At 45.4% G+C, this 125,399-nt stretch overlaps 1 protein-coding gene across 2 annotated transcripts; it reads right to left on the bottom strand.

Moving 5' to 3' along the window:
- Positions 1-12,365: 12,365 nt before the first annotated feature.
- On the bottom strand, positions 12,366-90,259 carry LOC121282333 (leukocyte surface antigen CD53-like). 2 transcript variants are annotated; one of them, XM_041196026.1, is made up of 9 exons: positions 90,093-90,259; positions 78,425-78,518; positions 50,359-50,437; positions 48,427-48,615; positions 45,675-45,749; positions 32,324-32,416; positions 22,084-22,182; positions 20,449-20,532; positions 12,366-15,708 (listed from the first exon to the last, which is right to left on the bottom strand). In XM_041196026.1, exons 2-9 carry the CDS (start codon positions 78,469-78,471, stop codon positions 15,637-15,639), a joined length of 738 nt encoding a protein of 245 aa, XP_041051960.1. In that variant the 5' UTR covers positions 78,472-78,518; positions 90,093-90,259; the 3' UTR covers positions 12,366-15,636. The 2 variants fall into 2 exon arrangements, with proteins under 2 accessions (XP_041051960.1, XP_041051961.1); XM_041196027.1 differs by lacking the exon at positions 78,425-78,518.
- Between the last annotated feature and the right edge of the window lie 35,140 nt (positions 90,260-125,399).

Genomic DNA, 125,399 nt, shown 5'->3' with positions numbered 1-125,399 from the left:
TACAGGTGAAGAAGGAAAGTGTGAGACTGGGAATGTAGGGAGTGAGACCGGATATGTAAAGCATAAGACTGGTGATGTAAAGAGTGAGACTCGTAATGTAGAGAATGAGAATAGGAATGTAATGAGTGAGAGTGGGAATGTCGAGAGTGTCTTTGAGAAAGGAGAGAGTGATAATGCAAATTTAGTGTTTGAGACTCTGCATGGAGAGAGACAGACTGAGAATGTAAAGAGTAAGAGTGAGAACGTAGAGATTGAGGCTAGCAATGTAGAGCCTGAGACTCAGAATGTAGGGTGTTGAAATTAAGAAAGGAGAGAGTATACTGTAAATGTCGACAGTAAAACTGGAAGTGTAGATGATGAGACTGAAAATGTAAAGAGTGATACTGAAAATTGAGAGAATTATATTGGAAGTGTAGCAAGTGAGACTGGAAATGTAGAGAGTGAGGCTGGAAATGCAGAGAATGAGACTGGGAATGTAGGGCGTGAGATTGAGAAAGGAGAGACTGATGCTGTGAATATAGAGTGTGAGACAGTGCATATGGAGAGACAGGCAGAGAATGTAGAGAGTGAGACTGGAAATGTAGAGAGTGAGAGTGGGAATGTATAGAGTGAGACTGGGTATGTAGAGATTGAGATTGGAAATGTAGAGAGTGAGACTGGTGATGTGGAGACTAATACTGGGAATGTAGTGTGTGAGCTTGAGAAAGGAGAGAGTGATGCTGTGAATGTAGAGTGTGAGACTGTGCATGTGGAGAGACAGGCAGAGAATGTAGTGAGTGAGACTGGGAATGTAGAGAGTGAGAGTGGGAATGTAGAGAGTGAGACTGGGTATGTAGAGATTGAGATTGGAAATGTAGAGAGTGAGACTGGTGATGTAGAGACTAATACTGGGAATGTAGTGTGTGAGATTGAGAAAGGAGAGAGTGATACTGTGAATGTAGAGAGTGAGACTGGGCATGTAGAGAATGAGATTGGAAATATAGAGAGCGAGACTGGGAATGTCGTGAGTGACACTAGAAATGTGATGCTTAACACTGGTGATGTGGAGAGTGAAATTGGTGATGTAGAGAGAAAAACAGGAAGTGTAGTTGGTGAGGCTGAAAATTTGGAGAGTGATACTGAAAATTGAGAGAATGATACTGAAAGTATAGCAAGTGAGACTGGGAATGTCGTGAGTGACACTGGAAATGTAGGCCGTTAGATTGGTGATGTAGAAAGTGAGACTGGTGATGTAGAGAGTGAGACTGGAAGCGTAGAGAGTGAGACTGGAAGCGTAGAGAGTGAGACTGGAAAAGTAGATAGTGTGACTGGTGATATAGAGTGTGGCACTGGCAAAATATAGAATGAGACGAGGAATGTAGTGAGTGAGATTGAGAATGTAAAGATTGAGGCTGGAAATGTAGAGAGTGGGACTGGGCATGTAGATAGTGAGAGTGGAAATGTAGAGAGCGAGACTGGGAATGTCATGAGTGACTTTAAAATGTAGGGTGTCAGATTGGTGATGTACAGAGTGAGACTGGTAATGTAGAGAGTGATACTGGAAGCGTAGAGAGTGAAACTGGAAATGTCGAGAGTAAAACTGTATGTGTAGATGGTGAAACTGAAAATGTAGGGAGTGATAGTGAAAATTGAGAGAGTGACATTGGAAGTGTAGGAAGTGAGACTGGAAAAGTAAAGAGTGAGACTGGAAATATAGAGAGTGAGATTGCGAATGTAGATGGTGAGACTGGAAATGTCGAGGTTGAGACTGGTAATGTAGAGAGTGAGACTGGGAAGGTAGAGGGTGCAGATGAAAAAGGAAATTGTGAGACTAGTAATGTAGGGAGTGAGACCGGAAATGTAAAGCATAAGACTGGTGATGTAAATAGTGAGACTGGTAAGGTAGAGAATGAGAATAGGAATGTAATGAGTGAGAGTGGGAATGTAGAGAGTGACGTTGAGAAAAGAGAGAGTGATAATGCAAATTTAGTATTTGAGACTCTGCATGGAGAGAGACAGAGAATGTAAAGAGTAAGAGTGAGAATGTAGAGAGTGAGGCTGGAAATGTAGAGACTGAGACTGGGAATGTAGGGCATGAAATTAAGAAAGGAGAGAGTAATACTGGAAATGTCGAGAGTAAAACTGGAAGTGTTGATGGTGAGGCTGAAAATATAGAGATTGATACTGAAAATTGAGAGAATGATACTGGAATTTTATGAAGTGAGACTGGTTATGTAGAGAGTGAGAATGTAAGCATAGAGATTGAGACTGGGAGTGTAGAGAGTGAGACTGGAAATGTCGGGAGTAAAACTGGAAGTGTAGATTGTGAGACTCAAAATGTAGAAATTGATACTGAATCTTGAGAGAATTATATTGGAAGTGTAGCAAGTGAGACTGGAAATGTAGAGAGTGAGCCTGGAAACATAGAGAGTGAAACTGCATATGTAGATGGTGAGACTGGTCATGTAGAGTGAGACTGGGAATGAAGAGAGTGAGTTTGGGAATGTAGAGAGTGCAGATGAGAAAGGAAAAAATGAGACTGGGAATGTAGGGAGTGAAACTGGAAATGTAAAGCATAGGCTGATGATGTAGAGAGTGAGACTGGTAACATAGAGAATGAGAGTGGGAATGGAGTGTGTGAGAATGGGAATGTAGAGAGTGATGTTGAGAAAGGAGAGAGTGATAATGTGAATTTAGAGTGTGAGACTTTGCATGGAGAGAGACAGACTGAGAATGTAGAGCGTGAGAGTGAGAATGTAGAGTGAGGCTGGAAATGCAGAGAGTGAAGCTGGAAATGGAGAGAGTGAGGCTGCAAATGGAGAGAGTGAGACTGCAAATGGAGAGATTGAGACTGGAAATGTAGTGTGGGGCTGAAAATGTAGAAAGTGAGACTGAGAATGTAGAGATGGGGACTGGAAATGTAGAAAGTAAGACTGGAAATGTAGAGTGAGACTGGTGATGTCGAGTGCGAGACTGGAAATGTAGAGAATGAGACTAGGAATGTAGTGAGTGAGAGTAGTAATTTAGAGAGTGACGTTGAGAAAGGAAAGAATGATAATGTGAACGTAGAGTGTGAAACTGTTCATGTGAAGAGACAGACAGACTGTAAAGAGTGAGACTGGGAATGTAGAGATTGAGACTGGGAATGTAGAGAGTGAGACTGGGAATGTAGAATGTGTGACTGGGAATGTAGCGAGTGCCGATGAGAATGGAAAGAATGAGACTGGGAATGTAGGGAGTGAGACTGGAAATGTACGGAACAAGACTGGTGATGTAGAGAGTGAGACAGGTAATGTAGGGAATGAGCGTGGGATTGTAGTGAGTGAGAGTGGAAATGTAGAGAGTGACTTTGAGAAAGGAGAGAGTGATAATGCTACTTTAGTGTGTGAGACTGTGCATGGAAAGAGACAGACTGAGGATGTAGAGAGTAAGAGTGAGAATGTAGAGAGTGAGGCTGGAAATGTAGAGTCTGAGACTGCAAATGGAGAGATTGAGACTGGGAATGTAGAGATTGAGACTGGAAATGTAGAGATTGAGACTGCAAAATGTAGAAATTGAGACAGGATATGTAGAGAGTGAGACTGGATATGTAGAGAGTGAGACTGGATATGTAGATAGTGAGAGTGCAAATGCAGAGAGCGAGACTGGGAATGTCATGAGTGACATTAAAATGTAGGGCGTAAGACTGGTGATGTACAGCGTGAGACTGGTAATGTAGAGAGTGATACTGGAAGCGTAGAGAGTGATACTGGAAATATCGAGAATAAAACTGGAAGTGTAGAGGGTGAGACTGGTAATGTAGAGAGGGAGACTGGGAAGGTAGAGAATGAGATTGGGAATGTACGGAGCGAGACGGGAAATGTAAAGCGTAAGACTGGTGATGTAGAGAGTGAGACTGGTAATGTAGAGAATGAGAGTGGTAATGTAGCAAGTGAGACTGGAAATGTAGGGAGCGAGGCTGGAAATATAGATAGTGAGACTGGGAATGTAGAGAATGAGACTGGGAATGTACGGAGTGAGACTGGAAATGTAAAGTGTAAGACTGGTGATGTAGAGAGTGAGACTGGTAATGTAGAGAATGAGAGTGGTAAGGTAGTGAGAGAGTGGGAATGTAGAGAGTGACGTTGAGAAAGGATAGAGTGATAATGCGAATTTAGTGTGTGAGACTCTGCATGGAGAGAGACAGACTGAAAATGTAGAGAGTGAGAGTGAGAACGTAGAGAGTGAGGCTGGAAATGTAGAGAGTGTGACTGGGAATGCAGAGAGTGAGACTGCAAATGGAGAGATTGAGACTGGGAATGTAAAGATTGAGCCTGGAAATGTAGAGAATGAGATTGGAAATATAGAGACCGAGACTGGGAATATCGTGAGTGACACTGGAAATGTATTGCATAAGACTGGTGATGTAGAGAGTAAAATTGGAAGTGTTGATGGTGAGGCTGAAAATGTAGAGAGTGATACTGAAAATTGAGAGAATGATACTGGAAGTGTGGCAAATGAGACTGGGAATGTCGTGAGTGAGCCTGGAAATATAAAGCGTAAGACTGGTGATGTAGAAAGTGAGACTGGTTATGTAGAGAGTGAGACTGCAAAAGTAGAGATTGAGACTGGAAGCATAGAGAGTAAGACTGGAAATGTAAAGCGTGAGGCTGGTAATGTAGAGAATGAGAATAGGAATGTAGTGGGTGTGAGTGAGAGTGGGAATGTAGAGAGTAACGTTAGGAAAGGAGAGAGTGATAATGCAAATTTAGTGTGTGAGACTCTGCATGGAGAGAGACAGACTGAGAATGTAAAGAGTGAGAATGTATATAGTGAGGCTGGAAATGTAGAGGCTGAGACTGGGAATGTAGGGCGTGAGATTAAGAAAGGAGAGAGTGATACTGGAAATGTCGAGAGTAAAACTGAAAGTGTAGATGTTGTGACTGAAAATGTAGAGATTGATACTGAAAATTGAGAGAATTATATTGGAAGTGGAGCAAGTGAGATTGGAAATGAAGAGAGTGAGGCTGGAAATTTAGAGAGTGAGACTGGGAATGTTGAGAATGAGACTGGGGATGTAGGGAGTGAGACTGGAAATGTAAAGCATAAGAGTGGTGATGTAGAGTGTGAGACTGGTAATGTAGAGAATGAGAGCGGAAATGTCGTGAGTGAGAGTGGGAATGTAGAGAGTGACATTGAGAAAGGAGAGAGTGATAATGTGAATTTAGTGTGTGAGACTCTCATGGAGAGAGACGGACTGAGAATGTAGAGGGAGAGTGAGAATGTAGAGAGTGAGACTGCAAATGGAGAGATTGAGACTGGGAATGTAGAGATTGAGACTGGAAATGTAAAGATTGAGACTGGAAATGTAGAGATTGAGATTGGAAATGTAGCGAGTGATACTGTGCATGTAGAGAATGAGACTGGGCGTGTAGAGAATGAGATTGGAAATATATAGAGCGAGACTGGGAATGTCGTTAGTGACACTGGAAATGTAATGCATAAGACTGGTGATGTTGAGAGTGAGACTGGTGATGTAGAGAGTAAAACTGGAAGCGTTGATGGTGACGCTGAAAATGTAGAGAGTGATTCTGAAAATTGAGGGAATGGTACTGGAAATGTAGCAAGTGAGACTGGGAATGTCGTGACTGAGGCTGGAAATATAGAGCGTAAGACAGGTGATGAAGAAGGTGAGACTGGTGATGCAGAAAGTGAGACTGGTGATGTAGAGAGTGAGACTGCAAATGTAGAGATTGAGACTGGAAGCGTAGAGAGTGGGACTGGAAATATCGAGAGTAAAATTGGAAGTGTAGATGGTGAGACTGAAAATGTAGGGAGTGATACTGAAAATTGAGAGAATGACATTGGAAGTGTAGGAAGTGAGACTGGAAATGTAAAGAGTGAGGCTGGAAATATAGAAAGTGAGATTGCGAATGTAGATGGTGCGACTGGAAATGTAGAGGGTGAGACTGGTAATGTAGAGAGTGACACTGGGAAGGTAGAGAGTGCAGATGAAAAAGGAAAGTGTGAGACTGGGAATGTAGGGAGTGAGACCGGAAATGTAAAGCATAAGACTGGTGATGTAAAGAGTGAGACTGGTAATGTAAAGAATGAGAATAGGAATGTAGTGAGTGAGAGTGAGAGTGGGAATGTTGAAAGTGACGTTGAGAAAGGAGACAGTGATAATGCAAATTTAGTGTGTGAGACTCTGCATGGAGAGAGACAGACTGAGAATGTAAAGAGTGGGAGTGAGAGTGTAGAGAGTGAGGCTGGAAATGTAGAGATTGAGATTGGAAATATAGAGAGCGAGACTGGGAATGTCGTGAATGACACTGGAAATGTATTGCGTAAGACTGGTGATGTAGAGAGTAAAATTGGAAGTGTTGATGGTGAGGCTGAAAATGTAGAGAGTGATACTGAAAATTGAGAGAATGATACTGGAGGTGTAGCAAATGAGACTGGGACTGTCGTGAGTGAGAGTGGTAATTTAGAGACTGACGTTGAGAAAGGAAAGAATGATAATGTGAACGTAGAGTGTGAGACTGTTCACGTGAAGAGACAGACAGACTGTAGAGATTGAGACTGGGAATGTAGAGAGTGAGACTGGGAATGTCGCGAGTGAGACTGGGAATGTAGAGAGTGCAGATGAGAAAGGAAAGAATGAGACTGAGAATGTAGGGAATGAGACTGGAAAGGTAAGGCATAAGACTGGTGATGTAGAGAGTGAGACTGGTAATGTAGAGAATGAGAGTGGGAATGTAATGAGTGAGAATGGGAATGTAGAGAGTGAAGTTGAGAAAGGAGAGAGTGATAATGCGAATTTAGTGTGTGAGACTCTGCATGGAGAGAGACAGACTGAGAATGTAGAGAGTGAGGCTGGACATGTAGAGAATGAGACTGTAATTGAGAGATTGAGACTTGGAATGTAGAGATTGAGACTGTAAATGTATAGAGTGACTGTGGAAATTTAGAAAGTGAGACTGGGAATGTAGAGAGTGAGCCTGGGAATGTAGAGAGTGAGCCTGGAAATGTAGAGAGTGAGGCGAGGAATGTAGTGTGTATGACTGGTAATGTAGAGTGTGAGACTGGAAAAGTAGAGAATGAGACTAAGGATGTAGTGAGTGATACTGGGAATGTAGAGAGTGACGTTGAGAAAGGAGACTGATAATGCGAATGTGGAGTGTGAGACTGCTCATGTCAAGTGACAGACTCAGAATGTAGAGAATGAGACTGGGATTGTAGAGAATGAGACTAGGAATTTAGAGTGTGAGACTAGGAATTTAGAGAGTGAAACTAGGAATTTAGAGATTGAGACTGGTAATATAGAGAATGAGAATGGGAATGTAGTGAGTGAGAGTGGGAATGTAGAGAGTGACTTTGAGAAAGGAGAGAGTGATAAAGCGAATTTAGAGTGTGAGACTCTGCATGGAGAGAGACAGACTGAGAATGTAGAGAGTGAGAGTGAGAATGTAGAGTGAGGCTGGATATGTAGAGAATGAGACTGCAAATGGAGAGATTGAGACTTGGAATGTAGAGATTGAGACTGTAACTGTATAGAGTGAGTGTGGAAATGTAGAAAGTGAGACTGGGAATGTAGAGAGTGAGCCTGAGAATGTAGAGAGTGAGACAAGGAATGTAGTGTGTATGACTGGTAATGTCGAGTGTTAGACTGGAAATGTAGAGAGTGAGACGAGGAATGTAGTGTGTATGACTGGTAATGTAGAGTGTGAGACTGGAAAAGTAGTGAATGAGACTAAGGATGTAGTGAGTGAGACTGGAAATGTGGAGAGTGACGTTGAGAAAGGAGAGTGATAATGCGAATCTGGAGTGTGAGACTGTTCATGTAGAGTGACAGACTCAGAATGTAGAGAATGAGACTGGGAATGTAGAGACTGAGACTAGGAATTTAGAGAGTGAGACTGGAAATGTAGAGTGTGAGGCAGGAAAAGCACAGATTATTCCTCCGAATGTCGAGTGTGAGACGTGGATAGTAGAGAGTGAGACTGGAAATGTAGCGCATGAGACTGGTGATGTAGAGAGTGATACAGGCAAAGTGGCGAGTGGGGCTGGAAATGCAGAGATTGAGACGAGGCATGCAGAGAGTGAGATTAGAAATGTAGAGAGCAAGACTGGGAATGTTGTGAGTGACACTGGAAATGTAGAGCATAAGACTGGTGATATGGAGAGTGAGACAGGTGATGTAGAGAGTGATACTGGAAGCGTAGGGTTTGAGACTGGAAATGTCGAGAGTAAAACTGGAAGTGTGGATGGTGGGATTTAAAATGTAGAGAGTGATACTGAAAATTGAGAGAATGATACTGGAAGTGTAGCAAGTGAGACTGGAAATGTAGATGGTGAGGCTGGAAATGTAGATGGTGAGGCTGGAAATGTAGAGAGTGAGACTGCAAATGTAGAAATTGAGACTGAGAATGTAGAGATTGAGGCTGAAAATGTGGAGAGTGAGGCTGGAAATGTAGAGAGTGAGGCTGGAAATGTAGAGAGTGAGACGAGAATGTAGAGAGTGAGACTGGGAATGTAGAGGGTGATACTGGGAATGTAGAGAGTGAGATTGTGAATGTAGAAAGTGAGACTGGAAATGTAGAGTGCAAGATTGTGAAAGTAAGTAAAACAAGGAATTGTAATTTCATCATGAAAGCAATGTTTTTGGCATCCGTTTTATGCCCTGAAACATTGGCCTAAGCTTTCTGGTGCTCTCTGCCACAGGAATCTTCACTATTGGGATGGAAATGTTGACCTACCAACAAACGGTCCGTTGAATTCAGGTGGGATTTCTGGTCCCGCGGAGAGCGAGACCAGAATACCCTACCCATTAACTCTGTTTCTCTCTTTACAGATGTTGCCAGACTTGCTGAACATTTCTAGCATTTTCTGTTTGTATCTCATATTTCCAACATCTTCCGTATGTTGCTCTTGTGGCCTCAGTCATACCCTGTTTAATTATAGCCACATTGTTTTACTCTTATACTCCAATCTCTTTGTAACAAAAACTAACACCATTTGCCTTCCTAATTGCAGAACATGTACCTTGATGTTAATGTTCCATGATTCAGCACAGACATGATGGGTTGAATGGCCTTCCTTTGTGTTGTAATCATTCTATGATTGGATGTACAAGAACAGTCAGGTTCCTCTGAATGGAAACATTTTCCAGCCTCTCACCATTCAAAACATAATCTGTTTTTAAAATTTTTCTGACCAAAATGATAACTTTGCCACTTTGTATTTAATCTGCCATGCTCTTGCCCATTCTCCCAGCCTGTCTATAAATCTCCGTGGCCACTTTTTGTGCACCTCCTCTATTTTCCTACCTAACTTTGCATCCTCAACAAGCTTGGTTACATTTCACTCAGTCCTGCCATCTGAGTCATTAATATAGATTTAAATAGCTGAGACCCAACTTCTCATCCTTGCTGTGCCCCACTAGTTACAGCCTGCCAATCTGAAAATGTCCTGTTTATTCCTATACCCTGTTTTCTGTCCTTTAGCCAATCCTCAATCCATGCTAATGTATTACCCTCAATTCCATGAGTTCAGATTTTGTGTAATAACCTCATGTGATACCTTATCAAATGTTTTTTTTTAATTTGAAATATATTACATTGCCTGGTTTACCCTTATTCATCCTATTAGTTATGTCCTCAAAAAGCTAACAGATTTATCAAATACAATTTATCTTTGGCAAATTCATATTGATCCTGCTTAATCATATTATGATTTTCTGAGTGCCCTGTTACCATGTCCCTAATATAAATCCTAGCATTTTGCCTCCTACTGATGTATAACTGCTCCATAGTCCCTGTTCCTCTCTTCCTCCCTTTTTTCAATAACCAGCTTATATTTGCCTCCTAGAACAGTTCTAGGCTCTAAGGAATTCTGGAAGATCAAAACCAATGCATCCACTATCTCTGTGAAAAAGTCTTTTGAAACCTCAGGATGCAGGTTGTCAGGTTTGGGAGATTTTTTGTCACTTGATTCCATTAATTTCTCCTGCCCTTGGCCCAACCATCTTCAGCTGTTTCATCAATGACCTTCCTTCCATCATAAGGTCAGAAGTAGGAGTGTTTGCTGATGATTGCACAATGTTCAGCACCATTCGTGACTCCTCAGATATTGAAACAGTCCATATCCAAATGCAGCAAGACCTGGACAATATCCAGGCTTGGGCTGACAAATGGCAAGTAACATTCGCAAGCACCAGGCAATGACCACCTCCAAAAAAAGACAATCTAACCATCTTCCCTTTACATTCAATGACATTACCACCACTGAATCCCCAAGTATCGATATCCTGGGGTTACCATTGACCACAAACTGAACTGGACTAGCCATATAAATACTGTGGCTATAAGAGCAGTTCAGAAGTTAGGAATCCTGTGGTGAGTAACTCACCTCCTGACTCCCCAAAGCCTGTCCACCATTTACAAGGCACAAGGCTTTTGATAAGATCCTGCATAGGAGACTGATAATGAAGGTAAGAGCCTTTGGGATCCAAGGCAATTTGGCAAATTGGATCCAGAATTGGCTGAATGGCAGGAAACAGAGGGTGATTGTCGAAGGGTGTTTTTGTGACTGGATGCCTGTGTCCAGTGGAGTTCCACAGGGATTAGTGTTGGGTCCCTTGCTGTTTGTGGTATATATAAACAATTTAGACTTGAACCTAGGAGGGTTGATCAGTTAGTTCGCGGATGACATGAAAATTGGTGGGTTGGTAAATAGTGAGGAGGATAACCTTAGATTAGAGGAAGATATAGATGGCTGGTCAGATGGGCTGATCAGTGGTAAATGGAATTTAATTCGGATAAGTGTGAGGTGATGCACTTGGACAGGACAAACAAGGCACGGATTTACATGATGAATGGTAGGACCCTGGGAAGTACCGAGGATCAGCGGGACCTTGGTGTGCATGTCCACCGGTCCCTTGAGGTAGCGAGACAGGTAGATAATATGGTTCAGAAGGCATATGGGATATTTGCATTTATTAGCCGAGGCATAGAATATGAGAGCAGGGAGGTTATAAAACATTGGTTAGGCCGCAGCTAGAGCATTGCGTGCAGTTCTGGAATCCACATTATAGGAAGGATGTGATTGCACAAGAGAGAGTGCAGAGGAGATTTACCAGGATGTTGCCTGGACCGAGAGTTTTAGTTATGAGGAGAGATTGGATAGACTGGGATTATTTTCCCTGGAGCAGATGAGATTGAGGGGGGACATGATTGAGGTGTATAAAGTTATGAGGGGCATAGATAGGGTAGATAGGAAGGAACTTTTCCCCTTGGTGGAGGGATCAATAACCAGGGGGCATAGATTTAAGGTAAGGGACAGGAGGTTTAGGGGGGATGTGAGAAAGAATTTTTTCACCCAGAGGCTGGTGGGAATCTGGAACTCACTGCCTGAAAGGGTGGTAGAGGCAGAAACCCTCATAACATTTAAGAAGTATTTGGATGTGCACTTGCAATGCCATGGCCTAGTGCTGGAAAATGGGAGTAGAATAGTTAGGTGCTTGTTTGACTGATGCAGGCTCGATGGGCTGAAGGGCATTTTTCTGTGCTGTAGACTTCTATAACTCTATGATCCTAAGTCAGGTGTATGATGATATACTCTCTACTTGCCCAGGTGAGTGCAGCTCCAACAACACCCAAGAAGTTTGGCACTATCCAGGACAAAGCAGCCCGCTTGATTGGCACCCCATCCACAAACATTCACTCCCTGCACCATCAACGAACAGTGGCAGCAGTGTGTACCATCTACAAGATGCACTCCAGGAACTGAGCAAGACTTCTTAAGCAGTACCTTCCAAATACATGACCATCTAGAAGGACAAGTGCAGTGGATAGATGGGAACACCACCACCTGGAAATTCCCCTCCAAGACACTCACCATCCTGACTTGGAAATATATCACCATTTCTTCACTGTTGCTGGGTCAAAATCCTGGAACTCCCTCCCTAACAACACTGAGGATGTACCTAGGCCACATAATCTGCAGCGGTTCTAGAAGGCAGCTCACCACTTCCTTCTCAAGGGCAATTAGGGATGGGCAATAAATGCTGGCCTAGCCAGTAATGCCCACCTCCTGTAAATGAATTTTAAAAAATTCTCCACCAAGGCCAATATCTTTAAATTCCTCAATCTTGCTAGACTCATCATTCCCCATTATTTCCGGAATGATTGTTATGTCTTCTACCATGGTATTTTTGGAGTAGATGCAACCATCCAATGGTTGGAGGTAATCCCTGCTATTTCTTCTAGCTACAATCATTCCCTGGTGATCTCTCCCCTGCAATCTCCCTCGCCCCCAGCCTCCCATTTCTGTATTGACACCACTGTGTCCACCAATGAATTGGAGGTGGGTTTGGACTTACAGCAGGATTCACATCAGACAGTCTATTTTTACAGCAAATAAAGTTTATTTCCTCAGAATTGAATGCCTGTTGTTTAAAGAGTGCACTACAGCAAACAGACTACAGAGTTTAACTGAAAAATACGTCTATGAAATAGAAAGACACTTGTGACTGAAATTGCAGCAAATTCTCTTGATAAAAGCAGGATGCTATCTCCAACAAATTGCAGTGAATAGAGGATAGTTACAGAATATAATCACAGTCATTTACAGCAGTGTCTGTATGATTGACTAGTGAGTTGCTTAATCATCTCCATTCTGACTGGGAATAGAGGTGACATTACATGCAGCCGTGAAGAACTGCCTTAAGGTGGAATCGTAGAATAGTGAGCAAAAAGCGTAGGAGCAGACATTTCAAGACATGATTGGCTGTTCTCCAAAGGATTGGATAATATCTTTTGCACTTTCTGCCTTGTTGCTATGTGTAACTAATTGGATTCAGGTCATTAAAATGAGTGATTGCCACTGTATTCTCAAACTGATCTACACTTGGGATTAAGTGGTTGAAACACATTATTTTGAAACCATATTTAAATACTAAAGCCCTGTTGGATCAATTAAATGTGTACAACCAGCCCATGGAACTACAGCAGAAGCATTTTTTAAAATCTAATTGAATATTGGGATGTAACTGGCTTTGGTTGTATTAGATTAACAGTCTATTAAACATAGAGAATTTGGAAAACACAGTTCAGCTCTTACCTCTAACCTGCTATGCTGTAGTATTTTAATTCTTAAAACCTAGACTCCTTTATAATACTTTACAGCTGCAAAGCAAGAACAGCCAAAACTGAGAAAAGGCCATCCAGCCCATTAAAGCTAATCCTTCTGGTACTCTCCCATCTTATCCTCAATTCTATTTTGAAAATTGGTTGGGGAAATGACCCATTATTGCTGCTTCATGGGCCTTTCTACTGATTGACCTCTCAATTATTTGTAATGCAGCCAAAATGCACTGCTTTGGGACAAACTAGCATCGAACATTCATGCTCCAGGTAGTACCTCCAGGTGGCGACAGGCTGGTGACCCTTCACCCCTAGTTACATTATCGGGAGAGCACCCCTCATTGCCTTTGAATGTGCAATGTTCAGCTATTTTCAAAATGTTATTATCAACAGCCGAGTTGAAGTGAGCTTGAAGGATCGACAAATGTGAACCTATTGTTGAGCTTTGTGAAAGTTCATGTGCAAGACACTCCATAGGAAAGTGTCGGATTCTCAAGTTTTCAAGATGGCTAGTTTTCAAGAGTAGGGTTGCCAACTCTGGTTTGCCATATTCCTGGAGATTTCATCACATGACCGCCCATCTTCAACTGCCCCACCCAGCCCCTTCCTCCATCTTCATTATTTTATTAATCAAACAAATGGAAATTCACTTTTCTTCAAAGTCCCTGTAATCTTTCTCCTGGGTTGCTACAAATAGTTTGCAGAGGTAATCTTTACTTCCCAGAGATTCAAAGTCTAAGACAATCCTTCATGGTTGGTAACACAGTCTAGAGCTGAGAAATGTCCTGCTTATTAGATAGGTTACAGTCCCCCAACCAACGTTCTCTTCAATTTGTGTGGAAGATCCGGCACAGGCCATGTACAAGTTACTGCAAGTATGTGGCCATACAAAAATATTTAAAGGGCCTTCACAGTTAAACAAATGGACCACACACTTCAAAAACAATTAGAGGGTATGTTGGTACTAACCCAATCAATGACAAGCTGCTGACGCACAAGGCCAGACAGATCTCCAGGTTGAAGAAAACAAGGAATTTATCTTGTGCCTTTCACCTCATCAGGACATCTCAAAGCACTCACAACCAATGAGCTCCTTCAGACGCTGTTGGAATTGTTGGCAAATTCAATCAGCCAACTCAAGACAACAATATAACATCTCAGCATTCTGCCAGAGCTGTGTCTGTCCTGCCCTAAAAGATCATTTCCATTTTGGAGCCACTCATGTGGATAATTTATATGGAAACTTCCTGCAAATATAACCCTCCTCTCTGGCTGTATCTGGCCCACAGCCAAGAGCGGCTGTCAGCAAAGTCCGAATGGCAGTGACTGACTCCTTCCATTTTCAGGGAGATGAAACTCCAGAACGGACAGGTGAATGGCAATTTAAATTCAATATCTGAGAGTGTGAGATGACCCGTTTTGATAAGATGAATTAACTTATTCCCTAAGGAAAACAAAAGTCTAAATGGTGCATAGAACAAAAGGAAGGGCTACACAAATCATTAAAACTAGCAACATAGGCTAATAAGGCCAAGAATATTGGGGCCCATTGATACTGCGATAGGATTGGAAAGCAGATAAGTTATGTTAAGCGTCTATAAAACCGTGGTTAGATCACTTTGGAGCACTCTGTACAGTTCTGGTCTCCATATTGTCGAAAGGATGTAGTGGCATTGGAGGAAGTGAAAAAAGATTTACAAGGATGATATCAGAACTGAGAGTTATAACTATCAGGAGGGAATGAATGGGCTGGGGCTCTTTTCTCTAGAAAAGAGAGGCCGAAAAGAGAGATGACCTGATTGAGGACTTTAGGTTGATGGATGGATCTGATAGGATAGGCATAGGCAAGGTGTTTCCATTTCTGGTCAAGACCAGACTAGGAGCCATAAATCAAAGACAATCATTAATAAATCCAAAAGGGCAATTTGTTTACTGGTTGGAGTAGCTAGAATTTGGAACTTGCTATCAGAAGGAGCAGTTAGTACAGGTGCTTTTAAAAGGAATCTAGATGAGTATGTGAAGGAGAGGAATAGAAGGAATCTGGTTGACAGAATGAGATAAAGAGGGCTGGGAGGGGGTTTGTGTGGAGCATAAATACTGGCTTGTTTCTGTGCTCTGTATCCTGTCTATTCTATATAGCATTGAGAGCTCTGGTTGTTGAATTTCCCATTGATGCCTGCCACGACAGAGAGGGCCTGCCCATTACTCTGGAAGACAGTGAAATGCAGGGCTATTAAACTCCAAACTTCCTCAACAAAACAGACAGGAGAAGGCAAAGTAGTCAGTTTGATTTGATTCCTTGAAGAGCTGTTATTGAAGTCCAAAGCGAGAGATTGACAGGTGCTGTAGATGTACCAGAGATGTGGCACCGCAGGAGGACCCAGTTCATACAGTTGAAACTTGTACCATCTGTTAACAGGTGGCAGCAGGAAATGAGCAAAGTGTCAGTCTTCATAAGAGCAGAACCTACAATCATGGATACATTTACAATCCCACATGATGGGGTTTCCTCTCTGGGAGAAACAGCACCAGCTCAATTGTCATAGGACTTGTAGTTATTACAGATGTGGCAGTACATGGTCATAGCAAATGACATGCCGAGTACCTGAAGGCAATAAAAGCTAAATGTTAACATTTTCCATTCTATGCTCACATTATAAATGACCCATTTCTGCCCACTCTGCTTCCAATTAGCTATCCAATCCTCTATCCATGCTAATATGTTATGTCCTACACCACGAGCTCTTATCTTTGTTAGTAACCTTTGATATGGCATCTTGTCAAATGCCTTCTGGAAACCAACGTACACATCTACAATTTCCCCTTTATCCACGTTGCTTGTTACTTCCTCAAAGAATGCTTATAAATTAATCAAACACGATTTGCCTTTCACAAAACCGTGTTGACTCTGTCTGATTGCATTGAGATTTTCTAAATGCCTTGTTATAACCTCCTTAATAATATATTCCAGCATTTTCCCTATGACAGATGTTAGGATAACTGGCCTGTAGTTTCCTGCTTTCTGTCTCCCCCCTTCAGCTGCATTTGATTTTTTCCAATCTGATGGGAACTTTCCAGAATCTAGAGATTTTTTGTATCTATGTATCTACTATCTGAGTGACCTTCAGACCCTAGGATGAAGTCCATCAGGATCTGGGGACTTGTCAGCCTTTAGGTCTAAAAGTTTTCTCAGTACCCTTTCCCTGGTGATTGCAACTGTTTTAAGTTCCTCCCTCCCTTTCATCTCCTGATTCACAATTATTTCTGGGATGTTATTTGTATCCTCTACAGTGAAGACAGATGAAAATAACTGTTCAATTCATCCACCATTTCCTTGTTTTCCATTATTAATTCCCCAGGCTCTCCTCTAGAGGACCGACACTCGCATTAGTTACTCTTTTCCTTTTCAAATTCCTGTACTGACAATTTGTATATTTCTAACTCGCTTTCTCTTGTACCCTTATTTCACCCTCCTTATTAGTTGTTTTTAGTCATTCTTTGCTAATTTTAATATTCTGTTCAATCTTCTGACCTGCCACAAATCGTCATGGAATTATACACTTTTAAAAAATTTGATAGTATCTTTAACTTCCTTGGTTAGCCCCGGATGATGCATCCTTCTAGAGTCTCTCTTTCACACTGGAATGTATCTTTGCTGAGTGTTATGAAATATCTCCTTAAATGTCTGCCACTGCATCTCTACTGTCCTACCCTTTACCCTAATTTCCCAGTTCACTTTAGCCAACTCTGTCTTCGTACCCTCATACTGCCTTCACTTAAATACAAAATATTAGTCTTCGACCCATACTTCTCTCCCTCAATCTGAATGTGAAATTCAATCCTGTTCTGAATATTTTTTATTATTTTGACCTTTGGATCCATTGCCCCTAGCTGCTCTCTATGCAGTACCTCTTTCCTAGTCCTATCTATATCGTTGGTAATTACATGGACCATAACAATTGGATCCTCCCTCTCCCACTGCAAGTCACTCTCCAGCCCAGAGCAGATGTCCCCAACCTTGGTACCAGGCAGGCATCAGCCTTCTGGATTCTCGCTTTTGGCTACAGGCAACTCTGTCTATCCCCACGACTATACTGTTTCCTATTACCACTACATTCCTATTAACTCTCCTCCCCACCATTTGAATGTACCATGTACCATAGTGCCATAGCCAGTTTGCTCACTCACCCTGCAGCCCCTCCTTTCATCCCTAGAAAATGCAAGAATCTCAAACCTGTTGGGAAATTGCAAAGGCTGAGGCTCCTCTGTGTCTACATTTTCAATCCCCATTCCTGTCTCAGTTGCAGTCATACCCTCCTGTGCTTGACTATGAACCAACTCAAAAGACCCTAGTCTAAGGGTGCATCTACCTCCTGGAACAACATCTCCAGGTAACCTTCCCCCTCTCTGATGCATTGCAGTGTCTGTAGCTCAGCCTCCAGCTCATTAACTCTAAGCTGAAGCTCCTTGAGCTGCAGACACTTACTGAAAACATGTTTTCCTTGGATTGCACTGGCATCCATAAACTCCCACATACTGTAGCTGCAACACATTACTTGTCCAACCATCTTTATAGTATTTTAATGAATTATTTATTTTATAATTAAATTTTAATTATTGCCTCTAGTCCTGCCTGTGCTTATATTCTTAGTTTTAATCCATTCCTAAATGACCTATCTTTAATTTTAAGATTTCATCCCTTTGTTTTAGATTCCTCCTCCAAAGGATATCATTCCCTGTATCTCTCAAATCTCTTTATCAGTTAAACACCTCAATTAGGTCACCCTTCACCTTCTCACCTCAAGGGACTACAAACCAAGTTTCTTCAATCTGTCCTTGTAGTTTAACTTTCTAAGCCCCAGTACCATTCTGACCTTGTTCAACACAGAGTGGATTTTTGATAAGGGAATGGGGTAACTAGAGACCGTAACTATTAAGGGTTAGGAGGAATTATTACTTTTTTAAACAGTGGGGTGCTCAGACCTCAAATGTGTGGCTGTGAAGAGCTTTGGGAGGATTTATGTGCCTCAAGGATGCTAGTTAGCATTTGGCATTCCTTCAGACTAGTGCCAGGGGGATGATGCTTTCACACCTGGGCTGCCAATGTGAAAGTGGAGTGATTATTTCCAGCAATGCGAGATAGACTTTGTTATGGACTTGATTTTCCAGACAGGTTTCTCATTAGAAACATCAAAGTTTATTAATGAGCTGCAGCAGCAGTTACATGCTTCCATCAAGCTCCACAACTAGAAGGACTCTCACTCTAAGGTTTCCCATGCTTATATCTGATTCATTCACACTGTCATGTGATACTATACAACATAATAAGTCTTAAAGCTACAAGTCACTACATTCCTTAAAGCTACAATTACTACATTCCTCCCCCTTCAAATTTTTTGTACAGTTTGTATTTACAAGAACATTACCTTCATGACATTACAAATATATAGAGGGGTGATGGAATTATGGGTTCAGTCTCTTAGGTGGTTTCCTGATCCAGGTGGAACGTTGTAGCTCTACAACTTTTGAATCTCTTATAGGACCCACATTATCTGGAACCACAGCAACATCAGGTACCTCTTTAGGCACAGGCAGCTCAGTGTTATCTACTCTGATAGAGACACCTAGTATGTCTATTCTTGGTTGAACAGTTTCAACAGGGACCACAGGTTCTACAATGGTTACAGGTGGAACATCATTTTGTTGGAGTTTCTCTCTTCTTCTCAAATGATCCATGTGTTTGTGGGTGATCCGGCTTTCCACCTCTATGTGGTACGAAAAGGGGCTGGTCACTATCACACCAGGTAACCACTGGCATCTTGGAAAGTTAAGACGACTTTTCCTTTTAATACTTCTTTAGCTTCATTCAGCTGATTCTTCAGCCCTTTGCTAGACAGCTAGCTTCACTGAGCTGGTGCTGCCTTAGAGTTTCTCTGAACTCCTGTTTCCTGGCTGTATCTAGCTATATATGACTCCCAGGGCTTCCCCTGAGCCCTCTCCCAGGGTTTCCCCTGAGCCCTCTCCCAGGGTTTCCCCTGAGCCCTCTCCCAGGGTTTCCCCTGAGCCCTCTCCCAGGGTTTCCCCTGCGCCCTCTTCATTGCCAAGGTTTCCTCTGATCCCCCTTTGATCACCAGGGCTTCCCCTGAGCCTTCTTTCAGTTTCTTCTGCTCTGCTTTCATTTTACTGTTTAAGACAGTCTTCATTTCTTCATGTTGCTGAACGGTTAAGCATTCCTTTTGCATTTGATCTTGAAGGACAATCAACTGTTCTTTCAACTGTTAATTTTCTGGTTGCCCTCTCTCTGGGGTGTCTTCTAATTTTCTATCCTTAGCCATTTTTCTTGTATTCACCACTTCAAATATATTGCCGCTTTATGAGCAGTCACTGGGTTTTTTTTTAAACGACTCGGGCTGTCTCTGCAGCTGTTGGCTTTTCTGTGATGTTTTTGAGTTTCCTGTGCTTTTCCTGTTTTGGTGGGCTCACTGGCAAACATGGCTTTTTTTTTTAATTTGGAAAACTTTGCTCCTGTTTGAAAAAACACAACTGCGATTTCTTCTCCCTTTTCTGGGAGGGTTTTTTACTAACTCCGCAGATTCTTTTGATGTTGGGAATCTCACACTTCGGGAGACCCAGTGGCCTTGTGGTCCAATCAGGGTCATTTTTTAAAAAATTTAAAACTGCAGGATTGCTTTCTGCTCTGATTACCCTTTTTAACTTGTGAACTGTCAACTCTTTTTTTTACTTCAGCTCTGCAGTCTTTCTTTTACTGTACCCTGCAGGTTGTTTTTAAACCTTTCTTTACTTGTAGCTGTGTGCCAGCTTCTCTAACCTACTGAACCTGCGGGGCTTCCACCTGTTTTATAATTTAAGCACAGATTCTCTTTTTGTCTCTGCAGGTCCTTTTCTTTTAAATGGCAGGAGTGCTCTGGGAGATTTCTCAGCCATTTGGATCAGGGTCTGTTTTTTTGCTTTAACTTAAAATGACAGTGCTTCTGTTTCTTCTGTTTGAACTCTGCAGCATACCTGGTGAGCAAATCTTTTTCTTCTGTTTAAACAAAATGCTCACAGTCGCTAGGCAAGGGACAATGGCAGACCTGATCCCATCCTCATTGCCAGTTTGTTATGCACTTGATTTTCCAGACAGGTTTCTCATTAGAAACATAGAGCTTTATTTACTGGCTGCAGCAGCAGTTACATGCTTCCTTCAAGCTCCACAACTAGAAGAAGCACTCCCAGTCTAAGGTGCCTCTCACTTAGAGCTGATTCTTTCACATTGTCACGTGATACTATATAATGCAATAAGTCTTAAAGCTACAACTACTACAGATTAACTTGAAGTACTTACCTGGACAATTGACACACAGATGACAGCAATTCCGAGAATTAAAAAGTTGGCCTCAAACCATTGTTGGACCTGGATGAAGCAACCCTGGAATATGCACAGACAGAAATTTCAGAATTTTCTTTGCAATACAGCAAGCGGGAGCCACCCAGAGCACATAGATAGCTGACTCTGCAGTCTACTGGGACTAACTGCAGAGCCACACACACAGAAACACTTGCACAGGCATGCACGTACACACGTGCGCACACACACACACAAACACAGATACATGCAGACAGATATCTGCATACAGAAACACTTGGAGCAACATGCACACATACAGACAAATACATGCACATGATTACATGCACACAGATATACGCACACGATTACATGCACACAGGCACTCGTGCACAGAAATACACACAGCATATGCACAGATACACAAAGACACAGGCATATACACACAGATACATGCTCAGACACATGTACACAGACATACCTGCACAAAAACGTGCATGGACACAGAAACGTAGATACACAAACACAGAGACACACCCACACAGATACACACAAACAGACAAAAATATGCACACAGGCACAAAAACATGTGTACCGGCGCATGTACTCAGGCACACAGATACATAGGCCACACAAGCACATGTACATAGACACATGCATTGACACACAGACACACACATACAAACAAGTACATGCTCACAAACACACACATGCTCACAGACACACATACACACACATAGACATATGCACGACACAAAAAATGTTCACCATCATGCGCATGCAGAAGGATGCACAAGCAGATCCATACATGCATACAGACACATACACAGCACCAGACCCACAGAGACATGTACACAGAGGCACACAGACAGATGGATAGACACACAAACACATGAGGCAGCAATTTCTGGTCAGCGAGTGGGGGCGGGGCTCGCTCGCCGACACATAAAATGACGCGGGATGACGTTGGGCATGTGTCCTGATGTCACCCTGTGTCAGCTAGATTCTCAGTTCGGCGAGTACGCAGTCAATTCGGCTGCGCGCCCACAAAACCGTCAGTGGCCACTTAAGGTATTTATAAAAGTAATTTACCTAATTAATGGGTCTGCCCGTCCAACCTTATAGTTGGCGGGCAGGTGAAATGCCCAGGTGGCCTTCTGAAAAAGCATGAAGCCTCATCCATGGGCGGGATGAGGTTTCATGAGGGATTTAAAATGTTTGGAAAATTTTTAAGTAAAGGTAATGGACGTGTCCCAGCTCATGTGACACTGTCACACTTGAGCCGATCTCCCTGAGGCAGCACTTTGCCTCAGGGAGAACTGTGCGTTCTTTCGTGCACACGCAGGAAAGAGCACTCCCGGCTCAGGGGATACCCACCCCTGCCCGCACAGGGATCGCACAGCAATTCCAGGTGGGCGTAACTGGCCCACCCACGTAAAATGGCAGCGCACCCCTGGTTGGGAACCCACTCACCTGCACCTGCACCTGTTCCTGCACAACCACCCCCCCCCCCCCCCCACCCCAGACAGGGGGATAATCCTGCCCATGGGCACAGAAGAGCACACAACACACACACAAAAACAAAGAAAAGCACACACAAGCACACACATAATTTAGGACATTTGTGCTCTTCACCTTTTGGAAATAGGTGCAGTTTCTATTTTCTTTTACACAGCAGGACTTTGGCACAGTGTCTCCCCAGTCAGTGTGGTTAGTAACACCACAGCACTGCAGCTAAGAGGAGGCAAGGGAAGAATAAAGTTATCCTCATACAATAAGCAGTAAGGTAATCAAAATAACAAAGAAATAGTTAACATTTTAGGTCAATAACTGTTTTTCTCTCTCCACAGATGCTGCCTGACCTGCTGAGTATCTTCAACATTTTTGATTTTTATTTCAGGTTTCCAGCATCTGCAGTATTTTGCTATTGTATCAAAATAAGACATGAACCCATGGGTATAGATGATTACCATATCATACACTCTAATTTTTAAATATTAATTGTTGAGATGAGGCCTTTTTCACAAAGTTGATATTAATTGACCATCGCTATTTACTAGGTTCTTAACTCTGGATGTAATCTGGAAGTTTCATCACATGTCACTCCCACGCCAAATGCCCTGCCTCCATGCTCGTTTCATTGGTTGCCTAATGTAATCATCGTCATGGTGCACTACTTCCCCATGGCTAATTAGAAGAAAAGCAGGGTCTTAATTACCCAAATAGATAATGCATGACTGTCTGTCAAATAGCCAGTTTAATCCTGTCTCCGGTGTTTTTATTGCAAACATACACTGAAAGAAATTGAATACATCACATGATTTGTTTTAGTGTCCCTTGAATTTTGTTCTGGGTTACTGGGGACAGTATTTAAGACATAAGAGCAGAAATTAGGCCATTCGGCCCATCGAGTCTGCTCCGCCATTCAATAATGGCGGATAAGTTTCTCAACTCCATTCTCCCGCTTTCTCCCTGTAACCTTTGATGCCCTTACCAATCAATCTTGGTCTTAAATACACTCAATGACCTGGCCTCCACAACCTTCTGTGGCAATGAATTCCTTGGAGTCATCAGTCTCTGGCTAAAGAAGTTTCTCCTCATCGCTGTTCTAAAAGGTCTTCCCTTTATTCTGAGGCTGTGCTCTCGGGTCCTAGTCTCTCCTACTAATGGAAACACCTTCCCCACATCCACTCTATTCAGGCCTTTCAGTATTCTGTAAGTTTCAATCAGATCCCCCCTCATCCTTCTAAACTCCATCGAGTATAGACCCAGAGTCCTCAAATATTCCTCATATGTTAAGCCTTTCATTCCTGGGATCATTCTCGTGAACCTCCTCTGGATCCTCTCCAGGGCCAGCACATCCTTCCTGTGACACGGGTCCCAAAAATGCTCACAATTTTCTAAATGTGGTCTGACCAGCGCCTTATAAAGCCTCAGCAGCACATCCCTGCTTTTATATTCTAGTCCTCTCGAAATAAATGCCAACATTGCATTTGCCTTCCTAACTACCGACTCAATCTGCAAGTTAACCTTAAGAGAATCCTGGACTAGGACTCCCAAGTCCCTTTGCACTCCCGACTTCTGAATTCTCTCCCCATTTAGAAAACAGTCTATGCCTCTATTCTTCCTACCAAAGTGCATGACCTCACACTTCCCCACGTTGTATTCCATCTGCCACTTCTTTGCCCATTCTCCTAACCTGTCCAAATCCTTCTGCAGCCTCCCTGCCTCCTCAATACTACCTGTCCCTCCACCCATCTTTGTATCATGTATCTTTGTATTTTTGTACTTAGTAGATCCCATATCATTCCTGAAGATCCCAGCATCAGCCAGGAGGGTTGGCAACTCCTGGGAAGGCCCTGTTCTTCTGTAGATGTTTCATTGAACTGAGTGACTTGGTTATGTCACTTCAGAGTGGCAGTTAAGTACCAATGAAGTTTGTGTGGGACTGGAATTACGGGATCGGGAAAGGATGGCAGGTTTTCGTCCCGACATTTGTGAACCAGTTGGGTTTTTGTGACAGTCTGACAACTTTGAGGTCAATGTACTTTGTGATGATTTCATGACATCCTTGTGCTTTGAGTCATCACCTTTTCCCAAAATAGGAAATTCACACGGATGTTGGCCTGGTTAAATATTGGAGGTGAACTTCCTCATGGCTTTCCCTGCCGTTCTGCTGTGACTTGAGGGAAATAACCTGATTGGTATAATCTTCCCTCTCTAATGCCTTGTTTGGAGACAGGGAAGGAGTTCAATTGGGTGGAATGGTGGCGGGAGGGGATCCCAATTAAGTCCTTGGTGGGAAGGCCCATGGTTGTCCTTAAGGACCTCATCCTGCTACTACTTGTACTAACCCAGCTAAGGGTGGGCCTGTCACCACATGGGAGCATGATAACTAAACCTGAATGGGCTGCTTGTTGTCTCCTGGTCACAGGGCAGAGAGGGGTGGGGTTCATCCTTCAAAAGCATTCAGTGCCCGATCAAGGGACCCAGCATCAGGAATGGGGGTGGTGAGAGCCACAGCCTTCCCTTGCTGTCGACCCCCCCCGCTACGCCTTAACCCCCCCCCGCCAACCTCCGAAACCCTTCCTGCCAATTCCATACCGCTAGCTTTGGTCACTCCAGGATCCCAGGCCCCTGATTCCTGTCATTCTGGCAGCAGCCACTGCCTCCCTGGTGACACTGCTGAGGAAAAGAGCTGCCAGCCTCTGATTAGCCAATAGCTCTCGTAGGCCGGACCTCTGCCCATGGGGTACTGACCCCAGGGAAAGGCCCACTGCTGACCTCTTAACTGTCTGATTGGCTCGTGGTTCTGTAGGCCTGCCCTAAAGGAAGTAATGCAGACCTCTTGCCACCTCTGCAGTCAGCAGGCAAGCCCCCATCATCTCCTGAAGATTCTGCCCTCTGGGGAACATACCCTCACACTGTGTTTACGTAAAGGTGTTTTCTGTGATATTTGCAGTCAGGGTAAAAATGGATTGTTGAAAATGCAGAGGCAGAATATGATTATTCATGCTAGAGGATCACAATATAGCCTGGTTAGAATTGCAAAGTCTGGTTGGATGCATTCCAGGAAGTTTCATTGCAATTCCTATATAATGAACCAGACATTTTCTCCCATTCCCAATCTTTCTCTAATAACCAAATATGTTCAAAGAAAATGCAAAGCCAAGGTTTTGGATGGCCTGATGCATTTGCATAGCAGCATGTAGATTAATTAACCTTGTTACAAATGTGAGATTTTGCAAGGCGGCTATGTTTTAAAATGTCTACTTTAATTTAAGGTGAAAATGGAATGTCTTGGATAGAGGGATATGGTGATCATATTTATGTTACCTGGAGACAGGCCTATGCAATCTGAAACCAAAACCTATTGAAAATCAAGGGACAGGTTTCACACCTTGACATAAAAGAGCTGTTTTTATAAAGACACAGTGACACAGAGGGGCAAAGGATGTGCTGCTGTGGGTAGAAGCAGCCTCTACATCTGTGAACAGCAGGATGACTATTTATGTATTAAATGATGAGCAGAATGCTTGTAAAAGTTGGTTAGAACATAAGAACATAAGAACTAGGAGCAGGAGTAGGCAATTCAGCCCCTCGAGCCTGCTCCGCCATTTATTACGATCATGGCTGATCTCATTTTGGCCTCAACTCCAATTTCCCGCCTTCTCCCCATAACCTTTCAAATCTGTCTAACTCCTCCTTGAAATTATTCAGCGTCCCGGCATCCACTGCACTCTGAGGTCATGAATTCCACAGATTCATGACCCTTTGAGAAAAGTAATTCCTCATCTCTGATTTAAATCTACCGTCCCTTAGCCTAAAACTATGGCCTCTTGTTCTAGAATGCCCCACAAGGTGAAACATCCGCTCCACGTCTAATTTATCTAACCCCTTTAGCATCTTATATACCTCAATTAGATCTCCTCTCATTCTTCTAAATTCTAGCGAGGACAGGCCTAAACTGCTCAATCTCTCCTCATAAGACAAGCCCCGCATCTCTGAAATCAATCTAATGAACCTCCTCTGAACCACCTCCAATGCAACTACATCCTTCTTCAAGTAAGGGGACCAAAACTGCGCACAGTACTCCGGGTGCGGCCTCACCAATGCCTTGTACAGTTGCAAAAATACTTCCCTATTTTTATACTCTATTCCTTCAGCAATAAATGCCAAAATTCCATTTGCCTTCCTTATTACCTGCTGTACCTGCATACTAGCTTTCAGTGATACATGCACGAGGACTCCCAGATCCCTCTGCACTGAAGCATTCTGAAGTTTCTCTCCACTTAAATAATAAGCCGCCTTTTTATTCTTCCGACCAAAATGGTTAACCTCACACTTATCCACGTTAAACTCCATCTGCCAAATTTTGGCCCATTCACCTAACCTGTCCATATCCATTTGTAAATTTCTTATTTCTTCATTACTTACTTTCCCACCTATTTTGGTGTCATCTGCAAATTTAGCTATAATACCCTCTATCCCTGAATCCAAGTCATTAATATAGATTGTAAATAGTTGGGGCCCAAGGACTGAACCATGTGGCACCCCACTAGTTACAGCTTGCCATCCAGAAAAAGACCCATTTATCCCACTGTCTGCTTTCTGTTGGTTAGCCAATCCTCTGTCCAAGCTAATATATTCCCCCTAACTCCGTGTGATCTTATCTTGTGTATTAATCTTTTGTGCGGCACCCCATCAAAGGCCTTCTGGAAGTCCAGATATACTACATCTACAGGATCCCCATTATCCACCTTACTTGTCACATCTTCAAAGAACTCTAGCAAATTAGTCAAACAAGATTTACTCTTCATAAAACTATACTGACTCTGATGGATTGCATTTTGACTTTCCAAACGCCCCATTACTACTTCCTTAATAATGGATTCCAACAATTTCACAATGACAGACGTTAAACTAACTGGTTTATAGTATCCTACTTTCTGCTTCCCCCCACCCTTTTTGAATAAAGGCATTATATTACCATTTTTACAATCCATTGGAACCTTTCCAGAATCCAGGGAATTTTGGAATATTATAGCCAATGCATCCACTATCTTCGCTGCCACTTCCTTTAAGACCCTGGGATGTAGGCCATCAGGTCCTGGGGACTTGTCACCCTTTAATCCCAATAGTTTGCTCATTACTTTTTCTCTGGTGATTGTTCTAAGTTCCTCCTTCTCTATATCCTCTGCACTATCTGTTACTATTGGTACAATGGTACTAGAGTCCTCCACTGTGAAAACTGAGGCAAAGTATTGATTAAGCGTCTCTGCCATTTCTGTGTTCCCCACTATTAACTCCCCAGTCTCATCCTCCAAGGGACCAACATTCACTTTAGCTACTCTTTCCTTTTATCTACTTGTAGAAGCTTTTGCTATCAGTTTTTATATTTTAAGTTAGTTTTCTTTCATAATTTACTTTTGCTCTTTTTATTATTTTTTTAGTAACCCTTTGTTGATCTTTAAAAGATTCCCAATCTTCCAGCCTGCCACTGACCTTTGCAATTTGGTATGCCTTAGTTTTTGCCTTTAAGTTATCTTTAAATTCCTTGCTTAGTCATGGATGCTTTTTCCCCCTCTTACCATCTTTCGTCCTCACTGGGATATATTTTACTTGGGAGGAATTGAATATCTCCTTAAATATCTGCCACTGTTCATCAACTGTCCTACCTTGTAGTCTTCCTGCCCAGTCCACGAGGGCCAAATATGCCCTCATAGCTATGTAGTTACCCTTGTTTAACTCCAGAACACTAGTGTGGGATGCAAGTTTCTCGCTCTCATACTGAACTTGAAATTCTATCATGCTATGATCACTCTTCCCTAGAGGATCCTTTACTATGAGATCATTAATTAATCCCATCTCATTACACAAAACCAAATCCAGAATAGCCTGCTCTCTGGTTGGTTCCACAATATATTGCTCCAGGAAACAATCTCTAATACACTCTATGAACTCTCCCTCGAGGCTACCCTTGCCAATTTGATTAGTTCAGTCTATATGCATATTAAAATCACCCAAGTTTATTGCCATGCCTTTCTTACATGCTCCCAGTATTTCCTGGTTTATACTGTGCCCTACTCCTAAATTACTGTTTGGGGACCTATAGATTACTCCCACCAGGGACTTTTTTGCCTTGCTATTTCTTATTTCTACCCAGACTGACTCTACGTCTTGCTCTCCGGTGCCTATATCATTCCTCATTTTCTGTTCTTAATGACGGAAACAGGACTGATGGGAATTTTCAAGATTTAAGAAACAAGGAGTTGCTGAGGTGGGCCTTCCTGATAGAAGCCTCTTCTGGATTATCCTGTCTGAGTGGAACAAAGGCATTGGAAGATTTGGCGTGGGAGGAAGAAGTGAGCTTGCCAGAACCTGGGAGTGCCTTGAGAGTTAATTTTGTATTGCTATCTATCTGCCAGAGGTGTGGCATAATGTAAAAATCTGTCATACAGTGTAGTTCCATTTATCTCATCAGTTACTGCATAAGTATTCTTTCTTTAAGTCGGTGTCTTAGTTGCCTGTTAAGTAGTTTATCACCTAAATTAATTTTAGTTTGTTACTGTCTTTAAATATGAAGTCTTGTCCTGCAATTTCTTCTCCGTCAGTCGCTGGGAAATTAATTTTTTCAAAAAGCTCTTGGTCCCTTCACAGATCGTAATAATCTTCAATTCCTGGGGACTCCAGGACAACCCTAGAGTGTTGGCAGCATGAGGTCTGGTCAATATGGAGCCTTTTACAGATCAATGCTGGAATCACTGTTCTTTATTAATGATCTGGATAAAAGTATTAAAAGGACAACTCCACATTCACTGATGTGCACAGGAGTTTGAATTTTGGAAAAATAAACTTCAGGCTGATTTCATTATAATAGAGGAATGGGCCTGGATGTGGGTGGATATTGTTTGATGCGGATAACTGCACTGCAGTTCCATGCTTGTGTTAGCTGTGCAGGATTGCCTCTTTGAAAGATACAGAGCTTGGGGTCATAGTGCAAGGAATGCTGAGAGCCCATGACCCTAACCTAGTGAGGTCACAGGAAAAGCAAACACATTTGGGTGTATAGCCAGGGCAGTTAACTGGAAAACTAGCAATATGATCACTCTCCTTTATAGGCCTTGATATGTCCAGTTTCTGGTTTCCTCACGTGCAAATTATCAAGGCCTTTGGTGAAGATCCAGAGGGGAGACAACTAGATTGACACCAAAGTCTTAGTGCAGTTCATTACAGGACAGGCTCAGGGAACTGGGGCTTTTTCATTGGAGAAAGGCAAAGGATATTATTGAGATCCTCAAGATGAAGAGAACCAAATTCTATTCAGGTGAATAGTTGTTAGAGCTGGGAAGGGAGGATATAGGACTTCATAATAAGGGAGTGATAGTTTAGGCCAGAAAATTTATTTTGCAGAGAGTTGCTGACCTATGGAACAGATTGCCCAAATGTACAGCAAGTAAGGACTATAAGACGTCAAAAAAAAGTTGGACAAGATCCTGCAAGTGGCAGTCATCTTGAGTTAACGAGGATGAGTGAGTTATCTGTTATTGCTGAACCCTGGAGTTTGCTTGATCATCTTTTGAGGTCAGAGAGGAATTTTCCAGAAGTTTTTCCCTAAATTATTTTACTTTTTGCCTGTTTTTGTTTGCCAATCCTGGGACATTGTGTGACTGGAGGACAGGGGAGTTGATGGGAAACACAAGCTGTTCTATGCCTGGATGGGATAGACTGGATGGACAAGTTTGTCTGTTCTCCTCTTTCTTTTTTGTAAGTTCATATTTATCACACAACAGCTGTCTCTGTGACATCACATTTACAGGCACACTCTTTATTCCTAATCTTGCAACAAGTTGATAGTTTATTTTTTAAACTTATGCAAGACAAATGAAAGTTGCATCATGCCATTTCAAATTTACTCACCATTTCAGATGCTATCTCATTTTCATTCAAATTTTATTTGAGTGATATTCATTAGAACAGAAGAACATGAGAATACAAGTGAAGAAGGCATGCAGTAGAGTGCATACCTCCGCCACATTGTGTTAACTCAACATTATTATAATTGTGCAGTTCTTCCTTGAGCCTTTTTCCTGCCTGCTTTAGATGCTCTGCTCAATCTGTAACATCAATGCTAAAATATGAAATCTTTTTATTAAGAGCGTCCATCTCACTGAGGAGGCTTCAGGTCAATCTGCATCCAATAACCTGCTCTAAAAATTCGGCTCACATCTTGACAGCTGTGACAAATTTCACCACAGGAGCTGAGACAATTCACAACATTCTAACATAATCTCCCAATGGTAATGGTCCTGTAAAAAAACTCCAGGACTTAAGCCTTTGATGCACCTCAGGGCTCCTGCGGAAAGTTCTGCCAAGCACAGAGCTGCTGTAATTGCCCAGGAAGTTTAAACTGCTGATTGACTGATTTGTTCTGTCCATGACCCTCTGCAAATGTCTCCTGCACTGATTGGAGATTTGGGCCAGACACATGCTACCTACCCGGATACTTACCCTGGAATTGTTACACCGTTTAATCTCTGGTGTAACTCAGTAATTAACAGTCTAATGAATGGAACACCACAGCCATCCCCCCACATCCCCCAGCCAAAGCCTATTCTCTCCCACCACCATCTTTCATACCAACCACCCACTTCCAACCTGACTACTCCCCGAAACAACTACCTCCTTCCGTCTCACCACTCACCCACCCATTCAAAGACTTGAGACCTTTAAAAACTTACCTGAATATGGCAGCTGATGTCATATCACCCTACCAGCCTCCACATTCAAAGGATCATCCTCCGCCATTTCCGCCAACTCCAGCATGATGCCACTACCAAACCCATTTTCCCTTCAACACCCCCATCAGCATTCCATAGGGACCATTCCCTCTGGGACATCCTGGTCTATTCCTCCATCATCCCCTACACCTCAACCCCCTCCCACGGCACCTTCCCATGCAACCACAGAAGATGCAACACCTGCCCCTTTACTTCCCCCGTCCTCACCGTCCAAGGGCCCAAACACTCCTTTCAAGTGAAGCAGCACTACCCCTGCACTTCCCTCACTTTAGTCTACTGCATTCGCTGCTCCCAATGTGGTCTCCTCTACGCAGACTGGGTGACCACTTTGCAGAACACCTTCAGTCTGTCTGCAAGCATGACCCAGACCTCCCTGTCGCTTGCCATTTCAACACACCACTCTGCTCTCATGCCCACACGTCCGTCTTTGGCCTGCTGCAATGTTCCAGTGAAGCTCAACGCAAACTGGAGGAACAGCACTTCATCTTCCGACTAGGCACTTTACAGCCTTTCGGACTGAATATTGAATTCAACAATTTTAGATCATGAACTCTCTCCTCCATCCCCAACCCCTTTCTGATCCCCCTTTTTTTCTAATAATTTATATATTTTTTAAATATATTTTTCTTTTTCCACCTATTTCTAATATTTTTAAATGTATTTGCATCCATTGTTTTATCTGCACCTTTTAGCTTATTTTGACCCCTTCCCCCCATCCCCACTAGGGCTATCTGTACCTTGCTGGTCCAGCTTTCTACCCTTAATGTCACCATTAGCACATCCTTTAGTTAATATCACCACCATCAACACCCCTTTGTCCTTTTGTCTATAAAACCTTTGGCAATCTCTTCTTTGCCTCTACCTATCACTGGCCCTCTATCCAGCTCTACCTGTCCCACCCCACCTCCTTAAACCAGCTTATATTTCACCACATTTCTTATTCCTCGTTAGTCCTGATGAAGAGTCATACGGTCTGTAAACATTAACTCTGTCTTTCTCTCCACAGATGCTGTCAGACCTGCTGAGTTTTTCCAGCTATTTTTGTTTTTGTTTCAAAAAAGGAGTGCGTGCCCTCTCCTCATTTATCTCCTCCCGTGTTCATCAGTTTTCCACAGGGATGTTTGCGATCGCCCATTGATTCTGCGGCTGGGATCGGGAGTCTCAGCTGAAAGAGTGCAAACAAGGTCGGGCAGCAAAGATCTTCGCAGGCGGTGGCAATGTGCGCAGCATCAACACTGGCCGACAGCTCAGGGCCAGTGTTTGTTATTATTGGAGGAAAAGTGTTTGATGATCAGTGTTGGGAGCAGGGAGGACACCTCAACCAGCTAAAGGCAGCAGCCAATGATTCTGGAGGAGAGACACCAGGTCTCATAATCCCAGCCTCCAAGCATCAAGTCACCTGAGTTTGAATTAATTTAACTCATCATAATTAGAAAAAAAAATACAATTTGATGGAAATCTGAAATTAAAATAAGTTGTGCCCATACATGAAAATGTACAGAACTGTTGCCAAGTATGCAGCAGGGCTAAAAGCATTGTTATTGAAGAATATTGGCTAAACCCGTGGAATTTACCTGTTTCTGGATTCCATCCCAAGCTTCCAAAATTCCGGTGTTGTTTTTATTCTTCAAAGCATCTTTCATGTCATTTTCGATGTAACTGGTTATCTGTAGAACAGAAACAGGATCACTGTCAGGTGACTGGAATTTCCTTCTCTAACTTCATATCCAGTGTACCAGAGGCTTAGTGACCCTGATACCAGGAATAATCATCTAGATATAACTTGTCAGGCAGTTCATCTGGGAAATAAATGTTTATTATCCTCTGATACTCTATCCTTCTAATAACTACTGGACATCACTCACCTGCCACAGCTGACTCCAAACTTGCAAAACAGGTTGTCAAAGTTCCACGCTGACTCCACCTACCTAGCTCAACTTTAAGCCGCTACAGTGCTCTGGACTCCTCCTATTGCCTCCTCTCTGTGCCTGTTCACGACCAAGATACATAATAATTAATTCTACATTATCAACCTATGTAACCTAAGTTTATCCTCACGCACACCTTGGCTGCTGGTCCCGACCTAAGCCCATCACTTTCATTTTTGCCTCTTTTTCTTCTTTTCTTTCTATCGCTCCTAACTCTCCCCCTCCTGTTGTTATGCCTCCTTTCATTTCTCCCATCTCAGGTATTCTCCCCTACCAAATCTCTATCCCAACACTTCGGTACCCTTCAATTTTGCTGCTCCCCTGCCAGTGTCCCAGGTTTGATCCCTTCTTAGGTGATCCTGCAGCTTCCTTCTGCCTCTCTTAACATCTTCCGACTGGCTCAACGAGGCACTCAGTGCTGTCCGAGCACCAACCCCAACTGCCCCATCCTCCAATCTCTCACCTCTAGTTCCACCCATCCAAATCACCCCGCCCACTGCTGACCCTGTGGACTCTGCCAATGGATCAGCTTTCACTGCAGCCCCCACCCCTGACCCCTCTGTACCTCCCACCAGAATGCCCAGTCACTCGTGAACACGGGCTTTGCAGTCCCTAAACTTACTGTGAATGTGACACCCTGGTCCACTCCTCCATCACCCCCTACTCCTCAACCCCCTCCTATGGCACCACCCCATGCCCACGCAAAAGATGCAACACCTGTCCCTTCACTTCCTCTCTCCTCACCATCCAAGGGCCCAAACACTCCTTTCAAGTGAAGCAGCATTTCACTTGCATTTCCCCCAACTTAGTCTACTGCATTCGTTGCTCCCAATGTGGTCTCCTCTACATTGGAGAGACCAAACGTAAACTGGGCGACCGCTTTGCAGAACACCTGCAGTCTGTCTGCAAGAATGACCCAAACCTCCCTGTCGCTTGCCATTTCAACACTCCACCCTGCTCTCTTGCCCACATGTCTGTCCTTGGCTTGCTGCATTGTTCCAGTGAAGCCCAACGCAAACTGGAGGAACAACACCTCATCTTCCGACTAGGCACTTTAAAGCCTTCCGGACTAAATATTGAATTCAACAACTTTAGATCTTGAGCTCCCTCCCCCATCCCCACCCCCTTTCTGTTTCCCCCTTCCTTTTTTTTCCAATAAATTATATAGATTTTTCTTTTCCCACCTATTTCCATTATTTTTAAATATCTTAAAATCTTTTATGCTCTCCCCACCCCCACTAGAGCTATACCTTGAGTGCCCTACCATCCATTCTTAATTAGCACATTCGTTTAGATATTATCACCAACTTTAACACCTATGTGTTCTTTTGTTTTATTGTTGGTGACATCTTTTGATGATCTGCTTTTATCACTGCTTGTTTGGCCCTACAACCACAACAACCCCCTCCACTTCTCTCTCTCTCTCTCTCTCTCCGCCCCCCCCCCCACCCCCCCCCCCCCCCCACACACACACACACACACACACACACCTTAAACCAGCTTATATTTCAACCCTTTCTTGGACTCGAACTCAAGTTCTGTCGAAGGGTCATGAGGACTCGAAACGTCAACTCTTTTCTTCTCCGCCGATGCTGCCAGACCTGCTGAGTTTTTCCAGGTAATTCTGTTTTTGTTTTTTTACTGTGAATGTTATGGCCTTAATGGGTTCCTGGCTGAGGGGTGATAACAGCTCTCACCTAAAAGAAGCCTCCGTGCCTGGCTATACTTTTCACCACTTGCCCTGTCAAGACCATAATGGCAGTGGTGTGACACTTTTAACCAAATCTCAAATTGGGCTGTCCCCTATACCCTTGGCACTTACTCCTCCTTTAAATATCTCATCTTGCCCCACCCCTCAACTCTCAATTAAAATCTTGGTTCTTTATCACCTGCCTGAATACCAGACCACTTTTCTCAATGAGCTATCTTCACAACTTTCCCTCTACCCTCAGCCTCTGGGCCGAGTGGCTTCTCATCCTCTAATTTTAATCTCCATCTCAATTGAGCAGGCTTTCTCTCCTCTGAATTCACTACCCTCCATTCTCCCTAAATCTTGCCCTCCATGTAAACCCCCCAAGTCATATTCACGACCACTCCCTGATCTTGCTATCTCATGTGGCCTCATTTCCACCATTGAATTAATCACAGATAAGGCCACCTCTGATCACTTCTTTGCATTGCTGCCCACCCACATCCCTTTCTTCCTCCAAAACCTACTTTCTCTGTATTCATCCCCAGGAAAACCTCTTCCCCAATTTGCTACAAGATTTGAGATTTGGATCTCTGCTCACTGGGGTTAATGATCAGCAATCTCCATTGACATTCCAACGACAAAGAAAAAATCCAAAGGATGGACGCACCATCCGTGGTTAACGAAAAATGTTAAAGATATTTTCAAACTTAAAGAAAAAGCATATAATTGTCCAATGATGAGTGGCAGAAGATTAGACAGGATATAAAAAACAGCAAAGAATGACAAAGGAATTAATAAGGAGGGAAAAATTTGAGTATGAGAGAAAGCTAGCTAGAAATATAAAAACAGATTGTAAAAGTTTCTATAAATATTTAAGTAAGAAAAGAGCTAACAAAGTGAGCGTTGGTCCTATAGGAAGTGAAGCAGGGGAATTAATAATGGAAAGTAAGGAGATGGCAGGTGAATTGAACGGATATTTTACATCGGCCTTCACTACAGAGGATACAAGTAACATCCCAGAAATAGCTGTAAATCAGGAATTGAAAGGGAGGGAGGAACTCAGGAAAATTACAATCTCCAGAGAAGTGATATTAAGAAAATTGTTGGAGCTGTGGGCTGACAAATGCCCTGATCCAGATGGACTTCACTCTAAGGTCTTGACGAAGTGGCTAGTGAGATAGTTGATGCATTGCTTTTAATTTTCCAAAATTCCCTAGATTCAGGAAAGGTTCCATTGGATTGGAAAATAGTAAATGTAACTCATTTGTTCAAAAAGGGAGGGAGACAGAAAGCAGGAAACTACAGGCTAGTTAGTTTAACATCTGTCATAGGGAAAATGTTTGGAGCTGTTATTAAAGATGTTATAACAGGGCACTTAGATAAATTCAAGGTAATTAGGCAGAGTCAACATGGTTTTGAGAGAGTGAAATCGTGTTTAACTAATTTATTGGCATTCTTTGAGGAAGTAACATGTGTTGTGGATAAAGAGGAGCCGGTGGATGTACTGTGCTTAGATTTCCAGAAGGCATTTGATAAGAAGCCACATCAAAGGTTAATGCGAGAAATAAAAGCTCATGGTGTAGGGGGTAACATATTGGCATGGATGGAAGATTGGCTGGCTAACAGGAGTCAGAGGATAGGCATAAATGGGTCTTTTTCTGCTTAGCAAGATGTAACAAGTGGTGTGCCACAGGGATCAGTGATGGGACCTGAACTGTTTACAATTTATATAAATGTTTTAGATGAAGGGACTGAAGGAATGGTTGCTAACTTTGCTGATGATACAAAGATAGGTAGGAAAGTAAGTTGTGAAGAGGATATAAGGAGGCTACGGGGAGATACATAAGTGAGAAGGCAAAGATCTAACAAATAGAATATAATGTGGGAAATGTGTGAAATTATACATTTTGGCAGGAAGAATAAAAAAGAAACTTATTTTATAAATGGTGAGAAATTTCAGAGCTCTGAAATTCAGAGGGATCTGGGTGTTCTAGTGCATGAATCACAAAAGGTCAGTATGCAGGTAGAGCAGGTAATCAAGAAAGCTAGTAGAATGTTATTGTTTATTGCGAGGGGAATTGAATACAAAAGTAAGGAGGTTATATTTCAGTTGTACAGGGCATTGGTGAGACCACATCTTCCTTATTTAAGGAAGAATGTAAATGCGCTGGAAGCAGTTCAGAGAAGGTTTACTAGACTAATACCTAGGGCAGAATTTTCTCGTCGGTGAACAGGGATGGGCCCTGCATGCCAATGTGTAAAATGATGTGTGATGACGTTGGGCGTGTGTCCCGACGTCACTGCGCGTCATTCCAATTTTCCATTTGGCGGGCACGTACCAGAGTCAGCTGCATGCCCACAGAACTATCAAAGGCCTATTAAGGCCACTAATAAACTAATTAACCAAACTGACAGGGCTGCCCGTCCAACCTTAAGGTTGGCGGGGGGCAGGCGAAGAGCCCAAGCAGCCTTCGCATTTTGCATGAAACCTCATCCATGGGTAGGATGAGGTTTCATGAAAGTTTTATTAATGAATAAATTTTTTTTGACATTTCATAAACATGTCCCAGCTCATGTGACGTTGCTCCATGCCTCAGGGAGATTTCTGCACTTTTTCATGCACATGCGCGAAAGAGCACAGGCCCTGACTCTCCCTCCTCCCCTCGCGTCATGCTGGGCAGGCCTTAATTGGCCCGCCTGCATAAAATAGCAATGCACAGCCAACCAAGAGCAGGCACGGAGACCCGCCCGCCCGACAGGCAGAAGATTCTGCCCCTGGAATAGGCTCGTTGCCTTATGAGGAAAGGCTGGACAGGTTAGGAGTTTAGAAGAGTAAGAAGTGACTTGATTGAAACATATAAGATCCTGAGGGGTTTGACAGGGTGGATGTGGAGATGATGTTTCCTTTTGTGGGATTTAAGACAGAAATGGGGAGAAATGTTTTTCCTTCAGAGGGTTGTGAGTCTTTGGAACTCTCTTCCTCAAAAGGTGGTGGAAACAGAGTCTTTGAATATTTTTAAGGCAGAGCTAGATAGATTCTTGATTAACAAGGGGTTGAAAAGTTACTAGGAGTAGACAGGAATGTAAAGTTGAGGTCACAATCAGATCAGCCATGATCTTATCGAATGGTGGAGCAAGCTCGAGGGGCCGAGCGGCCTACTCCTGTTCCTAATTCATATGTTTGTATGTTCTTAATCAAGCACAATCTAAGATAAGGCCACAATGATAATAACAGATTCATCAGGATATTTCAGTAAAGAAAAGTAAACTTGAATGGTTCTAGTTGGACAACTGGGTTTATCCATTCACTGCTACATCCTGCTGGACCACACAAAGAACTATTGGGTCATTATTCTGCTCCTTCTTCTGGGATCATCCTGGAATACAAAAGGTAATCCCTGGCTTCTATTCTCTACTGCAAATCATCTTCTTAAATGCTTATCCCCTGTCCCTTCCACTTCCCCTGTCCCCTCCACTTCCCCCGTCCCCTCCACTTCCCCCGTCCCCTCCACTTCCCCCATCCCCTCCACTTCCCCCGTCCCCTCCACTTCCCCCGTCCCCTCCACTTCCCCCGTCCCCTCCACTTCCCCCGTCCCCTCCACTTCCCCCTGTCCCTTCCACTTCCCCTGTTCCCTTCACTTCCCCCGTCCCCTCCACTTCCCCGTCCCCTCCACTTCCCCGTCCCTTCCACTTCCCCCGTCCCCTCCACTTCCCCCGTCCCCTCCACTTCCCCCTGTCCCTTCCACTTCCCCTGTTCCCTCCACTTCCCCCGTCCCCTCCACTTCCCCGTCCCCTCCACTTCCCCGTCCCTTCCACTTCCCCCGTCCCCTCCACTTCCCCCGTCCCCTCCACTTCCCCCTGTCCCTTCCACTTCCGCTGTCCCCTCCACTTCCCCCGTCCCCTCCACTTCCCCCTGTCCCTTCCACTTCCGCTGTCCCCTCCACTTCCCCCGTCCCCTCCACTTCCCCATCCCTTCCACTTCCCCCGTCCCCTCCACTTCCCCCGTCCCCTCCACTTCCCCCGTCCCCTCCACTTCCCCCTGTCCCTCCCACTTCCCCCGTCCCCTCCACTTCCCCCTGTCCCTTCCACTTCCCCTGTCCCCTCCACTTCCCCCGTCCCCTCCACTTCCCCCTGTCCCCCCCCACCCCCGACTTCCCCCTGTCTCCTCTACTTCCACTTGTCTTCTCCACTTCCCCCTGTGCCCTCCACTTCCCCTGTCCCCTCCACTTCCCCCTGTCCCCTCCTCTTCTCCCGTCCCCTCCACTTCCCCCTGTCCCTTCCACTTCTGCTGTCCCCTCCACTTCCCCCGTCCCCTCCACTTCCCCATCCCTTCCACTTCCCCCGTCCCCTCCACTTCCCCCGTCCCCTCCACTTCCCCCGTCCCCTCCACTTCCCCCTGTCCCCTCCTCTTCTCCCTGTCCCCCCGACTTCCCCCGTCTCCTCCATTTCCCCTTGTCTCCTCCCCTGCCCCCTGTGCCCTCCCACTATCCCCTGTCTCCTCCACTTCCCCCTGTCCCTCCCACTATCCCTGTCTCCTCCACTTCCCCCTATCCCTTCCGCTTCCCCCTGTCCACTGCACTCCCCCCTGACCTCTCCACTTTCCCCTGACCCTCCAATTTCCCTGTTCCCTCCACTATCCCCATCCTCTCCACTTCCCCCTATGTCCTCCACTTTCCTCTGGCCCTCCGCTTTCCCCTCACCCTCTACTATCCCCGTCCCCTCCACTATCCCCTGTCTCCTCCACTTGCCCCCATGCCCCCCACTTCCCCCTGTCTCGTCCATTATCCCCTGTGCCCTCCACTTCCCCCGACCCTCCACTTCCCCCTCCACTTTCCCCTGACCCTCCACTTCACCCTGTGCCCTCCCCCCTTACCTCCAATGGCGAGTATGAGGTGTGTTTGAACTTCTTAGTCAGCAAGACAGAGATCATCTGATCAGGTGCCTGTGCCGTGTGCCTCCCTTCCCCTGACCCACCTGGCCAAACTTAATCCTTACCCCTGCCCTAGCCCTGAACTTCCATCTTTCTCCAGTTTCTCTGCTATTTCCTCTGATGCACTTTCCTAGTTCATCTTGTCTATAAGACCGATCTCCTGCTCTCTCAGCCCTATCCCCACCTAATTACTGAGCACCCAACTTCCCCTCCAGGCTCCCCTGTCAGCTGACATTGTTAATACTTCTGCCCCTCTGTCCTTCAAATCTGACATCATCAGCATTCTCCTTAAAAGGAACAGCTCCTGATTGGTCTGTCTTTGCAAACTACTATCCCATCTCCAACCTCTCCTCTCCAAAGTTCCAGAGTGTGCTGTCACCTCCCAAATATGTACCTGTCTTTTCTGGAACTCCCTGTGTGAATCCCTCCAATCAGGTCTCTACTCCTGTCACGGGACTGAAATGGCCCTTATCAAAGGCACAAATAACATCTTGTGTGACCATGACGAAGGTAAGCTATCTCTCCTTGACCTTCTCAAACTGTCTGTGGCCTTTGACACCAGTGACCACACCATCTTCCCCCAACACCTCTCCACTGTCATCTAGCTGGTTAGGATTCCTCTCATCTGTTTTCATTCTTAACTAATTGTGGCTGGAAAATCACCATCAATGGTTTTACTTCCTGTTTCCTGCACCATTACCTCTGGTGTCTCCGCCTCCCATTCCTCATGTGCCTATTGCTCATCAGTGACATTGTCCAGAAGCACAGTGTCAGTTTTCACATGTCCCTGACAACACCCAGCTCTACCTCACCCCAAACTCACTTGACCCCTGCACTGTCTATAAATTGTCAGGCTGCTTATTCAGCATCCAAGGCAGGATGGGCAGAAAATTCCTCCAGTTAAATATTGGGAAGACTGAAACCGTTGACCGGTATCTTCCATTCTGGAGTCTAAGTTTGATGGTGGGTGCGGAAGTGGGAGTAATTCCCGATCGGGTCAGGACAGTTAACCAGGAGCAATCTTGTGCTCTTCAGCTCATTACATATGTATTCACGAGGAGCTCTCCAATTCCCATGGTGGGGGTGGAGGTGGACAGGGAGTCACCTTCCCCAATGGTACTTCACAGGGTCGAAGGCCCGAGCACCATATCTAAAGAGCACCCAAACAGCCTGCACTATCCTTTCCGCCTTTGCCCAGCCACTGCTCCAACCTTCTCTGCCAACCCCTCCTCCCTTCATGGGTCATCCTCAACTTGCGAGGCCATCATCCACGCTCAAGGGTAGGCTGGCATTTACAGATGCTCCTCCAAGAGGACAATGCAGAGGCAAGTCTCCATTAACTCTACCTCACCAGGTGTACGTCGCTTTGTAAAACTGAACATTCTAATTTCTCACTTGGGAGGGAGCTCAATTTGGAGGGGGGCTTAATTCCGGCAAGGTGCCCTTTTAATGATCATGTATGACTGGCTAATGTATGTAAAAGGGCTTCCCAAGATTGTTCATCAGGAAGCTCCACTCACCTTTGACCCACCTCTGAAGTCGTGAGAACAGAATCCCTAAACTTCATCCTCCTGTTGGGAAACGGATTATTGGCCTGATGCCAAATTAAGTTCCCCACCCCTCAAGATTCCCACTGCTGGCGGGACTGGAACATTCCGCCTATTGTCTTTCATTCCTGCTTCAAACTCCGTTTCCTAGTTACTGATGCCATCTGTCTCCTTGTCAACAGCCTAATGCTGAACCAAACTGTTCCTAAACCCTGTATCATACTTGACCCTGTGGTGAGCTTTCAGCCATATACCTACACCATCACTAAGAGGTGGGATTGAGCGATTGAGGCAGAAAGGGGGAGAATAGGACTGAAGCAGGTGTAGTGGTATTATCACTGAACTAGTGACCTAGAGACCCAGGGTAATGCTCTGGGGACCCACCATGGCAAATGGTGAAATTTGAATTCAGTAGAAATCTGGAATTAAAAGTCTATTGATGGCCATGAAACCATTGTCAATTGTCGTAAAAATGCCTTTTAAGGAAGGAAACCTGCCATCCTTACATGGTCTGGCCTACATGTAACTCCAGACCCAGAGCCACACGCTCTGACACGGCCTAGCGATTCACTCAGTTATATCAAAACCACTAAAAAGTCTAAAAGGAATGAAATGGACAGACCACCCGGCATCGACATCGGCACTGGAAACGACAATGGCAATCTCAGCTCTGTCGACCCTGCAAAGTCCTCCTAACTAACATCTGGGGGCTAGTGCCAAAATTGGGAGAGCTGTTACACAGACTAGACAAGCAACAGCCTGACATAGTCACTCTCACGGAATCATACCTTACAGATAATGCTCCAGATATCACCAGCACCATCCCTGGGAATGTCCTGTCCCACCTGCAGGGCAGACCCAGCAGAGGTGGCGGCACAGTGATATACAATCAGGAGGGAGTTGCTCTGGGAGTCCTTTCCATTGACTCTGGACCCCATGGTCCTAATCAGGTCAAACATGGGCAAAGAAACCTCCTGCTGATTACCACATACCGTCCTCCCTAAGCTGATGAATCAGTGCTCCTCCATGTTGAATAATCACTTGGAGGAAACGCTTAGGGTGACAAGGGTGCAGAATGTACTCTGGGTGGGGGACTTCAATGTCCTTCACCAAGAGTGGCTCAGTAGCACCACTCAGTAGCCGAGCTCAACCACAACTTGTAACCTCATGGACTGGCATACCCCCCACTATACTGTTACCACCAAGCCAAGGAATCAACCCTGCTTCAATGAACAATGCAGGAGGGCATACCAGGAGCAGCACCAGGCATACCTAAAAATGAGATGTCAACCTGGTGAAGCTATAAAACAGGACTATTTGTGTGCCAAACAGCATAAGCAGCAAATGATAGACAAAGCTAAGCGATTCCACAACCAACGGATCAGGTCTAAGCTCTGCAGTCCAGCCACATCCAGTCATGAATGGTGATGGACAATTAAACAACTCACTGGAGGAGGAAGCTCCACAAGTATCCCTATCCTCAATGATGGAGGAGCCCAGCACATCAGTGCAAAAGATAAGGCTGAAGCATTTGCAACAATCTTCAGCCAGAAGTGCCGAGTGGATGATCCATCTTGGCCTCCTCTGGAGATCCCCAGCATCACAGATGCCAGTCTTCAGCTAATTCAATTCACCCCACATGATTTCAAGAAATGGCTGAAGACACTGGATAGTGCAAAGGCTATGGGCCCTGACTATATTCTGGCAATAGTACTGAAGACTTATGCTCCAGAACTTGCCATGCCCCTAGCCAAGCTGTTCCAGTACAGCTACAACTTTGGCATCTACCCGGCAATGAGGAAAATTGCCCAGATATGTCCTGTACACAGAAAGCAGGGCAAATTCAACTTGGCCAATTACCACCCATCAGTCTACTCTCCATGATCAGTAAAGTGATGGGAGGGGTCATCAACAGAGCTATTAAGTGCCACTTGCTTAGCAACAACCTGCTCACTGATGCACAGCTTGGGTTTCACCAGGGCCACTTAGCTCCTACCTCATTACAGCCTTGGTTAAATCATAGGCAAAAGAGCTGAACTCCAGGTGAGAGTGAGAGTGACTGTCTTTGATATCAAGGCAGCATTTGACTGAGTGTGACGTCAAGGAGCCCTAGCAAAACTGGAGTCATTGGGAATCAGGGGGAAACTCTCTGCTGGTTGGAGTCATACCTAGCACAAAGGAAAATGGTTATGGTTGTTGGAGGTCAATCATCTCAGCTCCAGGACATCACTGCAGGAGTTCTTCAGGGTAGTGTGCTCAGCCCAACCATCTTCAGCTGCTTCATTAATGACCTTCCTTCTATCATAAGATCAGAAGTGGGAATGTTCACTGATGTTTGCACAATGTTTAGCACCATTTGCAACTCCTGAAGCAGTCCATGTCCAAATGCAGCCAGACCTGGACAATATACAGGCTTGGGCTGACAAGTGGAAAGTAACATATGCACCACACAAGTTCCAGGTAATGACCACCTCCGACAAGAGAGAATCTAGCCATCACCCCTTGACATTCAATGGCATTTCCATCACTGAACCCCCACTATCAACATCCTGGAGGTTACCATTGATCAGAAACTGAACTGGACTAGCCATATAAATACTGTGCCTACAAGGGCAGGTCAGAGGCTAGGAATCCTGTGACAAGTAACTCACCTCCTGACTCCCCAAAGCCTGTCCACCATATACAAGGCACAATTCAGGAGTGTGATGGGATATTCTCCACTTGCCTGGATGAGTGCAGCTCCAACAACATTCAAGAAGCTTGACACCATCCAGGACAAAGCAACCTGCCTGTTTGACACATCCGCAAACATTTACACCTCCACCACTGACGAACAGTAGCAGCAGTGTGTACCATCTATAAGATGCACTGTAGGAATTCTCCAAGGCTCCCTAGACAGCACCTTCCATTTAGAATAGCCAGGATTTCATCCAGCCATACATTTATCTTGGACATACTTTTAAGGACACATTAAACTCAGTTATCCCTGAGGTTTTGCAGCATGCATACATGCACAGGTGAAAGGGCTGATTCAGTGTGGACTGACTTAGAGTACGCTGCCTGAGATTGTACATCCTTCAGGATTTAACATGAACTCAAATCTATGCGGCAAGCAGCTTCTGGGATGTTTTCTGGGAAAAGCTCCCTCTGTGGCACTGTAGGTAACTGACCCCATGATTCAGTGCAGGGGCGGGTGCACCAGGAGAAGCCTGGAGCCTGTCCATAGAGGACAGAGGTTAATGCAATGTCCTTGGAAGAGGAAAGGAAGGGTCATTGACTGTTGCTGAGACTGGGCTTCTGTATAAATGTTGAGTGAGGGACTGGTTCAGGCCTCCATGGGGATATATACCACATAGCCTCATAGTCCTGTCTGAAGAATTGACCCCCCCCACCACTCCAGATAAAATTAGGTCCATGAAAGAGCTGCCAGCACTTTCATACTTCCCATTGCTATTTCTCCCCTTGTTATTTCCAGCCTTGATTAGTGGGGATTCCAGTTGCTCTATCCCAGGTAAGAATCTAACTGTACAGAGTCAAATTGCTGATATTCGCAGGAGTTTAGAAGAATGAAAGGTGATCTCATTGACATGCTAAAGTATCCAGGCAGTTTGAAAGTTGTTTCCTCTGGCTGGAGAGTCTGGAACATGGGGGCACAGTCTCGGGGTAAAGGGTCAATCATTTAGGACTGAAGTGAGGAGAAATTTCTTAACTCGGATGTTGTGAATTTTTGGAATTCTCTTTCTCCGAGAGCTGTAGATATTCAGCCATTGAGTATATTCAAGACTGACATAGGCAGATTGTTGGGTGCTAAGGGAATTGAGGGATGTGGTTATGAAGCCAGAAGGTTACGTTGGAGATCAGCTATGGTCATATTGAATGGCAGAGCAGACTCGAGGGGCCAATGGCCAACTTCTGCTTATATTGCTTATGTTCTAATGTATAAACCAAAATTAAGTGAAAGGCTTCTTTATTCTGTTTCCCAACACAGGCAGCATTCAGCTGTAAAGTCCCTGACATTTTCAACAACAAGTGGAAGCCCCAGATCTTACCTTAATCTTCCACAAGAATAGATAGTTAGAGTCTAACCCACTGCACAGCACCTTCCAAACCCACAACCACTACCATCTAGAAGGACAAGGGCAGCAGATAGATGGGAACACCACCATCTGGAGGTTCCCCTCCAAGTCACTCTCCATCCTGACTTGGAAATATATCGCTGTTCCTTCACTGTCACTGGGTCAAAATCCTGGAACTCCCTCCCTAACAGCACTGTGGATGTACTTACACCTAATAGACTGCAGCGGTTCAAGAAGGCAGCTCACCACCACCTTCTCAAGGGCAACTAGAGATCAGCAATAAATGCTGGTCCATCCAGCGACACCCACATCCCGTGAATAAATTAAAACAAACTCTGTTCCCATGGGAGGAACCCAGCATTAAGGCTTGACTGTGAAGTGACAAGTGTCTGAATCCTATGGATCATCATTGACCAGGAACATAACTGGGTAAGACTCGGACTACCCACGCACCCTGTCCCAGAGCAAGATGAAAATCGAACTTTGTTAGTTCAACTCAAATGCAGTAGTGACTAGAAAGGCATTGAAGTGAATAGATTGTTGGTAAACTGTACCATCAATGCCCACATGTAATTTCCCAGAGCCCAATCCCTGACCATTCTGAACCTGATCAGACTCTCTTCCTGGGATTTCGACAATGGATGGATAATTGATTATCCAGGTCATTGCACAGTGCTAAAATTAAAAATCCCTCCATGTTGATTTAAAACTCCAATCAGGGTGATAAATGTTCAGATGTTACTAAACATACCTGGCTTTCATAGAAGAAGAGAATGATGGCAGCCGTGACTTCAATCAGAAGGATCAGGAGGAGCAGGATGAAGAACTAGAGATACAGGAAAGAGAAACAGAGCCATGAGTGACAGACAATACCCCTCCCACACCAGCCCTGGCACCTCACATATTCGCACTCACTCACACAAACACACACACACACTCGAGCTTACACACACACACACACACACACACACACACACACACACTCACGTTCACACATACACACACGCACACTCATGTGAGTATGCACACACTTCTGCTCACATGAACACACACTCACACACGCACCAGCACACACACACACTCACATTCACACACACACACACACACACACACACACACAATCTTACGCACACACACACTCGCATTCACACACACACTCGAGCTTACACACGCACATGTTCACACACACACTCACACACTTGAGCTTGCACACACAGGCATGCTCACACATAAATTCACACACACAGACTCATGTTCACACTCACACATGTTCATGCACACACTCGTGCTGTCTCACACACACACACATACACATACACCTTCGAGCTTACATGCACACACGCACACTTGAGCTTACACACACACACTGACATTCACACACATACCTGAGCTTACACACACACACGTGCGTACACACACAAACTCATGCTCACGCTCACATACTCTCTCACTCCAACACATACACACACTTGTGCTCATATACACACACTCGAGCTTACATACACTCACGCTCACACTCACACGTTCGAGCTAACAGACACACCCACATTCACATACACTCATGCTCACACACACACTTGAGTTTATACATTCACTCACGTTCACACACACACTCGCGCTCACACACAGACACACACATACACACACTTGCACTCACATGTTTACTAACACACACAGAGTTGTGCTCACACACACGGTTGGAAAAACTGACAAAGATAAATTGTTCCCATTGGCAATGCATCAAACCTCAAAGGGCATTAAACTAAAATAAGCAAGCCAGGAGGAAGACATGCAGACTGAATGTGTGGTTGGTATCCATGATATGATAGAGTGGACATGGTATATGGTTGGAGTGGGTGTGAGAATCTGGATTTTCTTTTTTAACACCCTAACGCCTATTTACCCTCTGACCATGGCATCCAGGCATCAACATCCTATAATAAAAACAGGAAATGCCAAAAAGCTCAGCCAGTCTGGCAGCACCCGTGGAGAGAGAAACGTTTCGAGTCCAATATGACTCTTCTTCAGTAATCTAAGGAGAGTTGTACCAATTCGAAACATGTTATAAGGGTATCTGAGTTGTGCTATTGGTCACGGAATTGATCTGCAGACAATTCTCGGTTGGAAATGTTAAGTTTATTTGCAATATACTCAACATGTGCTTTCAACTCCAAATCTCTCTATACTGACTGCTGAGGAAGCCCGCACTACTCTCCTATTGGTTACTACAGATCGTGTGATCTTTCCTAGCAAACATTATTCATAAAGGTACATTACACACTAAATAAAACCATAATCACTACAAAACATTAACCCTGTTTCTCTTTCCACAGATGCTGCCAGGCTTGCTGAGTTTTTCTAGCATTTTCTGTTTTTATTTCAGGTTTCCAGCATCTGCAGTACTTTGCTTTTATCAACACCCCATAAAGTGACAGCAGTTGTGTACTGAGACTATCAAAGCACTCCAACTGTGAACAGCTTCCTGGCTCTGATTATTTGGGTTCTGATTAAGAGAACAGTCACTTGGGTGAGTGGTCTGCTGCTGCTGCTAGTGGCCTGTGGGTGTCAACAGAATTATTGCCCTACAACAGTTAGAATTTCAAGAGGGCAATGCTAGAGAGAGAAACAAAGAGCCCCTTTAAATCATACAGCAGCTTTCAAGATCCCAGGATGGGCCAAAGCACTAATCAGTCAATGCAGTACTTCTTAAAGTGTAGCCACTGCTAAAGGAAACATGGCAGCCAATTTGCACACAGCAAGATCCCACAAACAGCGATGGGATAAATGCTCAGATATTCTGTTTTATTGATGCTGGTTGAGGGATAAACCTTGGCTAGGGTACAAGGAAGAACTCCCCTGCACTTCCTGTGGATGATGCTGTGGGATCTTTTATTGCCACCTGAGGGGGTGGTGGGGGGGTGGGGTGGTGTGAGGAACAGCTTTAAGAAACTCTGACACTGCATTGTTCCCTTAGTTCTCCATCAGCCCAATCATGGGCTGAGCAACAGTTATCCTTCAACCAAAATCACTAGAAAACAGACTATAAGGTCATTTAAATGTCACATTGCTGTTTGTTGGAGCTTTCTGTGCACAAATTGGCATCTGTATTTCCTATATTACACAGTGACTACACTTCAAAAAGTATTTAATTGACCTTACAGCACTTGGGATGTCAGGAGATTGGGAAAGGTGTGATATGAATGTGAGTATTGCTTTTTTAGATTTCTGTTTTAAATATTTAGGCCAGTATTGATCTGACCAAATGGATATTTTTACTGTCATTGTTGTTTACTTGGATGCTTGTTTTAGCTCACCATTTTAACAAAAAACAGGACTTAAAAGTCAAAAGAAATGAAGAGTCAGATTTTAAAATCAATCTTTTTCTATGGATGTGTGAGACTACCATCTGTTTCCCTCCCCCCTCCCCCCATCCCCTATCCCCAGCTTGGTTAAAGCTTATTATTCAACAGTTTAGAGAGACTGGAGATTCACACAGGACTTACTGACAATAACAGGCACTTGTTTTCCTTGATCGCTCCCATGCAGCCCAGAAAAGCCACCACCATGGTGACCGTTCCCACAACAATCAGGATGTTGGCTATGGAGAGAGATGGTAGGCTGGAGAGCAATGCTCCAAAGTTATTCAACCTCAGCAGGTAGATTCCCAATCCCATGATAATACATCCACAGATCTGAAAGAGATGGACATATTGACATAGCTTCTCCTACTGTGGGCAATAGCAAGACTCACACATCTCCTCTTCAAACAGTTACATAATTATGCACAGCCAGTGACCTTAAATAGACTTTCTGTTCCACGGGGTTGAAATGTAGTCCTCTCCCATCCCCTCCCTGACCCCAGGCACTGTTGCTGTGTCCTTGCATTTGGAGTAATCTGTACATCTATGCATGAAGGTCATTGGGATGTTATGTCACTTACATAGTCTATGGCTGCTGTCGGGGCTGCAGTATTCTGGGAAAGTCAGGGCTAATCTAACAGGGACGAACCACCAGTAAAGGCAAAAAATCATTATTACATCGAGTCCATGTGGAGGGTGTCTGTAAGAGTAAGAGTCCATGTAGAATGTCTGTAGAATCTCATTCTCCCACTCGATCCTCGTAGCTCTGCAAGTTTATTTCCCTCAAGAGCCCTTCCAATTTCCTTCTGAAATCAGAGATCACCTCCATTTCCACCACCTTGTAGGCACCACCACCACCCGTGTTCACCACCATTCATGACTGGATGTGGCAGGATGACAGAGCTTAGAACTGATCCTCTGGTTGTGGGGTCACTTAGCTCTGCCTATCACTTGCTGCTTATGCTGTTTGGCACACAAGTAGTCCTGTGTTATCGCTTCACCAGGTTGAAACCTCATTTTTATTTATGCTTGGTGCTGCTCCTGGTATGCCCTCCTGCACTCTTCATTGAACCAGAGTTAATCCCCTGGCTTGGTGGTAATGGTAGAGTGGGGGATATGAGTGGTTACAGATTGTGGTTCAGGACAGTTCTGCTGCTGCTGATGGCCTGCAATGCCTCATGGATGCCCAGTTTTGAGCTGCAAAAGCAGAGAAACCTGAATTGTTTGAAAAAGAAATTTGACCAAATGTGTGCAGCATGTGCTGTTACTCAGCACTCTGTCTAACTTCATAAAAAACAGCCAGGGTTTCATCAGCATCAGCCATGACTTATATAAAAGTTCACAGCATCCTGTGTGGCACAGGAGTACACTGAGTGCTGTTAAAGTAGCATTTGTCAGTACATAGCAGACAAGGGAACTTTACAGTGTTACCAGTTCATGGTCAGAACTAGGACTTACCTTATTAGGCAAGAATTATCATCTCAAATTATGGGTCCTGCACCATACATCTGGGTACATTAGTAACAGCCAGTGCTCTGGCTGACACGACAGTGTAGGATATCAGTATTATATAGTATGGATTCACACTGTGACACCGTGCAGAGCACAAACAACATACAGTAAGGGAACAAGCTTCAAAACATGCAAGCTTCTAAGAGGCTTGACAGATACTGAGAGACTGTTTCCCCTGGTCGGGGGAATCTAAAACACAAAGGCACAGTCTCAGGATAAGGGGCAGATTATTTTGGACTGAGATGAGGAGGAATTTCTTCACTGAAAGTGTGTGACTCTTTGGAATTCTCTACCCGAAGGTTGTGGATTCTCCATCATTGAATATATTTAAGGCTGAGATAGAGAGATTTTTGGTCTCTTAGGGAATTGAGGGATATGGGGAGCAGGCAGGAAAGTGGAGTTGAGGTACAAGATCAGCTATGGTCGTATTGAATGGCAGAGCAGATTTGATGGGGCACATGGGCTATTCCTGTTCCTATACATTGTGTTCTTAAACACTGACAAGTGCTCACTGTGCATTCATAATTTGTCCTGCAGACTTTTCTCCCAAGAATCTGCACTTACCCAAAATATTAAATTGAACGCAAACAGCATATATTTCAGTGTCTTCAAACATCCTTGAGCCATTCTGAGAATTCCACACCTACAGTAGAAAGAACAGGTATTATTCCATATCTGCACAGTCCATTTATTTAAACACAGAGCAGTCCTATAAACACAAACACAGCCTGGTCCTATAAACACAACCCATTCCTATAAACAGAGCCTGGTCCTGGAAACACAGCATGATCCTGGAAACAAACACAGACTAGTCCTATAAATACAAACATAGCATGGTCCTGGGAACACAGAGTGGTCCTATAAAATAGCCTGGTTCTATAAACATAACCTAGTCCTGTAAACACAATCTAGCCCTGTAAACACAACACGGCCATATGAACACAAGCCTGGTCCTATAAACGCAAATGCAGCCCAGTCCATCAAATGCAGCCCAGTCCTATAAACACAGCCCAGTCCTGTAAACACAGCATGGTCCTATAAACAGAAACACACCCTGTCCTGTATAAACAAACAGAGCCTAGTCTTGTAAACACAGACCAGTCCTATACACACAAACGCAGCCTAGTCCTGTACACACAAAGACACCCAGTCTTGTAAACACAGCCTGGTCCTATAAACACAGCCCAGTCTAGTAAACACAGCCCGGTCCTGTACAGACAAACATAGCCCAGTCTTGTAAACACAGCCCAGTCCTGTAAACACAGCCCAATCATATACACACACTCAGAGCACTTGTCCTATAAACACAGCTCAGTCCTGTACATGCAAACACAGCTCAGTCCTTTACACATGAACGCAGCCCAGCCCTGTGCACACAAACACAGCCCAGTATTGTAAATACAGCGCGGTCCTGTACACAAAAACATAGCCTAGTCCTGTAGCCACAGCTTGGTCCTGTACACAAAAATACATCCCGGTCCTGTGCACACAAACACAGCCTTGTCTTGTAAACACAGCTCGGTCCTATACACACAATGACAGCCCAGTCTTGTAAACACAGCCGGGTACTATATACAAAAAAAAGCATCCCAGGCCTGTAAACACAGCCTGATCCTATACATATAAGCGCAGCCTGGTCCTGTAAACACATCCTGGTCCTATGCACACAAACACAGCCTGGTTCTGTACACACAACCACAGCTCAGTTCTCTAAACATGGCCTAGTCTTGTAAACATAGCCTGGTCCTATAAATATAGCCCAGTCCTGAACACATAAACACAGCCTGGTTCTGTACACACAAACACAGCCAGTCCTGCACATATAAACACAGCCCAGGCCTATACACATTAACACAGCCCAGTCCCCAATCTTGTAAACACAGCCTGATCCTATACATAAAAACACAGCCAGTCCTGTAAACACAGCCCTGTCCAAGAACACAGCTTGGTCCTGTACACACAAACACAGCCCAGTCTTGTAAACAAAGCCCAGTTCTGTAGACACAAACACAGCCCGGTCCTGTACACATAAACAGAGTCTTGTCCTGTAAAAGCAGCCCGGTCCTATACACACAATCACAGCCCGGTGCTGTAAACACAGTCCAGCCTTGTAAACACAGCCTGGTCCTGTATACAGAAACATAGCTTTGTCCTGTAACCATAGCTTGGTCCTGTACATGCAAACACAGCCTTTCCTTGTAAACTGAGCCCAGTGTTTTAAACATAGCCCAGTTCTGTTAAGATAGCCTGGTCCTATAAACAGAAACACAGCCCGGTCTTGGAAACACAACCCAGTCCTATACGTATGCGTGCAGCTTGGTCCTGTAAACACAGCCTGGTCCTGTACATGCAAATACAGCCCAGTCTTTTAAACACAGCACGGTCCTATACACACAAGCACAGCTCAGTCTTATAAACACAGCCAGGACCTGTAAACACAGCTTGATCAGTACACACAAATACAGCTTGATCTGTATGCACAAACACAGCCCAGTCCTGTAAACACAGCCCAGGGCTGTAAATGCAGCCCAGCTCTGTGAACACAGCCTGGTCCTGGATGCACAAATACATCCTGTCCCTATAAACACAGGTGGTCCTCTACACATAAGCACAGTCCAGCATTGTAAACACAGTCTTGACCTATAAACAGAAACACAGCCCAGTCCTAGAAACACAGCTGAGATGGCCAAACACAGCCCAGTGCACTAAACATAGCTGAGACCGCCAAACACTGCCCGGTCCACCAAACACAGCCCAGTCCACCAAACACAGCCCAGTCTACCAAACACAGACAAGTCCACTAAACACAACCCAGTCCACTAAACATAGCCCGGTCTACCAAACACAGTCAAGCCCACAAAACACAGCCCAGTATACCATACAGAGCTGACACTGCCAATCACAGCCAAGTCCACCAAACACAGCTGAGACCGCCAAACATAGCCCAGTCCACAAAACACAGTCCAGTCCACCAAGCACAATCCAGCCCATGAAACCCAGCTCAGCCTACAAAACACAGCTGAGATCGCCAAACACAGACCAGTCCACAAAACATAGCCCAACCCACTAAACAGAGCAGAATCCGCTAAACATAACCTTGTTCACCAAACACGGCCAAGTCTACTAAACACAGCTGAGAATGTCAAATACAGTCCATCTACCAAACACATCCCAGTCCACTAAACACAGCCCAGCCTCCAATACACAGCCAAGTCCACCAAAAAAAGCCCACTGCGCCAAACACAGTCCAGTCTAACAAACACAGCACAGTCTATCAAATGCAGCTGAATCCACCAAACACTGCCCAGTCTACAAAACACAGCTGAGATCGCCAAACACAGCTCAGTCCACCAAACACAGCCCAGTCTACAAAACACTGCTGAGACCGCCAAATACAGCATATTCCACTAAACACAGGCCAGTCCACCAAACACAGTGCAGTCCATCAAACACAACCGAGACCACCAAACACAGTCCAGTCCATCAAACAAAGCCCAGTCCACCAAACACAGCTCAGACTACCAAACACAGCCCAGTCCACTAAGCACAACTGACACTGTCAAACACAGCTCAGTCCATCAAACAAAGCCCAGTCCACCAAACACAGCCCAGTCCACCATACGGAGCTGAGACTGCCAAACACAGCTCAGTCCAATAAACACAACGCAGTCCACCAACTACAGCCAAGTCCACTAAACACGGCCCAGCCCGTCAACACAGCTTAGACGCCAAACACAGCCCAGTCCTCTAAACACAGCTGAGACCACCAAACACAGCCCAGTCCACAAAATACAGACCAGTCCATCAAACACAGCTTAGACCACCAAACACAGCTCAGACCACAAAACACAGCCCAGTCCACTAAACAGAGCCCAGTACACCAAACACATTCCACTCCACCAAACACAGCCCAGTCCAAAAAACACTGTCCCTGGTTGCACAAAGCTGGCACATATTGGTATTGATGACCATAACGCTGTCAGATTGCCATTAAAAACTCATCCACTTCTTTAATGTCCTTTAGGGAAGGAAACCTGCTGTCCTTACCTGGCCTGGCCTACATGGGTCTCCAGACCCACTGTAATGGGGTTGAATCCTGATTGCCCCCTGAAACAGCCTAGAAAGTTACCCAGCTATATCAAACTATAACAAGACCTAGCAGCATCCTCTCCTGGTAAATTGACACACACAATAAATGCCAGCCTTTCCTTCAATGCCCATATCCTGAGAATAATTTAAATAAAGCTACTGATTGTTCTCTCACCACCACACTTTATTACATGACTCTTCCCATGTGGCTTGATGGCCTGTCCAATATCAAATTGTAGTGAAGCTAGAATTTTCTACAGCTTGACAATGACAGGCTGTTTTCTTCAGATCATGTCAAAATCTTCAATTTTATCCCCCGATGGTTTATAGTTTCAGGCCTCTGCTTGACACTGATCTGAGTTTCCAATCCCACAGCTAACCCATCACCAAGACTGGCTAACCTCTGTAACATTGCCCATCCCCAGCCCCCTTCACCTGCACCACCACTGAAACCATTGTTTACGGCTTCCTCATCTCCAGGTCATTGCCTCCAGGGCTGTCCCCTCAATAAAGCTCATGCTGCCCCTCACAAGATCCCGCTGACCCTCCACCCTGCCTTTAGCCCTCTTCCAGTCCCTGTCTGCCAATTGACCCCCACCCCCCAACATTCTATCATTAGTGACTGGCCCCTTACATACCCTGTCCTTGGGTCATTGATGCAGAATGACATTACATATGTAAGTACATCTCAAAACAAGAATTTCCTTGGCTCTAAAGCACATTGTGACATTGGGAAAAGCACAATTGAAATGCATGCATTGCCTTAATGGATAAAGGCTTCTTAATAAGGGTGTCTGGTATAGCAAGGGTTAATGTGGGACTGGGAAACAGTACAGCCCACAATGCAATACAAAGAGACACATGACCTGAGACTAGAGTCAATTGTGGACTGTATAGAGACCTGTGTAGAAGCAAACATGGAGTTAGCTCATAGCTTGGGCTGTGCCCTGTGTATATGTACATAGTTATGTGTTATCAATAAACACTTAGGCCTGAATCTTGCGTTCTGAGGTTGGGTGCATGCCCAACTCTAAAATTGCATGCATGTGTGCAATATTGAGGTTGGCGGGTGTGCATTGGAGTCGGAGCTGTGTCCAGCGACAATTAAAAGGCCAATTAAGGTCATTAAAAAGCCTATTGACCGCAATTTTACATTGCCCATGTGATTTTTAACTTGTCGCATGGACAGAACTGGTGGCCAGAAATCGCATTTTAATCATTTCCTCATCGACGGGCAGGATAAAAGGCCCCGGAGCAGCAGCATTTTCTCTGTCATTGCCAGTCCTTTGCTGCGTGAGTACAGAGTTGTCCCAGAGTTTCTTGGCATCTTGTTTGATTGTTAAACCCACGATTCAGCATCTCAGGTCTTCATCTTCCCTGGAAGGTCCCTCTAATTATTGCAGCACCACACTCCTTCATTTTCAAGGCACTGCTCCTCCATATCCCATCTAATGAGGGTAGTGTATTTCACTGGTGGAACCTCCTCTGAAGAGGAAGAGAGGGGCCGGAGGGGGAGGAGGCCAAGTGAGTGCAGACAGCATCCCAGGGACAGACCTTTAAGAGGAGAGGCACAGGCTCAGTTGGTGCAAGGCTAGCAGGGAGGCCAAGGTGGAAGGGCACACCGAAGATGCCACTACCCAGCGGCTAGAGTGTTCAGGCAGTGCTCCAACTACTTTCAGATGTCCGAGGTCCAGTGCCGCAGGAGGCTCTGCCTCTCCAGGGACACAGTAACAGCAAAATATCACATGATAGGTCTGGAAATTGCCTCCAACTACATGGGCGGACTCCCAATGCTGGTAGCTTTGAAAGTCACAGTGCCCCTGACCTTCTGTGCCTCTGGTTCTTTTCAGGGCTCAGTGGGGGATCTGTGCGGCATTTCTCAATCAGCTGCACACGGTTGTGTCAAGCCTGTGACTGCTGCTATCTTTAGACATGCTCGCACGTTGATCCACTTCTGGACAGACGAGGCGAGCCAGGCGGAGAGAGCACGAGGCTTCGCTGTGATGGGTGGGTTCCCCCACACCCAGGGTGTAATAGATTGCACTCACATGGCCATCACAGTGCCAGCAGATGAGCTGGGAGCTTTCATAAACAGAAAGAGGTTCCACTCAATGAATTTTCAGATTGTTTGTGACCACAGGACACAGATTCTCCAAGTTTGTGCCCATTACCCTGGGAGATCACACGATTCTCACATCTTGTGGCACTCACAGGTACCAAGGCTGTTTGTGGCTCCTGCACAGTGGATGGATGGATCCTGGGTGACAAGGGCTTTCCCATGAAGAGGTGGCTGATGACCCCACTTCAACACCCAAAAACTGAGGCCGAGGAGAGACACAACAGGAGTCATACCTCCACAAGGGTGGTGGTGGGGAGGACCATTGGGCTGCTGAAGATGCACTGCAGATGCCTGGACTGATAAGAAGGGAGCATTGCAGCATCCTCCAGAGTTGTCTCTCTCATAGTTGCTGCATGCTGCACCCTGCACAACCTGGCTCTGGCAAGGGGGGACCCACTGGGGGCTGAGGAAAGCACGGCTGCTCCACAGGTCATAGAGGATGACTCAAGTGATGGCTCAGAGGAAGAGCCTGGGGATGTGCAGGGTGAGGACCTCGAGGCAGAGGACAGGAACCCTCGTGAGGCAGGGACACCAGGGATGCTTTGATCCAGCAAACCTTCAGCTAGACATCCAAGACATCGATGCCTCTTCAAGACAATGGCACCGTCTCCTATGCTAACAATCACTAAATGAGAACCCAATCCAGTACACCAGTGCCACACAATGCCAAACTGTTACAAGCCTGTGCTGCATCAGGCACCTATTCAAACCATCCAACCAATTCAGCCCATTTAAATCAAATAAATGTTTATCTTGCTTCACATGAACAAACAAAGAACAAACAAAGTGTCCATCCCTAACACAAGGGTCAAAATAATTCATGCAAAAATTGTCACCCGTGACCCACCCCTGTTGTGCTCAAGGTGCCTTCAGCTTATGTCTGTGGGTGCTGTGTCTGGATGCCCCCCTCACTGACAGTGGCGTTGGAGGCAGCTGCTGACTCTGCTATCCTGGCGGCCCTTATGACCTTAGCGGTAGTCGGCTGGCCGCTGGAGACTGAGAGGGTGTGTCCAGCTCCATAGCTGGGCAATCCTCAGTCATCACAGCATCATCAGATGCAGCGCCCACTGGCAGAGGGGCGGAGGGGCTGTCCTTGTCCAGACTGCCCTGAGAGAGGCCCATAGAGACAACAGGCAGTTTATCCACCAGCGTGAGGTGCGCTTGAACATTCCGGTTCACCATTGAGGTCATGGCCTGTGTGAGGGCTTGCAGGTCCAAGTGCAACCCCAGGAACCCCTGAGTCTGCTCCTGAAGCTGCCTCTCCATGAGAGTCGCCACCCTCACAATGGAGGAGGCTGTGGGCTCGGCGTTAAGGTTCAACACAGAATTCACGCTCTGCATGGATTCCCCCATGGCAGAGACCATGGCAAGCAGACCCTCAAGGATCTCCACCAGTGCTCCCTACACATCCCGCTAGACATCCAGCATCTGCCGCCTGATGAACCAATTCAGAGTCTCGTCATCTGTCTCGGACGCAGCACAGTCCCAGTCTCCAGCTGTGCTCCCACTGTCGGCTCCCTGGGACCCCTCTGCCTCTGCCAGCTCCTCATGTGAGGGTGATGTGCCCTCACTGCTGTGCATTACCCATGGAGCTGATTAACTAATGGCCACCAAGGTGTGAATATCTGCACTGGAGCCTGGTTCAGGGAGATGGTGTGACATTGGTGCAGGTGTGGTGGCTTCCTCAGAGTTCAGTGAGGGGTCCTCAGGGTCACCGGCAGCTCCTGTGGGTGGTGCATCTGCGGGAGGAAAGCAGAGATCAGTACATTCAATCATCATCGTCACTATGCACGATTGGTGGGCTGAGGAGATGGTGGAGACCTGCTACAAGGTGCCATCTGCATTGGAGCTTCAATGGGCTCTCTGGCTTCAACAGCTCAATTTCTGATGAGAGGAGCCTGTTATGTTTCTATTACCCACCGCACACGTGCCTGTCACCTGCACTCTTAACATCACCTGAGACCCCCCGCCTTACCGCGACTGGAGGAGCGAGCTGGCCAGTGACATTCCAGCTCCAGTGCATCACTCTTTTATTCCTTGTGAGGATGCAGAGATTTGGCTCCTCCACCCATTCTGTGGCATTCTGCAGCATTATGACTGCTCTTCTCCTGATAGGGAAATATAGCCTCATTATTGCTCTGTCTCTCAGAAAGTCCATTCCTGGTTCCACCACCAACACGGGCATTAGGAGGGCCATGTCACTGTGGCACATCTCACCCTGCAGGTGGGGTGGCCTTCCCTTGCCGTCCCTGAACATTAGGATATGCTGCCGGACACTGTTCTCCTCAACCAGCACTCCCAGGCGCTCATCTGAGAAATGGGGGGCAGAGTGCCCACGCAACTTGCCCTCCCGCCTTCCATGACCACCAGGTGGTAAGGCCATGTCCATACACCAGGACACTTGTTGGATTGCTTCCAAACAGTTCCCTCAGCCTCCCCCACAACTCCTGGCAGCCTTCAGGGGCCCATTGGTCTTGCTGCCTGACTCATTCCCACCCCCACACACTGAAAACACACCCAGCAGTCACATTTCACAATGAGTGGGGCTTAATTGGCCAGCCAGAGTAAGTTCGCGTTCACCGTGTGAAATTGGCCAGGGGCGGGTTTTACATCTGCTTCTGGGCACACCAACTTCGGGTGCACCCCGAGGGTAGAATTCAGGCCTTAATGTTCAACCAAACAAGACTCAGAACCTCAGAGCAAGCAACATACAACATGGTGGCAGCGAATGGAAAAATCCAGAACCTCAGAGAAGTTGGAGCAGAAATTCAAAAGCTGAAAAATTAAAGGAGCAGCATTCAGACCCAACTGAAAACACCTGGTGTAAAGACACAGAAGGAGCTGAAAGAAGCTCCTTTTCAGAACAGGAAGCAGAATGGCACCTATCGCTGACCTTCTATCCAGCTCCACCCCCTTTTTATACTGTTTAAGAGTCCATTGCATTTCCATCGCTCTTTTAGCTCTGAAGAAGGGTCATACAGACTCGAAACGCTAACTCTGTTTCTCTCTCCACAGATGCTGTCAGACCTGCTGAGTTTTTCGAGCATTTTCTGTTTTTGTTTCAGATTTCCAACATCTACAGTATTTTGCCTTCATTTTAATGTTTAATTTCACTGCCACTTCTCGTTCAGGAATGCCTAACTTGAAGAAGCGCTGCTCTTCTCTCCGACAGGATTTCCGCTTGTCTCTTTTGCCCTGTTCACCTTCTTTGCTTTCCATTTCTCTCCTGGTGTTTGACAAGGTGTTTACTAAAACTCACTTTCACAGCCATATTTCCTTCCTCAGTGACTGTCTCTGTCTTCGACTTAGCCCATGTGGATTCCAACTGAAGTTCCATCCCTCATATTTCGAACCCACCCAGGATTACAGGTATCTCTGGGACATACAACACTCCTCGGATTGCTGTTCTCGCTGCATCCTGAGATCCACACTCAGTGCCATACACCACCATATGAACACACTCGACCTCTCCCTCCAGCAGCACCGATTCACCCTATCTCTAACTGTCCTTGCCTCCAGTTTCATTTTATTCTTCATCTTATCTGATGCCTTAACAAGAAACTTTGTCTCTTCCTTTCAGGTGCTAAGGAACACAAACTCATTGATACCAATGACTCATCGACACCAACGCCCATCCAGGACCCTCCACCCCTGCCCATCCCTCTGACCCCATCCCGCCTTCTATTCCCAGCCCCGGCCGTGTATTCACCATACCCCCTGACCTTCCCCTCTCTGATGCTGAATGTTCAGTGCTCAGCAAAGGACTTAGTTTCATACTCTTACACCCTTATCTCAATGAATTTCGGGCTCGGCACGATGCTGAACTCTTCTTCCGCTACCTTCGTCTCCGTGCTCACTTCTTTGGCAGGAGTCCTCTCCCCGTTCAACGGATCCTTTCACCCGCCTCCAGTATCCTCCCTCCACCTGGACCTCTCCCTCTGGATTCTTACCTGCTCTTGATCTTTTCATTGAGAACTGTTGACGTGACATCTGTCGTTTCAATTTCTCTGCTCCTCTCACCCACTCTAACCTGTCTCTTTCTGAACTTGCTGCACGCTGTTCTCTCAGGTCCAACCCTGACTTTGTCATCAAACCTGCTGACAAGGGTGGTGCTGTTGTTGTCTGGTGCACTGACCTCTACCTCACAGAGGCTGAGCGTCAACTCTCAGACACTTCCTCCTACCTCCCCCTGGACCATGACCCCAAAACTGAACATCAAGCCATTGTTTCCAGGACTGTCACTGACCTCATCTCCTCTGGAGATCTTCCCTCCACAGCTTCCAACCTCATAGTTTCCCAACCTTGGACAGCCCGCTTCTACCTCCTCCCCAAAATCCACAAAAAGGACATTCCCGATGGACCGATTGTGTCAGCCTGTTACTGCCCCATGGAATTAATTTCTTCCTATCGTGACTCCCTTCTCTCTCCCCTTATCCAGCCTCGTACCACCTACATTCACAATTCCTCTGATGCCCTAGGTCATAACAATTTCCAGTTCCCTGACCCCAACTGCTTCCTCTTCACAGAGATAAAAACAAAAAAACTGCGGATGCTGGAAATCCAAAACAGAAACAGAATTACCTGGAAAAACTCAGCAGGTCTGGCAGCATCGGCAGAGAAGAAAAGAGTTGACATTTCGAGTCCTCATGACCCTTCGACAGAACTTGAGTTCGAGTCCAAGAAAGAGTTGAAATATAAGCTGGTTTAAGGTGTGTCGGGGGGGCGCGGAGAGACAGAGAGAAGTGGAGGGGGTTGGTGTGGTCGTAGGGACAAACAAGCAGTGACAGAAGCAGATCATCAAAAGATGTCACCAACAATAGAACAAAAGAACACATAGGTGTTAAAGTTGGTGATATTATCTAAACGAATGTGCTAATTAAGAATGGATGGTAGGGCACTCAAGGTATAGCTCTAGTGGGGGTGGGGAGAGCATAAAAGATTTAAAAATATTTAAAAATAATGGAAATAGGTGGGAAAAGAAAAATCTATATAATTTATTGGAAAAAAAAAACAAAAGGAAGGGGGAAACAGAAAGGGGGTGGGGATGGAGGAGGGAGCTCAAGACCTAAAGTTGTTGAATTCAATATTCAGTCCGGAAGGCTGTAAAGTGCCTAGTCGGAAGATGAGGTGTTGTTCCTCCAGTTTGCGTTGGGCTTCACTGGAACAATGCAGCAAGCCAAGGACAGACATGTGGGCAAGAGAGCAGGGTGGAGTGTTGAAATGGCAAGCGACAGGGAGGTTTGGGTCATTCTTGCGGACAGACTGCAGGTGTTCTGCAAAGCGGTCGCCCAGTTTATGTTTGGTCTCTCCAATTTAGAGGAGACCACATTGGGAGCAACGAATGCAGTAGACTAAGTTGGGGGAAATGCAAGTGAAATGCTGCTTCACTTGAAAGGAGTGTTTGGGTCCTTGGACGGTGAGGAGAGAGGAAGTGAAGGGGCAGGTGTTGCATCTTTTGCGTGGGCATGGGGTGGTGCCATAGGAGGGGGTTGAGGAGTAGGGGGTGATGGAGGAGTGGACCAGGGTGTCCTGGAGGGAGCGATCCCTACGGAATGCCGATGGGGGGGTGAAGGGAAGATGTGTTTGGTGGTGGCATCATGCTGGAGTTGGCGGAAATGGGGGAGGATAATCCTTTGAATGCGGAGGCTGGTGGGGTGATAAGTGAGGACAAGGGGGACCCTATCATGTTTCTGGGAGGGAGGAAAAGGCGTGAGGGCGGATGCGCGGGAGATGGGCCGGACACGGTTGAGGGCCCTGTCAACGACCGTGGGTGGAAAACCTCGGTTAAGGAAGAAGGAGGACATGTCAAAGGAACTGTTTTTGAAGGTAGCATCATCGGAACAGATGCGACGGAGGCGAAGGAACTGAGAGAATGGGATGGAGTCCTTACAGGAAGCGGGGTGTGAGGAGCTGTAGTCGAGGTAGCTGTGGGAGTCGGTGGGTTTGTAATGGATATTGGTGGACAGTCTATCACCAGAGATTGAGACAGAGAGTTCAAGGAAGGGAAGGGAAGTGTCAGAGATGGACCACGTGAAAATGATGGAGGGGTGGAGATTGGAAGCAAAATTAATAAGTTTTTCCAAGTCCCGACGAGAGCATGAAGCAGCACCAAAGTAATCATCGATGTACCGGAGAAAGAGTTGTGGAAGGGGGCTGGAGTAAGACTGGAACAAGGAATGTTCCATATACCCCATAAAGAGATAGGCATAGCTGGGGCCCATGCGGGTACCCATAGCCACACCTCTTATATGGAGGAAGTGAGAGGAGTTGAAGGAGAAATTGTTCAGCGTGAGAACAAGTTCAGCCAGACGGAGGAGAGTAGTGGTGGATGGGGATTGTTCGGGCCTCTGTTCGAGGAAGAAGCTAAGGGCCCTCAGACCATCCTGGTGGGGGATGGAGGTGTAGAGGGATTGGACGTCTATGGTGAAGAGGAAGCGGTTAGGGCCAGGGAACTGGAAATCTCTCCTCACCGTCCAAGGGCCCAAACACTCCTTTCAAGTGAAGCAGCATTTCACTTGCATTTCCCCCAACTTTGTCTACTGCATTCGTTGCTCCCAATGTGGTCTCCTCTACATTGGAGAGACCAAACGTAAACTGGGCGACCGCTTTGCAGAACACCTGCGGTCTGTCCGCAAGAATGACCCAAACCTCCCTGTCGCTTGCCATTTCAACACTCCACCCTGCTCTTTTGCCCACATGTCTGTCCTTGGCTTGCTGCATTGGTCCAGTGAAGCCCAACGCAAACTGGAGGAACAACACCTCATCTTCCGACTAGGCACTTTACAGCCTTCCGGACTAAATATTGAATTCAACAACTTTAGGTCTTGAGCTCCCTCCTCCATCCCCACCCCCTTTGTGTTTCCCCCTTCCTTTTGTTTTTTTTTTCCAATAAATTATATAGATTTTTCTTTTCCCACCTATTTCCATTATTTTTAAATATTTTTAAATCTCTTATGCTCTCCCCACCCCCACTAGAGCTATACCTTGAGTGCCCTACCATCCATTCTTAATTAGCACATTCGTTTAGATAATATCACCAACTTTAACACCTATGTGTTCTTTTGTTCTATTGTTGGTGACATCTTTTGATGATCTGCTTCTATCACTGCTTGTTTGTCCCTACGACCACACCAACCTCCTCCACTTCTCTCTCTCTCTCCGCGCCCCCCCGACACACCTTAAACCAGCTTATATTTCAACTCTTTCTTGGACTCGAACTCAAGTTCTGTCGAAGGGTCATGAGGACTCGAAATGTCAACTCTTTTCTTCTCTGCCGATGCTGCCAGACCTGCTGAGTTTTTCCAGGTAATTCTGTTTTTGCTTCCTCTTCACCATGGACGTCCAATCCCTCTACACGTCCATCCCCCACCAGGATGGTCTGACGGCTCCCAATATAGTCTCCTTTATATTGGGGAGACTAAACACAGATTGGGTGACTGCTTTGCAGAATACCTGCACTCAGTCTGCAAGCAGCCCTTCCTGTCACTTGCTATTTCAACACACCACCCTGCTCTCATGCCCACATGTCTGTCCTTGGCCTGCTGCAATGTTCCAGTGCAGCTCAACGCAAACTGGAGGAACAGCACCTCATCTTCCGACTAGGCACTTTACAGCCTTCCGGACTCAACACTGAGTCCAACAACTTCAGACCATGAACTCTCCTCCATCTTCACCCACTTTTTAATCCAATCTTTATTTATCTATTTATTTATTTAAAATTATACTTTATTTTGATCTTTTATTTATTTGTTCATTTTTTTACTTTCCCCCACCACACAGGGCCACCTGTCACTTGTTTCTATGTTTTGCTTTCACAGAGCACTGACCCTTGCTCTGCTATTAACACATTCTGCTATCTTACCTTTATGCAACTTCTTTACTCTTCACCACTGCCATTAACACTCACTTTGTCTTGTGTCCATGACATCTTTGTCAATCTCTCCTTAGCTCCCATTTATCGCTGACCTTTTATTATGCTCCACCTCCGTTAAACAGTATTAAATCCATCACATTTCCACTTCTCTTTAGCTCTGAAGAAGAGACATTTGGACTCAAAACGTTAACTCTGTTCCTCTCTCCACAGATGCTGCCAGACCTGCTGTGTTTTTCCAGCATTTTCTGTTTTTATTCTGGCTGAGGACTCCACAAGATCTCATGGGGGTCCATTGTGATTGTCCACAGAGTGCAGAGTCATAGGACTGAGCAGGGTGAGCAAAAAAATTCCGTCCTAAGCCCGGACTAGTTTAACCAGCTCCAGTGCTGTAAGAAGGTCAGTGTAGCCCGTTTCCGAAAGCACCACGGCCAGTCCGGGATCAGAATCGGCGCTATACCACGTGGCAATCGAGCTCGTCGTCAGGTCAAAGAAAAGAAGGTGAAATCAGGAATAAATTGTAAAACACCCAAAAACCCTCTGAGATCACAGGGAAGGCCCAGCTTAGTTGATTGAGCAAATGGCTGCACAAAACTAAAGACAAAATGGTTGGGACCACCATCGCCCAGGGAGCCGGGCAAAACGCAAACAGCATGGGGAGAAAAACGGTTACTGCACCCCAAAGCTGCACAGCATTTAAAGCTGTAATCACCTGAACTTTAAAGCAACCACAGAAAACAAATCAACATTACCAGGCCAGGCTGGACTGATTCAAGGGCCAGGCTAAACATAAAATTGGGGACTTAGGTACAAAAGATTCTTAAAGTCCCTGATAGCTTCAGGATTAAATAGAATGACAGAAGCTGAACAAGTGAATACATTATTTTATTCAGGTCTAATAGCCGATAATATTATTTCAAGGCAAGGAATAAACAAATCCTCAGGTAATTTGATGAAGTTCTAAAATCATTTGATACACATTTTAATCTAAGAAGCAACAAAATTTTCGAGAGAGTGAAATTCAACAAATATGTCCAACATCCTGGAGAACCTGTTGACTCTTTTATAAACAAATTTTACAGATTGGCTGAAAGCTGTTACTATGGTGGCCTAAAGTCAGAACTCATAAGGGACAAAATTGTTGTCAGAGTGGCTGATAATGCCCTTTCAGATATTGCAGAATGAGGAAGATCTGACTCTATAAAAAGCCATCCAAATAGTCAGGCAGTCTGAAATCTGCTAACAGCACCAATTCATTTTGTTTTGCAAAAACAAGCCATGGTACAGAGCAACCCCAACTGAACAGCTGATGAAACAACCAAAGGGCAAAGAGACTCTAGGCCAAGGAAGGCAATACTCAAACTGACCACAAGAGGGTAGGGGAGCATGTCAGTGCTGTGGAGCCAAATGACCTGCCAGGTGAGAGCAATCTCAGTGCACTGTTTCAACTGCAACCACTGGGACACTTTGGCTTGGCCTAAATAGCCAAGTGGTTATGGTACTGGGTTTGTAACCCCAAGATCAAGAGTTCAAATCTCACAATGGCAAACTATGAAACAATGTAACTTCATCTGAAACAGATGGAAACAGGTTTACTCAAAAAGAGTATCAAGAGTTCAAATCTCACAATGGCAAACTATGTAACTTCATCTGAAACAGATGAAAACGGGTTTGTACTCGAAAGAGTCACTGGGACACTTTGGAAAGCTATGGAAAGCTAAGACACCCAGACGGCCAGAGGATCCCAAAACAATCCATGAGATTGAGGAACCACACTAGGAAGAGACCCAACTGTGCTTCTTGGGTGAGGTCAAAGATCATGGATTCTCTTTCTGGAATGTGGACATCTCAGTGAACGGTCAGCTCACCAACTTCACATTGGACACAGGAAGCAGTGTTACAGTCCTCTCAGGTAAAGGAACAATGGTTGAAAGACCACTGGCTACGAATGACAGACACACCACTCTAGCGGCTTGGAAGAATCTGAATTTTGGTCATTAGACATGATCCTCAAACCACTAAGGTGTGGCAACAAGCAAATATTCAAAGTCCTGTATGTCATTCAAAACTATCTCTTTTTCTCTCTTAAGCAGAGATGCCTGTGTTGCCCTTAACCTTCTTAAAATGGCAGAAGATATCAAGACAACCTCCGTCATCAACTACCCAAGAGGCTCACAAATGAAGAGATTCTTGAGCTTTGCAGAGCCAGTTTGTCTAATTTCTTTGCAGGCGGCAGAAGCTGCTCTTTGGTCAGAGCAGCCAAAGCTTCAGATAATCACCACTGGACCTCGAGTGGAAGACACACAAGAAAATGGCCAGCAACAGAAGAATGATCCCCAACCCAGGCTCCAACTGTTATTTTCACACTACCTGTTAACACCACGGCTTAGCCACTGCAACCTCCAGCCAATGCGCAAAGCTGCAAGACGATGTTAGAGCAAGGAACTAGCAACCATCAACTCGCCAGAGCACAGCTCAGTGAGGCACGGAGACACACGGAAGAACACAGATAAAAGCCAGACTGCAAGGTGAGCCCACTGATGAGGAGCAGGGAGAGATACCTTCAAACCACACAAAGAACACAGCGGACTTTATAAATTTGGACGCTCTGCAGGCTTGACAATTATTCCAGGTCTCGTTCTGGTCACATTTGCTGGAGTGATAGGCTCTGTTGATTTGGTCACATTTTGTTGATTCAGAGTTTGAGTTGCAGTCTGTTTCTGGTACTTGGTTGTCTTCTTCCAATAGGCTATTTCCACCCCTCATGGCAGCCTACATGGAAAAGTAAAACCGGATTCATACCCTGACTTAACACTCTCTCGGGAAAGAACAGGACAAGCTGGTAGTCCCCGAGCAGAGCAGATGGGAAGTTGACAAAGAGAGGATCAATTCCAAAGAGCGGAAAAAGGCCATCAGAAAAAGACAACCAAGTGCCAGAAACACAGACTACAAATCAAACTCTGAATCAACAAAACTTGCCCAAATCAACAGAGCCTATCACTCCAGTGAATGTGACCTGAACGAGATCTAGAGGATTGTCAAGCCTCCAAACCATCTGAATATATAAAGTCAGAGACTTGAAAGGGGGAGAAGGGGAAGCATGATTGTAATATAAATATGTTGGGTAAAGTTTTGGCGGGGAGATGTAGTATAAGAGTATCAGGCATAGCAAGGGTTAATGTAGGACTGGGAAACAATATTGCCCACAGTGTGATGTAAAGAGACACATGACCTGAGACTAGGGTCTATTGTGGACTGGACAGAGATCTGTGTAAAAGCAAGCATGGAGTTAGTTCATGGCTTGGAGTGTATCCTGTATATATGTACATAGCTAAGTGTTATAAATAAACAGTTAATATTCAATCAAACAACACTCAGAACTTGTTTGTGAGACCCACTGACCACACAATATTAACCAAGAAAGGTTCTGGCCCTGGAGAAGGTCCAGAGGAGGTTCACGAGAACGATCCCAGGAATGAAAGGCTTAACATATGAGGAACGTTTGAGGACTCTGGGTCTATACTCGATGGAGTTTAGAAGGATGAGGGGGGATCTGATTGAAACTTATGGAATACTGAAAGGCCTGGATAGAGTGGACATGGGGAAGATGTTTCCATTAGTAGGAGAGACTATGACCTGAGGGCACAGCCTCAGAATAAAGGGAAGACCTTTTAGAACAGAGATGAGGAGAAACTTCTTTAGCCAGAGAGTAGTGAATCTATGGAATTCATTGCCACTGAAGGCTGTGGAGGCCAGGTCATTGAGTGTATTTAAGACCGAGATAGATAGGTTCTTGATTGGTAAGGGGATCAAAGGTTACGGGGAGAAGGCGGGAGAATGCGTTGAGAAACCTAACAGCCATGATTGAATGGTGGAGCAGAGCCGATGGGCTGAATGGCCTAATTTCTGCTCCTATGTCTTATGGTCTTATGAAAGGAGTAGAGGAAGCTTGGTGTATTAATACTGATGGGATGCGCAAATGATGACCGCAGCCTCCATAGTGATCTAAGCTTCATAGTTCTCACTGTCACAACCAAACAGCAGCAGAACAGTGCACTGGTGCAAGCAGCCACCTTTGTTCTAAGTGTGAGCCCACATCCTGTTTCTACTTCCTGCCTGAAAATACCCTACCCTGAGGCACTAACTTTAACACATATGAAAGTTAAGGACCCAGTGAGAGCACTGTGTACAAGGGAGGGCTGCTCTTCCTCTCTGACCCCATGTTCAGACTCCACCATGTCCATAATCCCCTCATCAGAGCATAGGAGTGGAATCCTTGGTTCCTAAATGCGCATTTGGGGCGAGAGTGCAGGTTCCCATAACGCTTGTTAGATTTGAAGTTCATTTTTGAGCTCAGAACTCAGACAGTGGGACCGGGACATGTGGCCGATGGGTTAGTGAGTCAATCCAATGAGAGTGAGGAGATCTCAGGCCAATTACCTGGAGTAGGGAATGAGGGAAGAGGGCCTCGCCTGTATCATTTGCTGTGATCTTACAAATTTATTTGTACAAATCGTATTTGTTGAATTTAACTTTTAATTACAGCCACATTACAGTCGGCTGCAGTGTCACAAACAGGCCATCAATATTGCTTACCATTAATGGCTGGTGTGCAGTCAGAGGTTGAAGGCAGCCTTTCACAGAAAGGTTCACAGCCAGAGCAATGAGTTCATGAGGGTGATGTTGCCTGGGCTGGCCCTTATGATGGGCGTGGAATTTACCGTTGAGTAATGGGTATGAAATGTCTGTAACATTTGACACGTTTGGATGATGCAGGAGGGACTTTTTTGATAAACAGTTGGAATGAGTTAGTGCTTAATCATAATTTCTTAGAAGAAAAGGAAACGGTTGAGGGTGGAGGGGAGGAGCTTCTGAGGGAAAGTTGTACCAACTTGGAACATGAGTACAGAAATGCTTACGGGTGGATCCCCAGTAAACCATGATCTCACTGTAACCATTAACATGAAGTGGAGAGGGTGCAGTATCCTGTAAGCAACCTTTGCCTTACCTGGAAGTGCTCGGCACTATGCCCCCTCACTTTATTCAAAACTGACCAAGTTGTTTTAGGGAAATAAAACACCAAACATGTGGCAGTCTACAAGTAAAAGTTTAGAAATATTCTTGTGTGAGAATAATCTTGCTTCGTAAAATTACAATTGAAGTTGGCCAGTTGTGTGATCTGAGCTCAGCTAACAAGGTGAGTATTCCAATATCTTAGGGTATCTGCCAATTAAAATCTCACAAATCTAATGTAATTTTACAATAACCAAAGTTTATTGATTCCTGAAAATGCCTGTGACTTGAGTTTGAGCAATAAATGGTGTGAATTTGAGAGACACAGAGAACGGAAGCAAGGTGAGATAGGGGCAGAATTTTCTGCCTGAGGACAAGCGGGCCCGACTCGATCTCCGGCGGGCGGGGAGCCAATCCCTGCTGGGGAAGCGGACCCCGCCGCCATTTTACATGGGCGAACCAATTAAGGCCCACCCAGCGTGACGTCCGGGCTGGGGTTGGTGGGGGGGGGGGGGATTCCCCAAAAGCGAGAGTGTGCTCTTTCACACATGCGCATGAAAGAGCGCACATCTCCCTGAGGCTAAGTGCTGCTTCAGGGAGATTGCTTCCACTTTGAAAAAGATTAAAAATAGAAAAAAATTAATTCCCTAACATATCCCCCTCATGTGACAACTTTTTAAAACCCTGCATGAAACCTCATCCCGCCAGCGGATGAAATTTCATGTTTTTCAGAAGCCCGCCAGGGCTCCTGGCCTGCCTGCCAGCCTTAAGGTTGAACGGGCAGGTCCTTTAATTGTTTAAATGATGCTGTCAATGATCTCAATTGGTTATTGACAGGTCGGCGGGCCCATAGCTGATTTTGCTGCACCCCCACCTTCCTGAAAATTTAAATGGGGCGCAGTGATATCGGGGGTTCCGCCCGACATCATCCCGCATCATTTTACATGTCAGTGAGCGGGACACACCCCCCGCTCGCTGATGGCAAAATCCTGCCCAGGGAGTTCAAAATTGGTTTGAGGAAAAGATAATTGCAGACTGACAGTTGGGAGAGCATTTAGCAGACAGTGACCATTGTATCATTAGGTTTAAGTTGGCCATGGAAAAGGACAAGGAACAATCCAGAGCAAGGATAATTAATTGGGGGAAAGCCAACTTCAATGGGATGAGAATACATCTGAGTCTAGTGAGTTAGAATTAAACGTTGGAAGAAAGGACGGTGGCTGATCAATGGGCTACCTTCAAAGAAAAAGTATTGCAGGTAATGTCAAGCTGTATTCCCTTGAAGAGAAAGGTAGGACATATAAATCCAGAATGCCCTGGATGACGAGAGAGATAGAGGTGAAGATGAAAAGGAAGAAGTGTGGGTACGACAAATAGAAAATACAATGGAGAATCAGGCTCAATGTCGAAGGACCAGAGAGGGAGTGAAGAAACTAATAAGAAAAGCAAGGAGAGGACTTGAAAAGAGGCTGGCAGCGAACATAAAATGGAATCCCATGTCTTCTATAAGCCTATAAATAATAAAAGTGTGGTAAAAGAAAGAGAAGGGTTGATTAGGGATAGAAAAGGGAACTTGCATGTGGAGGCAGGAGAAATAGTGGGGGTATTAAATGAATTCTTTGTATCTGCCTTTACAAACGAAGAAGGTGCTATCCAGGCTGATGTGAGAGAGGAGATAACTGGTACATTCGAAGAATTTACAATTGAGAAGGAGGTGGCATTGGAAAGCCTATCTTTACCTAAAATAGATAAGGCACCAGAACTGGATGTGCTGCATCCGAGGGTACTGAGGGAAGTAAGAGTGGAAATTGCACAGGCACTAATAATTTTCTTCCAGTCTTCCTTAGGCACAGGGGAGGTACCAGAGGACCATAAGACCATAAGACATAGGAGCAGAAATTAAGCCATCCGGCCCATCGAGTCTGTTCTGCCATTCAGTCATGGCTGATAAGTTTCTCAACTCCATTCTGCCACCTTCTCCCTTTGATCCCATTACCAATCAAGAACCTATCTATCTCGGTCTTAAATACACTCAATGACCTGGCCTCCACAGCCTTCTGTGGCAATGAATTCCATAGATTCACCATTCTCTGACTAAAAAAGTTTCTCCTCATCTCTGTTTTAAAAGGTCTTCCCTTTACTCTGAGGCTGTGCCCTCAGGCCCTAGTCTCTCCTACTAATGGAAACATTTTCCCCATGTCCACTCTATCCAGGACTTACAGTATTCTGTAAGTTTCAATCAGATCCCCCCTCATCCTTCTAAACTCCATCGAGTATAGACACAGAGTCCTCAAACGTTCCTCATATGTTAATCCTTTCATTCCTGGGATCGTTCTCGTGAACCTCCTCTGGACCCTCTCCAGGGCCAGAACACCCGTCCTGTGATACGGGGCCCAAAATTGCTTACAATATTCTAAATGTGGTCTGACCAGAACCTTATAAAGCCTCAGCAGCACATCCCTGCTTTTATATTCTAGTCTTCTTGAAATAAATGCCAACATTGCATTTGCCTTCCTAACTACTGACTCAACCTGCAAGTTAACCTTAAGAGAGTCCTGGACTAGGACTCCCAAGTCCCTTTTCAATCCAGGCTTCTGAATTCTCTCCTCATTTAGAAAATAGTCTATGCCTCTATTCTTCCTACCAAAATGCGTGACCTCACACTTCCCCACGTTGTATTCCATCTGCCACTTCTTTGCCCATTCTCCTAACCTGTCCAAATCCTTCTGCAGCCTCCCTGCCTCCTCAATACTACCTGTCCCTCCACCCATCTTTGTACCATTTGCAAACTTAGCCAGGATGCCCTCAGTTCCTTCATCTAGTTCATTAATTTATAAAGTGAAAAGTTGTGGTCCCAACACTGACCCCTGCGGAACTCCACTAGTCTCCGGCTGCCATCCTGAGAAGGACCCCCTTAGCCCCACTCTCTGCCTCCTGCCAGACAGCCAATCTTCTATCCATGCTAGTACCTTGCCTCTAACACCATGGGCTCTTATCTTACTGAGCAGCCTCCTGCGGGGAACCTTGTCAAAGCCCTTCTGGAAGTCCAAGTAGATAACATCCTTTGGCTCTCCTTTGTCTAACCTACTTATTACCTCCTCAAAGAATTCTAACAGATTTGTCAGGCATTACCTCCCCTTGATGAAACCATGCTGACTTTGCCCTATTTTACCATGCACTTCCAAGAATTCTGAAATCTCATCCTTAATAATGGACTCTAAAATCTTACCAACAACTGAGATCAGGCTAATTGGCCTGTAATTTCCTGTCTTTTGCCTCACTCCCTTCTTAAACAGCGGGGGGTTACATTAGCGAACTTCCAGTCCTCTGGGACCCTCCCTGATTCGAGTAATTCCTGAAAGATCACCACTAACGCCTCCACTATCTCTTCAGCTATCTCCTTCAGAATTTTGGATGTAATCCATCTAGTCCAGGTGGTTTATCCACCTTCAGACCTTTCAGTTTTCCTAGCATCTTCTCCTTGGTACTGGCCACCATACTGTCCCCCGACTCTCTTGAACTTTGGGGATGTTACTCATGTCTTCCACCGTGAAGACTGATGCAAAGTACCTATTCAATTCCTCCAGGAGAATTGTGAATGTCACACCCTTGTTCAAAAAGGGGTGCAAGGATAAAGCCAACAACTACAGACCAGTCAGTTTGACTTCAACGGTAGGGAAACTTCTGGAAACTATGGTTCGGGACAAAATCAATAATCATTTAGACAAGTGCAGGATAATTAATAAAAGCCAGCATGGATTCATTAAGGGAAAATTATGTTTCACTAACTTGCTGTTGTTTTTTGAGGAGGTAACAGAGAAGGTTGATAAGGGTAACGCTGTTGATGTGGTGTATGTGGATTTTCAAAACGCATTTGTCACAGAACAGACTTGTGAGCAAAATTCTAGCTCATGGAATAAAAGGGAAAGTAGGCACTTGGATAAGAAATTGGCTGAGTGACAGGAAACAGAGTAGTGATAAAGGGCTGTTTTTCAGATGGGAGGAAGGTTTGTTGTAAAGTTCCTCGGGGGCCAGTGTTGGAACCCTTGCTCTTCCTGATATATAATAATGATCTGTATTGTGGTGTGCAGGGCATAATTTCAAAATGACGATGTGCAGATTGGAAACGTTGTCAACTGTGATGAGGATGGTCTTGAACTGCAAAAGGACATAGACTTATTGGTGGATTGGACAGACAAGTGGCAGATGAAGTTCAATGCATAGAAGTGTGAGGTGGTTCATTTTGGCAGGTAGAATATGCAGAGACTGTAGAAAATAAAGGGAGAAACTCTGAAGGAGGTGCAGGAACAGAGGGCCATTGGTGAATATGTGCATTGTCATTGAAGATGGCAGGGCATTTTGAGAGCAGTTAATAAAGCATATAATATCTTAGGCTTTATTAATAGGAGCATTAAGTACAAGAGTAAGGAAGTCATGTTGAACTTGTGTAAGACACTAGTTAAGCCTCAGCTGGAGAATTGTGTCCAGTTCTGGGTACCATACTTGAGGAAGGATGTGAGGCATTGGAGAGAGTACAGAGGAGGTTCACAAGAATGATTCCTGGGATGAAGAACAGCAGCTATGAGAATAGATTGAAGAGGGTGGGACTCTTTTCCTTGGAGAAAAGAAGGCGGAGAGGAGATTTGATAGGAGTATCACAGTATCTTTACAGTACAGATCTTTACAGTACAGAAGGAGGCCATTCGGTCCTTTGAGTCTGCACTGGCTCCCTGAAAGGGCATTCCACCTAGTCCCACTCCCCTGCACATTCTCTCTTTTCAGGTAGCAATCCAATTCCCTTTTGAATACCTTGGTCAAACCTGCCTGCACCACTCTTTCAAGAAGTTTGTTCAGACTCTAACTACCCTCTAGATGAATTTTTTTTCCCCCACATCTCGTTTACTCCTTTTGTCAATTACTTTGAGTCTGTGCCCTCTAGTTCTTAATGCTCTCTTGAGTGAGAACAAAGACTCATAGGTGTTTACAGCACAGAAGGAGGCCATTTGGTCCATCGTGTCTGCGCCAGTCAACAAAGATCTGACTACACTAATCCCATTTTCCAGCGCTTGGCCCATAGCCCTGGAGGCTATGCAACACAAGTGAATATCTAAATACTTCTTAAATATTACCAGAGTTCCTGACTCAAACACCCTTTTAGGCAGTGAATTCCAGCCTCCTATCCTCTGGATGAAAACTTTTTTTCTCAACTCCCCTCTTAGCATTCTTCCTCTTGCCTTAAATCTATGCTCCCTGGTTATTGACCCCTCTGCTATTGGAAAAAGTGCCTTCCTATCCACCCTATCTATGCCCCACATTATCTTATACACCTCTATCAGGTCTCCTCTCAACCTCTCTGCTCCAAGGAAAACAACTCCAGCCTATCCAATCTTTCCTCATAAATCAGACCCTTCAGCCCAGGCAGCATCCTGATGAATCTCCTCTGCACCCTCTCCAGTGCAATCACATCCTTCCTATAATGTGGTGACCAGAACTGCACGCAGTACTCCAGTCGTGGCCTAACCAGAGTTTTATACAGTTCCAGCATAACCTCCCTGGTCTCTATTCTATGCCTCGCCTAATAAAGGCAAGTATCCCATATGCCTTCTTAACCACCTTATCTAACTGCCCTGCTACCTTCAGGGATCTATGGATATACACACCAATGTCCCTCTGGTCTTCAGTACTTTCCAGGGCCCCACCAGTCATAGTGTAATCTCTTGCCTTGTTAGCCCTCCCCAAGTGCATTACCTCACACTTTTCCAGGTTGAATTTCATTTGCCACTGCTCTGCCCACCTGATCAGTCCATTGATAACCTCCTGCAGTTTACGGCCACCCTCCTCACTATTTACCACCCTACCAATTTTCGTGTCACCCACAAGCGTCTTGATCATACCCCCTATATTTAAGTCCAAATCATTTATGTACACCACAAACAGCAAGGGCCCCAGCACTGAGCCCTGTGGAACCCCACTGGAAATAGACTTTCAGTCACAGAAACATCCCTGTGCCATCACCCTCTGCTTCCTGCCTCTCAGCCAATTTTGGATCCAACATGCCACTTTGCCTTGGATCCCATGGGCTCTTACTTTCTTGACCAGTCTGCCATAAGGGACCTTATCTAAAGCCTTGCTAAAGTCCATGTAGACCACAGTTCCTCAATATTTACCCTGTCCATACCCCTCAGAATCTTAAATACCTCTATCAAGTCTCCTCTCAGCCATCTTTTCTCCAAGGAAAACAGTCCCAACCTCTCCAATCCATCCTCATAGAAACAGTTCTTCATCCCAGGAATCATTTTTGTGAATCTGCCCTGTATGCTCTCCAATCCCTTCACGTCCTTCCTCAAGTATGGTGCCCAGAACTGGACGCAGTACTCCAGATGAGGTCTAACTAGAGTCTCATACAAGTTCAACATGACCTCCTTACTCCTGTACTCAATGCCCCTATTAATAAAGCCTAAGATACTATATACTTTATTAACAGCTCTCTCAACATGCCCTGCCATTTTCAATGACCTATGTACGTATACACTGAGATCCCTCTGTTCCTGCTCTCCCTTTATTTTATACCGTCTCACCATATCTTCATGAGGGGCATGGACAGGGTAAATAGTGAGAAATTGTTCCCACTCAAGACAGCATCAAGAACTAAAGGGCACAGATTCAAAATAATTGGCAAAAGGAGTAAGAGTGATGTAGGGGAAAAAATGTTTCACCTGGAGGGTGTTTGGAGTGTGGAACCAAATTCCTGATAGGGTGGCGCAGGCAGGTTTGATCGAGGTATTCAAAAGGGAATTGAATTGCTATCTGAAAAGAGAGAATGTGCAAGGTTATGGGGATAAGGCAGGGGAGTGGGACAAGGTAGAATGCTTTTTCAGAGAGCCAGTGCAGACTCGATGTGCCGAATGGCCTCCTTCTGCACCATAAAGATTCTGTGACAGTTTGCCTAATCCTAACAGAAACCTTATCCCTAACCTTACCATAATCGAGTCCTATCCCAAACCTAAAACTCTAAATATTAATGAATTCTATTTCTAACCTGAACCTTAGACATAACCAAACACTGTTCCTAACTCTAACCATCATCAAAATATTATCCTAACCCTAACTATAAGCTTAATGATGGCCATAACCGTGACCCTAAAGCTGATCCTGAGCTCAATCCTAACTCTGAATTTAACCCCAGGGGTCCTAATTTGATTCTAACTGTAACTGTAACCACAATCCTAACCTTAATCCTGATCCTAATCCTTGAGTTGAACCTAACTCTGCAGTTTGCAAATATTAAGTCAACTCAGTTCAACTCTCTGGAGGATAATATCCCCATCCTCAATGATTGGGAAACCCAGCACATCTGTACTAAGCACAAGGCTGAAGTATTTGCAACCATCTTAAGCCAGAAGTGCCAAGTGGATGATCCATCTTGGCCTCCTCTGGAGGTCCCCAGCATCACAGCTGCCAGTCTTCAGCCAATTTGATTCATTCCACCTGATATCAAGAAATGGCTGAAGGCACTGGATACTGCGAAGGCTATGGTCCCTGACAATATTTCAACAATAATACTGAAGACTTGTGCTCCAGAACTTGTCGCACCCTTAGCCAAGCTGTTCCAGTACAGCTACAACACTGGCATCTACTCAGCTATGTGGAAATTTGCCCAGGTTTGAGCTGTACACAAAAAGTAGGACCAATCCAAATTGGCCAGTTACTGCGCCATCAGTCTACTCTCCATCATCAGCAAAGTGATGGAAGGGGGAAACTCTCTGCCGGTTGGGGATATACCTAGCACAAAGGAACATGGCTGTGGTTGCTCCAGGACATCACTGCAGGAGTTCCTCAGGGTAGTGTCCTTGGCCCAAGCATCTTCAGCTGCTTCATCAGTGATCTTCCTCCCATCATAAGGTCAGAAGTGGGGGTGTTTGCTGATGATTGCACAATGTTCAGCACTATTCACAACACCTCAGAAACTGAAGCAGTCCATGTCTAAATACAGCAAGGCCTGGACAATGTCCAGGCTTGGACTGACAAGTGGCAAGTAACATTCACGCCTCACAACATTCATGCCTCATAATATTCACACATCATGACATTCACACCTCACAAGTGCCACACATTGACCTACTCCAACAAGAGACAATTTAACCTCTTGCCATTCAATGGCTTTACCATCACTGAATCCCCCACTATCAAAATCCTGGGGCTTACCTTTGACCAGAAACTGAACTGGACTAGCCACATAAATACTGTGGTTACAAGAGCAGGTCAGAGACTGGGAATCCTGCCACGAGTAACTCTTCTCCTGCTAACTCTGGCTGGAAATACTCCGGAGATGTCAGAGAAAGTGATGTCATGGAAAGTTGGAAATGTGGCGAGAGTGAGTTTTAAGGGAGTGGGAGAGAGGAAAGCAAACCAACTTTAATCAGGGAACTGGTACCAGTTCGCAGCAAGTGTGAGTAATGATTAAAATTTGGAGGAAAAATATATTTTAATCACTCTTAAGGAACTCAATGCAAGATCCGACACCACGGTCTGAAACAGGGATATTAAAAGCTGCTAAAAATGAGGACAATTATTTTTCACTCTCTCCATTTGTGTTTTTAACAAAATGACGTTATCTGAACTCCTGTTCACACCCATCGCAATTGGACTAACGCTTGCTGCTCATGCCTGATCCCTCAATGAAATTCAAATCCCACCAATCGCTTTGCAGCCCACCAAAATCCCAGCCAATCAGAATTCTCTTGGCCTTTTTTTTTGGGTTTAAGGTTTGAATTTGATTGGGCAGTGCTGCGCTGGATATGATGTCACTGTGTGGCATTGACTCATAATGATGGGAGCTGCAGTTTCTTCCCCCTTCTTGGTAGTTACTGATGATGATTTATTGGACTAATTTGTTAAAAAATATTGTTTTAAAACCTCCTGGATTGCTACCTTTGGCCGCCGGGGGATTGGCGCTGATTCTGGTAGATTCTCAGCCATTCTAATGGGGGAGGTGACAACCCTACCAGCACCTTCTCAAAGGCAAAAAAAAGATCAACAAATGCTGGCATAGCCAGCGATGCCCACATCCTGTGGAAGAATAAAATGAACATTTTAAAAAATTGGAATCACAAGCTAGCAACGGTAAATGGATGGTGTTAGGTTATACAAACTAATTCACTAATGCCCTTTGAGGAGTGTCCTGACCCAGCCTGGACTTATCTGTGGTTCCAATGTTGTTTCTACTTAAATTCCATTTGATGGGACTGAACAAGCCATGCAGTTGGGTAATTTGGGATGGGCAACAAATGCTGCCTTGTCATGGGTACATACATCTCAAGAAGAATATAAGAAGAAATCTAGCCTCCTGCTGAGCGTTCTTCTCTATCCCTTCCTCCTCCTCCTTCTGTATAGCCTGTCTGTATTCTCCCAGTAATGCTCAAGAAAGCCCCACCCAGGCACCCATCACCTGGGTACCCATCACCCTGTGCACCCATCACCCAGGCACTCATCATCCAGGCACTTATTACTTGGGTATCCATCACTCGAGCACTCATCACCTGCCCTGGGCCCCCTTGCCTGGAAACAGCATGCTTTTATCATTCATTTCATGGGATGTAGGTGTCCTTCATTCAGTTTAAATGTCATGTTCAGCTGTATGAAAGAAAGAGAGAACGGAGGAGTGAATGAAAAAGAGGCTTGCATTTCTAAAGCACCTTTCATTACCTCAGGATGTCCCAAAATGCTTTACAGCTGCTGTTTGAGGTGACGTCACTGTTATAATGTAGGTAATGGAATGCAATGCAAGGTTAGGGCTGGCACTTGGCTGGAAAGGATAGTTTGAAAATGGTAATGAAGGCTTTAAATTAACATTGCATGTGGATTGGCATCATTATCTAACTGCTTTGCATGCTGCCACTAATCACTAAGTGGAGACGATGGTGTAGTGGCCATGTCATTAGGCTGGTAATATATTAGCCCAGGCTAATCCTCTGGGGGAATGGGTTTGAATCCTACCATAGCAGCTGGTGGAATTTAAATTCAATTAACAAATCTGGACTAAAAAGCTAATATCACCATGACAGCTATCAGTGATTTTTGTAAAAGCCCGTCTGGTTCATTCCTGTCTCTAAGCGAAGGTAATCTGCCTCCTTTCCCTGTCTGGCTTACATGTGACTCCTGACCCACAGCAATGTAGTTGGCTCTTAACTTCCCTCAAAACAGCCTAGTAAGCCACTCAATGCAAGGGAAATTAGGGATGAGTGACAAGTGCTGGCTTTCTTTGCCTGTGACAGCCATGTGCACATAAACCCCTTTGCCAAGATGCCATGCTGCACACGACCCTCTAAGAAGGGTGCACACATTTCAGAGCCACTTTTCAGTCTCACATGCCAGTGAAGGGTTTAAAGATTTAATGCCCCCATTACCTCAGGGTTATCAGTCAGGACGGTAGCCCGTAAATTAACATCGGGTGAGTGACACACATCATCAATTCCAAATTGTCACTAAATGAGGGGGAAGGTTATCAGAAATTTCTTCTTGCAGGGAGTTGTTGGATCACGAATGCTTTGCTAAAATGGTTGAGATGGTTGCACTTTTAAGGGTAAATAGTTTCTGAACATCTGAATCAGTGGAGGATACAGAATTACAGAAGAAGTCAGGCCGATAGGGATTAGTTTGGAACTGATATTGGGCCATGGGGAAACAGTGGGATCATGGAATGAGCTGTGTCTTTGGGCTGGTGATTCTCATTCAGAATGATAATGAACAGCTGTATCTCAGAGACTGGGGACATATAGGTGGAAACTTTATATTTAACTGCATGATCAGTCACATGATTCTATATCTCTGAAATGAGTTAAACAGTAAGAAGCTTAAAAAAGATGCAGACAGCTAACTGAAAGCAGAGAAAATGGAAGCTGCAGCCCACTGTTTTCCATTACGTGTAAGTCTTGTGTAAAACATATTGGGTTGTCAATCCTCCAGGCTTGGCCTGGAGTCTCCAGGAATTGAAGATCAGTGTCCAGGACACTGCTGTGTGCAGCCCTGGAGAAAAATCATCGGGACATGAAGAAAGATTGTTTTTTTGTCATTTTCTTTGAACATTTCTCTTTACCAGATATAAAAATATTGAAAATGGAATAACAAGGTTATTTGGCTGAGAGTCAAGCATCATCCAATTGGGTAATGAGTCTTTTTGCTTTCCAGATGACACAGGAAGGTAGTGCATCACAAGGATGGATGTGTTGGCCGACTAATGGCTGGAGCATAGGGGCAAGTCACGTGATGATACCTCCAGGAATACATTTAATCACAGTTGGCAAGCCTAAAGGCATAAAACAGGGCATACTGCTCATGTTTGATGCTATTTTAATGGGACTATTGAAAAACCATGAAAATCCCGATCCTTTCCGCACTCCTGGGAAACAGAATGGTCTGTTCCCATTGGTTTGAGCTGTGTGCTAGTGAATATCCCAGTATCCTGAAGATGTTGCCAGATTGTTTTTGGTTCTTTCTTTATCCTCAAGTCTCTCAAAGTACCTGTAGTCTACAGAAAACTTGATTTGTCTCTCTGCCCTCCTTGCTCCCCCTACCTCATACTGGGCACAACACATTCAGGACCCATCACCCCAACATTTAAAAAAGGAAAAACTTGCAGTTTTAAAGTTCCTTGTGCAACTCAGGATGTCTCAAAGCTCTCAGAGACAATGAAGTAGTTCTTGAAGTGTAGCTATTGTTGTAACACAGCAGAGAATTTGCGCACTGCAAGTTCCCACAAACAGCAATGAGATTATGGCTAGATAATCTAATTTTGTGATGTTGATTGAGAATAAACATCGGTCGGAAGCCCAGGGAAAACTCAGTGCTCCTCTTCAAATATTATCATAAAGGCTTTAACACCAACCTGAGGGAGCAAATGGGGCCTTGCTCAACATCTGAACTGAAATAGGCCACCTCCAACAGTGTAGCACTGCATTGGAGTGTAGCACAGTATAGCACTGCACTGTAGTGTAGCACATTGCAGCACTGCATTGGAGTGTAGCACAGCACTGCATTGGATTGTAGCACAGCGTAGTACTGCACTTGTAGTGTAGAACAGTGTAGTACTGCACATGTAGTGTAGGACAGCGTAGCACTACACTGGAGTGTGGCACACTGCAGTCTGCATTGGAGTCTGGCACAGGGCAGTACTGCATTGGAGTGTGGCAGAGTGCAGTCTGCATTGGAGTGTGGCAGTACTGACTTGGAGTGTAACACAGTGCAGTCTGCATTGGAGTGTGGCATAGTGCAGTCTGCATTGGAGTGTGGCATAGTGCAGTCTGCATTGGAATGTGGTACAGGGCAGTACTGCATTGGAGTATGGCACAGGGTAGCACTGCATTGGATTGTGGCACAGGTTAGCACTGCATTGGAGTGTAGCACAGTGCAGTCTGCATTGGAGTGTGGCAGTACTGCATTGGAGTGTGGCACAGGATGGCACTGCATTGGAGTGTAGCACAGTGCAGTCTGCATTGGAGTGTGGCATAGTGCAGTCTGCATTGGAATGTGGTACAGGGCAGTACTGCATTGGAGTGTGGCACAGGTTAGCACTGCATTGGATTGTGGCACAGGTTAGCACTGCATTGGAGTGTAGCACAGTGCAGTCTGCATTGGAGTGTGGCAGTACTGCATTGGAGTGTGGCACAGGATGGCACTGCATTGGAGTGTAGCACAGTGCAGTCTGCATTGGAGTGTAACACAATGCAGTACTGCATTGGAGTGCTAGCTTGGATTACATGTTCAAGCTGCTGGTGTGGGACTTGAACCCACAGCTTTTAGACTTCATGGTGAGAGTGGAACATTGAGCCACAACTGACACCATGACTGCACTGAAATATTGCACACATTGTTTAACATGGGCAGGGGCTTGGGTTGTAGCAGATTGACTGACCCCTCCCAAAAGTTCTTCTTCTCTGTTACAGCCAATGTAAAGGAAACTGGACAGGTGGTCACTGCCTGTTTTTGTTTTTACATCCTTGTTAAGTGTTCCTCAGCTTAATATGTGTTGCAATGTTCTTAACATATTTGTAAAGATTTCCACTCTGACATTGAAAGATAAACAGTAAACATGTCCAAGAAGATTCTGTTTAGTCATTTGTCTAGAAATACCACTACAGAAGATATCTTCATAACACATTGACGTTATTGCTACATAACAGAAACTTTCACTTGACGTCCTCAGAATTGAATCTCCAGTCTGAGAAAGAATGGCTTTCCATTCACAAGCTCAGGGTGACCCTGGTTTACAATTAATGAAAAGCTGTAGTCACTGTTGGAATTAAGGGAACCTGGCAGCCCATTGCAACCAGCAAGACCTCACAATCAGCAATGTGATAATGATAGGGTAAACCATTTTTAATGATGTCGGGGAGGCATTAAAATGATGATGGGCAAACATCACCTGAGATAGCAGCATTTTAAAAATTGTAGCTCAACAAATCAGAAATCTGAAGAGAATGATTGTTCCAGTTTGGAATTAGGGAGACAGTGATGAAGTTTGATGTAGTTGGTAGTTGGTTTGCCACAGCAGTCACAATGGGTCAAATGGCTTCTTCAGCACCATAACAATTCAACGATTCCATGCTCTGTATTGGGGAGATAGTGATAAGTTTTGCTGGAGTTTGTTCTTGGGGAGATAGTGATGAGGTTTGCTGGAGTTTGTTCTTGTGGAGATAGTGATGAGGTTTGCTGGAGTTTGTTTTTGGGGAGGTAGTGATGAGGTTTGTTGGAATTTTTCATTAGGGAGATAGTAATGATGTTTGCCGGAGTTTGTCATTAGTTAGTTCATGGTGATGTTTATTGTAGTTTCTTTTTAGGGAGATAGTGATGAGATTTGCTGCAGTTTTGTATTGCAGAGATATTGATGAGGTGTGATGGAGTTTGTTTTTCAGGAGATATTGATGAGGATCACTGGAGTTTGGTATTCTGGAGGTATTGAGATGTTTACTGAAGTTTTTTATAAGGGGATAGACATAAGGTTTGGCGGAGTTTGTTATTGGGGAGGCAGGGATGAGGTTTGCTGGAGTTTGTTATGAGGGAGATAGTGATGAGGTTTGCTGGAATTTGTTATTAGGGAGTTAGCGATGAGTATCGCTGGAGTTTGGTATTCCAGAGATAGTGAGGAGGTTGACTGGAGTCTTTATTAGGGAGATGGTCATGAGGTTTGGTGGCATTTGTTATTGGGGTGTTACTGATGATGTTTGCTGGATTTTATTATTGGGGAGATGGTGATGATTGCTGGATTTTATTATTGGCGTGATAGTGATGAGTTTTGCTGGAGTTTGTTGTTAGTTAGTGATGAGTTTTGCTGATGTTTCTTATTGGGGAGATCATGATGGGGTTTGCTGGAGTTTGTTATAGGGGAGATAGTGATGAGTTTTGCTGGAGTTTGTTGATGGGGAAATAGCGATGAGCTCGCTGGAGTTTGTTACTCGGGAATGATTCATGTGGTATCAATGTAACAACAGTTTCTGTTTGCTGCCATGTAATGGTAACTCTAGCCAACAAACCACATCAACAACTTAGCTTCAATTTGAATGCAAGGACGATATCTTCCTGTTGTTTTTTGAGTGCTCCCTTCATTATGTCAAAGTAACACTCAGAACAGTGAAATATAACTGAAAACTCCCTGGCTAGATTACTGACCGCCCTGTCTAGAAATAACTGGCCATTCCTATGTAATGCACAATTCTAACCAGATTTAGCCTTCCAGTCAGCAATGTGGAACTATCATATTTATCAAATATTACATCACAGACAGAGGGCATTCAGCCAATGGTGTTCATACTAGCTCTCAGATAGGGCTACACATTTAGTTGAAATACTGCTCTTTCCATGCAGCCCCAGCCACCTTCCTCTTACCGGAATATAATGTTCAGAGGGTATTTGTTAGGTACCTCACTTCTGCCTTGTGTTCAAGTAAGCTTAGTGAATCCAGTAAGTTCCCCCTCCATTTCCAATAGTTTTAAAGACTGGGAATACCCTGATCACAAACCTTTCTTCACTGGCTTGTCCCAAATACATTAAATTCAAACCTACAGGTGCAGCAGCTTCCCAAACCCAGCTTTCCAGTCCTGTCAGGGGATCCCCTTTTAGAAATATCCATAGAACCATAGAAAAGTTACAGTGCAGGAAGAGGCCATTCAGCCCATCATGTCTGCACCAGCCAAAAAGAGAATAAAGAAGCTAGCCACTCATTTTAATCCCACTTTCCAGCATCTGGTCCATGGCCTTGCAGGTTACAGCATTTCAGATACAGATCCAAGTACCTTTTAAATGAGTTGAGTGTTTCAGCCTCAACCACCAACTTAGGCAGTGAATCCCACACACCTACCACCATCTGGGTGAAAAAGTTTTTCCTCACGTCCTCTCTAATCCTTCTACCAATCACCTTAGATCTCTGTCCCCTGGTAATTGACCATCAGTGAGGGGAAACAAGTCTTTCCTGTCTATTCTGTCTTGGCCCTTCATAATTTTATACACATCAATTAGCTCACCCCTTAGCCTCCTCTGTTCTAAGGAAAATAACCCTAACCTATCCAATCTCTCCTCATAGCTGCAATTTTCAAGCCCTGTCAACATTCTTGTAAATCTCCTCTGCACTCTCTCCAGAGCAATTATGTCCTTGTAATCACAGAATCACAGAATCACACAGTGCAGAAGAGGCCCTTCGGCCCATTGAGTCTGCACCAACATGTGAGAAACACCTGACCTACCTACCTAATCCCATTTACCAGCACTTGGCCCATAGCCTTGAATGTTATGACATGCCAAGTGCTCATCCAGGTACTTTTTAAAGGATGTGAGGCAACCCGCCTCCACCACCCTCCCAGGCAGTGCATTCCAGACCGTCACCACCCTCTGGGAAAAAAGTTTTTCTTCACATCCCCCCTAAACCTCCTGCCCCTCACCTTGGACTTATAAGAACATAAGAACATAACATAAGAACTAAGAGCAGGAGTAGGCAATTCAGCCCCTGGAGCCTGCCCCGCCATTCAATACGATCATGGCTGATCTTATTTCAGCCTCAACTCCAATTTCCCGCTCTCTTCCCCTAACCTTTCAACCCATTACTAATCAAAAATCTGTCCATCTCCTCCTTAAGTTTATTCAGTGTTCCGGCATCCACTACACTCTGAGGTCGTGAATTCCACAGATTCAGGACCCTTTGAGAAAAGTAAATCCTCCTCACCTCTGATTTAAATCTACCACCCCTTAGCCTAAAACTATGGCCTCTCGTTCTAGAATGCCCCAGAAGGGGAAACATCCGCTCCATGTCTACTTTGTCTATCCCCTTTAGCATCTTATATACCTCAATTAGATCTCCTCTCATTCTTCTAAATTCTAGCGAGTATAGGTCTAAACTACTCAATCTCTCCTGATAAGACAAGCCCCACATCTCTGGAATCAATCTAGTGAACCTCCTCTGAACCGCCTCCAGTGCAACTACATCCTTCCTCAAGTAAGGGGACCAAAACTGCGCACAGTACTCCAGGTGCGGTCTCACCAATGCCTTGTACAGTTGCAACAACACTTCCTTATTTTTATACTCTATCCCTTTAGCAATAAATGCCAAAATTCGATTTGCCTTCCTTATTACCTGCTGTACCTGCATACTAGCTTTCAGCGATTCATGCACGAGGACACCCAGATCCCTCTGCACTGAAGCATTCAGAAGTTTCTCTCCACTTAAATAATAAGCTGCCTTTTTTTTCTTCTGAACAAAATGGATAACCTCACACTTATCCACGTTAAACTCCATCTGCCAAATTTTGGCCCATTCACCTAACCTGTCCATATCCATTTGTAAATTTCTTATTTCTTCATTGCAACTTACTTTCCCACCTATTTTGGTGTCATCTGCAAATTTAGCTACCGTATCTTCTACCCCTGAATCCAAGTCATTAATCTAGATTGTAAATAGTTGGGGCCCAAGGACTGAACCCTGTGGCACCCCACTAGTTACAGCTTGCCATCCAGAAAAAGACCCATTTATCCCAACTCTCTGCTTTCTGTTGGTTAGCCAATCCTCTGTCCAAGCTAATATATTACCCCTAACTCCATGTGAATCTTATCTTGTGTATTAATCTTTTGTGCGGCCCCTTATCAAAGGCCTTCTGGAAGTCCAGATATACTACATCTACAGGATCCCCATTATCCACTTTGCCTGTCACATCTTCAAAGAACTCTAGCAAATTAGTTAAACAAGATTTACTCTTCATAAAACCATGCTGACTCTGATGGATTGCATTTTGACTTTCCAAATGTCCTATTACCACTTCCTTAATAAGGGATTCCAACAATTTCCCAATGACAGACATTAAACTAACTGGTCTATAGTTTCCTACCTTCTGCCTCCCCACCTTTTTGAATAAGGATGTTATATTAGCATTTTTCCAATGCACTGGAACCTTTCCAGAATCCAGGGAATTTTGGAATATTATAGCCAGTGCATCCACTACCTCTGCTGCCACTTCCTTTAAGACCCTGGGATTTAGGCCACCAGGTCCTGGGGACTTGTAACCCTTTAATCCCAATAGTTTGCTTAGTACTTTTCCTCTAGTGATGGTGATTGTTCTAAGTTCCTCCTTCACTATATCTTCTGCACCTGTTACTCTTGGGGTGGTACTAGTTTCCTCCACTTTTGCTATCAGTTTTTTACATTTTGCGCTAGTTTTCTTTCATAATTTACTTTTGCTCTTTTTATTATTAATTTTAGTAACCCTTTGTTGATCTTTAAAAGTTTCCCAATCTTCCAGCCTGCCACTGACCTTTGCAATTTGGTATGCGTTAGTTTTTGCCTTTAAGTTAGCTTTAACTTCCTTGCTTAGTCATGGGTGCTTTTACCCCCTCTTAACATCTTTCTTCCTCATTGGGATATATTTTACTTGGGAGGAAATGAATATCTCCTTAAATATCTGCCACTGTTCATCAACTGTCCTACCTTGTAGTCTTCCTGCCCAGTCTACTGGGACCAAATCTGTCCCCTCGTCACTGACCCTTCAACTAAGGGGAACAGCTGTTCCCTATCCACCCTGTCCATGCCCCTCATAATCTTGTACATCTTGATCAGGTCGCCCGTCGGTCTTCTCTGCTCCAACGAAAACAATCCAACTCTATCCAGCCTCTCTTCATAACTTAAATGTTTCATCCCAGGCAACATCCTGGTGAATCTCCTCTGCACCTCCTCCACTGCAATCACATCCTTCCTATAATGCGATGACCAGAACTGCCCACAGTAATCCAGCTGTGGCCTCACCAAAGTTCTATACAGCTCCAACATGATCTCCCTACTTTTGTAATCTATGCCTCGATTGAACAAAGCAAGTCTCCCATATGCCTTTTTCACCACCCCACTAACATGCCCCTCTGCCTTCAGAGATCTATGGACACACATGCCAAGGTCCCTTTGTTCCTCAGAACTTCCTAGTGTGATGCCATTCATTGAATACTTCCTTGTCAAATTACTCCTTCCAAAGTGTATCACCTCACACTTTTCAGGGTTAAATTCCATCTGCCACTTATCTGCCCATTTGACCATCCCATTTATATCTTCCTGTAGCCCAAGACACTCAACCTCACTGTTAACCACCCGGCCAATCTTTGTGTCATCTGCAAACTTACTAATCCTACTCCCCACATAGTCATCTACGTCGTTTATATAAATAACGAATAATAGGGGACCTAGCAGAGATCCCTGTGGTATGCCACTGGACACTGGCTTCCAGTCACTAATGTGGTGACCAGAACTGTAAACAAAATTCCAGCTGTGGCCTAACCAGCGTTTTATACAGTTCCATCATTACATCCCTGCTTTTTTATTCAATACCTCACCCAGTAAAGGAAAGCATTCCATATGCTTTCTTCACCACCTTGTCCTCCTGCCCTGCTACCTATTGGCCACATGTCTGCTTTGGCTGACAACTGGAAGAGAATCAATAGAAGGTGCTGGAAATACCGGGTGGGTCAATCAGTGGCTGAATGACAGAAGAACAGGTTGAGTTTTACCTGAGGCCCCTCCATCTGGACCAAGTGTAGTGAGTTCACTCAGGGGCAGGACCGCTGCTCAAATCATAGCGGCTCATTTGAGCCTAACCTAACCTTACAGAGGGTTAAGAGGAGATATACTAGAGGGAAGAGGGACATTAGTTTTTTGGAGAGACTGGGGAAGCTGGGGATGTTCCCTTCAGGGCAGAGGAGATGAAAAGAAATTTGAGATGTGCAAAATCATGAAGACTTTTGCGAGAAACAGTAAAGAGGAGTGGATGGTTGTTAAACGGACAATGCAGATTTAAGATATTTGACAAACGGGAGCAGAAAGTAGATGAGGAGACATCCTTTACGCAGCGCATTGTTATGATGTGGAATTCACTCCCCAGAAGGAAAAGAAATAGTGTGGACCAGTACTCTTACTTTCCAGTTCTTACAGTTGTTCCATTTAAAGTATACAAGACGAGTTCGGACCAGGGCGGTGGAACAGACTCATAACTTTCAGAAGGGATTGGATAGGCACCTAAAGGGTAAAATATGCAGGGCTATGGGGTGAAAGCAGGGGAGTAGGACTACTTTCAAGGAGCTGTCACAAGCATGATAGGCCGATTGCTCTGCTATATGATTCTAAGCCTGCTCAGTTGGATCCCGATGTGATCACATTAGCTGCCTCTGTAACACTCTGTCTGTTTTAACTACTGTTGAAGTTAATGGGAAGCAGCTAGGCAGACGATCTAATTGCTTCAATTTTCTACCCAGAGTGGATAGGGGCAGGACGTTTAAGGGAGTTTTAGGTTAAATGGCCCCCTTTACTTCTTGGGTACTTCCACTATCTTCTGTTTTTATTCCACGTTTCCAATATTCCTTCTACTTAACAGAAAGACTTGCATTTATATATCTCCTTTCACAAACTTAGGATGCCCCAAGAAACCTTGCTGTTTACAGGGGGACGGAGATGGTGGTGTCACTGGACTAGTAATCCAGGGACCCAGCCTAATGCCCCAGGGACATTGGCTCAAGTCCCACCATGACAGCTGGTGGAATTTAAATTCAATCCATTAAAATAAAAATTGAAATTGAAAGTAATGGTGTAATGAAATTATCATCAAAAGTTGTAAAAACCCATCTAGTTCACTAATGTCCTTTCATCTGGTTTGGCCTACATGTGACTCCAGACCCACAGCAATGTGGTTGACTCTTAACTGCCCTCTGAAATGGCCTAACAAGCCACTCAGTTCAAGGGCAATTAGGGATGAGCAATAAATGCTGGCCTTGCCAGTGATGCCCACAGCCCATGAAAGAATTAAAAAAGAAGCATTTTTTGAAGTGTAGTCACTGTTGTAATAAAGGGCAGTCAATTTATACAAGCAACCTGACAGTGACCGGATGATCTGTTCTACTGATGTTGACTGACAAATAAATATTGGCCAGATCAGGACGGAGAACTCGCCTGTTCTTCTTCGATATAATGCCAAGGCATTTTTTTTACAAGCAGATGGTAGATAGGAGCCCTGGTTTAAATATCTCATTCAAAAGACGACACTCCCTCAGTGCTGCACTGGAGAGAGACTCAGCCTAAACTTTGTTCTCAAGTATCTCTGGAGTGAGGGTTTGAACCCAGGACCTGTGACACACAGAGCTACATGTGAGCCATGGCTGTGTTTGTCCCTGAGTACTGAGCAACTGAACACTAAGCAATCTATAGCAAGAACAGAAACAGTAATACCTGGAAAAACTCAGCAGGTCTGGCAGCATTGGTGGAGAAGAGCACAGCTGACGTTTCAAGTCCTCATGACCCTTCAACAGAATGGTTCTGTTGAAGGGTCATGAGGACTCGAAACGTCAACTGTGCTCTTCTCTGCCGATGCTGCCAGACCTGCTGAGTTTTTCCAGGTATTTCTGTTTCTGTTTTTGTTTTGGATTTCCAGCATCTGCAGTTCTTTGCTTTTATCACTAAGCAATCTATCGCTGATTTGACAAAACAATTGAACTTTTTAGCCTAGAAGAAAATCCAGTAAAACTTGGGAAATGACTGGTACTGGTCCGAACTGGTCTTGTATACCTTAAAATGGGTCTCCAGCTCGGACCAGTAACAGTCATTTCCAAGTTTTACTAGTTTTTCCTTCTGCTTTCTCATCTCTACTGAACTCTGCCTGGGCTGTTGGAGGGAGCTGCAATTTAGCACAATCTGATCCGTACCTTGCCAGTGACTGGTGTGCTCGGAAATCTCCCTCTGAGTTCACCAATCTGCCCGGTTTTTCGGAGCCTCAGGTAGCTGGACGTTTGTTGTTCCGCTCTGAAGGAAGCTTTTTTTTTTAACAACTGCTTCTTGCTTTCAGTCTTTTGTCGTTAGTTCCCTTTCCTGTCAGCCTGAGCAGGGTGGGGGAAGGGGGGAAGGGGGGAAGTTACTATGCATTTATGTCACGCTAATGATATTGCAACACAGTGACAGCAGATTCCTGTTTAGCGAATAGTTTCGTTGCTCACTACGCCTTTGCCAGTTAGAACAAAATGGAAGGGCAGCATGAGTAAGACTTCCTATGTTGCTGCTGCCAACATAATTCATTGCACTGTCTAATTTGGTCAGGTTTTGTGTATGAACACAGCTTCATTTAAACAGGTCAAACAACTCGTATGTAATGGATAGAGTCATAAGATGGTTGGGATTTTCCATTGAGAGATTTCTAATGCATGTGTTACGAAATACCATGGGGCTATCAGTGAGGGACCCATGTGACCTTTCTAATGTTAGGTTTACGATTTATGAATATCATTGGTGCTTCAACTTAGGGTAATGGCAACTTAGGTCCAATTGATTTACTGTGAAATGATATTCACAGATAGGAAAACTAAAATTGGGAAGGTCACACGGGTCCCTTGCTGATAGCTGCATGGTATATAACAACACATGCATTAGAAACCTCTCAATGGAAAACCCCAAACATTTTCTGTTAAAGTGATTTCCTAAGAATAACATTGACCTCTCAACTGTTATCATGAAATCACAAAGCAGTTTCAAATTGTGTTTTGCATTTAAATTCATGTTTAGAATATGTTACAGAAGAAAACACACCGAGGTGCTTCACAGGAATGAAACCAAACAGAATTTGACACTGAATCACAGGAGGAGATATTAGGGCAGATGGCCAAAAGCATGGTCAAAGTGGGTTTTTGGGACATTTTAAAGAAAGAAAACAAGATAGAAAGGAGGAATGGTTCCAGAGATTAGGACCCAGGGAGGTGAAGGCAATACAACCAGTGATGAAGCAATTAAAATCGGGATATTCAAGGGGCCAGAATCAGAGGAGTGGAAATAGCTCAGAGGGTTGTGGGGTTGGAGGAGGTTAGAAACAGGGAAGGGCCAGGCCATGGAGGGATCTGAAAACATGGAGGGATTTTTAAAACAAGAATGAGGACTTAAAATCAAGGTGATACCACGGTTGGAAGATTTAATATTTAATTGATAGGTGTGCAAGAAAATTGAAGGATAAATACTATAAATGTTACACACATTGGGCAGACTTTTGCCCTTGATGGGCGGGCAGGCCCCACCGGCTTGGCAGCGGGCGGGCAGCTGATCGCCGCTGCCGAAACGGGCCCCACTGCCATTTTAAGTGGGCAGGCCAATTAAGGCCCGCCAGCGTAATGCCCGATGGGAAGCGTTATGCGCTTCCTGTGCAGGGGGGGTATTGCACTGTCAGAGTGTGCTCTTTCACACATGTGCATGAAAGGGCACACATCTCCCTGAGGCTAAGTGCAGTCTCAGGGAGATCGCTGAAAACCAGTGAAACTCTTAAAAACTGCAAAATGAAAAAATCATTAACATGTCCCCCTGATGTGAAAATGTCACATGAGATGGGACATGTTAATGAAATACACGAAAACTTTATAACAATTTTTAAATTCCGATATCAAACCTCATCCCGCCACTGGATGAGGTTTGTAAAAAAAATCATCTGAAGTTCGCACGGGCCCCTCAAAATCCTGGTCTATTGGAGAGTTAATGGCCTTAACAAGGCCGTTAATTAATGGCAGGTGCTGCATAGCCGGCCTGCTCTCCGAAATATCACAGTGCTGCGTGCGGACGTCGGGACGCTCACGCGACATCAGCGCGCGACATTTTAAGTGCTGGCACGCGGGCTCCGCCACCCCCATGCCAGCCAGAAGTTTCTGCCCTTTGTTTTCTATGTTATGGGCATAGCATTTCCGTTAATCTGTATCTTTATCTATGTTATTAAGGCAGGAGAACTTGCAGGTGGTGGTGTTTCCATATGTCTGCTGCCCTTGCCCTTCTAGGTGGTGAAAGTCACAGGTTTGGAAGGTGCTGTCTCAGACGCCTTGGCCAGTTGATCAATGCAAATTGTAGATGGTACACACTGCTGTCACTGTGCACTGCTGGTGGAGGAAGTGAATGTTTAAGGTGGTGGATGGGGTGCCAATCAAGTGGGCTGCTTTGTATTGGATGGTGTTGAGCTTCTTGAGTTTTTGGGAGCTGCATTCATCCAGGCAAGTGGAGAGTATTCCATCACACTCCTGACTTGTGCCTTGTAGATGGTGGACAGGCTTTGGGGAGTCAGGAGGTGAGTTAATTGCTGCAGGATTCCTAGACTCTGACCTGCTCTTGTAGCCACAGTATTTATATGGCTAGTCCAGTTCAGTTTCTGGTCAATGCTAACACCCAGGATGTTGATAGTGGGGTATTCAGTGATGGTAATGCCATTGAATGTCAAAGGCAGATGGTTAGATTCTGTCTTGTTGGAGATGGTCATTGCCTGACACTTGGGTGGCACAAATGTTACTTGCCTCTTGTCAGCTCAAACCTGAATATTGTCCAGGTCTTGCTGCATTTGGACATGGACTGCTTCAGTATCTGAGGAGTTGAGAATGGTGCTGAACATTGTGCAATTATCAGTGAACTTCTGACCTTATGATGGAAGGAAAGTCATTGATGAAGCAGCTGAAGAAGGTTGGGCCGAGGACACTACCATGAGGAACTCCTGCACTGATGTCCTGGGACTGAGAAGATTGACCTTCAACAACCACAACCATCTTCCTTTGTGCAAAGTATGACTCCAACAAATGTAGAGATTTCCCTTTTGCTTCCATTTTGTGAGGGTTCCTTGATGCCACACTCAGTCAAATGCTGCAATGATGTTAAGGGCAGTCACTGTCACATCTGGAATTCAGCTCTTTAGTCCATGTTAGGACTGAGGCTGAATGGAGGTTTAGAACTGAGTAGTCCTAGCAAAACCCAAACTGAGCATAGAAACATAGAAAATAGGAGCAGGAGTAGGCCATTCGGCCCTTCAAGTCTGCTCCACCATTCAATATGATCATAGCTGATCCTGTATCTCAACTCCATAGTCCCCCACTCTCCCCATGCCCCTTGAAACCTTTAGCATCCAGAAATCTATTTCCTTCTTAAATATATTCAGTGACCTGATCTCCACAACCTTCTGTGGTAGAGAATTCCACAGGTTCATCACCCTCTGAGTGAATAAGTTTCTCCTCATCTTAGTCCTAAATGGCCTACCCAGTATCCTTGTTCTCGACCCTCCAGCCAGAGGAAACATCACCGCTGAAACCATTCTGTCCAGCCCTGTCAGAATTTTATGGGCAGAATTTTCTGGGTGGCGTGCGGGGGTGGGCCCTGCATGTCTGCGGGTGAAATAATGCGCGGTGACGTTGGGCAAGTGTCCCGACATCACCGTGCGCCATCACAATATTTTGTTGGGCGGGCATGCGATGAAGCTCGACGCACGCCCGCCATTAATTAACAGGCTAGTTAAGGCCCTTAACGCGGCAATCGACAGCGATTTTCAGATGCCCGTGCAATCTTCGGCTCAGCACATGGGCGCAACGGGCAGGCAGGTAAGAGACTTTTTAATAAAACTTATCCATGGGTGGGATAAGAGGGCTCAGTGGGGTCGTCAGTCTGGTCTGTGAGTCTGTATTGCAGAAAGTTTTTTAAACTTGCCTGTGTGATCTGTAACAGTTCAGAACGAATCCCAGCAGCTTTCTCTGTACTTTGAACCTTCAGCTCAGCAGTCTGTAGTCAGTAATCTTTATCGGGCCTGCAGCTTTCCAGAGGCCTCCCTTTAGCCTGGGTATGGGTTCTGACATGTCTACTGGAGGCAGCTCCTTTGAGGAGGAAGGGAGGGGTAGAATAAGGAGGAGGCCAGGACTGGACAATCAGCCTCCGGGGAGCCACCTTTGGGAGTACAGGCACAGGCACAAGGGGCGCAGGGCCAAGAGGTTGTCCAAGGTGGAAAGGTCCACAGAAGACACCACTATCCTGCTGCCAGGGTATACAGGCGGAGAAGCAGCTACCTCAATATGACTGAGGTGCAGCGCCGAAGGAGGCTCCGACTGTCAAGGGAGAAAGTCAACTATATCTGTCAGATGATAGGGCCTGAGATTTCTCCTAACTGTGTGGGTGGAGACCCCCCATGCCAGCGGCTCTGAATCTCACAGCTGCCCTCCACTTCTATGCCTCTGGCTCCTTCCAGGGCTCGGTGGGCGATCTTTGCGGTGAATGCCAATCAGCTGTCCACACCTGTGTCAAGCAGGTTACAGACGCTCTGTTCAGACGTACATTGACCTTCATCCACTTCCACTGGGACCAGGCAAGTTAGACACAGCGAGCCAGAGGCTTCATGGCCATTGCTGGCTTCCCCCATGTCCAGGGTGCTTTAGACTGTACACATGTGGCCATCAAGGCGCCAGCCGGTGAGCCCGGTGCCTTCGTCAACAAGAAGGGCTTCCACTCCATGAACGTGCAGATAATGTGTGATCACAAGATGCAGATTCTACAAGTCTGTGCAAGGTACCCAGGCAGCTCTCACCACGCCTACATCCTCAGACACTCCCAGGTGCTGAGGCTCTTCAGTGCTCCAGCCCGGCAGGATGGATGGCTGCTGGGTGACAAGAACTATCCCCTCAGAAGGTGGCTCATGACTCCTCTTTGCCATCCAAGAACAGAAGCTGAGCAGCGCTACAGTTGGAACCACGGCTCCACAAGGGCTGTGGTGGAGAGAGCCATCAGTCTTCTCAAGATGTGCTTCCGATGTCTGGACCACTCAGGGGGCACACTCCAATACCCCCAGATCGTGTGTCGGTGACAGTGGTTGCATGCTGCGTTCTCCACAATCTTGCGCTGGAAAGGTGGGACGCAGTGGACAATGAAGATGTTGGCAGGGTGGATGCGGCTGCACATGATGAGTCCAGCACTGATTCAAAGGATGAGGAAGCACAGGGGAATGCTAAGGGGCTAAATACTGACCGGGGACTACACCAAGGAGACAGGGACACCCAGGAGACTTTAATCCAATGAACCTTCAGCTAGCTCCACACAAATGAATCAGGAGGACCGGCATTGCCTGGCACTTCCATACACGGCACTTAAATGCTACATCTTCCATTTCATCAGTTGCAGCTAAGGGCGTTGGACATAAACCTCAATGTCCACTCAAACACTCGACATGTATGTGAAACATACAAATGCAGCACAAAGGAGCCACCCTCTACCATGGTAACATATCTGGATTTAATTTTCTCTATTATATGGTCCAACAAAATGAAAGCAAAATGTTTTTACAACAGCAAGAAATAATAACTCATTTATCTAGGGCCAACACAAAACCACCAGTGACAAACCCGTGGTGTGCCTAAGGTGCCTTATGCTTACGTTTATGGGTGCTACGTCTTGGTGCTGCCCCATTGCTGGAACTGGCATCTGAGACAGCCTGCTGACTCTGCTGTCCTGTTGGCCTCGATGACCTTGGCAGCTGTCCTCTTGCCCATGGAGCCTGTGCTGTCCCTGCCTGGGAGGGAGTGGCCAGTGCCATGACTGGCATCTCCCCAGTTGTTGCAGCCACAATGGACCCAACGGTCACTGGCAGAGGAGCGGAGGAGCTGCTGCCCTCATCTTCAGCGCCCTGAGAGGTGCCCGCAGGGACAACAGGCAACCGCTGCGCCAAAGTGAGGTTGCTTCAGACCTCCCTGCTCACCGTGGATGGATGGGCACTGAGCTGGGAAACTTGGTGCCCAGACCATCACCCACATTGCCAATGACCAGCTGTGGCCACTGGCGCTGTGAGGGCTTGCAGGTCAGAGTGCATCCCCAGGAGAAGCTGCTTGTTCTCCTGGAAGCCCCTCTCCAGGAGAATCACCACTCATTCCATGGAGGAAGCATGGTGCTCTGACATGAGGCTCATGGCATCACTGATGCTCTGCGTGAACTCCTCCACCATGGACACCAAGCGAAGTATGGTCTCATGCAACACTCCCAGATGATCCCGCACACCCGGCCGTGTTTCCTGGGGCTGCTGCTTCACAGAAGACTCCAGAGGCACATCATCACGGCCCAACTCAGCATGTGCCTGGTCCCCTACTGTCCTCCGACTGCTGGCGCCATTGGCACTCTCTGTCTTTGCCCACTCCTCCAGCGACTGTGAAGTGCCTTCTCCACTATGCCCCAGGACACTAGCCGATGTTGCAATTCCCACCAATGAGCTAGTATCTGCGCTGGTGCCTGCCTGGCAGAAATGGTGTGATGCAGGTGACAGTGCAGGGCCCTCAGGTGTGAGAGGGGGCATCTGGAAATCCTCCTGGTGGACAGGCTCTGATGATGCTGAAGATAACAACAAGGACAGTGGATCAGTTAGTGTGCACACAGTGACACACTTCGTCCCTTTCCCCCAGGCTCATTATGCGCTCCAAACATTGGTGGAGTGGCAAATAGTCAGGGGGAGGCCCAAACATTACAGGCAGACACAGACGGGCTGGTCAGGTGGCCTAAGGAATGCCAAATGGAATGTTATGTGGATAAGTGTGAGGTGATGTACTTGGGCAGGACAAACATGGTACAGGAATACACGGGGAATGGTAGGACAGTGGAAAGTAATGAGGATCAGAGGGACCTTGCTGGGCATGTTGACAGGCCCTTTAAGGTAGTGGGACAGGTACGTAAGGCATTTAAGAAGGTAAATGCCATACTTGCCTTTATTAGCCAAGGAATAGCTTATAGGAACAGGGAGGTCACATTGCAAGTGCAGAAAACACTGCCGAGGCCACAGTTATAGTCCTGCGTGCAGTTGTGATCAGTGCTTCACAGGAGGGATGTGATTGGAGCGGAGAGAGTGCAGAGGTTGCTGACCAGGATGCATGCTGGGCTGGAGAGTTGGAGTTATGAGGACACATAGCATAGACTGGGGATATTTCCCCTAGAGCAGAGGAGATTGAGGGGTGACATTATTGCACTTCATAACATTATGAGGGGCATAGATTGGGCAGACAGAAAAGAACTTTTGCCCTTGGCAGAGGGATGAGTAATCTGGTGGCACTTATTTAAGGTAAGGGGCATGAGGTTGACAGGTGAGGTGATGAGGAACTTTTGCACACAGTAATGTGGGACGCACTGGCTGAAAGGGTGGTGGATGCAGAAACTCTCCTAACATGTAATAAGTATTTGGATGTGCAGTTGTGATGCCATGGCATACAAGGCCGTGGGGATAGTGGTGGGAAATGGGATAAGATGAATTTGGAAGGTGTTTGACACGCACATCTTCGCAGGGCCGAGGGATTTTTGTCTATGACCCACAAGTCTGACTCTATCAGTCTGTGAATGAGCAATGATTAACGATTCCAACAATCATCAGTGCTTTGGATGGTGGGAAGACAGAGCAGATCTCACTGTGGACCTCAAATACCTGGGCATTCCACCCCAGCCTCACCAACACCTGTGGACCTGGGCGCCTGGTGCTTTTCAAGCTCTAGGGCCTCCTGCTCGAATTGGCTCAAAATCACCAACTCGGCCTGGTCAATGTGCAAACGCTCAGAGACATTGTGTGCATTCTTTTCCTGCAAAACAGAGAAGACCACTCATTGTGGCTAATTGCACATGTACTCTGCACGCGCACACCGCACCCCAACCACAGTGGCCCATCTCAGGCCTTCAGTGTCCCCTCTCCACGCTACCACTGATCAATCACACAACGATACCACCCAACCCCCACCCCCAACCTTGGACACATTCTGCGTCCATCACTTTAGGACAGTCTTAGCTCCCATAACAAGGAGGCACAACTACATGCTGCGTCAAGGGCAGCAGATGGCTCTTGGCCACGAGACCTTGAGGCTCCCCTTCCACAATCTCATCACTGTGAATAGGACATGTGTTGGAGTTCTGAATATGCGCCTAGCTGCATCTCCTGCAGGTTGCCCCAAGACTACTCATGTGCGACTAAGAGCAACACATGGTGTGGGGGAGAACCCATCTCCTCATGAACCACTCAGGCTGATGTAAACATGGGCACTCTCTGCTTGCCCACCCAGCGTACAAGAAATGCCCAACATGATTCAATGAAGTCATGACTGTAAGACTGTGGGGGGGTGTGTTGGGGGGGGGGCGGTGGTGGTGGGGTGTGGGTGGGGGGGGCGGCCTTAAAGGCTAAGGCTACCTTCTGGGTTAAATGCCCAACACCAACATGGTACTCAACCTTCCAGAGCGCAACAAATTGTTGAAGTGCTTACGGCACTGGATCCAGGTGTGCCGCACCACATTGCAGGATCTCACCACCTCCACCACCTCCTCCCAGGCACGTCTGGCCATGTGGGGGGTCCTCCTCCTCCCATCCTGGTGAACTAGCACCTCCTGCTGCACTGCCACCTCCTCGAGAAGGGCAGCAAGGCAGTCATCAGAAAAGCGAGGGGCACATTGGCCCCCTGCTGGCCGACCCTGCAGCCTGCCCTGCTCCTGGGGCAGACCCTGCAGCCTGCCCTCATCCTTTGCCCTTCCTTCCACAGTGCTCTGCTGAGTAGACGCCCTGCGGTAAGACCTGCAGCTGGCCATTGTGAACAGACTACAGGAGGCTGCCAGGCCTTTTTTTAAACAGACTGCCAGGTCGCCATTGGACCCGGCGGTCTGTACATGTCCGCCGCAAACTTCTGGCTCCCAGTCTCCATGGGAGTTGGAAATGCGCTGGGCGGGCCTTAATTGGGCACCCGCGCAAAATAGTGGCACGGCCCCGATCATGGGCGGCGATCGGGTCCGCGCCTGCCTGCATCAGCACCTGCCAAATGGAAATTTTTGTCTATATGTTTCAATGAGATTCCCTCTCATTCTTCTAAACTCCAGTGAATACAGGCCTAGTCAATCAAATCTCTCCTCATACAACAATCCTGTCATCCCAGGAATCAGTCTGGTGAACCTTCGCTGCACTCCCTCAATGGCAAGTATATCCTTTCTCAGGTAAGAAGGCCAAAACTGCACACAATACTCCAGGTGTGGTCTCACCAAGGCCCCGTCCAGCTGCAGTAAGACATCCTTGCTCCTGTACTCAAGTCCTCTCACAATGAAAGCCAACATTCCATTTGCCTTATTAACTGTTTGCTGCACCCGCATGCTTGCTTTCAGTGACTGGTGTACAAGGACATCGACGTCCCTTTGTACATCAATATTTCCCAATCTATCACCATTTAAATAATACTCTGCCATTCTGTTTTTCCTATCGAAGTAGATAACTTCACACTTATCCATGTTATACTGCACCTGCCAGGTCTGTGCCCACTCACTCAACCTGTCTAAATCGCCTTGAAGCCTCTTAACATCCACCTCAACACTCACATTCCCACCAAATTTTGTGTCATCAGCAAACATGGAAATATTACATTTGGTTCCCTCATCCAAACCATTGATACATATTGTGAAGAGTTGGGGCCCAAGTGCTGATATTGTGAATAGCTGGGGTCCTGCGCTACGCCACTAGTCACCACCTACCACTCCACAAAAGACCCGTTTATTCCTACTCTCTGTTTCCTGTCTATTAATCAATTCTCAATCCATGCCAATATATTATAACCAATCTCATGTGTTTTAATTTTGGACACTAACCTCTTATGTGGGCTTTTATCAAAAGCTTTCTGAAAATACAATACGCCAGATCCACTGCTTCTCGCTCATCTATTCTGCTCACTACATCCTCAAAAAACTCCAGTAGATTTGTCAAACATGATTTGCTTTTCATAAATCCATGTTGACTTTGTCTAATCCCATTGATATCGTCTAGGTGTCCTGTTAACACATCCTTTATAATAAACTCTAGCATTTTCCCTACTACTGATGTTTGGCTAACTGGTCTGTAATTCCCTGTTATCTCCCTGCCTCCTTTTTCAAATAGTCGGGTTACATTTACCACCCTCCAATCTGCTGGGAGTGTTCCAGAATCTACAGAATCTTGGAACATTACAACCGACGCATCCATTATTTCCATGGCCACCTCCTTTAGTACCCTGGGATGTAGATTATCAGGCCCAAGGTATTTACTGGCTTTCAGTCCCATTAATTTCTCCAGCAGTATTATTTTAGTAATACTAATTTCCTTCAATTCCTGCTTCTTACTGGACCCTTGGTTCCCTAGCATTTCTGGAAAGTTATTTGTGTCTTGCTCTGTGAAGATCAACCTAAGGTAGTTGTTTAATTGCTCTGCCATTTCCTTGTTTTTCATTTTAAATCCTCCTGTTTCAAACTGTAAGGGACCTACATTTGTCTTCACTAATCTTTATCTTTTTACGTAATCATAGAAGCTTTTACAGTCTGCTTTTAAGTTCTTTGCAAATTCACTCTCAAACTCTATTTTTCCCCTCTTAATCAATCTCTTGGTCCTCCTTTGCTGAATTCTAAATTGCTCCCAATCCCAAGTGGTTGGGCCACATTTCCTGTTATGTTTTTGCACCTGAAAGGAATGTATAGCTGTTGCAATGCATACATTCATTCCTTAAATATTGGCCATTGCCTATCCACTGTCATGCTTTTTAATGAAGTTCCTCAATCCATCTTAGACAACTCATGCTTATCTGTTCCCCTTATGATAGAATCCCCTATCACTATTGCTCTCCCATTCTTTGTAGATGTGTAGATGAGCCACCCCTGGTGACATGGCCTTGGCTTTTTCTGCATTCCCCTGAGAAACCATCTCCCCCAGCAGTAGCCAACACAGAAAATCTGCTAGAGAGAGAGAGATGGACCCAGGGGGCTAGTGAGCAACCTGCCTAATACTTTTACTCAGTCTGGCAGTCACCCATTCTCTTTCTGCTTTTGCACTCTTCACCTATGGTGTGATGACCACATTGTACGTGCTATCCATGAAAATTTCATCCTTGCGGATGCTCCACAGTGACTCCAGCCACAGCTCTAGCTCCGAAATGCAGATTTCAACTAGCTGCAGCTGGAGACACTTGCTTCACATGTGATCACCCTGAACATTAGAAGTGTGTTATGACTTGGCAGATGATGTGTGCCAGATGGACCAAATCCATGAGGAAAACTTGGTTGTGATATTTCAGAAGCAATGAGTCCACCAATAAATTTAGAGTTCTTAAAAATTAAATTAAAATATTTAATAACAAAATAAAATATCTCAAACACATACACAAAAATACAATTACTTACCACAAACAAATCCTAAAATTACTAATTAACTTGATTCTCAGTTACATGCCTCCTTTCAGACAACGGTTCAAAATAAATTATAGATTTAAAACGAATCAGCAAGGTAACACAGTACCCACTTGACAGTGGAATTCCAAATAGGCTTCTCCAACTTCAGTTACTTTATGTAGCAGATTTATGCACAAATGGCTGGAGGTTTCTTGAAGGCTGTTTCACAGACTCCTGTTGGATCTAACATGACCCTCTCCTCATATAGCCTTTCATTCCCCTTTGTATATGTTTCTCTCTCTTTAATATGTAAATCCTATTGTTCCGTATGTCCTTGAAACTGTATCTTTCTCATAATATAAAAACTTTCATGTTGTCAACACTGTCAATAACCTTTGGGAAAAATAAACACACTCCTTAATCTTGCTATTCTGGCTAGCTGTAAACAGACTAAGATCCTTTTGAAATTCAAAAAAATCCCTTCACTTATCTAAAAATGCAAATTCTCTTCACACCTTATGTGCTAAGACAGCATCTATGTTTACTCATTAGCAGTTAAAGCACGTATCTGCACCTAGCCTCTTTTGATGATTTCTAGCTTGCAGCCTACTTGACTCCAAATGTAATTAAATCACACAGGCAGAACCACCTATACTTACAGCCATAAACCTACTTCACAATAAACAAGAAAAATATTATAAAATTTATTATACTTTCGTCACAAGTGTCCCTGACTTCCCACATCACACTGGAGGAGCATACCACTTGGCTGAGCTACCCTGCCATGACTGACCCTAAAATTACTCCCTTTACTTTTATGTCCTCTGGTGTAGAGAATATTAAGGTCAGAAGAAATACCAGGTTCCACTTACCAAAGCTACCACTCTTCTTACTGAGGAAAGGTAGTAAATGAAAGGATCATTCCTTCCCTCTCTCACCAAACTCCAACTGAAGCACTCTAATGCAGCTCAAACCAGCACTCCAGTGAACAGGTTACTTTTTAAAACTTATTTTCCATGGGATGTGAACATTGCTGGAAAGGTCAGCATTTGTTGCACATCCCTAATCGTCCCGCTCTGAAGAAAGTTCATATGGACTAGAAGCATTAACTCTGTTTCTCTTTCCACAGATGCTGCCAGACCTGTTGAGTTTGTAGCATTTTCTGTTTTTTATTTCAGATTTCCAGCATCTGCAGTATTTTGCTTTTATTTACCTACTTGCCCTTGAATTGATTGGTTTGCGAGGCCACGTCAGAGGGTAGTTAAAAGTGAACCACATTGATGTGGGCCTGGAATCACATTTAAGCCAGACCAGGAGAGAATAGCAGATTTCATCTTGGAATACTCTATCCCAGAGGGCTGTGGATACTTAGTCATTGTGTATGTTTAAAGCAGAGACTGGCAGATTTCTAAATACCAACGACATAAAGGGATAAGAGAATAGTGTGGGGATAAAGGCATTGAAGTGGATGATCAGCCATAATTGTATTGAATGACGGAGCAGGCTCGATGGGCTGAATGGCCTACTCCTGCTCCTATGTCCCTTTGTTCCTATATTCCTACATTCCTATGTTCCTATGTTCCTTCCATAAAGGGCATTATTGCTGTTTAAGTGCCACCTGTTAACACATTGTTGGCATCTTCCATCTCTTTACTGATGATCAAGAGTAGGATGATGTGGTGGTAATTAGCTGGATTGGATTTATCCAGCTTTTTGTGTACAGGACATACCTGGGTAGTTTTCCACATTGATGGGTAGATGCCGGTGTTGTAGCTGTACTGGAACAGCTTGGCTAGGGGCGCGGCTAGCTCCCGAGCACAAGTCTTCAGTACTATTGCCAGGATGTGGTCAGGCCCCTTCACTTCCCTGTAGCTACTGTATATAGTTGTTTCTTGATATCACGTGAAGTGAATTGAATTGGGTTAAAGCCTGGCATCTGTGATGTTGGGACCTCAGGAGGAGATTGAGAAGGGATCAACCGTTTGGTACACCTGGCTGAAGATGGTTGCAAGTGCTTTCCTTGTCTTTTGCACTTACGTGTTGGGTGCCCTCATCATTGTGTGTGAGGATACCTGTGGAGCCCCATCGTCCTGTTAGTTGTTTAATTGTCCGTCACCATTCATGACTGGATGTGACAGGACTGCAGAGCTTAGATCCAATCTGTTGGTTGTAGGATTTCTTAGCTCTGTCTATCGCTTGCTGCTTCCACTGTTTAGCACGTAGTCCTGTGTTGTAGCCTCACCAGGTCTGCATTTCATTTTGAGGAGTCCTGGCATGCCTTTCCACATTCTTCAGTGAACTAGAGTTGACTTTGTGTCATATTTGATACCAAGCTGGATGTTAGCTGGTGTGTCTGGTTTTATTCAACTTTTCAGTAACGGTTTGGTACAACTGACTGGCACAGAGGACAGTTAAGAGTCAAATACACTGAAGTGGTTCTGGAATAACCTGTATGTCAGACAAGGCAAGAGCAGCAGATTACCTTTCAATATAGAGACAGGACACAGGGAAGAGAAGCGGTTCAGAGCAAGTGGTAGTGGGATGAATGGGTCATTGCTAAATCACTGCCAGAGCTCTGGACCTGCACTAGGAGTTAGATGCCTTTTATAAAAATTTGTTCATGGGATGTGGGGGTCACTGGCTAGGCCAGCATTTATTGCACATCCCTAATTGCCCTTGTTCAGGGGGCATTTAAGAGTCAACCACATTGTTGGTGGGTCTGGAGTTACATGTAGTCCAGAACAGGTACGGACAGCAGATTTCCTTCCCTTAAAAGCATTAGTGTCATTTATGACAATTGTCAATGGTTTCATGGTCATCATTAGACTTTTAATTCCAGATTTGTTTGAAATCAAATTTCACCATCTATAGGATTTGAACCCAGTCCCAAAAGCATTACCCTGGGTCCCTGGAACATTGGTCCAGTGATAATACCACCACCTGTTATAGAAAACACCAGATTCCCCTTCCTACTGGTTTCAATCTGTGACATAACACAACAAAAACAGAAAAGTGACCATTAGAATCTTATTGCCATTCACCCTTTTTATTAACTGGATAATACGTTGCATTTATAAAACACATTTAACTTAGTATAGCTTCGCAAACTACTTCACAGGAGAGGTAGATGACCAAAAATTGGCACCAAACCAAAGAAGCAGCCATTCAAACAGGCAGTCACATTTTGGTTAGATTTTAGGTTTTATGGAGTATTTTAAAGAACAAAAGTCATAGGTTTTGGGCGCCATCCAGAACCATACCCTCCAGAACCAGACCCTCCAGAACCTCACCATCCAGAACCTAACCCTCCAGAAACTCACCCTCCAGAACCTCACCCTCCAGAACCTAACCCTCCAGAACCACACACACCAGAACCTCACCCTCCAGAACTTCATCCTCCAGAACCACAACCTCCAGAACCTCACCTTCTAGAACCTCACCCTCCAGAACCACACCTTCCAGAATTTCACCCTCCAGAACTTCACCCTCCAGAACCACACCCTCCAGTACCTCATAATCCAGAACCTCATCCTTCAGAACCACATCCTCTATAACCACACCTTCCAGAACCTCACCCTTTAGAACCAGATTCCCCAGAACCACACTGCCCAGTACCTCATACCCCAGAACCTCAACCCCAGAACCGCATCTCCCAGAACCACACCCTCCAGAACATCACCCTCCTGAACTACACCCTCCAGAACTTCACCCTCCAGAAACTCACCCTCCTGAGTCACCCCTTCCAGAAACTCACCCTCCAGAGCCACACCCTCCAGAACCTCACCCTCCAGAACCTCACCCTCCAGAACTTCACCCTCCATAACCACACCCTCCAGTACCTCATACTCCAGAACCTCACCATTCAGAACCACATCCTCTATAACCACACCTTCCAGAACCTCACCCTCCAGAACCAGATCCCCCAGAACCACATCGCCCAGTACCTCATACCCCAGAACCTCACCCCCAGAACCTCATCTCCCAGAACCACACCATACAGAAACACACCCTCCAGAACCAGACCCCCAGAACCACACCCTCCAGAACCATACCCCCCGAACCACATCCTCCAGTACCTCATACCCCAGAACCTCATACCCAGAACCTCACCCACCAGAACCACACCCTCCACAACCTCACCCTCCAGAACCACACCCTCCAGTACCTCGAACTCCAGAACCTCACCATTCAGAACCACACCCTCCAGAACCTCACCCTCCAGAACCACAACCTCCAGAACCACACCTTCCAGAACCTCACCCTCCAGAACCATTCCAGTACCTCATACTCCAGAACCTTAACCTTCAGAGGCACACCCGCCAGCACCACACCTTCCAGAACCTCACCCTCCAGAACCTCACCCACCAGTGCCTCACCCTCCAGAACCTCACCCTCCAGTACCTCACACTCCAAAACTTCACCCTACAGAACCCACAATCCAGAACCATTCCAGTACCTCATACTCCAGAACCTTACCCTTCAGAGGCACACCCACCAGCACCACACCTTCCAGAACCTCACCCACTAGAACCTCACCCTCCAGAATTTCACCCTCCGGAACCTCACCCTCCAGAACCACAACCTCCAAAACCTCACCTTCCAGAACCTCACCCTCCAAAACCACACCCTCCAGAATTTCACCCTCCAGAACTTCACCCTCCAGGACCACACCCTCCAGTACCTCAAACTCCAGAACCTCATCCTTCAGAACCACATCCTCTATAACCACACCTTCCAGAACCTCACCCTCCAGAACCAGATCCCCCAGAACCACACCACCCAGTACCTCATACCCAAGAACATCACCCCCAGAACCTCATCTCCCAGAACCACAACCTCCAGAACCTCACCCTCCTGAACCACACTCTCCAGAACTTCACCCTCCAGAACCTCACCCTCCAGAGCCACACCCTCTAGAACCTCACCCTCCAGAACTTCACCCTCCAGAACCTCACCCTCCAGAACCACACCCTCCAGAACCTCACCCTCCAGAACCACAACCTCCAGAAACTCACCTTCCAGAACCTCACACTCCAAAACCTCACCCTACAGAACACACAATCCAGAACCTCACACTCCAGAACCATTCCAGTACCTCATACTCCAGAACCTTACCCTTCAGAGGCACACCCGCCAGCACCACACCTTCCAGAACCTCACTCCCTAGAACCTCACCCTCCAGAACCACACCCTCCAGAACCTCACCCTCCAGAACCACACCTTCCAGAACCTCACCCTCCAGAACGAGATCCCCCAGAACCACACTGCCTGGTACCTCATACCCCAGAACCTCACCACCAGAATCTCACCTTCCAGAACCTCACCATCCAGAACTTCACCCTCCAGAACCACAACCTCCAGAACCTCACCTTCCAGAACCTCACCCTCCAGAATTTCATCCTCCAGAACTTCACCCTCCAGAACCACAACCTCCAGAACCTCACCTTCCAGAACCTCACCCTCCAGAATTTCATCCTCCAGAACTTCACCCTCCAGAACCACACCCTCCAGTACCTCATACTCCAGAACCTCACCCTCCAGAACCACATCCTCCATAACCACACCTTCCAGAACCTCACACTCCAGAACCAGATCCCCCAGAACCACACTGCCCAGTACCTCATACTCCAGAACCTCACCCTTCAGAACCACATCCTCCATAACCACACACTCCAGAACCTCACCCTCCTGAACCACACTCTCTAGGACTTCACCCTCCAGAATCACACCTACCAGAACTTCACTCTCCAGAACCTCACCCTCCAGAGCTTCACCCTCCAGAACCTCACTCTCCAGAGTCACACCTTCCAGAACCTACCCTCCAGAGCCACACCCTACAGAACCACACCCTCCAGAACCAGACCACCAGTCTTCACCCTCCAGAACCATACCCCAGAACCACACCCTCCAGTACCTCATACCCCAGAAACTCACACCCAGAACCTCACCCACCAGAACCACACCCTCCACAACCTCATACTCCAGAACCTTACCATTCAGAACCACACCCTCCAGCACCAAACCTTCCAGAACCTCACCCTTCAGAGCTCACCCTCCAGAACTACACCCCCAAGAACCACACCCTCCAGTGTCTCATACCCCAGAACCTCACACTCCAAAACCTCACCCTACAGAACCCACAATCCAGAACTTCACACTCCAGAACCTCACATTCCAGAACCTCACCCTCCTGTACTTCACATTCCAGCACCTCATCTTACAGAAACTCACCCTCCAGAGACTCACTCTCCAGTGTTACACCTTCCAGAACCTCACCCTCCAGAACCTCACCCTCCAGAACATCACCTCCCAGAGGCTCACCCTCTAGGTCAACACCCTCCAGAACCTCACCCTCTGGAATATCATGCTCCAGAGAGTCACCCTCCAGAAATTCACCCTCAAGAGCAATACACTCCAGAATGACACCCTCTAGAATATCACCCTCCAGAATGTCACACTCCAGATCTTTAATCTCCAGAACTTCAACCACCAGAATGACACCCTCCAGAACATCAGCCTCTGGAATTTTACCCTCCATTTCAATGTTCTTCTCTTCCATATCAGTCTTCCTTCTGTCCTTGCATTCCTTGGATTAACCCAGACCCAGGTATTGGACCTGCTCTTTCCCCAAATTACTGTTTACAGATGCAGCTTTCCAAAACCCCTTTACACTGAATTAATCACCTGCTAAGGCCATTCAAACACTAAGTAAAGCCAAGTAACAGCTCAGGTCTGACTGTTTGCATCCTGGAATGGAAAAATAAACCCGACTTCATTTCTCTATTTCAAACTATAGTATTGGCATGTTCAGGGCTCTAGGGGTTAGTGTGGGCCTGGGGCAACAGCCCTGCCCACATTATAATGTAGAGAGTTACATGGGAGTAATAGATTGTAAGAGTGAGCCTGGTAGAAGTTAGCATGGAGATATAACTATATACATATATGCTATGTTATTAATGAACAGTTATTGTTCAACCATACAAGCCTCTTCATGAGGCAACAGACAAGCTTACAGCACAAACACCTTATAAACACATTCCTGCCCTGCCTCCTCCATCCTCACCTCCAACAAAAATCACAAGGTGGTCATGGCCTTCTTTGTTGCTATGATTGAGGCGATCTTATCACGAACTGCTGCCTCCCTCCCTTCCACTAGCCCACCGGGTCAAGCTTCCCCTAAAGCTCCCCACTGTCCTCACCCAGAAATTTCTCTGAATTCTCTATCATCTTCCCTCATTCCTGCTCTCCCTTAGCTCATCTTGTCCTAGAGATCCACTTCCTGTTCCCCTAACTCAATTTTCATTAACCTGCTGACCACCTAACTTCCCCTCCTGGTCCACATGTTAGCTAATATTGTTAATAGTTTTCTCTCTTCAGGTGCTTTGGCTCTCTATTCAATGGACCAACCCTCGATCACACTGTCTTTGTAAACTACCGTCTCATCTCCAAACTTCCTTTCCACTCCAAAGACATTGAATGTGTTGCTGCCTCCCAAATCTGTGCCCATCTTTCCTGGAATTCCATGTTTGAATACCTCCAATCATCTCGTCACCTGATTCAGCAATGGTAATGTCATTGAATGTCAAGAGAACATTGGTAGTTCCTCTCTTAGGCATGGTCATGCCTGACACTTGTATAACAAGAATGTTACTTGCCACTTATCAGCCCAAGTCTGAATATTGTCCAGGCCTTATTGCATGAGGGTGTAGGCTGCTTCTTTAAATGAGGAGCAGGTTATTTCTGAATAAGTACCACTTAATTGCACCACTAATGACCCCTTCCTTCTCTTTGCTGATGATCAGGAAAATATTGATGGAGCTGCAATTGATCAGATTGGATTTGTCCTGTTTTTTGTGTACAGGACATGCCTGGGCAATTTTCCACGTTGCCAGGTAGATGCCAGTGTTGTAGCTGTACTGGAACAGCTTGGCTAGGGGTGCGGCAAGTTCTTCAGTACTATTGCCAGAATATTGTCAGGGCCTATAGCCTTTGCAGTATTTAGCCATTTCCTGATATCACGTTGAGTGAATCAAGTTGGCTGAAGCCTGGCACCTGAGTTGCTGGGGACCTCCGGAGGTGGAGATGAATTATCCACTTGGCATTTCTGGCTGAAGATGGGTGCAAATGCTTCAGCCTTGTCTTTTGCACTGATATGCTGGGCTCCCCCATCATTGAGGATGGAGATATTTGTGGAACTCCTCCTTCAGTTAGTTGTTTGGTTGTCCACTGCCATTCACGACTGGAGGAGAGACAGTTTTCTTCAGCTAGGAGCAAGAGTCCAGACAGTTGTGTTGCCTGCCTGGATCCAGGATTCGGGATGTCTGCTTTGGGTTGGAGATGAATTTACAGTGCGAGCGGGAGGATCAATTTGTCTTGGTCCACGCAGGTGCCAATGACATAAGTAGGGCTCGGAAAGAGGTTGTGCTGAGGGAGTATGAGCAGCTAGGGGCTAAATTAAAAAGCAGAACTTCAAGGCCAATAATATCTGGATTATTACCAGAGCCACAAGCAAATTGGAGTAGTGTAAATAAGATTAGAGAGATGAAAGTGTGGCTCAAAGACTGGTGTGTGAGAAATGGGTTTTGATCCATGGGGCACTGGCAGCAGTACTGTTGAAAATGCGAGCTGTACCATTGGGACAGACAGCCGTGCTGGGACCAGTGTCCTGGTGACTCATATAAGTAGAGCAGTAGAGAGAGAGCTTTAAACTAAATAGTGGGGAGAAGTGATCATGTGAGAGGAGTTGTCATAAAGGAGAGAAACAATAAAGCAATGGAGCAGGGCAGCAATTTTGATAATGAGTTTCAGAGTGTGACAGGAAGGGACAGAACATACAATTGTAAGAGTTTACCAACAGATAAGGCTGGATATTGCAAAAATGTTGAAAGGCCCTATATCTGAATGCACTCTTCATTTGTAAGAAAAGGGATGAATTGTTAGCACAGGACGTGATAAATAAATATGACCTGACAGGTGTTACAGAGACATGGTTGAAAGATGACCAAGGCTAGCACCTGAATGTTGAAGGGTATGTGATATTTTGGAATGACAGGAAGCTAGAAAAATGTAGTGGGGTAGCTCTGTTAATTAAAGGTGGCATTAGTTCAGTACTGAGGGATGACCTTAGCTTGAAAGATCAGGATGTAGAATCAGTTTGGGCAGTGATAAGAAATAGTAAGGGTAAGAGGTCACTTATGGGAGTAGTTTGTAGGCCTCCTAACAGTAGTTACACTGTAGGATACAGTATACAAGAAAAAATAAATGGGTGTGTAAGAAAGGTACCGCAATAACCATGGGTGACCTTAATGTACATGTAGATTGGAAGAATTGGATTGACAAAGGTAGCCTGGAAAATGAGCTTATGGAGTTCTGAACAATTTCTTACAGCAGTACGTCCTGGGAGCAGGCTATCCTTGATCACATAATGAGCAATGACACAGCATTAATCAATAACCTCACATAAAGAAGCCTCTGGGTAACAGCAATCGTAACATGATGGAATTTCATGCTCAGCTTAAAAGCAAGAAGTATAGGTCTAAAACTAATGCTTTAACCTAGATAAAGGTAACTATGAAGCTATGAAGGCAGAGCTGGCTAAACTGAACTGAGAAACTAGTTTAAAAGTTAGGATAGTAGAGATACATGACAGACATTTAAGAGGATATTTACTAACTCTCAGCAAAGATTTATCTCAGTGAGGAAGAAAGGCTCTTTGAGAAGAATGCATCATCTGTGGCTGAATAAAGAAGTAAGAATTGTATCAAATTGAAAGAGTTATTGTACAAATCTGCAAAGATTAATGGTTGGTCAGAAGATTGGACAGATTTTATGAACCAGCAAAGAATGACTAAAAATAAAGAGGGAGAAAGCAGAGTATGAGAGAAAGCTGGCTAGAAATATAAAAATAAATAGCAATAGTTTCTATAAATATTTGAATAGGAAAAGAGTAACTAAAGCTAGTGTTGGTCCTCCTGAGAATGAGCCTGGGGAACTGATACTTTTTTTTCCCCCTTTATCCTTTCATGGGATGTGGGTGTCACGGGCAAGGCCAGCATTTGTCACCTATACCTAATTGCCCTTGAACTGTGAGGCTGGCTAGGCCATTTCAGAGGGCAGTTAAGAGTCAATAAGATTACTGTAGGTCTGGAGTCACATGTAGACCAGCAGATTTCCTTCTCTAAAGGGCATTAGTGAACCAGGTGGGCTTTTGTAACAATCAACTCCTGATGACTCTTATGTAGGCAAGCTTCATATTCCAGATTTATTAATTGAATTTAAACTCTACCAGCTGCCTTGGTGGGATTTGAACTCATGTCCCCTGCTTGGGCCTCTGGATTACTAGCCCAGTGACATTATCACTGCACAAACATCACCCCGTAAACAGGGAACAAAGAAATGGCAGAGGCATTGAACAGGTGTTTTGTCTACCTTCATGGTAGAAGACTTGGAAACCCTCCCAAAGATAATTGAAAATTAAGAGGTGATAGGGAGGGAGGAACTTAAAATATTTACCAGCACTAAGAAAAAGGTGCTGGAAAAACTATTAGGCCTAAAAGCTGTCAAGGCCCCAGGGCATAATAGTCTGCATCTTTAGGTCTTCAAAGAGGTGGCTGCAGAGATAGTGAGTGCAATGTGAACGCAAAATCTCTTGGATTCTGGAAGAGTTCCAGCGTACTAGCAATTAACAAATGTAACATCTTTATTCAAAACAGGAGGGAGACAGAAAGCAAGAAACTACAGACCAGTTAGCTTAACATCTGTCAGAGGAAAATTGCTAGAATCCATTATTAAGGAGGTTATAGCAGGATACTTAGAAAATCATAATGTGGTCAGGCAGCGTCAACATGGCTTTGTGAAAGGAAATCATTTTTAAATAATCTGTTAGGGTTTTTTGACAAAGTAACATTCAAAGGGGAATTTGTAGATGTGGTATAATTGAATTTCCAGGAGGCATTTGATAAGGTGCCACATCAAAGATTCATATAGGAGATAAAAGGTCACGGTATTCTCAGTAAGAAGATGTGATTTCACCTACACGAGGTCTATGAGGTGATCACGCTAATTAATACTGTTATGGACAGGTGTATCTGAGAAGGGTAGACTGGTCAAGGTGAGATCAAGTAGGTTTTTTACACTTGTTTGTTTGCTCACCACTTATCACAATCTGGCGGGTACATCCTTCAGGACTTAGCCAGCTGGGCCAATGGTGGTGCTACTGAGCCACTCTTGGTGATGGACATTGATATACCACCTAGAAAGACAAGGGCAGCAGATACATGGAACACCACTACCTGGAAGTTCCCCTCCAAGCCACTCACCATCCTGACTTGGAAATATATTGCTGTTCCATCACTGTCGCTGGGTCAAAATCCTGGAACTCCTTCCCTAACAATACTGTGGGTGTACCTACACCACATGGACTGCAGCGGTTCAAGAAGGTAGCTCACCACCACCTTCTCAAGGGCAATTAGGGATGATTAATAAATGCTGGCCTGGCCAGTGATACCCACATCCCACGAAAGAATAAAAAAAGTCTTCCAACCAGAGTACGTTCTTGCTACCCTCAGGGTTTCTTCAAATTGGTGCTCAACATGGAGGAGTAATGATTCATCAGCTGAGGGAGGGCAGTCCTTCGTAATCAATAGGAGATTTCCTTACCCATATTTCACCTGATGCTGTAAGGCTTCATTGGGTCTGGGGTCAATGTTGAGGACTCCAAGGGCAACTCCCTCCCGACTGTATACCACTGTGCCACCACCTCTGCTGGGTCTATCCTGCCAGTGGGACAGGACATACCTAGGGATGGTGATGAGGAGGCTGGGACTTTGGCTGTAAGGTATAGCTTGGTGAGATTGATTATGACCAGCTGTTGCTTGACTAGCTTGTGGAACAGCTCTCCCAATTTTGGCACAAGTCCCCAAATATTAGTGAGGTGGACTTTGTAGGGGTGCTTGGGCAGGGTGTGCCTTTGTCCAATTCAGGATATAGGTCGAAGCCAATTGGTCCAAACTGTTTCATCCTTGTTATATAGTTACCCAGGCCTGATGATTGATTGGAGGTGACTCCGGTCCAGGTCTGAATGAATAAGTTAGGTCCAATTGGTTATCCTGTTGTGCACACACAGGCAATGGGAAAAATAGATTAGTGCGTTGGAGCCTTCAGCTGTGTGTGTGGAAGTGCCCACAACTTCAGAATTAAAGCAACTATTTCAGTCTCAGTACAATCACTTCTCTCTTACAGTTTCCACTTTCAGTTCCACATTCCAGTTTAACACAAAGCAGCCATTCGTCCTATCTATTTGTGTTTAATTAGTGAGTGGTGAACCCATGCTGTGGGGAAAGGTGGGCACTGGTTTTGATGGTAACCTGTGCTTAGCAATGTCAAGAAGCTGACCTGGCATCTGTAGAGAGCATCGATAGCAAATGAGACTCCACCACCTGCTGTGGGTGGGGCAGTACCCGAAGTCTGTACAGAAGCTTGGAACCAAGAATGTTCCGGCCTTGAGCTAGTGGGTGCGGTGGCACCAATCTCCAAAAACATCGTGATCTGTTCACCCAGATTCCCATTCTAATATTATCTTCATGAATGTGTTAGTAAGCAATCCACCAAGCATCATTCATTCCTCATTTTCAAGGAACTAAAACAAGGTTTATTTTTGTGAGTTGGGTACTTTTTTCTCTCTTTAATTTGGGCTTTTCCTCTTCTTCTTTTGCTTCCTTAGTTTACCGAATTTATCATCGCATCCTAGCCTCACTCTCATAGAATCGAGAACACCACCAGTGTTACCCTCCAAGTCGCTCCCCATCCTAACTTGGAAATATGTCGCCGTTCCTTCACTGTCACTGGGTCAAAATCCTGGAACTTCCTTCCTAACAGCACTGTGGGTGTACCTACACCACATGGACTGCAGCGGTTCAAGAAGGCAGCTCACCACCACCTTCTCAAGGACAATTAGGGATGATTAATAAATGGCCAGTGATACCCACATCCTATGAATAAATTTTAAAAAATCTTACAGCACTGAAGGAGGCCATTCAACCCACCGTGACTCTGCCAGCTCTTCCAAAAGCTCCCCAATTAGTCCCCACTTTCTCTTTCCCCACAGCCCTACAAATTTTATCTTTGCAACTTTTTATCCAATTCTCTTTAAAAGTTATTTTTGAATCTCCTTCCACCACCATTTCAGGCAGTACATTCCAGATCACAACAACTTGCTGTTAGAAAAAAATTCACCTCAGCGCCCCTCTGGCTCTTTTGCTGATTATCGTAAATCTCTGCCCTTCAGTCACTGACCCTCCACCACAGGGAACAATTTCACTTCTTTGATTCTAACAGGATGCTTCATAATTTTAAACATCTCTGAGATCTCCCCTTAATCATGAAGTGTTCTGTCCTGTTAGAGATTAAATAAGGGATTTCTAAACCAATTGTCAGTCTATATTGTTTGGGGTTCCTGTGGCCTGGAGGAGTCCATGTTTCGTGTTGAGACAGAGTGTGTGAGGTTGCAGCCCCTCTTTCATTAGCTGAGGGGGCTGCTTTCTGACTGACCAACAGACACATATTCCTGACCTTTGACTGGATGGAAAGGGCTAGGGCAGAGCAGGTGAACTCTTGGGACTGGTCCTGGCCAAGGAGGCCATTAACAGATGCAGTCAGCGGGTGGTCGAGGGGCTGATTTGGCTTGACCCCTGCCTTGCCCATACCTGGGGTCCCTGGAGAGGGAGCATGCAGTGTCCACTGGTGTATTTGAGGCCTTCAACCAGCTGTGTACAACAGGACAGCATTATCAATCCTAGGAATGATATTTTAATTTGAATCATTAAATTCCCTCTAGGTTTTGGTTGTTTTTGTTACTCTAGAGTCATGGTGCCCCTTTCAAATCAGGCAGGTAATTGCTTCCTCAAAGAGGTATATTGATTTACAGTTGAAAAAAATAAAAACTTTTGGTTTTCATACCAACTTTCATGATTTTTAAGTGTTTCCCTCATAATTTATAGGGTTGAAGTTGTGGGGGGCATATATAGTACTACCACCCTATCTATGAATTCCTTCAACATCTGTATGCCTCGGTTTCCAGCTATGAAAGTTTCACACTGCCTCCCACGAGCTGATGGTGACTGATCACCACGCTTCTCTGATGAAAGTAAATACTTCGGATTCTGGAAACCTGAAACAAAGACATAAAATGCTGGAAAAATTCCAGCATTTTCTGTTTCTGTTTCTTTGAAGCTTTGTTTCAGAGTTGCAGCAGCTGTGGGATTTTGAGTTTTTGCGGTTAGCCTATCTCCCTCAGGACATCCCCACAGAGCACAAAAAAACCTGTGCTTCCCTCAACTCCTGCAACAAATTAATGGGCTGGAACTTCCGAAATGAACAGCTGCAAATGTCGAGATGTCTGTTGTTGCTGCTGTGTTTTACAATCGATCAGAAATCCTGAACCCAGCATGACCCCAGCTCATTGCCCACAAAGTTTAAACTTCTAATGATTTGTTCTATTCAGCCCCTGCCCCCCCTCCCCCCCACCCCACCTCCCTCTACCCTGACCTCAGTGCCAGGCATTTAGGCTGCTTGTGCGATTCTTAGCCAGATGCTTACTCTAGTGCTGTCCTGTTGTTAACTCTTGGTGTGGGTCAGTGAATAACAGTAACACCCAAACACTCCCTCCCAATACACACCAGCCCCACCCACCAGACATTCAACCCTCACCTCCAACTTCCCCATGGAGCCCAACCTGACTAACCAATGACCCAACTATGCCAACCCTGTAAAGCCTCTGCACACTTCCCCTACCCATCCCCATGTACACCCCCATGTACACCAACTGCCCACACCCCGCAACCTGACTACCCACCCAGCCAGCCCATAAACTCCACACTTACAGCCAGCTGCTAACTCTTCACCCCTCACTCATACCTTCATCCACTCATCCGCACTCACTCACCCTCACTTACCCATCCACTCACCCACCCACTCACTCACACACTCACCCACATACTCACCCACCCAGCTCCTGAACTCCTCACTTACGCCCAGCTCCCACCCCTCACCCCTTTGTCAGACTCACTGGGGAGAGTGCGCGTTAATATCAAGCCTCACTGCTCCCTGAGCCATGACAAATGTGAAAAGTTTGATCAAACCACCAGACTGTCCCAATTCTACATGTTTAATTTAGGTTAACAGAACACGAGCACCAGATTTGTAAACTTAATAAATAAATAACTGTTTATTGAACAAACTGTCATTAACCAATAGTAAGGGAAAGAATTATAAACTGCTAATTTCTAACTCTATAATCTAAACTCTACCCCTCCTTAAATCCCTATACACACACACACACACACACACACACAGACACACACCCACACACACACACAGACACACGCACACGCACAGACACACACACACAGACACGCAGCCACAGACACACACACACACAATTTTAAGGGTGGGATAAAACAGTTCAATAGCACAAATTCCAGAGTACAGGATTCGATGGGTTGATTTTGATCGATGTCTACAAAATTCTTTTCAGTACAAAGATAAAAATACCTGGAAAAACTCAGCAGGTCTGGCAACATCTGCGGAGAGGAACACAGTTAACGTTTAGAGTCGTATGACTGTTCAACAGAACTAAGTAAAAATAGAAGCGAGGCAAAATATAAACTGGTTTAAGGAGGAGTGGGGCAAGTAGAGCTGGATAGAGGGCCAGTGATAGGTGGAGATAGCCAAAAGATGTCATAGACAAAAGGACAAAGAGGTGTTGAAGGTGGTGATATTATCTAAGGAATGTTCTAATTAAGGGTACAAAACAGGACAAGCAAAGTACAACTACCTTGACTACAGCTCCTCACACCCCGCTTCCTGTAAGGACTCCATCCCATTCTCTCAGTTCCTTCGCCTCCATCGCATCTGTTCCGATGATGCTACCTTCAAAAACAGTTCCTCTGACATGTCCTCCTTCTTCCTTAACTGAGGTTTTCCACCCACGGTCGTTGACAGGGCTATCAACCGTGTCCGGCCCATCTCCTGCACCTCCACCCTCACGCCTTCTCCTCCCTCCCAGAAACATGATAGGGTCCCCCTTGTCCTCACTTATCACCCCACCAGCCTCCGCATTCAAAGGATCATCCTCCGCCATTTCCGCCAACTCCAGCATGATGCCACTACCAAACACATCTTCCCTTCACCCCCACTGTTGGCATTCCGTAGGGATCGTTCCCTCTGGGACACCCTGGTCCACTCCTCCATCACCCCCTACTCCCCAACCTCCACCTATGGCACCACCCCATGCCCACGCAAAAGATGTAACACCTGCCCCTTCACTTCCACTCTCCTCACCATCCAGGGGCCCAAACACTCCTTTCAAGTGAAGCAACATTTCACTTGCATTTCCCCCAAATTAGTCTACTGCATTCGTTGCTCCCAATGCGGTCTCCTCTATATAGGAGAGACCAAACGAAAACTGGGCGACCGCTTTGCAGAACACCTGCGGTCTGTCCGCAAGAATGACCCAAACCTCCCTGTCGCTTGCCATTTCAACACTCCACCCTGCTCCCTTGCCCAATTGTCTGTCCTTGGCTTACTGCATTGTTCCAGTGAAGCCCAACGCAAACAGGAGGAACAACATCTCATCTTCCGACTAGGCACTTTACAGCCTTCCGGACTGAATATTGAATACAACAACTTTATGCCTTGACCTCCCCCATCCATCCCCACCCCCTTTCTGTTTCTTCACCCTTCCTTTTGTTTTTTTTTTCCAATAAATTATATAGATTTTTCTTTTTCCCACCTATTTCCATTATTTTAAATATTTTTAAATCTTTTATGCTCCCCCCACCCCCACTAGAGCTATACCTTGAGTGCCCTACCATCCATTCTTAATTAGCACATTCGTTTAGATAATATCACCAACTTCGACACCTATGTGTTCTTTTGTTCTGCTGTCTGTGACATCTTTTGATGATCTGCTTCTATTACTGCTTTTGCCTACAACCACACCACCCCACTCCACTTCTCTCCCCCCACCCAACCCCACCCCCCCATCACCTTAAACCAGCTTATATTTCACCCCTTCCCGGGATTCGCCTAGTTCTGTCAAAGGGTCATGAGGACTCGAAATGTCAACTCTTTTCTTCTCCGCCGATGCAGCCAGACCTGCTGAGTTTTTCCAGCTAATTCTGTTTTTGTTTTGGATTTCCAACATCCGCAGTTTTTTGTTTTTTGTTTTTTGTTTTTATCTTAAGTACAGATAGCCCTAGTGGGGGTGGGGTGAAGGAATCGAAAAAAGCTAAAAGGTAGAGATAGAACAATGGATGGAAATAAATTTTAAAATAATGGAAATAGGTAGGAAAAGAAAATCTATATAAATTATTGGGAAAAATAGGGGGAATCGGAAAGGTGGTGGGGATGAAGGAGAGAGTTCATGATCTAAAATTGTTGAACACAATATTCAGTCTGGAAGGCTGTAAAGTGCCTAATCGGAAGATGAGGTGCTGTTCCTCCAGTTTGCTTTCAGCTTCACTGGAACAATGCAGCAGGCCAAGTGGACATGTGGGCATGAGAGCAGGGTGGAGTGAATGGCAAGTGACAGGGAGGTCTGGGTAATGCTTGTGGACAGACCGAAGGTGTTCTGCAAAGCAGTCACCCAGTCTGCATTCGGTCTCTCCAATATAGAGGAAACCGCATTGGGAGCAACGAATGCAGTAGACTAAATTGAGGGAAGTGCAAGTGAAATGCTGCTTCACTTGGAAGGAGTGTTTGGGCCCTTGGACGGTGAGGAGAGGGGAAGTAAAGGGGCAGGTGTTACACCTTCTGTGGTTGCATGGGAAGGTGCCGTGGGAGGGGGTTGAGCTGTAGCGGGTGAAAGAGGAGTGGACCAGGGTGTCCCGGAGAGAATGATCCCTGCAGAATGCCGCCGGGTGGGTGAAGGGAAGATGTGTTTGGTGGTGGCATCATGCTAGAGTTGGTGGAAATGGCGGAGGATGATCCTTTGAATGCGGAGGCTGGTGGAGTGATAAGTGAGGACAAGGGGGACCCTATCATGTTTCTGGCAGGGAGGAGAAGGCATGAGGGCGGATGCGCGGGAGATGGGCCGGACACGGTTGAGGGCCCTGTCAACGACCGTGGGTGGAAAACCTCGGTTAAGGAAGAAGGAGGACATGTCAGGGGAACTGTTTTTGAAAGTGGCATCATTAGAACAGATGTGATGGAGGCGAAGGAACTGAGAGAATGGGATGGAGTCCTTACAGGAAGTGGGGTGTGAGGAGCTGTAGTCGAGGTAGCTGTGGGAGTTGGTAGGCTTGTAATGGATATTGGTGGACAGTCTATCACCAGAAATTGAGACAGAGAGGTCAAGGAAGGGAAGGGAAGTGTCAGAGATGGACCATGTGAAGATGATGGAGGGGTGGAAATTGGAAGCAAAAATAATACATTTTTCTAGGTCCAGACAAGAGCATGAAGCAGCACCAAAGTAATCATCGAGGTACCGGAGAAAGAGTTGTGGGAGGGGGCCGGAGTAGGACTGGAACAAGGAATGTTCCACATACCCCATAAAGAGACAGGCATAGCTGGGTACCCATAACCACACCTTTTATTTGGAGGAAATGAGACGAGTTTAAGGAGAAATTGTTCAGTGTGAGAACAAGTTCAGCCAAATGGAGGAGAGTAGTGGTGGATGGGGATTGTTCAGGCCTCTGTTTGAGGAAGAAGCAGAGAGCCATCAGACCATCCTAGTGGAGGTTGGAAGTGTAGAAGGTTTGGACGTCCATGGTGAAGAGGAGGTGATTGGGCCAGGGCACTGAAAATTGTTGAAATGATGTAGGGTGTCAGAGGAATCACGGATGTAGGTGGGAAGAGACTGGACAAGGGGAGAGAGAATGGAGCCAAGATAGCAAGAAATGAGTTCCGTGGGGCAGGAACAGGCTGACACGATCGGTCTGCTGGGACAGTCCTGTTTGTGGATTTTGGGTAGGAGGTAGAAGCGGGCCATCCGAGGTTGGGAGACTAATGAGGTTGGAAGCTGTGGAAGGAAGATCTCCAGAGGAGATAAGGTCAGTAACAGTCCTGGAAACAATTGCTTGATGTTCAGTGGTGGGGTCATGGTCCAGAGAGAGGTAGGAGGAAGTGTCTGCGAGTTGACGCTCAGCCTCTGCGAGGTAGAGATCTTTTCTTTTCAGTTCTTGTTGATGACACGAGGTGATCTTCCAGCAATTTCAGTCTTTAGTTCACTGGTTGAGCACTTAGCTTTCAATGTCTCGAACAGTGATTTTCCCCTTTTCCTTTTTACAGGAGTTTCCTCAGAGAGAGAGCAGGTTACAGGGATATAAGGGAAAGAGATGTTGGATGTTTTCACTTTGTAGTCAGGAGCTTTCTGCTGCCAAGTGCAGCCATTGTAATTTTAAACACACAGTCCTACAGAAATAGAGAGAAATTAAAAGGATATGTTCTTTACGCCCACACACATTTTCATCAAGTGACAAACTCACTCAGTACCCCTCAATCACCCTCACTCACCCACCCACCCACTCTCACTCACGCACCCAATGACTCACTCACTCACCCACATACTCACTCACTCATCCAGAAACTCACTCACTCACCCACATACTCACGCACTCACTCACCCAACCAATGGCTCACTCACTCACCCACACACTCACTCACTCACCCACACACTCACTCATTCACCCACTCACTCACTCGCTGAATCACCCACACACACATACACACACACTCACTCACTCTATCACTGATTCACTCACTCATTAAGGCACATCCTCACTCACTCATCTATTCACCCATTCACTCACATACTCACATTCACTCACTCAATCCAGGTGTACAGTGTGAGTTTAGGATTCCAGGTGTACGGTGTGTGTTACTGACTCCAGGTGTACAGTGTGTGTTACTGACTCCAGGTGTACAGTGAGTGTTAGTGACTCCAGGTGTACAGTGTGAGTTGTGGATTCCAGGTGTACAGTGTGTGTTAGTGACTCCAGGTGTACAGTGAGAGTTGAGGATTCTAGGTGTACAGTAAGTGTTAGTGACTCCAGGTGTACAGTGAGTGTTGGGGTCTCCAGGTGTACAGTGTATATTACTGACTCCAGGTGTACAGTGTGTGTTGAGGATTCCAGCTGCACAGTGTGAGTTAGTGACTCCAGGTGTACAGTGTGTGCCTGTGACTCCAGGTGTACAGTGTGAGTTAGTGACACCAGGTGTACAGTGTGCGCTGGGGACTCCAGATAAACAGCGTGTATTGGGGATTCCAGGTGTACAGCATGTGTTGGGGACTCCTGGTGAACAGCGTGTGTTGGGGACTCCAGGTGTACAGTGTTTATTAATGACTTCAGGTATACAGTGTTTATTAGAGACTCCAGGTGTACAGTGGTTTGTTACTACAGGTGTACACTGGGTGTTACTGACTCCAGGTGCACAGTGTGAGTTGGTGACTCCAGGTGTCCAGTGTGAGTTAGTGACTCCAGGTGTACAGTGTGAGTTAGTGACTCCAGGTGTACAGTGTGCGCTGGGGACTCTAGGTGAACAGCATGTGTTGGGAATTCCAGGTGTACAGTGCGTCTTGGGGACTCCAGGTGCACAGCATGTGTTGGGGACTCCAGATGAACAGCGTGTGTTGGGGACTCCAAGTGTACAGTGTTTATTAATGACTTCAGGTGTACAGTGTTTATCAGTGACTCCAGGTGTACAGTGTGAGTTAGAGACTCCAGGTGTACAGTGGTTTGGTACTCCAGGTGTACAGTATGTGTTACTGACTCCAGGTGCACAGTGTGAGTTGGTGACACCAGGTGTACAGTGTGAGTTAGGGACTCCATGTGTACAGGGTGTTAATGACTCCAGGTATACAGTGTGTGTTACTGACTCTATGTGTACAATGTATTAGTGACTCCATGTGCGCAGCGTGAGTTAGTGACTACAGCCGTACAGCGTGAGTTAGTGATTCCAGGTGTACAGCGTGAGTTATTGACACCAGATGTACACTGTGATTTAGTGACTGAAGGTGCACAGAGTGAGTTAATGACTCCAGATGTAGAGCATGAGTTAGTGAGTCCAGGTGTAAATTGTGAGTTAGTGACTCCAGGTGTACACTGTGTGTTAGGGACTCCTGGTGAACAGTGTGAGTTTGTGACTTCTGGTGTACACTGTGAGTTAGTGACTCCAGGTGTACAGTGTGTGTTAGTGACTCCAGGTGTAAACTGTGAGTTAGTGACTCCAGGTGTACACTGTGTGTTAGGGACTCCAGGTGAACAGTGTGAGTTTGTGACTTCTGGTGTACACTGTGAGTTAGTGACTCCAGGTGTACAATGTGAGTTAGTGACTCCAGGTGTAAACTGTAAGTTAGTGACTCCAGGTGTAAACTGTGAGTTAGTGACTCCAGGTGTACACTGTGAGTTAGTGACTCCAAGTTAACAGTGTGAGTTAGTGACTCCATGTGTACAGTATGAGTTAGTGACTCCAAATTAACATTGTGAGCTAGTGAATCCATGTGTACTGAATGAGTTAATGACTCCAGGTATACAGTGTGAGTTAGTGACACTAGATGTACTGTGTGTGTTAGTGACTCCAGGTGTACAGTATTTGTTAGTGAGTCCAGGTGTAGAGTGTACTAGCGACTCCAAGTACAGAGTGTACTGGTGACTCCAGGGGTATTGTGTGCGTGAGTGACACCAGGTATACAGTATGATTTAGTGACTCCAGGTGTATACTGTGAGTTAGTGCCTGCAGGTGTACATTGTGTGTTATTGACACCAGGTATGCAGTGTGAGTTAGTGACTCCAGGTGAACAGCGTGTGTTAGTGAATTCAGGTGTGTAGTGTGTGTTAGTGAGTCTGGGTGTACAGTGTGTGTTAGTGATTCCATTTGTACAGTATTTCAGTGACTCCAGGTTTACAGTGTGTGTTAATGACTCCATGCGTACAGTGTGAGTTAGTAACTTCAGGTTCTACAGTATTTGTTAGTGACTCCATGTATACAGTATAAGTTAGTGACTCCAGGTATACAGTGTGAGTTAGTGACTCCATGTGCACAGTCTGAGTTAGTGACTCCAAGTGTACAGTGTGTGCTAGCGACTCCAGATGTATAGAGTGTATTGGGTGCCCCAGGTGTATGGTGTGTTGGGAACTCCATGTGTACAGAGTTTATTAATGACTCCAGGTGTAAAGTGTTTATTAGTGACTCCAGGTGTACAGTGTCATTTAGTGACGTCAATGTGCGTCAGTGACTCCAGGCGCATAGTGTGCATTGGTGACTACAGGTGTACAGTGTGAGTTAGTGACAGCAGGTGTACGGCGTGAGTTAGTGACTCCATGTCGACAGGGTGAGTTAGTAACTCCAGCTGTACAGTGTGTGTTGGGGATCCTGGTGTAAAGATTGAGTTAGTGACTCCATGAGTACAGTGTGAGTTAGTGAATCCATGTGTACAGTGTGAGTTAGTGATTCCATGTGCACAGAGTGAGTTAGTGATAACAGGTGTACAATGCGATATAGTGACTCCAGGATAACAGTGTGAGTTAGTAATTACAGGTATACAGTGTGTGTTAGTGACTCCATGTGTACAGTGTGTTAATGACTCCAGGTAGACAGCGTGTGTTACTGACTCTATGTGTACAGTGTGTTAGTGAATCTATGTGCGCAGTGTGAGTGTGTGACTTCTGGAGTACAGCATGCATTAGTGACTACAGGCGTACAGCGTGAGTTAGTGATTCCAGGTGTACAACGTGACTTATTGACTTCAGGTGTACACTGTGAGTTAGTGACTGAAGGTGTACAGTGTGAGTTAATGACTCCAGGAGTAGAGTGTGAGTTAGTGACTCCAGGTGAACAGTATAAGTTAGGGACTCCAGGTGTACAGTGTGATTTAGTGAACCCAGGTGTACTGTGTGTGTTAGTGACTCCAGGTATACAGTGCGTTTTAGTGACTCCAGGTGAACAGTGTGATTTAGTGACTCCAGGTGTACACTGTTAGTTAGTGACTCCAGGTATACAGTGTGTGTTAGTGACTGCAGGTGTACAGTGTGAGTCTGTGACTCCATGTGCACCTTGTGAGTTAGTGGCTCCATGCGTACAGTCTGAGTTATTGAATCCAGAGGTACAGTGTGTTAGTGATTCCAGGTATATAGTGTGAGTTAGTGACTACAAATTAACATTGTGAGCTAGTGACCCCATGTGTACTGTCTGCATTAGTGAAACCAAGTATACAGTGTAAGTTCGTGACTCCAGGTGTACAGTGTGAGTTAGTGACTCCAGGTGTACACTATGAGTTAGTCACTCCATGTGTACAGTGTGAGTTAATGACTCCATGTACACAGTGTGCGTTAGTGACTCTGGGTGTACAGTGTGTGTTAGAGACTCCAGGTGAACAGTGTGATTTAGTGACTCCCAGTGTACACTGTGAGTTAGTGACTTCAGGTGTACAGTGTGTGTTAGTGACTCCAGTTGAACAGTGTGATTTAGTGACTCCCAGTGTACAGTGTGTGTTAGTGACACCAGGTATGCAGTGTGAGTTCGTGACTCGAGGTGTGCAGTGTGAGTTAGTGACTCCATGTGCACAGTGGGAGTTAGTGATACCAGGTGCACAGTGTGATATAGTGACACCAGGTTAACAGTGTGAGTTAGTGATTACAGGTGTACAGTGTGAGTTAGTGATGCTAGGTTTACAGTGTGTGTTAGTGACTCCAGGTGAACAGTGTGATTTAGTGACTCCAAGTATACAGTGTGAGTTCGTGACTCCATGTGTAGCTTGTGAGTTAGTGCCTCCATGTGTACAGTCTGAGTAATGGAATCCAGGGGTACAGTGTGAGTTAGTGACTCCATGTGTACAGTGTGAGTTAGTGACTCCAAGTTAACATTGTGAGCTAGTGACCCCATGTGTACTGTCTGCATTAGTGAAACCAAGTATACAGTGTGAGTTCGTGACTCCAGATGTACAGTGTGAGTTAGTGACTCCAGGTGTACACTATGAGTTAGTCACTCCAGGTGTACAGTGTGAGTTAATCCATGTGCACAATGTGCGATGGTGACTCCGGGTATACAGTGTGTGTTAGTGACTCCAGGTG

The sequence above is a fragment of the Carcharodon carcharias genome, chromosome 9 (genome assembly GCF_017639515.1).
Source record: "Carcharodon carcharias isolate sCarCar2 chromosome 9, sCarCar2.pri, whole genome shotgun sequence".
Taxonomy (NCBI): Eukaryota; Metazoa; Chordata; class Chondrichthyes; order Lamniformes; family Lamnidae; genus Carcharodon; species Carcharodon carcharias.
This window is presented reverse-complemented; position numbering and strand designations above follow the sequence as displayed.

Coding starts and splice junctions, on each gene's coding strand:
- LOC121282333 (XM_041196026.1), bottom strand. CDS start 78,471: ATGAATGATAAAAGCATGCTGTTTCCAGGCAAGGGGGCCCAGGGCAG. Junction 32,417..45,674: donor TCTTCTTCTATGAAAGCCAG/GTATGTTTAGTA, acceptor TCTGTTCTACAG/ATAACCAGTTACATCGAAAA. Junction 22,183..32,323: donor GGGATGGAATCCAGAAACAG/GTAAATTCCACG, acceptor GCCTCCTCTTAG/CTGCAGTGCTGTGGTGTTAC.